A 139,549-nucleotide genomic window follows, 5' to 3' on the forward strand; every position below is an offset into this window, starting at 1 on the left:
AAGCTAAAATTTGATAAAGATAAAATCTGTGATGCATGTGCTAAAGGAAAACATCAAAGAGCTTCTTTTAAATCTAGTAATGATGTATCAACTAGTAGAGTATTACAATTGATCCATTTAGATCTTTTTTGGCCAACTAGAACTACTAGCTTGGGTGGAAAACAATATGCATTTGTCTTGGTAGATGACTATTCTAGATATACTTGGGTTCTATTCTTAAGTACTAAAGATGAAGCATTGGAAAAATTCATCACGTTTTCAAAAGTAATCCAAAACGAAAAAGGTTACTCTATAACTAGTGTTAGGAGTGATCACAGAACTGAACTTGAAAATCTTGGATTTTCTGAGTTTTGTAATTCTAATGGTATTAGCCACAACTTTTCAGCACCTAGAACTCCTCAACAAAATGGAGTTGTTGAGAGAAAAAAATCAAAATTTAGAAGAAATGGCTAGAATCATGCTTTGTGAAAACAATTTGCCAAAATATTTTTAGGCGGAAGTCACAAATATCGCTTGTTATGTTATTAATCGAGTAATTATTAGGCCAATTTTAAAGAAAACTCCATATGAACTTTTCAAAAATAAAAAACCTAACATTAGTTATTTTCATCATTTTAGATGTAAATGTTTTGTTTTAAACAACAATAAAGAAAATCTTGGCAAATTTGATGCTAAAAGTGATGAAGGAATTTTTATGGGTTATTTCCTAAATTCTAAAGTTTATCGAGTATTTAATAAAAGAACTTTAGTTGTAGAAGAGTCTATACATGTTGTTTTCGATGATAATTCCCTTCCAAGGAATGATTCTTGTGTGAATGATGATGTAGGTATTATAAACACAAATGACTTTAGACATGACGTTGGAGAACCATCATCAAAGGAAGAAATGAAAGATGAGGAAACTCAAGATCCTCTTGAGAATCCAACCATTGAAGAAAGATAAGTCTCTTATCCAAGAGAGTACAACTATGTCAAGGATGGTGAGATAATAGATGATCCATCCAAAGGGGTAAGAACTTGATATTCTCTTAGAAATATTTGTAATTATGTAGCATTAATCTCATGCATAGAGCCTAAGAATATTAAAGAAGCATTAAATGATGAACATTGGATTATGGCTATATAAGAAGAGTTAAATCAATTTGAGATAAGTACAGTATGGACATTAGTTAAAATGTCTAGTAATAAATCTATTATAGGTACTAGATGAGTATTTAGGAATAAGCTTCATTAAAATGGTAATATAGTGAGAAACAAGGCTAGACTTGTTGCTCAAGGCTATACTCAAGAATAGAGCATAGACTATGATGAAACATACGCTCCCGTAGTTAGGATGGAAACAATTAGAATGTTATTAGCATTTGCATGTTTCAATGAATTTAAATTATATCAAATGGATGTTAAAAGTGCATTTTTAAATTGTTTTATAAAAGAAGAAGTGTATGTGGAACAACCTCCAAGTTTTAAAGATTCAAAATTTTCAGATCATGTTTTTAAATTGAAAAAAGCACTTTATGGTTTAAAACAAGCTCATATAGCTTGATATGAAAGATTTTCAAATTTTTTAATTAAAAAAGGTTTTTCAAAAGGGAAGATTGACACTACATTGTTTTTAAAGCATAAAGGTAAAGATTTATTAGTAGTTTAAATTTATGTTGATGATATAATATTTGGTTCTACTAATGATGTTCTTTGCCAAGAATTTTCTAAGCTAATACAGAGTGAATTCGAATTGAGCATGATGGGGAGCTCTCATTTTTCTTGGGACTCCAAATCAAGCAAAGAAATGATGGCATCTTCATCAATCAAGCTAAGTACGTCAAGGATATGCTCAAGAAGTTTGGACTGAAAAATGGAAAACCTCATGCCACTCCAATGAGCTCTTCTACAAAACTTGACATAGATGAAGGAGGTAAATGTGTGGATGTTAAATTGTATAGGTCAATGATTGACTCTTTGCATTATATAACCGCAAGTAGACCGGACTTCATGTTTAGTGTTTGCTTATGTGCTAGATTTCAATTATGTCCTAAGGAATCACATTTACTAGCCGTTAAGAAGATCTTTAGATACCTTAAGGACACTCCTAGTTTAGGACTTTGGTATCCTAGAGACTCTAGTTTTAGCTTGCATACCTTCTCTGATTCAGATTATGGAGGATGCAAAATAGATAGAAAAAGCACCTCCGGTACTTGCCAATTCCTAGGAAATATGATGATTTCATGGTTTTCAAAGAAACAAAATTGTGTTGCATTATCTACCACTAAAGCGGAATACATTTCAACCGGTAGTTGTTGTGCTCAAGTTTTATGGATGAAACAACAACTTTTAGATTATGGAATTGAAGTAGGTATCATACCTATAAAGTGTGACAATACTAGTGTTATTTGTCTCACTAAAAATCCCATACAACACTCTAGAACTAAGCATATTGAAATTAGACATTATTTCATTAGAGATCATGTCGCTCAAGAAGATATAGTTCTAGAATATGTTGATATTTTGCATCAATTAGCAGATAAAGAATGATTTTGGACACTTATGAGAGATTGGGTTTAACAGACCTATCTTCACTTAGTGTTTAAAATAATTTAGCACTTTTAATTAGAAATGAAAAATACTTATAGAAATAATATTTTTTATTGCATTCTCTGCTATTAGTTAGGAGGAATTTATGATTCTTAGTGAAAATTAAATACATGTTCAAATGAAGTTTAAAGATTTGATTGATTGAACATAGTTAATTTTTAATCTATGAGTTGCCAATACCACTAGAGCTAAATAATTTAGCATTTTGAATGCTTAAAACGGATTTTTGACATTTTAGTGCATAACGCATCGATACACCTTGAAGATGTACCAATGCACTCCTTGAATGTGCATCAATGCACTCTGTTGTGCATCAATACACTCGTTGGGTTTTGGGTATTAAATCCCTATTTCTTCTTCATTCTCTCAAAACCTTTCAAAGCCCTCTTTGATGCCATTCGTCCCTCTCTCACCCTACTCTCAAATTTTGCTCACAAACTTCATTTCTAGTCAAAAATTACTTGCTTCTCATCTCTCATTCCTGCTACTATCATTAAATCGTGAAAAACATCATCACATTCTCACTCAAATCCAAATTTCAAGGTAATATTTTCTAAAACCCCTATTTTTTAATTTTTGAACTTAGGATTAGTTTTGATTAGTTCTAGGTTGAACAAATTATCGGGCATTGATTGTTTAGTGTTTAGAAACTAGATTTTACAACCAATTTCGTCAAAAACACTAATTTTTTCAAAATTATTTTTGAAATTCGAAAATTATTGTTTTAATTGATGTTTCTGATTCACATATATTGCTTTTATAAAAACTATACATATTATGATCTTCAAACATTATTTTCAAAATAGTTTTCCAAACTTTGCCCATTAGGATTCGGTTTAGAGAACCTTGATTATTGCAGACTTAATTGAGTTTTGGGATTGATTTTATTGCATAAATGTGTTTTAAATTTGCAGGTTACCTATCATATTCCGATTCTTGAACAAAGTATAATCCTAAACGACCTAGGCCATCGTCTAGATGCTCAAGTCAAAACCGACCTCATATCCCTCCTCCACCACAAAATTCAAACCCAAACGAACCCGAATTAACCATTCTTAATTATTGCTTCAACCAACCCAATCATCGTCGAGATGAATTATATGATAGGTTTGTTAGTTATTTGCAATCTTGCAAAATCCGAGAGGAACATATTCCTTCAATTCAAGCAATGGAGGATATTAACTTCAAATATCTTCCTGTCATTCGTTCTTGGAAGTTTGATAAATTGTTCCAAATTAAGCCCATTGTCTATCAACAATTAGTGCGCATTTTCTACTCCAATGCGGTTTGTGTCCAAAATGTAAGTAAAACCGAAACCATAGGCATACGATCCTATCTCTTAGGGTAAGTCATTTTCATCAATTAGGAAACTATTGCTAATGCTTTTGGTTTAGACGATGCCGGCATAGATAATGAAATAGACGTTGTGGCCACACCATATAAGTCTAAGGATAATGTTAGTACCTTACAAACACATCATGACCGATTTCGTCATTTAATGATCTCTTGGTGGTTTAGACCATCTGGAGGTAGGTAATCCACTCTTAAAGTAATCGATTTATGGTGGATACATTGTATCCAACATATTAAGAAAATTAATTTGCCACAGATTATTTTTGGTGAGCTTGTTGATAACGTAAACGTTCTCCCTTCCAAAAATACATAAACTTTAGTTTACGATTGACTTCTTTCTAATCTTTTTATCAAACTAGGGCTTAAGGTCTCGGTTGACATTCTCATCCCTCTCCAAAACCAAATTAATCTCACTTCCTTAAAGAAATCGGGATGGAAAAAGGATAAGGAAACGAGTCAATGGGAATATAGACCCACTGAGCAAACTCCGAGAGCTAGCTCTTCACGAGCTCCACCTCCTCCGGCACCAGTAGTAGACGATGATCTCGAACTTCAAGAACTTTTTCAACATATAGACGATCACGTACCAGAAGATGTGCCGACACCCACACTGCAAGAGGAACAAATGCCTCCATATTTTTGATCATTTATGGAGTCATTTGATCTACGGTTTGCTTCCATGGAGTCTCAACTGACTGAGTTTCAACGGGAGATTCATGAACGTATAGATACACTCACACTTGAAGTACGAGCACATTATTCTCCTCCTCCTGATCCTCCTATTGACGACTAGACCTATCTTGCTTTAGTTTGTCTGAATTAAACTTTGGATTAATATTTTTGATTTTCTTGCCTTGAATTGTTCAAACTTTTGATGTTTTTGGATTGAATGTTTGGATGTTATGGATGTTTGAACTTAATATATATATTTGGTTTGCTTGAATTTATAAGCTAAATGTTTATTTCGTTTTTGCATCATTTACATATTAGTTGCAATATGACCAATTTTATCATTACACATTGTTTATGAATATTGATTATGAAACTTATGGCTAACGTTTCTCTTGATTGTGATCTTAGCAGTTTAAGGTTATAAATTTCTAAATATCAATTGCTTGAGTTTTCAAAACCCTTGTTTCAAAACGTTTTAGGAGTATTTTTGATTTAACATAAAGGGGAAGAAAATGTGTTATAGTAAGGGGGAGTAATTTTTCAAAATTGATCTCAAAAATGATTTTCTTGAAAAATCTTAAAATTACTCAAATGTTTTGTTATATCAAAAAGGGGGAGATTGTTGAAAACATTTTTGATGTTTCGATATAGCAAATTAAGTACAAATAAATTTTAAGATTTTACAAATCATTTTCCAAGTATATTCGAATCAATTTACACAAATTTCAAGATATTACTTCAAGTCTTTAAAAGATCAATTTCAATCCTTACTAAAGTATAAAATTGTGTTTTAATCTTAAAATATTTTTGAAACAATTTTCACAAAGTATTTCGAACAAAAAACGAGCCAAGTATCAGTTTTTCAGAGTAGTGTACCGATGCACTATATAATGCATCGATGCACCCTTGAATAAATTGAATTTCGAATGTATTTTGTGTACTAATGCACAAGGAATGCATCGATGCACCCCTAAATAATTTGAGCATTGAATGCATTTTATACATCGATGCACTCCAGGCTTATTTGAAACATCGAATGTTTTTATGCATCGATGCACCCCTAGTGTACCGATGCACTAAGTCTTCCAACGGTCGAAATATTTGAATTTTACACATAGTGTACCGATGCATATTGCCTATACATTGATGCACTATACGCTTCCAACTGTTTTATTAATTATTTTCACACAATAACGGCTCTATTGACTCCACTAATGATCCCCAACGTTCAGAAGTGACCCAAGGTGTATTTAAACAAGCTTAGGAGCCATTGATAAAAAATAAGAAACAACAATTGAGAGAGAATCAAAGATAAAGCTTTAAAACATCAAGGTTGAGATATTCAAACCTATTTTTCATTCAATATTCATTTTGTTTTCAAGAACACTATTTGTACTCAATTATATTCATTATTGAGTGTTCTTTCTTTGTTATAGAATTGTGCAAACAATTTACCTTGTGAGATTTTTCTTGTAAGTTTGCAAAATTTGTGTATTTCTCTTTGGGAGAGAGTGTGCTCAAGAATTTGGGATATAATTCTTGAGGGAGTTGTAAGGTTACTCTTTGTCCTAAAAAAAAGAACAAATTAGTGAATTTGTTGAAAAATCCTTAGTGTGGATAGCTAAGGTAGTGGACGTAGACTTTGGTTAAGAGAGTCGAACCACTCTAAATCGCTGTGCAAATATTTTCAATTTTTTGTAAAAGCTTCCACCAAATTTTTAATTACCAATTCACCCTCTCTTAACTATTTTGTCGATCGATTAACTCAACACATCTATTAAAAATATTAAAAAATAGTAGTATTTTCGATAATATATTTCTTTAGTTTTATGTTAAAAAAAGTCGTACAACAGAATTACTTTTACGGTAAAAGAGGGAAATGTTGACTGAACCTATACTTCATAACAGGCAGTAGATTCTATACCTAACCAACCAACCAACCTGAAAGCTGAAAAATTAAACCTTTTTACTGAAGAATCTCAACTTATCCCCCGCTTTTGATTCAAGCTACTGAACAAGAATCTGAATGGATAAGACTTTTGGGGGTAATGTCCCAACATATTTTAACAACCCTAATAGTTATTCTTTTTTCTACATAATTTAATGATAAATTAACAATAACTTGATAATTTTTAGGATAAACTAGATATTTAATCACTCAACTATTCGAGTAGTTCTGTTTTGATCATCCGACTAAAATCATACCCATCGTTAAAAAAATTAACAAAATTATTTGTGTGATACTTTTCTATTTTTTAAATGATAACATGACACAAACTTGTGATGACACGTCAACATCATCGTTAATTTTTTAACAACAAGTAAATAAAATTTAACGTTAGATATGATATTAAAAGAAAAAATTGTTTAATGAACCATACAAAACTACACTATTAATTAGATGACTAAATATATAGTTTAGTCTAATTTTTAATTACTCACATCACTTGATTTAAACAAATCAGAATATGAGATATGTCAACATGATGTTTTCTCACAAGGGAATTGACTCCTGAAATAACAGTGTGAAAGAAACAGCTTATCCTCTTCAAACCTAAAGAAGAGAAAAGTCCATTTGTAGGGTAGATTTTCCCTCCCCACTATATTTGAAAAAGAACCTCTTTAAGTACAGGAGGAATCCCGTTTATCGAACATTTTGAATCTCCAAACCAGGTCTGCTAAATCAGTGTAATTTCTACACGTGGCAATTAGTAAAAATAATACACCTCAATGACCAGTAACATAATTTGTCTATACTAGACGGTTTCCCACCATGTATGAACATCCGAAGCTAAATTCAAAATTTCAGGCATTTTCAATATCTCTGGAAAAAAAACACACACGCACATTCAATATCCTACAATGACTTAAATGGTCCAAAAAAACAGCACATGTTATCAATCAGGTGGTCCTAAAATTTACAATTTCAAACAAGAATGATGTAAATGCTTCAACAGCTAAATTTAAGTGTCTCATTTTGGGAACTGTTCTTATTCAAAGGAAAGACAAGCTAACCTCATTAGCAGGGCAGGGCTCTCATCTCATCTGTGAAAATTACACTGTCCAAAATGCAGCACGTCGATCGGTCCACAAGAGGGAGAGATTGAACAAGATTATTTATCTCATTAGCGTTAACAAGTTGATTCCTTCATTAGGCTCAGCTCTTGCCTCTTGGATACGGAACTTTGTTAGTCCTCAACCATCAGTAATACTACTTGGAAGAACAAATAAACAAATAAAAAGAGGTTAATCTGCATTTAATAGAGGCAACCTTTAAAAATTTGTAGAGTTCATTTTACTACGAACTCATCATCGGATTCAGGATTACTGGAAAGTCGTCACTTCCACAATGCAATTTACAAAGAAACATCGTGCTCACACAAGCAACAGAGAGAGGACTCCAACATATTGTTGACGTCCCTTTTGTTTTCTCAAAGATGCTAGAAAACCTCAGCACTTGCCTAAGGTAGAGTAAGTCAGTATAGCTTTTTCTGTCAGTATAGTAAGTCAATACATGAATGATATTTGGAAGCTGTGAACATAACCCTAAGATATTTGAAAATGACATCTGGACATGGATTAAATTTTAGAAAAAATAAAGACAGAACAGTGAAAGTTTTCTTTTCTTCATATTCAAGTTAGGCAGGGGAATTAATCGACAGAAGATCCACTATTGAATATTGTTCATTTGTTTAGGGAAATTTGGTGACTTGAAGAAGTAAAAAACAGGCTATAATTTTCAAAAGCATTGTTGGAACAGAGTTTAAGGCCATGGCACTTGAAATTTGTGAAGGAATTTGGTTACAGAGACTCTTGACTGAACTAGACCTTTGTGACAACAAGCACTTGAACTTCAAAGTGACAGTAAGTCTATCATAAGTATAGCTAAAAATTCAATCCACCGTGACATAACAAAACATGTAGAGATTGACAGCCATTTCATTTTTGAAAAGGTAAATGTTAGGTCAGTGAAATTGAATTATGTTCCTACTAAAGACCAGCCGACATATATCCTTATCAAGACACTTCCAAGAGTTACCTTTGATGAACTCACATTCAAGATGGGTTTTTACAACATCTACTCCCCAGCTAGAGGGGGAGTGTTAGTGTGAACAAAATAAGCTATAGAATATTTACATTTTAATAGACTGTAAATAGAGTAATTCTTGTAATTTAGATTGCAGAAAATATGAGATTAAATTTCCATATATCTAGTTGCTATTTTTAGGAATTTGATAGTTGATTTTGTGTAATTTTTCTAGATTAAGCTCTTTTTATAACCTATAGGTATTATTTTTCTCAATAATATACAAGTAAATATACAAGTCAAAAGGAGAGAATCAAATTTACTCTCCCCACCAAATACCTTTATTCTACACTCTTAGGAATGGATGCCACACTACCACCTTCTTCTATACTTCCCTTGCTCAAAACAGAACAAGATTGTTTTGGGGAAGGAGTAACAAATAGCGAACGTCTGGGTGCATCAGTAGTATCCAGAAGAATTTGCTTTCTTTTAGCAGATAATGAGTGTATGGAGCCCGCTAAGGGAGAGTTATGCAGCTGATTAGATTCATGATCAACCTTATAACTACGTAGTTTATCCCGAGGAGAATTTTCTTTCAGCCCATCTTTAGTTGGCAGCTGATTTCCATTTTCAAAATGTTCGACCAAATCTAACTGCAAAGCTTCACTACTCTGGGAGTACCATTAGTTACAGCAATCGGCTCAGAGTTCAACACAATTGTTCCAAACCAGACTTCAGAAATCTCAACGTCTTCCTGAAATTGAAACAATTCAAAAACAAGACATAAGGCTTCATTTGATTGATGCTTTTTTACTTGTTCAGGGAACTGACATAAAGCAAAAGGCAAAGTTTTAAAAACATCATCATAATTGATCTAAAATGAGGAAATAATTGAAAATGTAACACCAATAATAACATAATTTATCTAGAAATGTTGCACTTTGTCATATTAGGCAGTTGCATATTCTCTCATAATCTTTCAAAAAATTTCTTTGATTTTGTAGAAACACAATGCCGCCCAAACTGACCATCATTAGAGGTAGCAGATCCAGCTGTGCTACTTCCACCAGGAGATGGCGTCTCTAACGGCCTAAAGAACGACTCGATATCATCATCATAGTCATCACTTTGCTTTTCCTGTGTTTCCGTGACTTTGTGCGGGCGTCGGAATTGGAACTTTGAATTTGCAGCCATCCTGTTCTTTATTTTTATTTCCTTCCGTGATTTTTTCCCGTTAGGGTCGGTTTTAATATGCCACGAGCAAAACTGATTAAAGAAAACTTCAAATTTATGAGATTAAAAAGTTTTTTTTTTTAATTTTTTATAGTTATCGTTAATAATAAAATTAAGATTTTAAAATGGAAGATAAAATATAAATTTTAGATATTTACTTATAGAGCAAGAGAGAGCGAATTCAGAATCCGACTTGATCACCAAATCTTTTGCAATGGAGCTTTCCTCGGAAAATAGTCAACACGTTGATATTATGCGAGAGATATTCCCCTCAAGAGCGGTGATTATATATGGACATGGACATGGACGTGGACATGTATCAAAGTTTCACGTTTATATTTTTGACTGAAACAAAATAAATATTGGAATTCTGGTTCGATTACAACATCTTCCACATCGTCAAAAGAACCGACAAATTCATACGTGCCAACATTTTCCTTTTGGAATGGGAATAAAGATAGTAAGTAGAATAATCATTCCGTAATCTGAACCGCTATCTTCAGACATGCTTCCAACATCAACTGAACCAAATGTAAAAAAAGTAAAATCAGGTTTTGCAGTTATACCATGACAGGGAAGAGCAAAGGACTTCAATCATCATCTGAACCACTATCTTCAGACATCCTTCCAACATCATCAACTATCGCCGAGTCCTGTGAAAAAGTTAGCAGAACAAACTTGTTACCCAAAACAAAGAGGTAAATGCAAGTGGTCTCTACCTCCAGTTAAAAGGACATGACCGGTAATGCCAAAAGCATTAACATTCTCACCGCCATTTTATCCCAGTCCTTCAACTTAGGATTTGTTAGCATGTAATTATCACGCAATGGGGCCCAAGCAGGTCCTTCATCATTACTAGGATCACATGATGTATTATCCTGCATGTCATATAACTTCATAAGCAATTTCAGTAAAACTTACAAAGAATCCGAATAAACAACTAGAAAATGGCATTCAGTGCAGTGTTGTCAAGGGCACGAGGTGCACTTCAGGCGTTTGAACCCTTATAATGGCTCAAGCAAACCACACAAAAAACATGTTAGCTTAACTGAAGTAAAGCACAATACAACATGCAATCTTTTTTATGATTTGCTTATGGCCCTCTGTGTTGAATATTCAAATATTAAGTAGAGAATTGAATACCATTCCTTTCTTGCTAATAAAGGTAAACATAAAAAAAGTGAAAAATAAAATAAATTTAAGAGAACTTCAATCAGGCAGGCATTTTTTAGGCCTATCGCCTTACAAAATAGCACCTGTACACAGCCCAAGTGTGCACCTGATCAAATGGGCCTTGCCCAAAAGGACCAAAGGCTCTTTTGTTGTCTAGTGCTAGGGTGCAGGATCATCCAGGCACATGCATCGGCAGCATTGATTCAATGTGAGGTTCCCAGATAATTATGAGAAAATAACGTAACTTTTTTGTAGGTTAACATGCACAAGAGCATAGACATATATGCTAAAGTTTAGTACATCAACCATAACAACACCATAACACGCGAAGGAAAAAGAAAGGAGGATATTGTTGTGTGATATGGCACAATGCAAGGAACCAGAAAAAATAGTTCAGAAAATAACCAACCTTGCTGGAAGAATTTTGTACAGGAAATGATGTCTTTCCTAGCTCTGAAAAGAAGGCTTCTTTACTCCGCTTCCTTATCACTAGCAGGATTCATAAACAACAATGTCAGAAAACTGGAACTAGGAAAGTAGAACGTCTTTAAGGGTTACACTGATGTAAACAAAGTTTTCCAACAATCTTTTAAAAGTGGAATGTGTTAATTACCATGAAAATTAACATTCACATGTGAAGAATCTACATCATATTCAGCCTCTAAACCTAGGGTTTTAAAGGCATATATATCTCATGATAAATCCATTTAGTCTTTTTATTTGTACGACATGATAGAATGTAAAACACAAAATATAGTTCTTTAAATCACCGAATCCTAAGAACCAATTGATCAGAACTTGGTGCACATAGAGGAGAAAGACCCAGTTTATTTCCATGAACTTCTAGAACTGTTGATTATACTTTAACCATCAAAAGCTTTTGAATGCAATTTCTACAGCTTTTGAAAGAATAAAGTACTTCCATCTCAAAGATGGAAGTGACAACATATACAAAAGGCCTTTGTGCATGCACATGCATGTATAAAAAAAAGGCTATTGTGAATTACTGAGCAAAAAATGTATGAGATTTTAATTGGTGATAATTGGTGATATTGATAATAATACCATTTCCTTTTGACCAATCTGGTCATAAAGATATTAGACATAGTTGTGAAAGAAGTGAAAGCCTCGAAATAAGCCAAGAACAAGCATTTCAAGTTATCCAAAATATCAAATGCCGAAAATAGGGCATCACATTCGAAGTAAGATTTACTTGGTAATCAGGAGGATACTAAATAATGCATACTTTTTGCATCTTTAGACCTTGAAGGGTCCAATCCTTTCTGAGCCTTTTGTGCTTTGTTCACCTACATGATATATGGAAAAAAAAAAAAGATTACATAGAGACATGATAGTAATAACCAACAATATAACAGATGAAATAAGAGACTTCGACAAAGAGAAAACAACTTACAGCATTGAATAACTTCACCACTGAAATATCCAGCAACACATAAACAACGCAACATAATTAGCAAGAGAAAAATAAGCAATGAATTAAGTTTATATATAACATTAAACCATATATGGTCTAAAAATACATTACCTCCTTTCGTGGCGATACCAATGAGAAACTTTTCATGTGAATCCAAGTAATTTGCAGGCTTTACATGTCCCTTCTCCGCAACCTGTAACATTAATGGCACATAGCATAAAATAAAAGCATTGCAAAAGCAAAATCATAGCAATATATTTTGCAAATTTTAAGGCAAATACCAAATGTTTTTCTTTCTTGGCTTCTCCCTTAACTTTCCTTTCAGCTTCCTCTTCAGCTAACTTCTTTGCGATAAGTTGCTTGTGCCCAGATAACACAGGACCCTATAACAATGCGGGAAATCATTGAACAAGAAACACAATTTTCCTTCTAAAATGAAATAGACCCAAGTTTAGAAACTAGCTTTACCAATGAATCATTAGCTATATTCCTCTTTATAATGTTCTTAAATGCAACCCTGAATGCTCTAACACCTTCTGTAAATTTCATAACCCCAGGTTGAATTTCACCACCTTCTTCTTCTTCTCCTCCTCCTCCTCCTCCTCCTCCTCCTGAATCATCACTTCCTTCAGAAGAATTATCTCCGCCGCCGCCCCTCCGAGTTGCCGCCGCCTCCGTGTTTTCCTTTTCCTTCCGCTCTTCCTCCTCTTCGTCGTCATCGGAATTGTAGTCACGGGCTCGTTTTTCGAACAGATTTCTCATTTTTTTACTTACTCTTAACTTTTTTCCTTTACCCTCCAACATCTTAAGCTTCTTATTCTTGGTTTTGTTACCTTTCTTTTTACCAATATTTCTTTTCCTTTTTCCAGCTGCAACATTGCCTTCCTCCATTGTCATCACCAGCTTCTTCCTTTCAATAGAAAAATGCCCAAGACAGAAGGATTGGAAACGAAGAGAAGATTATCAAACCCGTTTTAAACCCTAATTATACAGAGAAGCAAAACACACACTGTATCTTCTTTTTTTCCCGTATGAATTTTTTTTTTCTTTTTTTGCTTTTAAATTCTTTGTTTGGGCCTTTTTATTTTGTTTGAGGTCTTCATTCTTAATACGATTTTCGTGGGCCCGTCATTCTCCTTTGTGACTCCTTCCATCTTTAAAACTACATAAAAAAAGCGTAAACCAAATATTTAGTCACCCATATGTTCTTGTGATTCCATTTTAGTCACCCAACTATTTTTCTTAAGTCATATACAATATTAAGTTTTGGTTATGATTCGATAATCTAATGTTAAAAAATTAATGGCGATGCTGATGAGCCCCATAAAGTAATATTAAATCATCATTGAATAAAATTATCACATTAACAATTATGTTTATTTTTTTAACGACGGGATCAGAACGTAATGTTAAGTAGGATTTAAGAAAAAATAGTTGACTGCCCAAAATAGAACAACGAAAATAAATTGATGATTAAATTTGTAGTTTATCCAAAATAAAAAAGATTTAGTTAAAATTTAAAAGTTTGTCTAAGAGTATAAACCATTTAAATAATTTTTATAACATAAAACCAAGTGGATTTTTTTTATTTAATTGCAATTATCATTGGCAATATTTGGCATTGTAAATATTCAATTTTTGTTGTTGTTGAAGCCTACTATTTTACTTTATGAAAGACATATTTAGTTAGTGTGATTATTCAACTGAGCTAAAGGACATATATTTGATGGAATATTAACCCGAATTCCTGAAAATTACATTTAATTCTTCTATGTTTAATACTTAAGATGAAGACAGTACACTGATCATTTTTTTTAAAGAGTAAAATTGAGTATTTCCTTTGATATTATATGGAAAATTTAAAAAAAATCAGACTTATTAATTTTTTAAGTTGAGTGACTTGTGCTAAAGTGAGAAGGGAAAAACATTTTCATTATCAACTACAGTGCCCTTCTGCCCTCGTCACCAGATCCAAACAGTTAACCTCAATGCTCTCCCGAATGACGGAACTGCCCCTGATATCTCCTCAAATTTACGCACTTTTGGAGCTTCCGCCATGCTTTACTTCACTGAGCTTCACCACTCTACTTTCATGGATATCTTGGCCTTGCTCTCTTTTCTCTCCACGAACTCCCTCTTGTCTGATTCGTTCTTTAAGCTCTTATCACCGTACGTACCGCTTTCCTTCAACTCGGTTTTCATTTTTTTCTCTTTTTGCCTTTCCTAAGGATAAGGATATATGGGTTTTTTTTTTTTCTGAAGCTGTGAAAGGTGGCAGCTTTTGTTCAATTTCTATGCTTCTTTTGGTTTTCTTTCGCTCTAAATTACTGTTTTTGACACAGTCATTTGGAAAGCGTTACTGAATTAAAATTTTAAAGAGGGTTAAATTCTTAGAACAACAGAGGTATCTCATATGCATTAATAGATGCTGGAGTATTCCTTGGTTATGGCTACTTTTTTATATAGACAATTTGCATCAGTTCTTTTGGCTATCGCCGTATTAGTGTCGGCCTCATTCTTGCACATGTGCCATACGTAAATCCAAAGCCTACAAAGTTGTGTTTTGTGATACTAGTATAATGAACATGCTTACCACCTTCTGGGGGGATATAAACTCGAGCTGTGAAATCATGTTTGTGCATTTTGTTGTATTCTTCTTTCATTTCCAGAGTCTGTTACGTTAACTAGGAATTCAAACTGTTCCACATGCAAAATGCAAAAATATATGTTTATTATGTTGGGAAGTTGCAGAATTTGGGCATGGTTGCAAACGATGAACATCAATGGATTTAAATGTGTTTTTCTTTTTAAAATTCTGATCAACTTTGCTTCTTCCTTCTCCTCTCAATTTCCAGATCAACCCATTGATTATACTTTGAAGAAGGTTTCCTGGTACCGTCTCCCCATGGACATGTTTTCGGATTTAATCTTTGTGGTTGCAATCATAATTCTTTGTCAAGATCCCCACTTACGTCTGCATAGAAAGGTAAGTGACTGTCCTGTGTTGCTATATTCTATTGACTTAATGTATTATCTGCCTTTATTATGCTGGTAGATTTGATAGGATTAATTAATCTGTCAGCAAACACCTTTTGCTGTTAGATTTATACATAACATTTCTAGTTGCAGAATTTGTAATCTTGGTCTAGCAAATGACCGGTTATAAAGGGAATAAGATAAATCTAGAGTTTTTATTGTTGTTCCAGGAAATATAAATAAAGATTATAAAAAATGTGTCGTTTTAAATTAATCAAAAAGGCTATCTCCCAATTAGGTATCTTATTTTCCCCCCTCTCGCTCTATTAGTTATCCACATATAATGTGTCCCTTTCAGGAAAAAAAATTCTGTAGTTCAGAATGATGAACTGGACAAATTTTCTCAGGTATGTCGACTATCACTTTTGAAGAATTATGTGAGGTAGGTTGGACTGTGGAAGCAGATCTAGCAGAAGGGCAACTTCTCGACCTTAGTGGGGAATCTGTTGCCTTGGGCTGCTGGGAACCAGAGATGGCAATCCCGATGTCTCTCCTACTGAACATGCAAACATATGGAGGGCTGAAGTCAAGGTACACTGATCCAACTATGATAAGCAGCACAAATTGTTTACTTTAAAATGCAAAGCAGTGTCACCGTCAATAGTGCAGTAAATAATTTGATATCTATGGTCTGTATCATCTGTAATAACATGTGAAATATTTGGCTCTTCTTCCAAAATGTCAGCCTTGCACTTCTTGCATCTGAGATTACACCTTTTGGATAGAAGGATTTCTGAGACAAGAAATTCCTTCTTAGACCACTTAAACAAGACTGACTTTTGGAGAAAGTCCATGAGAAAAAAGCTCTGTGCTATAATGAAACTTTTATTCTTTTCCCTTCTCGGAAATAATGAAACTTAGCCTGCCAAATAATAAAGTAAAATGGTTTTGCTTTAGTTTTTTCTATGTATTTTTTACAAAGGAATTTTGATTTGTTATTACAGTATTGATTTCGAAATTTGTATATTTTGTGGTAACCGCATTGAGTATTGTCCAACAAATTGTTTATCAATGACTGAAGAATATGAACTTTCTACTTATGACCGTCACGAATTGAATTATAATCAAATTGTTTTGAGCCGTTTACCAATGTCAGTAATTGACGATTATACAATTCAACAACTTTGAATTCGATTCAAAGAAAAACTAAGTAAAGGGCCTTTCTTTTAAGTGAACCTGGTCATTTGTGCAACTTATATTCACTGCAATATGACATCTAATTAAATTTAAATTTTTGGCAGATAACTTGGGGTGTAAACTTAGAGTCTGTTTGTTTGGAGGAAAATAAATTACGGAATTGGTTTTCCCCAAAATTCTGTGTTTGTTTCACGTAATTCGTTTTTTGGAAAATGTTTTCTAGTATTTGGTTGGAGGAAAATTGGTTGGTTAACATAAAACATTTTTCTGGTCAGCAGAATTTACTTTGTGTTTTCTTGAAAATTACTTACGGTCTGATTTCCCGTAAGTCATTTTCCGAACTTTTCACTTCAAAGAATAAATACTCAAAATAATTTTATTTTATGAATTTAATATTAATAAAATATTTTAATATCATTTTAATCAAAATATTAATTATTAAAATATTTAAAATATATTTATTAATATTTCTAATAACATAATATTATATTTTTAATATTATAATAAAAAAAATCAATTATATTATAATAATATAAGATATTATATTTTTATTTTAATAATATATAATAAATTATTAATAAAATTTATATTATTTATTAATTTCATAGAAATAGTATTATTAAATTATTAATAATGAATAATATTATTTATATATTTAATATTAATCTAATAATCTAATAATATTTTAATAAAGATATTTAAAATATACTAATATTAATATTTTTATTAATAAAATTATAAAAATAATATTTAATAATAAATAAATTATTTTAATATTTTAAAAATAATTATATTAAGTTTTATTATAAATAATATTATTTATTATATTTAATATTTGTAATAAATAATTTTTAAAAAAACTCATCAATTAATAGAAAAAATATTTAAATATCATCTTCTAAACATCGTAAAATATTTTTTAAAAAATGTAATTCATTTTCCTAAAAAATATTTTTCAAAATACGTTTTACAGAAAATTATAATTATTTCACAGAAGGAGAAATGCAGCCTTTATAGGATATCACTTGGAGACCCGGGCCACAGTTTTCTTTGTCAGTTCCACTACCTAAGAAGCAAGAAAGGGAATTGTGGTGAGAGATTCATGGATGCGATCTAAATCCGAAATCTGTCCACTCCATGCAAGGGATTCATGGATTGAGGAAAATAATATTCCAATAAAATCTTCAGTCTTTCAAGCTGAAGGTAATCTCTCTATTTTGGGGTTGAGTTGTTACTTGAACCAGTTAAAAGCCAAGTACAGTGTGATAGTGTATATTTAGGTGTAGTTACGAACCAGTTAAAAGCTCAAAACAATCATCCCATAGTCCAAAACTATCAAATTTACAGAAAACTAAATGACTTAATTGACTTAATAATTAACTCAAAGAACTAAAAGAATCCAACCCTATATACCTTATCAATAACTTTAATCCAATTCCCCCTCTAATATGACTTTCCGATCAACCAAACAGACAATGGAAACAACAAGAAATCAACCAAAAAAGTTCTTAAAGACGGAACTATAAAATGAATCCAAAGATTTAGTAGCGACCTTTCATTTCTAACAGCAAGGTTGAGGAGAGCGAGAAGAGAAGTTTCACGCGCATCGAGATTAGGGGAGGAGAGCATTGAAACAAGTGGTTGAATAACAACAGCAGCACCAAATTTGGAACGTGTCTTAACGGAAGATTTTTCTAACGAGTTTTCTAATGCCTATAGCAGCTTCGATCTTGGCCTGTAGATCTCCAGTTATGACTTATGAGCTTGTGAGAGAGTTCGTGTATAAGGGCTTGTTTCTGGAGATTCCAAGTCTCTTTTTGGTCCTCGCCGGCGGTGGTCGTTGGACTTGGTGTTGCCGGCGGCGTCTCCTCCTCCTCTGCGTCGTGACCCATCTTTCCTTCATGGGTTATTGCTCAAAAACACGAGCATATGTGCACTTATGAATTAAAAATGGTTTATTTTTAGAGTTTTTATATATGTTCGATAAACTTCTTATTTTATTAAAAAGTTCAATTAAAAAAAATTAGTGTGCAAACTGTGGTTTTAATATTTTAGGTGCTTAAAATTTTACACGTGATATATGTCCAACGTTTCTCACATTATTATTTTTAAGTATTCCCTCCATTATTATCGATAAAATAAAATTCGTCAATCATTCAAAACATACCTTACAGATTTAAAATTTAAAAAAGAAAATTAAACCTCTAAAGCTTTGGATTCTCCTTACTGTCTTGCCGAATAATCATTCACCCATTATCACACATCCAATGACCAATCATCACCTTTAATGATATTTTTTGTCAAAGGTTAGTGATTTTTAACATAACCTTGAAGATTTTGATAAACATGGCAGACGCTAGCAATTACAGAACATGTGCAAAATATCTGCCACCCCTAAAACATCAAACTGATTTGCACCAACGAACAATCCTGTAAATATTTGGATATAATTCATCTTCTAGTGCTAGTGCTCTACAAGCGAGGCTAAAGAAAGGCCCACCTTTTGACAACAAATATATATATAATTGTGCAAGCCAAGAAAACATACAAAACTACACTTGCATTTCACTTAATGAGGAGAGCATTTAGGACACAATTCAAATCAGAAGCCTAAAGTGAAACAAAACAATTGAAAATCTGTTGGCCTTTGCTTATACCAATTACAACAGTTCAGTACATCCTTTTCTTGTTATCAAAATTAACTTTACAGGTAAGACTGGCAAAAGAGACGAAGAAGATGAGATGGAAAAGAAATTCTCACCGACCTCAATCATAACTTCCAGAACCCCCTAAACCTTAAACAAAAGGGAAAGATTCTCACCCTTAATAGTAAATGCTAGAGTTCAACAATTTGAAAAAGGAAAATATGAAGAGAAAAGGCATTAAACTATGAAAAGGAAAATCAGGTAAAAAACCATATAGCAAGAGACAGACCTGCACGTGCCTACCTTCACTAACTTTAAAATGGTCAAAATCAGTTAAAAGGCGAAACTGAATCCTTTATGCCCTCAACCGAAGCAAACAGAAGATACCATTGGCTCTTTCTTTCTTTTTTTTTTGGTGGCCTCCTTGAACAGAATTACAATCTTCAACTCTGGCTAATGGGTGTATCTTCTTGATGCTCCTCTCCATTCAAACCTGTTGGAGTTCCCAGAAGTAACACAAGATTGGAGACATTGAATTGTCTTGTTTGGTTGATTTACAAAAAGAAGAAAAACAAAAGAACATATCTGTCCTTGTTTCAGTAGTTACTAGGCCAGTTCATCTGTGCATGCTGAGGCTGCTGATAAAAATTGGCAGCAGGTCCCCCCATGTCAACACCTCCAGCCATAGTCTGGGCCTGTTGTAGAAGAGGATGAACACCGGCTGCTACTCCTTGTGGATGATAGATACCGGAAAAGGAGACAGGACCAACCTGTGTTGGAGCAAACGTCACATTCTGACTCTGAGGGGGAAGGTTATAGAATGAACTAGCTGGCAGACTGGATATGTCTCGACCAGGGGGAGCAATCCACACAGCTGAACCTTCACTCTGCAGCAAAGCAAATATGTGAAAAAAATGATAATAGAAGGAAAAAGTTTTTTTTCTATATAAAAAAAGGCACCTAATAAACTAGTCAAGAATGGTAAATGGTAAACGCCAAATGACACTTCACCAGACCTATGTTTATCTATATCAGAACAGAAAATGCTTATGGGAGACGGGCACAGATAAGAATATCATGTGGAACCATAACAGAAAATTAAATCAACCTACGAGAAAATTATCACCATTTTAGGCATTAAATTAACATGAATTTAATGCATCAAGGTGGCACTGTCTTTGGTCCAAAAAGGATAGGAATTTATCTTGATTAAGAAGTCAACTTATCAACCACACCAAATTGTCCCCATAAACTGGAACAAACAGAAAAGCAATGGACATTTGCAGGCTTCTCAGAACAGTAACATAAAAAGTTTGAAAAGGGTAGCAAAATCATCCTGGGATAGGAATTTATCTTGATAAGAAGCACATTTATCAACCACACCAAAGTGTCCCCCTAAACTGGAAGAAGCAGAAGAACAAGAACTGGCATTTGCGGGCTTCTCAGAACAGTAACATAAAAAAATGAAAAAGAGAAGCAAAATCATCATAGATTGAATGCAAAATTCAATTTCAAACACCAAAGACAACACCCAGCTGCAAAGAACTACTTTAATCTCAACTCTGACATAAGAAATTGAGACATGAACATAAAAGATAGTTCTTTCATTCTTGTCTTATTTCATAAATGTAGTCCCAAACATATCAATAGCTTGCAGTATACTCTATAATAAAAAATAAAAAAACAGGCCAAAGGTACATGTAACCATCACAGAAAAATAAACTAAGAACAAACTGGGACATGAACCTACAAGCCATTATGAAATTTTTGCTTCATTATTTCTTCAAAAAAAATGACAAAAATGGGAACATGTTGCTAACCTGCTGCCCCATGATGCAGACATTGCTTTCCTTGAATTGAGATGCACCAAGATCCTCATTTGTGGTTGAGTTTCCAGTTGTGGCAGCAGAACTGGGATTATAACTAGCTGGGGCGGAGCCATATGGTCCATAACCACTTGGCATTACAATATGTGAGAAACTTAATGTATTATTTCCAGGTTTAAATTGAGGAAGAGAAAACTTGACTCCTGTAGTAGGCGCTGCGGGTGCAGAAGGATAAACAGTTCCAGCTTGAGGTTGTAAAGGAAAAGCACCATTATTTATAAATTGGTGGATTGCAGGAGAAGGATAATAAAAAGGAGAGTAAAAGGGGGCAAATTGAATGTAGTTTGGAGGATAATGCGGTAAATGCACCCCAGCTGCTGAGCCATAGACATGGACTGGTTGCTGTGTTGCAGGTATAGAACTTTGCATCAGCCCAGTACCTTGAGTTACTACTGGAGTTGAACTTGCTGTTGTCAGTACCAAATTGTTTACACCCTGTGAAGTGCCAATAGATGCAAATAAGCTCCAAATTCCAAAACAAATGAATTAATATACAGGCAATATGCATGTGTCGAGAGTTTGGATGAGTCCAGCAATAACAGAATATTCAAATTCAGTATTAGTATGTAATACTGCACAGAAAGATGAGTATAAAAGCAATCAACTGCCTTGTCTGACAATCATTATCTTATAACACTACGAATTTCACCAAGTCAACCTCTCAGCTCACCCAAAGGAGCTCCAAAAATCAAACATGTTCCAGGTTTTATTGCTGCTATAGCAAAACCATTTACCTTCTCAACAATAAACACTAAATAAGTGATACTTTTGTAGTCACCAAGTAGGTTGACAGAGAATCATCTATCTAGAATGTTCAAAAGCTGGGTACCTATATTGCAGCAACTAAAAATTATGGGCAATAGATCAAAGTCCAATAGAATTGTGCTATATTACCTCAAACACATTAGTCGATTAGAAAATGAAAAGCAATATGCTCATTCAACTAACAGATTCCATGATTTATTCAAAAAGAAAATATTTCCCTAGTAAAATACACCTTTTCTGTGTAAACATATGCAAGGTTCTTTTTTGATAAAGAACATATGCAAGGTTCTTAATCTTAATCTCTACAAACCTCTTGAGTAGATGGAGAAATCTGTGGAGGAAGTACTACAACATTCCAATTGTATTTTGTGGCATTTCCACCAGAGGAAAAGGGAGAAGAACGACCATCATTATCAGCACTTGAACGGTAAAACTGGGCATGATAAGTTGCTGGATCAAATGGCTGTTGAACCTACACATCAAAGCATTCAATTACACAAGAAAGAAGTATCAGAGCCAACTGGCACAATTGAAATTGACTTTATGGAATCAATATTATAGAAATCAGCAAAACGAGCAAAAGAAAAACTCAAACCAAGAATTTTAGATAAATTAGTTAACATTAAACTTTCTACTATTTTTTTCATAAAAAATCATGCTAAAAGAAAATTGAGCTTGAATAATACAAAGACAGTAGAGCAGCATTATTATGTAGGGGATGCTTACAACAACACTTGAAAGGTGAGAAACATCACATGCTTGAGAGTCAGGGTTCTCAATTGGCGCTAAAATAGGAGGGACAAGTCCAAAATTGTAGTTAGGAGGTGCATGGACCACAGAGTATTGATGGTCTCCAGAGAGCAATGCATTCTCCTGCTTGTTTTCATTATACTCTGGAATCGAACTAGAAACACCACCATCACTGGACAATTTTTCAGGAGCATGTGCAGGTGATTGTGGATGATCAGCGTAATCTCCTTCCTCAACAGTTGACAATGCATTTTGATTGCTAGAAACAGTAACATACAAGAAAATAGCATGAGGCAAGCATACAAAAAAACACCAAATAGTAGCATGATAGTGATCCCTAGAAAGATTATCATTGCTTATTCCATAGAAAATGGGGGTCAAAATTGCTTAGAAGTCAAAAAGTTAACAAACCTTGAAGCCTGCTCCTCTGGAGTTTCATCAACATCTTGAGAAGGCTCAGACAAAGGTGTAGGACTCTTAGCACTATCCTGATAACCAGCATTGCTCAATGTTACTCCAAAATCAAAACTTCCAAAACTCAACTTGGTTCTTTCAGATTCAGGGACATGGATATGGTTTGGAATTATAACATGTTGACGTTGTGGGAGATGCAACTCCTCTAGCTTCTTCTGCATTTTTGAAGTTGCTTCTTCAGAGTCAAGAACTCTTGAAACAGGCTGCAAATGAACATTGGCTTCAACAGAACTAGTAGGAACATCAGATGCACCAGTTGTTCCAGAACCCTGCCCAACATTAGAGCTGATTGGCTTTGGTTTCCACTCTTTAATAGAACCAACTGTTGATGACATATAGGAATTAAAATATGTTCAAGAGCAAAAAATTTCATTTAGAGTTGCCAAACCACTAGTATTTAGTAATATGAAAGAATGAAAAATCAAGTAAATTTGTGCTAAAGATATCTTAAGATTTAAAAGATTTATTTATTGTTTCTCACCGTTACACTGTTATTTAAAGGGCTACTTCTATTTACATTCCTTCTCAATTATAATGATGATTTTCATTCAAACTTGAAACAAACATGCTACTGAATTATGTTTTTCTCAGAGGAAAAGGTGACTGATATCAATTTACCAAAAATAGCTACAGATTTCAACGATTATAAAGGGTAACATAGTGAGCCTGAACATCATTTGTCAAGCAGACAAGGGAAAACATTCAAGTAAATTTTCCTAGTCTAAGTGAAGTTACATAAATCCCAGCTCCAAGAAATAACTCACATATCTTGATACATAGGCTAGGTCAAGACAACATAAGCACCCATGTACAGTCTAGCAAAAAGCTGAAAATCCGCTTTTTTTCTTCTGTGTATCAGGAGGAAGGATTATAGCACACAATCCACAATGTTTCTCTAGTTTTATCCAATTAAGCCATAAAACCAACAAGAAGCCCATCTCAAGTTTCATCAGCAATTACCAATACGTTAAAAACTTACAAAAGAACATTGATGAAGACAATATTCATTCCAACTACCTTTATGAGGGCCAATTACTTGTGAGCGGCTACCATAATTGGATGGAGGCCGACTCATAGAGGAACCATGGGTTGCAGCAGATGAAGGTTGGACAGACTCACTCTGCAGATTTTTCACAACTCCAGAAGATTTGCTCGGCATCCTTCCTTGCATGAAAGTGCTACTAATCTCAGTAGCTGTCATAAGTAATAGAAAAAACTAATCAGATTGATCGGTATAAGGAATATAAGTCTCCAAAACTGATTTTTTCCCCCCCAAAATCCTGACCAGAAGCTAATTTTCTTTCAGTAGGGACAACTGCATTTGGTTCTGCAGAAGCCCGGCCACCTCCCACTTCACATTTGATTGTGCCCAAAGTGCCAGGGGGCTGAGAATCACTGGATGGAACTAGTACAGGGTCTGAGGACGAGATGCAGGTTGTCGAGGAAGATGCTGGAGTCGTCGACATGGAGCAATCACTAGGGCTTGCTGCAGGCGGCCTACTCATGTCCCCACTTTCAAATGCAACGGTGGGTTTGTTTATTGCACCAGCAGGGGATGGTGCACTCCCATAGTCATAGCTGACAACAGATGAATTTTCCCGATGTTGATTGGCAGCATTTCTTGCATGTGCAGAGGAAGTTTCAGCCACTACACCAGTGGGACCATCGACCACGACAGGTACAGGACTATAAAACATAACAATGAAAATGTAACAAACTGCATTTAAGAAGCCACTGTAATCAATAGTCAACAAAAAGCATAAAAAGAAAATCATAAAGATAGCAGATCTGCAAATTCTGGTTACCTGGCTACCATAGTTGATTCTTTAGTTTTTGTCTCCAGTGAGATTAATGAAGATTGAACACTACCTTTCTCTGCATCTTGATTTGTTCCATTATCTTTCCCAGGACCAGAACTCTTGGAAACACCAGTTTCTGATAGGATAATCAGGCACAAATTGCATGAATATAATCGTTGACAATAATCCAAATTAAAAAAAAACTAGCAAAAGAGTCGAGGAAATTTTATTTATAAAACTGAAAGAGGGCAAATATAATGACAACCAGTTCAGCACCGCACAAGCTGTAACAAAAACCACATCTGACATAAAACTCAACAAAATGCAAGAGAAGGGGAAAAGAAAAACATGTTTAAAACAAAATTAATGAACCTGTTCATTGACCTTGTACTAAATTGGTCACATGGCTGAAACAAACACAAGTATGCAGCACAATCAACTCATTACTTCAGAAGCCTAACATTATACAAGAATTGATAATATTAAATAGGTTTTTCTTCCAAATTTCTGTTTACCATGTGCTGCATAACGAGGAAGAAAATTTCCCCGGCCACCCTTACTCCCCCTTCCCTGTGAACCAGATCTCCACCGGGAATCTGGGGACTCTTTATCGTTCAAACTCTGCAACAATGAGTAGTAAAATCATATGAACTGCAATGATTAAACAGAGTCTAAACCAAACAAAACAGGGGGGAAATCTTTCTTACTGTACTATACAGGTGAAATAAAAGGCATTTTTAACTAAATACTGCCATGTAGTCTCAATCCCCCAACTCCCAATAATAATTTAAAAATGATGCATGTAAACACCATGGTAGATCAACTTTCTTCAAATCATGGACCCTGCCAATACATTTTCTATTCTTTCACCCTTTCATCCTGAGGTTGCCAGTCAATCCTACACACCCCCCAACAACTTCATGCCCAAACTCTCCAGCCTCGAGACAAACCTTATAGGCAATAGAAATTTGCCATGGGTAGAACAAAATTTGGTAGGAGTTATCTACTTCTCTCCATCACCTACTCAATTTTTTATTTGCTTACTCACATATAAAACCACTTCAACTTTTCCATACCAATATCTTAACAATAAGAAGGTTAATATTGCCAAAACAGGAAAATGCCGAACTTGCGGCAATTCAAAAAGAGAGTAAATTCTTGTGCAATTTGCAGTGGAGTCTCTTACCTCTTTTTTCCTGTCACGTTTTCTTTTGACTTCACGAAAAGGATCTGAAGGACAATGCAAAATGTCATCTATTTCTTTTGACTTCACAAAGGATTGCACCAAGTAAAATGATAATATACCAGCAAAAAGCAGTTAGATACACATAAACGAGAGTAACATCAGCTAAGAACAACATATATCTGACATGACAGCTTTTGGCCCCAAACAAAGCCATGCCTCATAAGTAGAGAAAACTGATAAGCTTACAGCAAATAGAAGGCCATGATACGATAGTATTTCTGAACACAATAGTATTAAGTCCTGATATAGTGGTTAAATCAACACAAACAGTAAAACTCCTCAGTGTTAAGAAGTCACCCTTTTGTGCCTCAGAATAAGATAAGTGAAAGAAAACCAGAAAATGATAGATTCATAAATGTACCAACAGATAATGTCTAACTAATGAACAGAAAGCGGGAAAACCAAACAATGAGCTTCAAAAGAATAAATTTGCAGCAGACAAGACATTTAAGATGCAATTTAATCAAAACCTAGTTTCAAGAGATCTAAGTAAAGACCATATACAAATTAAATCCCTAACCCTTGGGAAAATGAACATTAAGCAAAAGAAATCTGAACGCCAACAGTCATGCAATTTGCGAAGGGGAAAAATAAATAAATAACCAAACCTTGCATTTACAGAGGTACACATAACATATATATAAAGTAATAAAAGAGAAGAAAAAGAGAACATATCAAATCATAATGTAACAATACAATGGACAGTGCAAACTCGTTACACTCCGAGAGTTCTTTAAGAGAATACTAAAAAATAACCTACTACAGTTCCCAGCAACAAAACTCAAATCACCAAAAATGAAATTATGATCAAAGACAAGCTCGAGGAAACACAGATACAACAAAGAACACCCCAAAAAGCATAAGATCAACCCCATTTTACTAATCCAAAAAAACCATTAAAAAACCATAAAGAAATGGAAAACTTAACTAGAAAGAGACCTAAAAGTAGAATATGAAGAGAAAGGAGTACCCTGAAGAAGGAGCCTCTGAGCGGTTTCATTGGGATCCATGGAACATTCTTTAAGCATTGCATAAATCTCATCTTCACTGTGATTACCCGTGATTTCTTTTATGTTTTGGATCGTTTTCCTCACGCTGCTCGGAATTGATGAAACCCTAAACCCCGCAGCGCTCATCTTCTCAGGAAAATCGATTTTCCTGACCTTTATTCACCACTTCCTCCTTCAAACAAAGCTCTTTCTCCTTCCCTTTGTATTCAACTAGCAACTATATTTGAAGATTATTAGTATATAACAATAATAACTGTTTTGTGTTTATTTTTTTAAGTTTATAAATAATGGTAAGGGTGTACATTAATCGAGTTTGAACGAATAATGTTATGTTTGTGATCGTTTATTTATTTTAAAAGTGTTTGTTTATTTATTGTTCACGAACATATTCATTTAATATTCGCAAATATATTTTTTTATATGTTAATAAACATATTCATGAACATATTTGTTTATATGTTCACGAATGAGTTACTGAATAAGGTTGTTTAGCGTTGTTTTAGTATTTATTATCATTCATTTATATATTCAATTTTTAATTTCATTTTCAAACTAAAGAAAAATGATGAAATTAAGTTATTGGTGTTTAAACTCTTAAAAATTCATAGTTTAAAATGTAACTTTTATCATGTGTTCTATTTAATATTTATTTTTACCAATATTTAAAATGTAAAAAAGTAAAAAAAAAAAGAGAATTAGGTAAACGAGTTTGTTAATGAACATAAATAAACGAGTTGATAAACGATCACATAAACGAGTTTTTTCGTGATCATAAAATAAAACATAACACACTTCTGTTCGTGTTCGTTCATTTATTGAATAAATATAATTTTTTATCCATATTCGTTTATTTAACTTAACAAATAAATATAAACGAACATTATACGAATAGTTCATGAATAATTTATCAAACATTCAATAAATGAATAGTACAGACTGAATATAGGTACTTAAAAAAACAAGGAAGAAATCAAAAACTTTAAATGAAAAAAATTATAGTTTTTTTATTGATCTAAAATGAAAAGCAATAGGAAATGAAAGCAATAAAAAATTATATCGATTATAATAGATATCTTTTAATGTTTATTGTCTTATTCAAACGTACACCAATAACACATATATTTTAAATGTCAATTTAAAATAATTTTAGTTTCTATCTATAATTACTATATAAGCGCGTTTAAACACGTACGCCAACACCATATATTTTAGTTTCTATATTAGTAATCGTTTTTTTTCCGGTCAGATCGGTTTTTATCATTAATTTTTTAATTAATTTTATTTAATTTTTAACATTATCGATTTCTTCTTGTTCTTCTTTCTATGCTCATCTCCTCTTTTCTTCCCTCGCCTCCCTACTTTCTTTTCTCGTCACTCTTCTTCGAAGAAATCACTCCCTTCGTCGAAGAAAGGGAACCCAATTATTCGCCTCCTCCTTCCCCTTCCTCCCACTTCTCCATCGTCATTTTTCCTACTCTTTCGACCGACCATATATGATTGATGGATGCTCCGATCCGTGACGCCGAATGGCGGTCATTGTATGGCTTCTCCTACCCAGTTTTCACCATGTCTTTTGATTATGGTTAAGAAGATTAAGTATTTTATAACCACGTCAATCTGTCACTTCCTTTTGATTATGATGCAACCATGGCTATCTTGTTGTTCTCCCGGGCTTCGAATGTGGCTAGATTCTTAGCCTTCTCTTGTGATCTAGCCAAGTTTGCTTTAACCAATCGAAGCTGGAGCGTTTCTAGGTTTTGCTTGGTTTGAGTTGGAGCATGAAAGTGCTTCAATTTTGGTTTCTTATCCTATTTTGTAGGTTACGGAGGAAGAAGAATCCACTTTTGCTAGGCTTGGTTTGAGTTGGAGCGTGGATTTTTTAAATTATTTTTTATTTTTAAAATGAGGGTTGGGTGGTCAATTTAAAGGGATGGTGATGAATGTGTGAGTGTGAGTTAATTTTTAGCTTTGAAATTTAAATTTTCGGTGTTTACAGTGGAAGTTTTGGGGTTATGGGAGTTATGTCTTGTTGAGTGTTGTGGGTTCTCTTGATAGAAGAAGAAGAAGAAATAATGGATGAAGGATAAGAAGTGAGAGGAGAGGGAGAAGAAGAAGTGTTGAGATTTTTTCTTATTTTAAAATTATCATGTCACACATCCATTAATGGGTTAATGGAGGTTAACATTCGAGGGAGTTAAACCGAACATATCGATAACATTAGATACCAAACACATTAAATTAAAAAAAATGATAACCAAAATCGATCAGACTGAAAACAAAATGGACTAGTGATATAGTTTTTTTTAATAAGACAAAGTTGTAGCATCTATAAATTTATAATATATGCTTCTATCATTTGATTATCCAAATTTAAACATGTGATCAATCAATCAAATTATTTTTTAATTTAATATTAATAATGTGACTACGCTAAATTTAATTTAATATCGTAGACTAATTATTGAAATTTGAAATGTTAATATGATAATCGATTTTTACTTCAATCACAGATTATTTCTATTTTGAAACAATAATTTTCATTTACATTAAAAATAAATAAAACTTGTGTTTCTCTCTTTTATTTTTACTCATATAGGACAGACAAATATTTTTATTATTGCATGTTAAGAATAAAGAAGTTGTTAAGGAAGTTAGGAATCAGTTAGAGAATTAGTTAGGCAATAGTTTTGTTGTAAATACCATATAAGTGGTGTAAATGAGATAAATTAATACATTGAGGCATTTTCAGTAATTCTCTTGTTTTAACATGATATCAACCTAAATTCGATCATTTCGCTTTGTGTCTCCTACTTTTTCCTTTTTTCATTTTGCCCCTTTTCGCCTGACTACACCTTTTTCCCCAATTTCTTATTTTCCTTCTTCTATCAACGATGCCTTCTGCCGAGGAAATTGACTTCACTCACTTGCTCTACCTTCATCCATCCGATATGCATGGGCTTCTGTTCGTCTCTCAACCACTGATTGGCTTAGAAATCTACAATGTTTGGAGTCGTTCAATGAAGATTGTGTTACTTGCAAAAAACAAGTTAGGGTTCATCAATGGCTCTTGTCAACGAAGTGATTACAGTGATGCGTTGCAAGTGCAGTGGGATAGGTATAATGCAGTAGTTCTATCTTGGATCCTAAATGTCGTCAGCAAAGATTTATCAGCTGGGCTAGTGTTCGCCTCCAGCGCTGCTTCCGTTTGGAACGATTTGCAGGAGAGGTTAGATAAAATTGATGGCTCTCGCATATTCTTTTTGCATCGAGAGATTGCTACACTTTGTCAAGGTGAAGCTACAATTTCTTCCTTCTTTACTCGGTTGAAAATGTTGTGGGATAAGTACGAATCATTGATCTCGTTTACTACTTGCGACTGTGATGTTTCCTAGCATAATATGAAACACCTTGTTCAGCAAAAATTGTTTCAATTCTTGATGGGATTAAACGATTCTTACTCAACAATTAGGAGTCAAAATTTTCTTATAAAACTTTTGCCTACAGTGAATCAAGCTTATTCCATGATGATTCAAGAGGAATCGCAACGTTCTCATCTTTCTGTAGCTACTGTACATGATTCAATGGCCTTGTTCTCTAGCTCTACTGCTTCATCTGAACGAAAAAAGTTCTCTGGTACTTGCGATTACTGCAAGATCAAAGGTCACAAGAAGGATCAGTGCTATCGTCTAATTGGATTTCCTTCCAATTACAAGTTTACTAAGAAGAAAGTAGTTTCAAATGCTTTGGAAAATTCAACAGTTTCTGTTGACTCGGTGGCTGCTTCTACTCGATCTAATTCTGTTTCTTCTACTCCACTGTTCACTCAAGAACAGTATGAACAAATTTTGCAGTTATTGAACAATCCATCTGTAGAATCTGCTGTTAACCTTGCAGGTATATTTGCTAACAACCCTTTACATTCTAATATTTCACTTAAATGGATTGTTGACACAAGAGCAACATACCATATTGTATTTGATTTCAAGAGCCTGGATTCTTCTAGTCCTTGTGATTCTTCTACTCGATTCATATATTTCCCTGATGGTAAAAAAGTTCCTATCACTCATGTCACAACCATTTTTTTGTAAAACAATTAAATATTATTTTAAAAACGATTACGACTTTATTTTGGAAAAATTGATGATTTTGAACGGATTTGAATTAAATTGAATAGAGTCGCCATCGACCTTTGGGTTAGGTAGGCCGAATACCTAAAAACGTCTTTTAAAACAATTTTAAGAAAGATCATTTTTAAGACAAAAATAGTCTGCGTTTACCAAAGATTCAATTAAAATGGATTCGGGAGTCGGTTACGTGTGGGGAAGGATAAACACCCCCACAACGCCCAAAATTGGTACTGTGTCGCTTACACATCGTCGTAAATGGTGGAAATTACAATTTGAATATGAAGGAAAAAATATGATCTATTTATTGAATATTTGTTAAAATAAAATAATAGAAATACTTCACTTGGTAAGAAATCTCAAGATTTGCAATCCTCCAACGGGAAAGCTATCTCATCTATTTCTTATCTATAAAGTATATCATATCTTTGAATTACCACTAAATAATATCGTCATGAGTAGAAAATTCAATATGCTTAATTTATGTATCATTAATAGTAACATAACAACCATTAATACAATAAAAATTATGAGAATAATAAATAAATTATGATTTATTTATTGAAAATAAAAAAATCCTTTTCTCGATAAGAAATCTCGAGATTTGCAATCCTCCGCCGAGAAAGCTACCTCGTCTATTTCTTACTTGTAAAGAATATTTTCTCTTTAAATTAAAAGATAATGACGAAAATTGACATAAAATACATCATATTACTTTCCAAAACATACATCACTCATATTAAGATTCAATGAAGAAATAATAATAAAGATTAAAATTTAAATATTAAACAATATGACCATCAAATAAATTAATCAAAAGATAAAAACAATGAAAATAATTTCTATAAGCTTGTAAAAGGAAGAATGTGCATTTTTATTATTCTGTTTGAACGTCGTATCGGATTGTACCACTTCGATCAAGTGATACTTTCCACGCCCATTCTATAAATATGTTTTCTTGAAAATAAAATCAAATATAATGAAAATAAAATGGCGATTGGAAATATAAACATTTACATTAAATTGAATTAAATACATTACTTACATAATACAAATAACCATAGAATATGTAAAAATACATTCATACATAAATAACTAAAATAAAACTAAGTTAACATTACAAACCAAAATACAAACCAAATAAGCACATATGATAATTTCAGGGACCAAAATACAAAATACAGAAATTTAAAGGGCTACAATCGAAGAAACAAGAGTTAAATAACTAAACTGAAAATACACAAAGACATGAAGGATAAAAGAAATATTTAAACCAAATGCCAAAACAGTGACTAAAACAGAAGATGCATAAATCTGAGGGCCAAATTCGAACTTTAATAAAAATGTAATAATAAACAGATAAGGACTAAAATATAATGAACGTAAAATAAATAGACATTAATCGATATTTACCCAAATATGAGAGTAGTGATCAATATAAAAATTTCATAAATGAAGGGTTCAATGTCTAAACTTTCAGAAATATTAACAAACCAGTCCAGTGACCAAAATGAAGAAAAACATAAATCACATGTCCAAATCCGAAGATCATAAAACCTACATAATACATAAACTAGTGATTTAAATAAAACAAAATGAAACTATAGGCTCGAAATAAGATTGCATGGATTTCCTTTAGTGACCAGATTGCAACCCTTACAAAAGCTTGAGGGACCTAAACTGTTGTTTACCCATAAATGCTAAGGACACGCGTGCAAGATTACAGAGATAAGAGGACCAAATGGGCTATTAGCCCTTAATCCCATCACTCGGCCTCAAAACGACGCCGTTCGACGTCTGAAAAATAACCCTTTTAAGGGTTATTATGAAACCCTAAAAATCATTTTCTAACCCCCCCCATTTCCTCAGCCGCTTCACTCGTCCCTCCCTCATAACAGAGAGCCGAAAAGGCTCTCAACCACATTCCTTCTCAACCTTTCTCTCTAGCAACCGGAGAACCCAAAACTCCCCGGCCACCGTAGATCGGTGGCCATGGGGAGTAACCTCATCTCTCTCTACTAAAAACCTAAGCAAATCAAAACCCCAAAGCCCACTGTACTCCAACCCTAACCAAACTAGAAGAGGAGAAGGCTTTACCTTCGGATACGGGGCTAGCTGGGATCGGAGAAGGTCACAACGGTGGTGGTTCGAGGAGGAGGTAAAACTCTTCTTTCCTCTCTCCTTTTTTCTGTTTTTTTCTTTTGTTTTTTTTTTGTTTTCAATTTTCTCCCCCTCTCTGGTTTCTTTTTTTGTTCTTTTATCTTTGCTTGCCTCTGGATTCCTGGTGAGATGATGATGATATCTAGGTAGCTAGGATTTGATTTCTCTGATTGGGTGAATAAAATCCAGATTTTTCGGGATTTTAGGGTGCTATTTTAATGGGTTTTTTTTTTAGATTTGGGTAAGTTTAGGCCACTGTTATTTGATGGGGTTACTGTTCACGCAGGAGAGCAGTCGGCGGCGACGGGACACCTCGGCTTGGTGGCTCGGTGAAGATCAACGTGCGGCTGGGGATTGGAATCTGGCTTGAGCGGCGGCTGTGTAGTTAAGGGATTAGGGTTGAAACCCTAAATTGATTTAGGGTTTGAAACCCTAAACTGATTTAGGGTTTAAAACCCTAAACTGATTTAGGGTTTGAAACCCTAAACTGATTTAGGGTTTGAAACCCTAATCTGATGGGTTGTCGGGGACTGGGATTGGGCCAATGTAATCTGAATTGGGCTTAGGGTCTCTGGGCCAAATGGGCTTCGGGTTGTTGGGCCTCTGTAATCTGAATTGGGCTTAGGGATTAGGCCTGCAAAAATTGTAATAATAAATAATAATAAAATAATAAGATAACGATAATAATAATAATAATAATAACGGAAAAAAAACCCGGACAAAAACGGGTATTTACAGCTGCCCCTCTTTGCACATTCTTGTGTTAACAAGAATAGGGCAAAGACGACAAGAAAACACGTTTTTTGTCTGGTTCTCCTCTTTTTGGTTAAAAAAATGGATAGTTTTGTTGGTGGGGACGACACTGCTCATACGCAATGAAGAGGTCTGGTCGTCTAAGAGTGACATGGCTCCTACGTGATGAGGAAATCTGGTCAGCTTTAGGAAGGGTGATAACTCGGTTCCTACGTGATGAGGACGGCTGGTTATCCTAATGTTGACACGGCTCTTACATGATGAAGAGATCTGGCCATCTAAAGGTGATAACACGGTTCCTACGTGATGAGGACGGCTGGTTATCTATGGTTGACACGGCTCATACGTGATGAAGAGATCTGGTCTAGGGATGACACGGTTCATACATGATGAAAAACTCTGGCCACCTTTAGGAAGGGTGATAACTCGGTTCCTACGTGATGAGGACGGCTGGTTATCCTAATGTTGACACGGCTCCTACGTGATGAGGAAGTCTGGTCAGTTGATGTTGACTGATTCATTGCTTCAATAAGTCTTGAAGATCCTGTAAAAAATGGTCATATGCCATGATTTCATGTTATCAATATGCTCTAAGAATGATCTAAATGCATGTTTAAAGGGTTATGCTCAGTTCGTTCCTGGCATTGAGACTCCCTCATACTCTTTGATCGAAACATGCGATATTTATGCGTTTATCCATGCCTGATTACTTTCTTGACCTCTCATTAAATATTCTTTGACTTTGTCCTTCTGATCTAACCCGAGAGAGTTTATCTTGCATCTTTGACTCTTTGGTCATTGATTGATTTTTCAGAGAAAATTCATTCAGAATGGACTCTCCTTGTTACATGCCTTTAAATTGGGACTTCTTTGCTTGGGAACAGTATGATTATGTTGAAACTGATTTCTTTGATTTAAACCCTCTTTTTCCTCAATGATTTGTTTAATGACTGATGGGAGCGTGCCTTTGCATGTGTTCTCTGGTGAACACCTGTTTCAAAATCCCCATAATCTGACACTTTTCAGAGTAAAGCATAGTAACTGATGTTGTTATTGATTAGTAATTTGGTGAATATATGCGAGGACATTGAATCAAATTCAAAAATTTTACTGAAGACAGATAATGAGAAAGTACAATCTTTTGGGACAAGAAAGCAAGTATATACAAAGAAAAACAATGGACAAATATAGTGAATATCAAATGCTGAGTCCTTCTATTTCTTCACCCCAAATCTTTCTCGAAGGTTGACATGTGTTTCGAAGATTCAGATCGTACAAAAGATGTGTGAGCATGAGAGTCTTTCCCTAAACCGTTAGGCTTCCGAGGGAATTTACCATTTCAATTTATTCGAGCCGTCCATTACGGATTTTCAACTCGAATCCTCCTTTGGTTTCAAGATGCCCATTTTGGGTTTTCACCTTGAACCCTCCTTTATTTATTTTCTTCTTTTTTTTTCATTTTTCATTTTTCATTTCCTCTCTTTTTTTTTTTTTTTTTTTTTAGGTGTAATATCGTTTGACCGAATCTGAATTCACGGGATTAGGCAAATCTTCCCCATCCATTTCTGTTAACACCAAAGCTCCTCCTGAGAATGCCTTTTTTACAACATAGGGACCTTCCCAGTTCGGCATCCACTTCCCTCGAAAGTCTTTTTGCATAGGTAAGATCTTTTTTAGTACCAAATCGCCTTCACGAAATTCTCGAGGTCTGACTTTCTTGTCATATGCTCGTATCATCCTTCTCTGGTACATTTGGCCATGGCAGATAGCTCTCAGCCTTTTCTCCTCAATCAAATTTAATTGATCAAACCTACTTTGTACCCAATCAGCCTCGTCTAGTTTCAACTCCATCAATACTCTCAAAGAAGGTATTTCCACCTCAATAGGTAAAACTGCTTCCATCCCATATACCAAAGAGAATGGTGTTGCCCCAGTAGATGTACGAACGGACGTGCGATAAGCAAGCAATGCAAAAGGTAATTTCTCATGCCAGTCTCTATATGTTTCAGTTGCTTTTGTGATGATCTTCTTGATGTTTTTATTCGCTGCCTCTACTGCCCCATTCATTTTTGGGCGATAAGGAGCCGAATTGTGATGTTTGATCTTTAACTTTGTGCAAACTTCCTTCATTAAATCATTGTTCAAATTCAATGCATTATCTGTGATGATCCTTTCAGGTGTTCCATATCTACAAATGATTTCTCTTTTTAGAAATCTGCACACTGCTCCTTTTGTGACATTAGCATAAGAGGCAGCTTCAACCCATTTGGTGAAGTAATCTATAGCCACTAAGATAAAACGATGTCCATTTGAGGCCTTCGGTGAAATTGCCCCAATGACATCGATGCCCCACATTGAAACGGCCAAGGTGCGTTCATTACATGGAGTGGTGAAGGAGGAACATGTATTTGGTTATCATGAATCTGGCATTTATGACATCTTCGAGCAAATCTGATACAATCTCCTTCCATAGTGGACCAATAGTACCCAAACCTCATGATTTTTCTAACCATTGTGAATCCATTAGCATGTGTTCCACAAACTCCTTCATGGACTTCCTCAAGTATTTTCTTGGCCTCGATTCTATCCACACATCTCAAAAGCACCTGATCCTTGCCCTTTTTATACAATATATCTCCATCAAGGACATACCCCATTGCTAATCTTCTTAAGGTCCGTTTATCATTCTCCGCTGCCTCTGCCGGGTAAGCCCGATACTTTACGTATTGGAGAATATCATAATACCATGGGAGATTATCATCTTCTTCTTCCTCTATGTTGCAACAATGAGCTGGCATTTCTCTTATACTCATCCGAATAGGCATCATTCGAGATTGATCATCGGCCTTAAACATAGCTGCCAACGTAGCCAAGGCATCTGCCATTTGATTTTCTTCACGAGGAAGATAAGCAAAAGAAATTTCTTCAAACTCTTTGATCAACTCCATCACTAAGTTCTTGTACTCTATCAACTTGGAGTCTCGAGTCATCCATTCCCCGCGAAGCTGATAAATAACCAGAGCAGAATCGCCGAATACTTCTAGGCTTTTAACTTTGCGCTCAATTGCAGCTTGAATACCCAAGATGCATGCTTCATACTCTGCCATATTGTTAGTGCATTCAAAGGCGAGCCTACTAGTACAAGGATAATGATCTCCCTCAGGTGAAACTAGTATTGCCCCAATTCCATGTCCCACAGCATTAGAAGCGCCATCGAAGTTCATTTTCCATGTTTCATTTTTCGGAGTATCCTCTTCAGTAACAAATATACTCATCAAGTCCTCGTTCGGAAAATCAAATTTTACTGGCTCATAGTCTTCTAATGCTCTGCTTGCCAGGAAATCTGCAATAGCACTTCCTTTAACTGATTTCTGGTTCATGTAGACTATATCAAATTCGGACAACAACATTTGCCATCTCGCCATCCTTCCAGTTAGAGCCGTTGATTCCATCAGGTACTTTAACGGATCCAGTCTTGATATCAACCAGGTAGTATGATACAACAAATATTGTCTCAGCCTCTTAGTAGTCCATACTAAAGCACAACACAGCTTTTCGATAGAGGAATATCGAGTCTCACAGTCAGTAAATTTCTTACTGAGATAGTAAATAGCTCGCTCTCTTCTTCCAGTTTCGTCATGTTGGGCCAACACACATCCCATTGACTTCTCAAAGACAGTCAAATATAAATCAATGGTTTGTTTGGGATTGGTGGCATCAAGACAGGAGCAGTAATTAAGTAACTCTTAATTCTATCGAAGCATTCTTGGCAACTATCATCCCATTCTCCTGGATTTTGCTTTCTCAGTAATCGGAATATTGGATCACATTTCTCGGTCAACTGAGAGATGAATCTGGCAATATAATTTAACCTTCCCAGAAAACCTCGTACTTCCTTTTGCGTCCTAGGGGGAGGTAATTCCAAAATTGCTTTGACTTTATCAGGATCTATTTCTATCCCATTCTCACTGACTACAAATCCCAATAACTTCCCTGAAGTAGCTCCAAATGTGCACTTGGTTGGGTTAAGCTTGAGCTGGTATTTTCTTAATCTTAAAATAGTTTCCTTAAGACTTTTACATGTTCTTCTCCAGTTTGTGATTTGGCAATCATATCATCCACGTACACTTCTATATCTCTGTGCATCATATCGTGGAACAACGTAACCATGGCTCTTTGATATGTTGCCCCGGCGTTCTTAAGTCCAAAGGGCATCACCTTGTAGCAAAACGTACCCCACATTGTCACAAAAGTTGTCTTTTCCATGTCTTCTGGGTCCATCTTAATTTGATTGTAACCTGAGAAACCATCCATGAAAGAGAAAAGAGCATGACCAGCCGTATTGTCAACCAAAGTATCGATATGTGGGAGTGGAAAATTATCTTTGGGGCTCGCTCGATTGAGATCTCGGTAGTCAACACACATCCGAACTTTGCCATCTTTCTTTGGAACTGGCACTATGTTTGCTACCCATTCAGGGTACTTGGCCACTTGTAAAAATCCAGCATCGAATTGTTTCTTCACTTCTTCCTTGATTTTTAATAGCATATCTGGTCTCATTCTTCGAAGTTTTTGCTGAACAGGCTTGCATTCCGGTTTTATTGGTAGCTTGTGCATCACAATGTCAGTCTCCAACCCCGGCATATCTTGATAAGACCAAGCAAACACATCCTTATATTCCCGAAGAAGGCTTATAAGACCATCTCTTACTTTTGGTGAGAGTGAAGTGCCAATTTTAACTTCCTTTATATCCTCTTCTGTTCCCAAATTTATTGTTTCAGTTGTCTCTTTGTGGGGCAATATTTGTCTATCTTCTTGCTCCATCATTCTAACAAGCTCAGAGTTTAGCTCACATTCCTCTTCATCTTTATAACCCTCAGATTCTTCGAGACACATGTCATTTTCAAAATCAATTTGTGGTTCAAAAGTATCATTACTCGAACAGTTGATATCTGAAGACCTGCGAATCAAAAGGAGTACATTTGGCTGTGGACAAAAATTTTATCTAATATTTATCAAGAGAATAATTATCAATAAAGAATAAAGAATACTCAAGAGATGAATAAAATACTTGCTAAGATTAGAATGAAAGAAGAACACCGTTTCATTAAAGCAATGACAAATAACAATTTGTCCTTTTACAAAAGCCCTATTATATTTGGGTCAAAAGGAGACAGATTTGTTATTATGCATTACTTTGAAAAGTGCTTATAGAACACAGGGAGTTCTTCAACAGTGTAATTGTTCAAAACATAGCCAGGAGGACACGGACGGATTGATGCCAAGGAACACTCTCCAGTAGACTCTTCTGTGATAACGTTGATGCTCAGGCTACCCAATAAATCTTCAACAATTTCTGTATCTTCAATATCCCCTGACTGTTTCAGCGTGTCAATCATAAATCCTCCAGACACAAAAGATTTGGAGAGTGGTGGAATGACCATGAGTCCCCAAACAAGGTCTTCTCCCTTTACTCTTGCCTTCCTCCTTTCCTTAAGCTTTTGTGCATCCTTGACTTTATCATGGTACGTTGGTTTGTATCCGAGACCAAAATAATTTCTCTTAGGAACTGGAGCCGACCCTTCAGTGATTCCTTGCAGTTTCTTTCCCAAGCCTTTCCCTACCTTTGCTCCTCTAGCTAAGGTCTCCTTTAATTGCATCTTTGTATTTTTTGAAAGATGAGGAATGGGAATTCTTTTGCCCTCAGAGATAAAAGTAGCATTAACAAATTCCAAGGACTGGAAGGAGGACTCTAGTGCATTTTCATCTACCCCTACATATGGTGCATCTGTAGTGATAGAGGCAATGATGTCTTCTTCCGCTTTGATGGTCACTAGAGTCCCATCAACAATGAATCGGAGCTTTTGGTGAAGGGAGGAAGGAACTGCCCCAGCCATGTGAATCCAGGGTCTCCCTAGCAAGCAACTATAACTCGGATGAATATCCATGACAACAAAATCTACTTCAAATGTTGTGGGGCCAATTCTGAGAGGGATAATCATCTTCCCCATTATCTTGCGTTCTGTCCCATCAAATGCCCTCACAGCATTGCTACAAACCCTCATTTGTGATACATCCACAGGAAGTCTATTTAGAGTGGCGAATGGCATGACATTCAAGGCCGATCCGTTGTCAATTAACACCCCAGAGACGATGACTCCTTTGCAATGAGCAGTAATGTGTAAAGCCTTGCCCCTGCCTTTTCCTTCTTCAGGTATTTCGTCATCATAAAAATAAATAAAATTATCTGCATTAATATGATTTACCATCCTGTCCACACGTTCCACTGGTATATCCTTCCCTACAAAAGTTTCATTCAGCACTTTGATCAGAGTATTTCGATGTACTTCCGAATGCAACAGTAGAGACAACATTGAAATCCGCGCTGGGGTCTTATGAAGCTGTTCCACAATATTATACTCGCTGTGTTTCAGAAACTTTAAAAATTCCTGAGCCTCCTCAATCTTAACAGGCTCATTCAATTTATCATCAGGATCTTTAATAACCACATCTCTTGCTTTATCAGCCTTTCCAGGAGCATAGCATCTTCCACTCCTGGTGAAAAATCCAACTTCAGCAACCTCTTCCTCCTTACTCTTAGGAGTATTAATTTGGCATGTATAGTCCCAGGGAACACTCTTGTTACTCTTGTAGGCAAAAGGCGCAGGGGTTTTGATCACCACCCTAGATGTTATACTTCCACTGCTGGCCTCATAATTTGGCTTTGATATGACCAGGACAGGCTTTTTTAAATTCTTTTCAGCTTCCCTTGAATTTTCTTCAGAAGCGCAGATATATCTTTCATTTTCACTCATTCTTTCTTCATAGAACTGCAACTCCTGCTTGTTCATTAATTCTTGGACTATCTGCCTGAATTCTTGACAATCCTGAATCTGATGACCATTTTCACCATGGTATTCACAAAAGTTCTCTGTTTTTCCCGTTGAGCATTCATTTCTAGGGCTTAACAACCCTCTCTCCTTTATTTGAGCATATACCCATTTCAGTGGTGTTCTTATTTCTTCAATTCTCCTCTTAATTCTCTGATTTTCCTCAATAGCGTTCACTCCCTGATTCTGATGATTTGGGAGCGGGTTTGCAGCAACACAGGGTGCTTCAGAATCATTAAAGGACACCACCTTTCTCTTGATCAGATCTTCAACCACTCTTTTAAAAGCGAGACACTTTTCAATGTTATGTCCTCTGAGATTTGCATGATACTCGCATGTCTCATTTTCATTGAACCATTTTGGATAAGGTGGTTTAATTGGATCAATGAATTTTGGTGATACTACGTGAGCTTGGACTAATCCATGGAAGAGCTCACTGTAAGTCATTGGTATGGGAGTGAACGTCATCCTTTCATTGTTATGCTCACGCTTAGTCTCTCCTTGAGATGAAGAAGAATTTCCCGTCTTCGGCTTACTCACAGAGAAATTTACATTATTCACCTCTCCTTCTTTCCTTTTCACATAGGGTTTCTTTGCAGGAACTTGGCTACCGGCAATCTGCCCCTTCTTTAATGCTCTCTCGATCATCTCTCCACACATCACGATATCAGAGAAGCTCTTAGTTGCCACTCCTAACATATGATCAATATAAGGAGATTTTAACGTATCTATAAACATGGTTATAAACTCCCTCTCAATAAGTGGTGGGTGCACTTGAGCAGCAATATCCCTCCAGCGCTGAGCGTACTGTCGGAAGGTCTCATTATGCTTCATCTCCATATTTTGGAGAGTAACACGATCAGGCATCATATCGGTAACGTGTTGGTATTGTTCTTTAAACGCATTGGCCAAATCCTTCCAAGACCCTATTTTAGCTCGGGTTAATTGGTTATACCATCTGACAGCTGACCCCGTCAAGCTGGCCTGGAAACAGTGAATTAATAGCCCATCATCCTTCACGAATCCTGTCATTCTTCGACAAAACATGGTCAAGTGAGCAACAGGACAAGTTTTTCCATCATACTTTTCAAATTCCGGTATTTTGAACTTTGGTGGTAATACTAGGTCTGGCACAAGACTCAATTCCTCTGCATTCATTCCGTCTTGAGAACCCTGCTTTCCCATTTCTTTAAAAAACCCTTTGCACCAGTCCTTTAAATGCTCCGGTACTTCCGTTTTAGGTTTCTCCATTTCCTCAGGATCTACATCAATATACTCATAAGGACTGTTTTGAGGGTTAGTCGTGGCCATTTGAACCTTTACAGCTGAAGACCCTGCAGGATGTTCCACTAGCTTTTCAGGTGAGATAACTAGTCTCGGAGTAGACTCCTACCTAGAAACTTCACCAGGGGCAGCGCTTGGTTCTTTAACTGTTTCAGTACGTAACCCAGACATCTTGGTCATCATCTCATTCATCATATTAGCCTGGCTTTGCAGTATTTGATCTATAATTGACTTTTGTGACTGATCCATCTTTGCCTGCCATTCTTGTTGTATTCTTAGTAAATCTTCTTGCATTTCTTTCTTTAATTGATCAAGCTTGGCCTCCATGGCTCTACTTCGCGTGTGATAAGGATTGGAGTTCTTACTTGCCAGAATCGTCTGTCACATAACCCTTCGGAAATTAATTTTATTGTTCTTTTAAATTCGAATGCATATTATTGGTAATGTGCTATAAATGATACATTTTATTGGTGATGCATTATAAATGATGAATTTACTTATGCATAATGAATGATGCAAGTATGAAATGCAAATAAAAGGCGTTGACCCAAGCAGTAACCATTCGGAAATACTTTCATTGGATAAAAAGTTTCACTCATTACAAAGGAGTTCTATTACATAAAGGCCTAGCCCTCAGACTCAGCTCTACAATTTCGTTCATAATGGCGATGATCTCCCTTGTATATTCAGAAACCGGATTTGTGCGCAGTTGGATGATCTCCGCTCTATTGGCTAATTCATTCATGTACCGAGCCACTTCACCCATTTGAGCAATAGCTTCCCCCATCATGCGCTCGCGTTCTTCTACTAAGGATCGATAATGCTCGTATGTATTTTCCCATCCCTTATTGATGCGTTTGATCTCTTTCTCTAGATTGGTAATATGAATTCGACATTTCTGGAGTTCACCCTTTAATTCTCTGATTTCCTTCTGGAAGGATTTGTTTTCCTCGAGAGCAACTCTTAGGTCCACTGAAGCGGGAGGAACTTGTACTTGCAGAAGGGACTGCTCAAGGTTCGATACATGACTTTTGAGCTCATCATTCATAGCTCGAGATTGGTTCATCTCATGTTCGAATCTTATCTGTAATTCTCCCATTTCTCCCGTGAGCTCATCTACTTGCTGACTTTTTGTCGAGAATCTCTGCATCCACGATCCAATCTCTGCCTGCTTTCTATCGAGGAATCGATTCCATCCCTGTCTCTCAGACCACATCTCTTCTTTCTTTTGCTTTCTTTCTTCTTCGAGCTCTAAAATTCTTCGATCTTTGTCCTCAAAGTCCTCAATTATACTGTTCATCTCAGTTTTTAACCCTTGGACTTGATTCTTTTCTTCTTCTAATTCTTTCAGGCTGACTTCTTTTTCTTCATGGAGTTTTTGAGCTCTACGAGCCTCAGCTTTATACTGCTTGATCAATTCCTTTTTATCGGCCTCTAGCTCGCATACTTTTGCTTTTCCAGCTTCTATCTTCTTGATCTGACACTTGTTCTCAATTTCCAGACTTTTGATTCGCCGTCTTGCAGCCGCTAATTCTCTGGATCCAAGTTTCTTTCTCATTTGCTGCACCCTTTGATAATCTTTTTTAAGTCTTCTAAATCAGCTTCCACCTCCTCTTTCCGTTCTCTCATCATTATAAACTGTCTGGCATGAAATTCAGCCTCGATAGTCGACATGAAGTTTTCTCTCTCCATCTCTTCTATTTTCTTGGAATCTTTAGCCTTTTCCATTTCAAACTCAATTCTTTGGATTTCCAAATTCGAAGGGATATTTCTGATTTGTTCTTCTATCGACCTTGATCCCTCTCCAGATGTTAAAGGTATCTTATCATTTACCCTCCTGATTCTCCAGGCTTCATAATCAGGCGTCAAGATCACATCCGCTCCAACCACTTTAGTCCTAAAAGTCATCCTCCAAGAATCAGCCACATCTTTGATTTTCTTTCTATAATTGCCTTCTTTATAATCAAATTCAGCACCAGTCAAACCATGAGTCACGGGAACAAACTGTCGGGCACCGTACTGTCTCAATATCAACAAAGGAGCGTATCCCACTCCTCCCCACAATCCCAGTAATATAATCCAATCCAAATCTCCACATTTGAACAAGATTTGTGTACGCATCACCACGGTGTTCGCCATGCTATGTTTTGACTTTGTAGATTCCGGAAGAAATCAATCCATTGATCTTTCTGAGATACTTCAGGCCACTCCTTCGTAAGGTACTCAGCAACAGGAGAATAATCTTTCAAAAAACGGTTATAGTTGACCTTTTCTTCCTTCCAGAAATGGCTTCTGATCCACACAGTAAGCAATTGAGCACAACCCATAAAACGACCTCCCCCCAACCTTCTACATATATTCAAAGATCGGAAAGTTTCAGCAAGAATTGCATGGACTGGATTCACCTCTCTTCCTAACTTCTCAACCAAATCGACTACTGCCAGCTCGATCAATCCCAAACATTTTGGAAAGATTACCAAACCATATACCCAAAGCAAATACATCTCTACGCACGTTTTCATCTACATGTGCTTCAGCTATCTTTTGTAAGTGAGACCACGGCACTCCCTCACTTTCTCCCTTGCGTTGCAAACGATCATTCACCCATTTGTCGCTTGTGCCGGAGATCTTTGCAAGCTTTGACTTAAAGGAAGGCCCTTTTATCGACCGGGAGTAAACTTTGTCCACTTTAACGCTTGTCAAATTCAACAGAAATTGGTATTCCTCGAGGGTTGGAGTCACGTCCTCTCGGTTGAATGTGAAACAACTATAGGCCGGATTCCAAAACTGTATTATGCTTCGTATGAGAACCGGGTCTACCTTCACGTATATCAGATGAAATATATCCCCATAAGTCTGCTGAAAAGCTTGCCTCTCAATAAGATTCCAACTTTCCCAAATGGTTTTCAATCCTTGAAGCTCATTCTGTTTTAAAGAAGCTGGTGTATAATCAGACAGATCCGACACGTAGTCCCCTGATAGACTATCTCCCTGCTCTTTCTGCTTGGCTTCAGACCAGTTCCTTACATCTGCTGGATTCACTTCTCTGTTTAGGAAACTCCTTTCCATCGTGAAAGTCTTTCCACTTTACCGATACTCACAGATCAATCGCCTTTTCTAATGATATGTCTATGCAGAATGAAAAAAATAAACAAAACAAACAAAACAGTTAGTCAAAACAATTGCATAAATTTAACATAAAAAGATAAGTAAAACGGGAAATAAATCTATTATATTTATGTATTATCTACCCGAATAATATTCCTCAAAAAGGGTCCTACCCAAACATGCTCTCTACCCTCCTAAATTAATTAAATTCTAACTGCACCTAAATTCTTCACATGCTTTAACAGAATAAATCTATTCTACACACTCAAAAATAAATAAATAAAATAAAATAAAGAGGTTAGAGAGTTTCTCCATTGTGTACGCCTACTTTGGGTACCTATTGACGGACAGAGGTTCAGTATGACTCTACCTAGTGTGACCGTGCTATGGTTCACTATATGCATGGTTTCAGCTCTAACAGGAAAAAAAGGAACTCGAATTGTCCTTGATGTCGGTGCCCCCTTGGGCTACCAAACCCTCAATCCTCACCCATTACAGGTTTCAAACGGACCGAGTTCAATTCGAGGGGATTCACTGCCTTATACCCATACGAGGAATAAATTCCTACGAAGGTATAAGGTATGTATCCCATGGGTTATTTGCTAAAACTCATACGAAGAATAAATTCTTACGAGAGTAAAGCAATCACCCTAAATAATTTGGATCGAAACTCATGTCTAGAGCTCATGTTATGCTAATGAAAGTGATGTGTGGGAGGAGAAACAAACAAACCTTTGACTCAAAAACAGGAAAAATAAAAATAAATAAAAAAAAACACCCAATGAGAACTAAGAAATATCTGAAAAAAATGAAAACAATTAAAATGTTAGTATATAAAAATAAAGAGATAAAAATAATACATAAAAACTCAATAAATAGATCATAGCTTTACTAAAGATTCGAACTTATAATTTCCACCATAACGACCATATATAAGCGACCGACAGCCTGACTCTCTAGAGTCCCCAGCAGAGTCGCCAAGCTGTCACAACCATTTTTTTGTAAAACAATTAAATATTATTTTAAAAACGATTACGACTTTATTTTGGAAAAATTGATGATTTTGAACGGATTTGAATTAAATTGAATAGAGTCGCCATCGACCTTTGGGTTAGGTAGGCCGAATACCTAAAAACGTCTTTTAAAACAATTTTAAGAAAGATCATTTTTAAGACAAAAATAGTCTGCGTTTACCAAAGATTCAATTAAAATGGATTCGGGAGTCGGTTACGTGTGGGGAAGGATAAACACCCCCACAACGCCCAAAATTGGTACTGTGTCGCTTACACATCGTCGTAAATGGTGGAAATTACAATTTGAATATGAAGGAAAAAATATGATCTATTTATTGAATATTTGTTAAAATAAAATAATAGAAATACTTCACTTGGTAAGAAATCTCAAGATTTGCAATCCTCCAACGGGAAAGCTATCTCATCTATTTCTTATCTATAAAGTATATCATATCTTTGAATTACCACTAAATAATATCGTCATGAGTAGAAAATTCAATATGCTTAATTTATGTATCATTAATAGTAACATAACAACCATTAATACAATAAAAATTATGAGAATAATAAATAAATTATGATTTATTTATTGAAAATAAAAAAATCCTTTTCTCGATAAGAAATCTCGAGATTTGCAATCCTCCGCCGAGAAAGCTACCTCGTCTATTTCTTACTTGTAAAGAATATTTTCTCTTTAAATTAAAAGATAATGACGAAAATTGACATAAAATACATCATATTATACTTTTCCAAAACATACATCACTCATATTAAGATTCAATGAAGAAATAATAATAAAGATTAAAATTTAAATATTAAACAATATGACCATCAAATAAATTAATCAAAAAGATAAAAACAATGAAAATAATTTCTATAAGCTTGTAAAAGGAAGAATGTGCATTTTTATTATTCTGTTTGAACGTCGTATCGGATTGTACCACTTCGATCAAGTGATACTTTCCACGCCCATTCTATAAATATGTTTTCTTGAAAATAAAATCAAATATAATGAAAATAAAATGGCGATTGGAAATATAAACATTTACATTAAATTGAATTAAATACATTACTTACATAATACAAATAACCATAGAATATGTAAAAAATACATTCATACATAAATAACTAAAATAAAACTAAGTTAACATTACAAACCAAAATACAAACCAAATAAGCACATATGATAATTTCAGGGACCAAAATACAAATACAGAAATTTAAAGGGCTACAATCGAAGAAACAAGAGTTAAATAACTAAACTGAAAATACACAAAGACATGAAGGATAAAAGAAATATTTAAACCAAATGCCAAAACAGTGACTAAAACAGAAGATGCATAAATCTGAGGGCCAAATTCGAACTTTAATAAAAATGTAATAATAAACAGATAAGGACTAAAATATAATGAACGTAAAATAAATAGACATTAATCGATATTTACCCAAATATGAGAGTAGTGATCAATATAAAAAATTTCATAAATGAAGGGTTCAATGTCTAAACTTTCAGAAATATTAACAAACCAGTCCAGTGACCAAAATGAAGAAAAACATAAATCACATGTCCAAATCCGAAGATCATAAAAACCTACATAATACATAAACTAGTGATTTAAATAAAACAAAATGAAACTATAGGCTCGAAATAAGATTGCATGGATTTCCTTTAGTGACCAGATTGCAACCCTTACAAAAGCTTGAGGGACCTAAACTGTTGTTTACCCATAAATGCTAAGGACACGCGTGCAAGATTACAGAGATAAGAGGACCAAATGGGCTATTAGCCCTTAATCCCATCACTCGGCCTCAAAACGACGCCGTTCGACGTCTGAAAAATAACCCTTTTAAGGGTTATTATGAAACCCTAAAAATCATTTTCTAACCCCCCCCCATTTCCTCAGCCGCTTCACTCGTCCCTCCCTCATAACAGAGAGCCGAAAAGGCTCTCAACCACCTTCCTTCTCAACCTTTCTCTCTAGCAACCGGAGAACCCAAAACTCCCCGGCCACCGTAGATCGGTGGCCATGGGAGTAACCTCATCTCTCTCTACTAAAACCTAAGCAAATCAAAACCCCAAAGCCCACTGTACTCCAACCCTAACCAAACTAGAAGAGGAGAAGGCTTTACCTTCGGATACGGGGCTAGCTGGGATCGGAGAAGGTCACAACGGTGGTGGTTCGAGGAGGAGGTAAAACTCTTCTTTCCTCTCTCCTTTTTTCTGTTTTTTTCTTTTGTTTTTTTTTTTGTTTTCAATTTTCTCCCCCTCTCTGGTTTCTTTTTTTGTTCTTTTATCTTTGCTTGCCTCTGGATTCCTGGTGAGATGATGATGATATCTAGGTAGCTAGGATTTGATTTCTCTGATTGGGTGAATAAAATCCAGATTTTTCGGGATTTTAGGGTGCTATTTTAATGGGTTTTTTTTTAGATTTGGGTAAGTTTAGGCCACTGTTATTTGATGGGGTTACTGTTCACGCAGGAGAGCAGTCGGCGGCGACGGGACACCTCGGCTTGGTGGCTCGGTGAAGATCAACGTGCGGCTGGGGATTGGAATCTGGCTTGAGCGGCGGCTGTGTAGTTAAGGGATTAGGGTTGAAACCCTAAATTGATTTAGGGTTTGAAACCCTAAACTGATTTAGGGTTTGAAACCCTAAACTGATTTAGGGTTTGAAACCCTAAACTGATTTAGGGTTTGAAACCCTAATCTGATGGGTTGTCGGGGACTGGGATTGGGCCAATGTAATCTGAATTGGGCTTAGGGTCTCTGGGCCAAATGGGCTTCGGGTTGTTGGGCCTCTGTAATCTGAATTGGGCTTAGGGATTAGGCCTGCAAAAATTGTAATAATAAATAATAATAAAATAATAAGATAACGATAATAATAATAATAATAATAACGGGAAAAAAACCCGGACAAAAACGGGTATTTACAACTCATATTGGTTCATGTTCTCTTACTTTAGATTGTAGCCTTGACAATGTTCTCTTTGTTCCACAGTTTAAACATAATTTACTGTCAGTATCACGGCTTACTCATGATCTTGGTTGTTCCCTTACTTTTTATTCTGATTTTTGCCTTCTACAGGATCTCTGCACTGGAAGGATGAAGGGGATTGGTAGACAGTCTAGAGGATTATATTTTTTTGACTCTACTTCTTTTGCTTCTGGTTTGTCTGTTCCTCAGTCCCCAGCTTTAAATCATTTTCCTTTACTGCTCCTTGTATGGATTCTGCCAAGCTTGATACTTGTACTTGGTATGCTAGATTAGGACATGTTGCTTTGTCTAAAATGAATAAAATAGATTGTTTGCAATCTGTTAAGTTTCAACATGATTTGGTGTATAAATGTTATATTTGTTTTTTAGCTAAGCAAACTAGATTACCTTTTCCTTTAAGTACTTATAGGTCAGCCATTCCATTTCAGCTTATTCACATTGACTTATGGGGTGCATATAGAGTTTCTACACACAGTGATCATAGGTTTTTTCTCAATATTATTGATGATCACACTAGGATGACTTGGCTATATCTGTTGAAGCACAAAAATGATGCTCTTTCCTCTTTAAAACAGTTTATTTCCTTAGCCAAAACTCAATTTTCTGCCTCTGTTAAAGTAATTAGGAGTGACAATAGTTCAGAATTCTTTAATTCAAAATGTTACCCTTTCTTTTCTTCCCTTGGTATTATTCATCTAAGCTCTTGTGTGGGTACTCCTCAGTAGAATGGGGTTGCTGAGAGGAAACATAGACACATTTTAGAGGTTGCCCGAGCTCTTCGTTTTTATTATAATGTTCCTCTTAAGTTATGGGGTGAGTGTGTACTCACTGCATGTTACATTATCAATAGGCTCCACTCTTCTGTGATTAAATGAAAAACGCCATTTGAGATGCTTTATCACAAACCACCATCTTTATCTCATCTTAAAGTCTTTGGTTGTTTATGCTATGCAACTAAGTTCTCATCAAAAGCTATTCTTACTGTGTTCTTAGGTTATTCTGCTACTAAAAAGGCTACATTCTCTTTAATCTTTACTTAAAAACTTTTTTTGTTAACCGAGATGTCATATTTCATGAAGATGTCTTTCCTTTTAAATTTGCTTCCTCTGATCAGTCATTTTTTCCTCCTCATCCTGACATACCTGACTCTGATTTTTTGCAACTCTCATTCCCTTTTTCACTTAACAAAATTCCTTCCTCAGATTATGTTTTTCCTTCAGCCTCTTCAGAAGTCTCCACTAATCATTCTTCCACTAGTTCAGTAGATCTTTCCAATGCTTCAACAGATGTAGTTCCAGCCATTATTTCTCAAGCTTCTGTTCCTAGTCCTGTGACTACTATGGTATCTTCTAGAGTTTTTAAACCTACAATTTGGTTGAGTGATTATGTTCATACCTGCCAATCCAATTCTCCTTCAGGTCAGTATCTCATATTTAATCATATTTCTTATTCTCATTTACCAAATCATACACAGTCTTTTATACTTTCCGTTTCTCATTTCCTTGAACCAAAAATTTTTCAAGAAGCCCAATCTGATCCCATATGGGTTAAGGCAATGCAAAAGGAAATTCATGCTCTTGAATTAAATAAAACTTGGTCTCTTGTTCCCTTGCCCCCAGGAAAAATATGCATTGAGTGTAAATGGATGTTTAGAGTAAAATTCAAAGCCTCGGGTGAAGTTGAGAGGTTCAAGGCAAGACTTGTGGCTAAGGGTTATAATCAAAGAGATGGAGTTGATTTTGTTGATATTTTTTCCCCTGTTGCTAAGCTTACCACAGTTCGTTTTGTTCTTGCACTTGTTGCCATTTTTGATTGGCCTCAGTGGCAAATGGATGTTCACAATGCCTTCTTGCAAGGTTATTTACTTGAGGAAGTTTACATGGAGTTGCCTCAAGGTTTTTGTAGTCAGGGGGAGAATGTTGTGTGTAGACTACAAAAGTCTCTTTATGGCTTAAAGCAAGTCTCGAGATAATGGAATGCTAAGCTCACAAAAGCCCTCATCTCATCAGGTTATAGTCAAAGCAAACATGACTATTCTATGTTTACTAGGAGACAAGGGGATTGTATAGTAGTACTTCTGGTGTACGTTGATGACCTGCTAATCACAGGGAATGATGCTAAGATGATTTCAGAGTTGAAAGGAGTGTTGCATAAGAACTTCAAAATGAAAGACTTAGGAGAATTAAAAGATTTTCTTGGCTTGGAAGTTTTGAGAACAAAAAAAGGGATATTATTAAATCAGAGGAAGTATGCTCTTGAGCTTATTCAAGATACATGTATAGGGGTGCAAAACCTGCTGCAACGCCCTTGGAACAGAACACTAAACTTACTACAGTATAGTATGATCATTCATTGCAACAAGAAAACAAAGGTGAGGATTGTTTAGCTGACAAAGCATAATTTCAAAGGTTAATTGGTAGGCTGCTTTATTTGGCACATAAAAGGCCTGATATAGCTTTTTCAGTCAACATCTTAGCCAGTTTATGCATCAATCGAAGAAAGAGCTCATGGAAGCAACTCTTAAAGTGGTAAGGTACATAAAGAATAATCATGGGTTGGGGATTATCTTGAAAGCTTCAAGTAGTTTTCAGCTGGTAGCTAGCTGCGATTCGGATTGGGCAACATGTCCAATGACAAGGAAATCAATGGCAGGTTTCTGTGTAAAGCTAGGTGATTCACTAGTTTCATGGAAATCAAAGAAACAAAGTACCATAGCGAGATCTTCAGCATAAGCTGAGTATAGAAGTATGGCAGTGACAACATCAGAACTGATTTGGTTGCAATGGTTATTAAAGGAGCTTGGTGTCAACAATAATCAACCTGCAAAGATCTTCAGTAATAGCAAAACAACCTTATAAATTACAACAAATCCTGTGTTTCATGAGAGAACAAAGCATATCGAGATAGACTGCCATTTTATAAGAAAGAAAATTCAGCAAGGCTTGGTTCAAACAGAATTTGTACCAACTGCAGAGCAACAAACATATATTCTGACAAAAGCTCTTGGTGTTGCACATCATAAGTATCTCTTATCCAAGTTGGGAGTTAAAGATGTATTTCACTTCCCAACTTGAGAGGGAGTGTTAAGAATAAAGAAGTTGTTAAGGAAGTTAGGAATCAGTTAGAGAATTAGTTAGACAGTTAGTTTTGTTGTAAATACTATATAAGTGGTTTAAATGAGATAAATTAATACATTGAGGCATTTTCAGTAATTCTCTTGTTTTAACATCGAATCATTTTAATGCAAAATCTAAGTTTAATTACTTTAATTTATATATTGCAAAAAAAAAAACCCACAAATCGAGATATTTCTTGAAATAATGGTCGAATTTAGGGCTTTATAGAACCAGATAGAGACGTGATGGTTCTCGAAATGAACCGTCCTTCTTTTAGTTTTGGGTGTGAGGGGTACACGGGTACCTTAACTTGTGTACCCTTAATCTTTCACCAAAAATTGTCCCTAAATTAATCAATGTTCAACTTAACAAAACAAGGTTAATGAGTGTTAGAACAAGTGACTGAGATTTAAGAATTTGAGTTTGTAAGTCCAAATTTGAATCTTACTATCGTCACGTTTAACAATCTGTAAACTCTTATATGAATTCAAATTGAGTTTTAAATATGCTCTGATCATGGACTAAGATAATTAACTTTAACCTAAATCTTTGTATACAAAAAAGAACTATAAACCAAACATTGTAAGTTCTAAATAAGGGGAAAAATCAAAAAGAGAAATTGAAAAGAAGAAGAAGAAAAGATTTATTGTTCAAAATTTTGAGATTTCAATTATGTATATTCAAAGTCCAATCATATTTGTGGGGAGGAAGGACAGTTATTGACAAAGAGATTACCCTAAAATCAGCTCCATTCGATTGTTATTAATGACGACTGATAATGATCAAGAATCAATCAATATAAAAATTTACGACTTAAAACATATGAACCGAAAGAGTAAAAAAAAAAGAGGCAAGGTGAAAATAGAGATACAAAAGAATAAAATGAAGAGATTAAGAAAAAATAATTATAATCATAACAAAAATATTATCTTTTTACCCATTGGTGACTTGTAGGTGTAATCCGACCTGAAATAAAATTCGTATTACTTGTAAAATATAATTCTTATCAATATTTCAAAATTAAAATAAATATCTAATATGATATGATATAAATAATAGTTTTAGCTTTTAAAATTTATATATTTCATTAATTTAATGATTAAAACGAATCATAAAAACAATTAAATTGAATAAATTATTAAATATAATAAAATATTAAATGAGTAAAACAAAATCATAAAAATAAATAAATAACCGAATACTTTACCCTGTAACAGTCCGTTTGGATTAAGGAATTTAGCATTCCAGCGGGTATTTTTTTTTCTTGATGGAGGATACCCATGTTTGGATCAAGATTCACAAGGTAATATTTTAATACCAACAGTAAAATTTTTATTTTATTTCTGGGTATGTTATTCCCATACGTGTGTTAGTATTTTTCCTTTCCCGTGCTAAGGGCTAAAATACCCTTATTTTCTTGTGAGCTTGCCTCTGATAAAGTGAATCAACCCAAAAATCAGATGAGCTTTATCTTTCGATTTCCATATAACAATTTTTACAAGGCTAATCAAAGGCAATTGTTAAGGAAACAAATTCACAATGTCCTAGATAGTGGAAGCTATGAATCTCTGGAAATCTCGTCTGAGTTGGAAGAGGGGCTTGCTCAAACCATTGAGGAAGCAGAAGCAGCCTGGGAAATAAGTAAAGCCTCGAAGTCTCTTTTCAAGGAGGTAAAAATGCTATTCTAAACAAAAGTTGTGAAATTGAGAAGGTGGGTCTTAATAGATCTTAAAGCCATTGGGTTTTATTTCGTTTTCTTATTGGGTATTAATCTCAAATTTATCCATGAATCTATCAATAATGTCTTGGAATGGTAGGGGTTTTGGTAAAATTGAGAAATAAAGAGCGGCCTGAGAGTTGATTTCCAAACACCATCCTAAGGTAGTTTTCTTCCAGGAATCTAAACTGTAGGTCGTAGATAATAATTTCATAAGGAAAGTTTGGGGATCATCTCTATGACAAATGGTGGTTTCTCCTGCTGAAGGGTCTACTAGTGGAGTAATTAGTTTATGGGGATCAAGCCATACTGCTAGAAATCTAAATTTAGTTAATAACTTGCTGTGGAAGTAAAGACCCTGATTAGGAAATATGACAACATCATTTACATAGTATCACTTCTTGAAGAAGTGAAAGTTATTAATCCCACGTCAAACAGGACGAAAAGAAAGTTACTATAAAAAATATGCGATTGTCTGCAAATAAGGATGTAGAGAGGTAATAAGCCTTGAATTGAGCCTCTAATTCCAAAGAGTTGCCGAGCATTACGGTAAAACAAGGATCAAAATGGCCATAATCATGAATATTTTTCTTTCTCCTTGGCATGTTTTTCGTTTAATAAAATGCAATGGATTTTACAGATTGTGAAGGGAATTGCTGAAGCAGTATCCCTTTTGGAAGAAGACCTTGATGAAAGATTGCTTATTCACATATATATGTTATAGCCCAAGGAGGTATTTTATAAGAACTAGACCTGTAGTCATTATTTGTTATTGTTGTTTCACGTTCCCCAGTTTTTAAAGTTCAATTTCAATTTTGATCTGAAAATTACACGTTTTTGGTAGCTGGACATGTCGAAATTGTACACTGTCATCGAATATTTCATCAAGTAGCTTACGGCCTTGTGACTTCAGAATGGGAAGGGTCATCTTAACTTCTCTTCAAACTTTTAAGTGCTTCTACCACTTTGATCTCAGGTAACCTGTATTACCTATTAATTTTTATCTTAATCAAATCTATAACGTCACAGACCTCTATTATTTGGTTTGAGAATACCAGTTAAAATTGTCCTTGTGTACAAGTGAAGTTCACTCTTCTTTCTTAGCGTCTATTTTTTGCCTGCATTAGGCTACCATATGACAAGGCTTAATTTGCAACTTGGTTTCTCTTTTCACATTGTTGGTTCTCTACATACATATGTTGACATTTTCCTACCTCCTATTTTAGCATCAAAAGAATGTGTAGTCATTTTTTATTAACTATGGTATATGTTACCCAAGCTGCCTATATATCAAGAGAAAGCATCAAAACCTGAGACACTTGTTGGTGTTCTCCGTAATGGAATTTCAAATTATGTTCAAGAGCTGCGAGGTGCAAAAGCCATGATCGATGGGAACCTTGTGAGAATTACTCTAATCAACCTTTTGAATCTCAGAGCATCTTATTCATTATTAATCTTCTATGATTATGGAATAATATCTATTCCTTTTTAATAAATCCCTCACCTTTCTACTGATAATTGCTATGATCTTTTTATATTTAGGTTGTTAATGATGAAACTTGCACAACAGACGATTTGCATGAAGTTGAGTTGCTTCTACCATTCATGAAGGATATGTACATCGGAGGTTCTCTGGCCATTCCAATTTTGAACTCAATTATATTTTCATGTTTGTTATAATGTTAAATCTAACATTTAATAATTTGCTTAAATTTTGTGAAGCATGCAACCAGAAAGATGTTGTAGGTATTGTCAATTTTACTGGTTCTGTATGTTCCTTTTCATTCTTGAATTCAAAGGAACCAATTTCACAGGCTGTTGCTGATATAAAGGTACTCATTTCTTGGTTTGGATAACAACTTGGTCTTTTTTTTATATATACTAGAGAAGTGTTGGGATGTAAATTTTCATCCTAAGAAATAAATGTTGCATCTTTATGTAAGATAACAACGAGCAAGTTAGATATGTTTCAAATGTTTATCTGACTGGTTGTGATTGGAATAGAAATTTTGGAAAATATATGAAATTATCTGATTTAGTTGAGTTGATGTTGACAAATTCAGTACAAACGTGTGCACCGAGAATCTAACATTCTCTTGCAGATCAAAAGACATTCTAACCCTAAACTTTGGTCTGAAGAGTCTTTTTCCACCTTATGTCATATATGGTTTAAATTAGAGTTAGCATACCTCTCAGTTGTAAATTGTGCTTCTGTATGCATGGTGCAGGCTTTTTCATGTAGCTATTATTTTCTCTTAATTGGCATGTCATACTTTATTTGGTGATATGCTTTAAACAAGCATATACTATATTTTATCTTCCTTTCGTTTTTATTGAGTTGTAGTTTCTCTTTATTTATACCAGTCATGACTAGTCAATTCCTTAAAGACTCCTTGTAATTCTTCAGCATAGAAATAAGAACTTGAAATGTTAACATTCAGAGGTTATTTGTATGTTCTCAATCCCATAAGAATAGACGACCTTATTCACTTGAGTGACATGTGCTTGATGATCTTTTCTTATGCAATTGTTTATGGCTCTGATCAGGATGATATCATCAGGAGTTTGCTAAGCAGGCTGGATATCATTTGTGATGAAGTGGATGAAAATGTATGGCCAAATGACGATGTAATTAAGGAAACAAGAAATGACCCATTGTCTGAAAAGCCGGTTTCCCAACTTGTTTTACACTCCTTGAGGTGCATTAGCATTGTTGATAAGTCTTTATTTTATCAAAAGAACCTAAGTCTAATTAGAATACTTATTTACTATCATTCAATTTATTATTTTCTCTTTTATCTATCAATCAATTTGAGGAGTGATACTTTCTTTTGCTTAGATCTTTGCTGTAGGCTTTCTTATTTACAGTACATTATTATCATCATGGCTTCATGCTAAAAAATTAAATGAATACAAATTAAACATAAATACTTATAAAAATAAATAAACAAATACAAATAAAATCCTATTCATTCAAACTTAATTTATTTACCCCAATAATTATGTATCAAATTTTTTAAACACCATCTTCGTTTTTACTATTTACGCTTAAAAATCTAGATTTTTACTCTAAAAACTAATCCTCAACAGTGTCAGTTCAAAAATTTGGTTTTCGCTACAGCTTCTATTGTTGAATAGGACATCATTTTCCCTACAAATAGTCCATATAATTCGGAAATAAGTCAAATTTCAGACAAACTTACAATAATTCGGACATAGTCGAATTAGCAATCTCATGACCGATATCTTAGAATAATTCGGACATGACCGAATTAGCAGCCACTTAAAATTGTTTTAGAATTTTCTTTAGATACAGGTAAGCTATTTCACTTGTCATTTGTGTATGATCTGAAAGAAATTAACGGTCTAGTATGTTCAAAGTTTGGCCTCTGTCGGATTTTGTATGTTCGGAGAGAAATTACAAGTTAGGAAACATGAATTATTGGGTTGCTTGTTTTTCGTAATCAAGAGTTAAGTACAAATCAGATTATGACTGAGTATTAATAATTTTATTAAAATATTAGCAAAGATAATGATGAATGACGGTTAAATATAAAATTATAGACAATATAATTTTTAGTGTTATATTTTCTTACTTATTTGAATTATGTTTTTGTAATATAAATTCATGTGATAAATAATACTGATAAAGTATGCAGAATTAAGTATAAATATAAAAGATAAATAAATAAATTATTGTATATAGAAGATATAATAAATATTATATATTAGATAAAAAATAATATACATATTTTTATTATTATGAATATCTATGAATAATTTTCACAGTGTAAACATTTAGTTAAATGTTAATGTAAAATTTTAAAATATTTTTACATAAATTATGTAAAATTTAATATTAATTAAAATAAAAATAATATGTGATATATTTAAATACGTAAATAATATATTATCAACAAATATAATTTTTATATAAATAATTTTTATTTAAATATTTAGAATTTTACTATGTAAAATTTAATATTAATTAAAATAAAAATAATATGTGATATATTTAAATACGTAAATAATATATTATCAACAAATATAATTTTTATATAAATAATTTTTATTTAAATATTTAGAATTTTACTTGTTAAAAAATATAAAACAAGGATAATTTGGTAAAATATACATTCCAGTAATCTTTTATTCCTACAACCAAATACTGTAATCTTACATTCGTGTCAAACCAATCAAATACAGTAGTGTAACATTCTCATTAATCATATTCTCTGATAATCTTACATTCTGTAAGCCAAACTCACCTAAAAAAAAAAAAAAAAGTAATATAGGCCTTCGGCTCCTGTAGTCCCTACATCGAAGATTACCGAACATAAAGCATCAAGAAAACTCACCGGCTTAGTAAACCTAAACAAATTACCAATCAATATATATATATAATTGATGTATGTGTCTTCTGATTTTCAATATCTATTTCTAAACATACCTCAACAGCTGCTTTCATCTTCAAACCCTAGCCTCTCATACCTTCCGTCCCACATCTATCTAGATCTCAAAACCTTAGCTACCTTTCATGGGTTCCAGGAGAGGCGGTGACAATGATGGTGCTAGCCCTGGGTAATGCTAATTTACACCCCCTTTGTTATTCATTTCCAAACGATCTCGATGTATGACATTTTCTTTCTTTCTTGTGTAGGAAAATCTTCGTTGGAGGCTTAGCTAAGGACACGATTCTAGGTGGCAGAGCTTTTTCCCTTCTTTTCTCACCCATCGTTGTGTTTTATTTGTGTTTTTCTTTGATGGGAATCATTCAAATTACTGAATTTCATCTCCTTTTTTTTGGGCTTTCGGGGTGCTATGGTGGGATTTTTCAGATACATTTACCGAGTACTTTGAAAAGTATGGGGAGATAACAGATTTTGTTATAATGAACGATCGACATACTGGCCGGCCCCGTGGTTTCGGCTTCATCACCTTCGCGGATCCTTCTGTTGTTGACACTGTTATGCAAGAAAATCACGTTATTAATGGGAAACAAGTAAGCTGGAGCTTTCCACCTTGTACTTGTTCTGTTGTATTTGAAGATTCTGCGGTTGGTTACAATATGAGAAATCTTAATTAGGGTCTGATCAACTTTAGAACTTGTTTTTTTGTTTTCTTGGGGTTTAGTTACTCTCTTTATGACTGCGTTGCTTATAAATTGCGGAGAGTTAGGTTAGTGTTAATGTTGCTGAAATTAAAGGGGAAAAAAACTACCCACCATGATATTTCTGGGGCTGGGGTGGATTTAGCTAATCTTGGAAATCTTGGATTGATCTTATTGTGAGATTTCTCAAGTGTTTAATCTTGCATGATGGATAGATTTTTTTGACAGGTTGAGATTAAAAGGACTATTCCAAAAGGTTCTTCCCAGTCAAATGACTTCAAGACAAAGAAAATATTTGTTGGTGGGATTCCAACATCAATTACTGAAGGTCTGATATTTGATGCATATATACTTTTGCTATATTTTTTATTTTACTTATTGCTATGTTATAGATGGAGAAGTGTGTTTGTTTATTTTTTGTCCTTTTCCGTGCTGTTCAAACCTTAGATGAGTTCAAGAATTTCTTCTCAAAGTATGGAAAGGTGGTCGAACATGAGATAATACGTGATCATGCAACCAAGCGCTCTCGGGGTTTTGGGTTTATCGTGTTTGACAATGAAACAATTGTTGATGATATGCTAGCCAATGGGAACATGATAGATATGGAGGGTAATCAGGTGAGTGTTAAGTGGTTCTTTATTCAATCTGATGTAAGCAGATATGTATGTACGCTTTGTACAGATACAATGCAAAGTGGCATTTTAAACTCTTCCAGTGATGAAAGCAATCGTATTATTATCATCATTCACTCCCTTTGTTTTTTGATTTATTTAGTTTTTCAACTTTCAATGCATCTGAGTTTGTTGCAGGCTTATTGTTGTTATTATGTCTCCTCTCAAGGTAGGATGTACAGAGAATTTATCGGTGAAGGAAACCTAGCTTAACTTACTTCTTTGTTGTAGGTTGAGATCAAGAAGGCTAAACCAAAGAAAGCCTCAGCACCTGGTCCTGCATATGGTAGTGAATCTAGGTCTCGTTCATACAATCATGGTTTTGGTGGATTTGATGATTATGGTGGTTTTGGTCCTGCACCTTATAGGTCTTATGGAGATTTTGGAAGTAGATTTGGAGATTATGGTGGTTATGGTGGAGCTGGTGCCGAGTTTGGTGGTAGTTATGGAGGGTTTGGTGGTGGTGGTGGTTTTTCTGGTTATCGTGGAGATCCATCATTTGGTTATTCTAGCCGATACGGTTCCTATGCTGGTGGGATTAGTGGGAGTGGTATAGGTGCATATGGTCGTGGAGGTGGCGGTGGAGGATATGGAAGTTATCGTGGTTCAGGTCCGAGTGATAGTTATGCTGCCGGTCCAGGTGCTGGCTTTGGTGGACCAGGTCCATTATATGGCAATAGATCAGGATATGGAGGCATTAGTCGCTACCATCCTTATGCAAGGTAGAATGTGCTTAAGACCTTCCATAGAAGTTGCCAGGTTTTCAAAATGGTTCGCTAGGCACTGTGCACTTTTGCAAGTCGGCACAATTCTAGAAGATCACGGCAACTATTAGATTTGCCTGTCTCCAATCTATTGCATCCATTGCTTAGAGACCCCAAGTTAGATCAGCATCAACTATAGCTTCTCATAAAGGAGCAAACTTGAATTTTAGTTGAGCTGCTATATTCTGCTTTAAGTTCATTATTGTCAGTATATTGTAGTTAAAAGACTTTTGATCTTGTTTTGAACTTAGCGCCAGTTTTTTAGGTGTGTATGTAACATTTAGGTAATTAGTAATATAGACACTAGATCATTGTTGACATGGAGATCTTGGTTTACAAATCACAAAGCCTAGGTAACTTTTACAGGCAAGATAACTACTCGATAACTAAACTGTCGGTATTTTAGCTTAGACGAGTTGAAATGCAAATAGATAAATAATCAAGTAGAGAGATGGGTTTACATGATAGTATCAGTATGGGCACATATCCTTGTTAGAATGTGTTTTGGCTCTACTGCCTGGTTTGCTTTGTGAATCACTGTTGTTTCAGGTTTGATGGGTTATCTTAGGCATGAGTTTGTGTGTATGTATATATATATTGAATATTCCGGGGTGATTACAATGTAGTAACTGTTCAAAGAGGCATGAGTAAATAAAAGATTGGCGAATGGGAGTGTTTCAAGCCATGGCTTGGGTTTGTATGTATGCATACGTGCTGAGGTCTGATTTTGAAGAGGATAATTGTATGTATTGCTATTTCAGAATCTCATTGTAATCTAATGGAAACGATTGCAAGTCATTACATAAAAACAGAAACTATTGTTTTGTATGTTTTAAAACCAACTAGATTGTTGATCCCGTTAGCTGTGTTGACGTTTACAGTTTAATATGAGGTCAATTTGTTAAGCAACTTTTGTTTTCTATGTTTTAAGACGTTTACAGTAATTTCTAACATTTTAAGCAACTTCTGTTACCTAAAAGCTTTTCAAGATTAAGACCACCTTGACTATCAATAAATCTTTCTATATGGGGCAAGTTGCAATTTGTTAAACGTGTCAATTTCCTTATAAAAGCACAAGTAAAGCCATAAGTAGAATTCAAGATGATCTTAAAAGCATATTAAACGTGCATCACTTGAAGGATTTAATGCCAGCTCCCTTTACTTAGACCCTACAATTCTTTTTAGAGACAAGTTAGACAGTAGTCTACTCTCCGATATATACATATATATATATATATATATAGGATCCTATTATCTGTAATGAATAATTTTTCTTAACACTATTAGTAATTTGACTTGGGATCCTCTTATCTAAATGAACAAAATTTCCCTATAATAGTCTATTTCAATTCCTTCCGTCATCTTCATTTCTTCTTGCTTCCAAATATGAAGAATAATTTTTACCTCTTCAGATTTATTTTCGGCTTTTTTTTCTTAAATTATTTTTCGACTTATCCGGTGCCTAACGTTATAAATATTACCACTTTAGGTGTATGATGTTACAAACGTTAGCACTTTAGGTGTTTCGGTTTTAATGACCGTTAAAAAAATACATTAAGTGACATGTGTCACAATATAGTAATTTTAAAATTATTTTTTGAAAAAATTTAAAAATATTTTTATTTTTGAAAAAAGTCCCATTTTTTCCTAAGATACCAAAAAAGAAACTCAAATTCTTAACTTATTCTAGTATCATTTACTCAAACCGTTGGTCAGCTCTGGTCACCCATTAGTCGGTGGCAGGCCATCCATACGTTGTCGATAACCCATTAACCGGTTATAACTCTTAATATCATCTCAAAACCTAAAATTCTCAAATCCTTAAATTTCAATACCTAACCCTTAAAATCCAAAATAGGCAACCTCTTAAATTCATTTGATCAATCTTGATAATCGATCATTTAATCGACTGTGGAAACCGACTATTTGGTTGGTTGTTTGGCAATGGAAATTAATAGAGGAAAGGAGGTAAGGGGGCACTTGGGGAGGGAGAGTAGCATGGGAAAGTTTTTTTTAATAATATTTTTTTAATAAAAATAAAAAATTCAAAATTTAAGTTTGTGACATGTTTCACTTAACAGACTTTTTTAACGGTCGTTATACCCGAGGCACTTTAAGTGGTAATTTTTATAACGCGAGACACTTAAAATGATAACGTTTATAATGTTAGACATCTACATGAGTAAAAAAATAATTTACATACAAATTTAGTGAAAAGGTGAAGCATTTCATTTTGTCTCTTTCTTTATTCATCATTTTAGCCATTCCTACAAGCCACACCCATACCTCTTTTCTTTATTGTGATTTCTAGTAAATGACGTTTAATGTTATCTCTTATATATACTTCATATATCCTTTATGTTTTTCATAAATTCCATAATTATAATTTACATGAGAACATAATTCCAGTTTGGTTCCTTCATAATCCCACTTTTAGCCATCATTCAATTTAGTCTTTATAATCATAAGTGAATTATTATTTTTTGTTAATTCACTTGTGCAAAACTTTTATGGCAAAATTATCATTTGTCCTTAATATTTTGAAACTTTGAAATTTAGTCCAAAATCTTATAACTTGATTTTTCTTTACAATTACCATGATTCCTACCATCTTTAGCCCAAATTCATCATCTTTTGCTAATATAACATACCAATTGATATTAGATATTAATACAAAATCTATTCCGACTAAAATTATCACTAATTTTTTTGGAATATTACGTTCTTCTCTCTTAAAAAAATGTCCCTGAATTTATTTAGAGTAAAGAGGTGAGGTTATTATCATTTCAATAGAATTCAATATTCTTCTCAAATAGTTTTTTTAACAGTTTCGATACTAAAATATTTACAATTTTTTTTTCAGGTTCAAGGGCATCGACACCTTATACAGGGATTCGGTACCCTACAATCTATTCATTTGACGAACTTGAATCCCCTCTTGTACCTACTTCAAGAGGTTGTTGTTGGTCCAACACTAGGTTGAATAGGTATATTCAATAAGTTGAAGTAAGACAAGAAAGTTTCGAATGGCAAAGTCATTGCGTTATTACGTCCTCCTATAGCTTTAGTGACATCGTTGAACACAATGAGTGCTAAATCATGTCACCTATTGCACTTGAACAATCGATCCCCCATTAGTTAAGAACCCTTAATTTAGCATGCTTAGAAATAGGATGATCATAACAACATTAAATATTTTAATGATGGGATGATCAAAGTAAAAAAAACAAAAAAAAAACATAAGTGATTAAGTTAAAATAAATAAATTTTAGTGATCAAATTAGGAGTAAAATGATATTTGAGTGATAAAATTTATAATTTACTCATACCCTTAAAATAATATAGTTATTTTAAAATGATATTTACTTTTTGTATATAATTACACGATTATAAATTTATTTATTTTTTAATAGTTTTAGATTTGTAATACTTATTATAAAATAATATGATGCATATAAAATAAAAAATATCAAAATATCAAAAATATTATTTTTTATTTTGATTTTTATTACGTATGTGTTTGATTCATGTTTTATTTTTGGTATGTTGTTTTATTATGTTTATTTTTAATATTAATTTTCATAAGAGGTTTTTATATTATATTTTTTATGTTTGATATTAGTTTTGTCAAATAATTTGATATGATATTTCATCGTACAACTTATACATGTAGCATGAATAAAATAAAATAGTGTAACAATTAATACATACTTGCATTGATATAAGTAGGTAAATCTCTCAATATATTGATACCTAAAAATAAACACACAATTATATTAAATAAAATAAAATATTATAAGTATGCCAATATGTTACCTAAAAATAAACACATAAACATAGCAAAGATCAAAAGATCAAAATTTGATACAAAAAATATGGAGATCTCATAGAAATCCAGCCAGGAACATGATCAATTTTGGGTAACACCAGTTATGCTTCCAAAGGAAGATTTGCACGAGTTTGTGTAGAGCTCAATTTTGGGAGAACCTTGGTTCCTAAATTGAGGTTGATGGTAGGTGGTATCAAATTGAATATGAAGGACTACCCTTGATCTGTTTCAACTGTGGAATGTTTGGTCATAAGGACTGCTCAAGCGGACATGGTGGAAGCTCCAGTTAGTATGCCGTCAGAAGAGAAAAATGGTGGCGAAGAAATTGGCCACGTAGGGACCGAAGCTCCACCGGTAGCTGGAGCGGAGAAAAAGATATCGGAATTTGGACCTTGGATGATCGCACAACATCATAAATCGAGGAAGAATCTCAAAATTTTAGGGGATGATAGTGGAAAATGCAAGAATCATAGAAGAGATAAAGGGGGCTCCAGATTCTCACCCTTAAATATTGTCTCGGTTGAAAGGGATTTGGAGTTAACAAGTATAAATTACCAATATTGTGACTCTAATAAAGGGGGAGAATCTTCCCAAAAATAATAACTTGTTGAGCAATAAAAAAGCTATTAACCCTTTAGAAAAAGAGAGGACACCACCGAGAGCTACTACAAACCAACCAAAAACCATTCTAGTTAGTGCTCGCCTAAAAAACCCAGCTATGCATACTAAATATGCTAACGTGAATAATAGTATTCCATCTTGGATGTTGGGGAACCAATTATTGCTTGTGATGAAATAATGGGGGAAGTTGATATTAATGTTACAGCGGCCTCGAATGATCACAGGAACCTGCAACCCCCTGATGAGTGTTTTCTGAACAACAAACAGGCTAAGTGTGGTACGTAATACAGGTCACGCACCGATGGACTTGATGCTATCGAATGATGTGTCGCTAGACGTCAGTGCTATTGCTCCGTCAAGTGAGTTGACTTAACTTGAGATCTTGTAGCTCTTTGTTAATGAATATCATGGTATGGAATTGTAGGGGTGCTGGTAACAAGTCCTTCTTATGTAATGCTAAAGATGTTATTCTTAATAATAAACCAAGCATTTTCGCTGTGGTGGAACCGAGGATCTCCGGAAGTCTTGCTAAACGGATTGCTAAGAAACTGCCGTTGTCTAAAGTATTTATCGAGGTTCCTGTAGGCTTTGCGGGTGGGATCTGGATAGCATTGGATGATCAGCTTTTTACTGTGGATGTTGTGTTCTCTTCGTCTCAGATTGTTAATTGTGTTGTGAGGTACCGAGATATGGAACCTTTTCATCTTTCGATAATCTACGCTAGCCCTGATTTGGAGACTAGGAGGACACGTTGGGATAATCTTGTGATATTTGCGGAATCTATTAATCATCCTTGGGTTATTGCTGGAGATTTTAATAAAGTGCTCAACGCATCGAAAAAATTTAGAGGTAATTTACCTTCTTTGAGTCGATGTCGCCGATTTCAAGAGATGATCATGCATTGCAACCCTATGGATCTAGGCTTTCAAGGCCCCTCTTATACCTGGTGGAATATGAGGAAGGGCCCTGCTCGTATTCATGCTCGGTTGGATAGGGTGTTGGCGAACTCTAATTGGCGAACAAGGTTCCCTGAAGCGTTAGTATCTCATCTTCCTAGATTACACTCGGATCACTGTCCTTTACTTATTCAACTCTCCCCTCGGCAAGTATTGGATAGATAACAACGGCCATTCTTGGAGTTCTTTGAATGCAGGTTTTGTTGAAAACTCAAAGGCTTTGGCTTTATATCTTTCACAGTGGAATCGTGATCACTTTGGCAATATCTTCGCCCAGAAGAAGCGACTTCAAGCAAAGATTCTAGGCCTTCAATGTTTATCCATGACTATGCGTTCTCACCAACTTGAGCTTCTTGAAGAGAGACTGATCAGGGAATACAATAATATCTTCTAAACAAATCGAATATTGTAATATATATTTTTTAATCAACAATTGATATTCAATTTATTAATTAACTAATTCATATCGAGTTTCCCATAGGCCCATCACGAGACGATCCTCTCAACCCTTTTTGATCCATATGTAATTGTCAAGATTTAAACCCATGACTTTAAATCTAATGTCTCATCGTACTAGACCAATTAATTGTTGATAAATTAATACATTATTTTAATAATATATTAAGTAATATAACATTTTGATAAGTTTATTCTCAAAATTAATCTTATTTCACGAATATAACAATTTCGGAATTTGACATTAAAGAAAATCACTTCAGTAAACATCCAACCAGCTGCACCGTATCGTATCACCGCTGACTAAGGTTGTAAAATCAGGTAATCGGACATGTTTCAGTCGGATCTTGGTAGGTCGGGTAAAATCAGGTACAAGTCAACTCAAGTTGATTTGACATCAGATCCAGATCGGGTTCAGGTCAGGTCAAATTAGTTCGGGTTATTTCAGGTTGATTTGACACCAGATCCAGATTTGGTTCAAGTCAGGTCATTTTCAGTTCGGATCGATGTCAGTTCAGGTCAAAACAATTCAGATCCGAAGCAGATAAAGACCAGACTAATTCAGGTTCGGGTGGACTTCAGTCGGATCTCGTTCAGATTGGGTCACATCATTGACAGATAAAATTCAGGTCGGATGTTTACCAGATACAGATTGAGTTCATGTCGGTCGTTTTTATTTTTGGATTAATTATTTTGTCATCTTTCGTGACTGTTAAATTGCAAGTTGTAATTGTATATGATTTCGAGTAAATTAAGAGAAAAATAAATATCCATAGATCAATTTTGTAAAAAATATAAATTTAAGGACGAAATTGAAGAAATGTAAAATTACAAATAAAATTTTAAAATATAAATTAAACAACACATATAGGTAAGGGACTAAATTGAAATAAATTTAAAATGTGAGGTTTAAATTAATATAAAAATGACTAAATTAAACACATTTAAAAAGTTATGGGCCAGTTACAAAAATATAAATAACAACTAACAATGGGTCAAATGAAGATGCAAATATAAATTTAGGGACTAAATTGAATACATATAAAAGTGAAAAACTTAAAATTGATATAACTTAAAATTTATATAAATTAAAAAAAGAATTAAATCAAAATAAATGCAAAATATGAAGAAATAATGAAAAATATAGTAAATTGTATTCATTTAAAAAATTGAAAAAAATAATATATATATAATATAAGTTTATATATAAACTATATATATAAACTATATTTATATTATAAACTATATAATTATTATAAGTTATATATATAAATTATGTTTATATGAACTATATATATAAACTATATATGTAAACTATATATGTATAAACTATAAAAAGTATATAGTTTATAAACTATAATTTATATTAATATAGTATAAATATATATATATATATATATATATATTATTCAAAGTGAGTGGTGGGAGAAAACTTTTTAAAATAAAGATTTTTTTGTGTGAATTTTTTTTATTTTATTTGAGAATTTAGAGGAAAATTGGGAAATTTAGAGGGAATAGAAAATTTTGGAGGGAAATGGAGAATTGAGATTTTATTTGGAAATATATTTTGGGTTAATTAGACTCATTCTCCTCCAACAATCATTATTTTTCTACTTGTATTTGATTTTTGATTTATTTCATTTTAGTCATGGTTTAATTGTAGATTATATATGTATAATATAAGTTTATATATAAACTTTATATAGTATATATATGTATGTATAACTAATATAAGTAATCTATAGATTATATATATATATATATATTATAGAAACACTATGCATAAACTATATAAAGTAATAAAGTATATAGTTTATAAAAACCCTAAATCATGAACCCTAAATCTTTAATCCTTAACTCTAAACCCTAACATGCAAAATAAATACTAATTATACAAATGAAATTAATATGACATGTACTACTATTTATGAACCATATAATATTCAATGTGACATACTAATTATTTAACATGTAATTAATCATGTTCTATAAAATTTACATTTAAATAATTTTATTAAATAATTTCATATGATATGTATGTATAAACCATGAATAGTATATATAAACTATATATATATAACCTATATATATATATAAACTATATAAAGTAAATTACTTATATAGTTTATAGAACACTATGCATAAACTATATAAAATAATAAAGTATATAGTTTATATAAACCTTAAACCTAAACCCTAAATTTTAAACCATAAATATTAAACCCTAAACATAAACCCTAATACATGTATTACATGCATATATGTATATATGCATACTGTGTGTATTAATGTATGCGTATCATACATAAAAAAATACATCAGTAAATAATGAAGTTATAATTTCATTTTATGATATGTATGCATGTATGCATGTATGCATGTATGTATGTATGTATGTATGATGCATACATTACATAGACTATCGTGTAAATAAGATTAAAAGTTTAATATTTTAATAGATATTTTAATTTAAAAATATTATAAAAATATATTGATGTGTGTATGATACATATGTTATATGCATATATTATGTATGTATATATGTATGTATGATGAATGTTTAAAATTTTAAGCTTTTTAATTTAAATAAATTTTAAAATTTTATAAATGTGGTACATTTCAACGAACAACTTTTTAATAATCGTGACGGATCATAATTTAAATTTTTATACTCTTTTTATTAATTAATTTGACTCAATAAAATGTAAAAAAAGTTAAAAAGAAAATTATAAAGTAAAATGAGTTGTTAACAAATTTAAAGCCAACAAATATTATTAGACTTTGAAATTCCAAAAGTGTGATTGTATTTTACAATAAAGATATCGTGCATAGAAATATAGGGAAAATGCTATAGAATATTTAATAATGTTCAGGGTTAGGATTACTAGATGCTTAACTCTTGGATTCTGGATTAACTAATAAATTATTTTTTATTGGTTCTTGAATGCGATTGTAATTAGCAATTTATGGACCTTCATACATTGTTAACTGTACTCCACAACCCTTGGTCCACGTAGCTACACATACCAACATGTTCAATTATTATATAAGGTTTGTAAATATAAAGGTTGAACAGTGACACATTCAGCCATGCCTCTCGCATGCCTTGGGTTCCTTTCATCAAATATAATATTCATACTTGTTATTCAATACATATAAACTTGGAAATTGGATTATAGGATGTTGGACTTTATTTTACGATTTTCGATGGTTTTTTAATAGTTTAATTTTTTTTTGTATTTCGTTTATTGATTCAGTCTGATTTGTTCGTATTTATTTTTCGTTCGAGTGTTTTGGTTAAGCTCTTAACCTTTTCTATGTATGATTCTTATATGATCTAAAGTGATTAGTTTCAATGTTATTAAAAAAATGTTTAAATTGTGTATTTAATTTACAATGATCGTTGTAAACCTTTATTATAATTTTGGATATCTTCACTTTTTTATAAGACTAGCGATTTTTATTAAAATAATTAGATTATAGTGTAAATAATTAATATGTATATATGTATGATTTTATGATATGTATGCATGTATGTATGTGTGTATGATGCATGCATTACATAGACTATCGTGTAAATAAGATTAAAAGTTTAATATTTTAATAGATATTTTAATTTTAAAATATTATAAAAATATATTGATGTGTGTACGATACATATGTTATATGCATATATTATGTATGTATATATGCATGTATGATGCATGTATTGAAATTTTAAGCTTTTTAATTTAAATAAATTTTAAAATTTTATAAATGTGGTACATGTCAACGAACAATTTTTTAAACTAAAATATCTATTAAAATACATTGATGTGTGTACATACATACATGCATGATTCTTAATTCATATTTTATTATAACATTTAAAAATTAATCATATTAATTAGTATGATTTATTATAAACTCAAAATCTTACGATTTTATTAAAATTTTATATTTCATCAATGGTGATATATAAATCACGTAAATGTCAAGTCAGGTAAATATCAGATCAATAACAAGTAAGATCATTTACAGGTCATTTTCATAACAGGTCAGGTTGAAAACATGTCGGGTAATACCAGTTATTTACCAGGTCAATCTCGGGTTTGAGTTCATATCAGTTAGATGCAGGTCGGGTATCATATATTCGGTTCAATTTCGGTTCATGTCGTTATCAGGTCGGGTTCAGATACATAATTTTCAAGTCCAACTCGGGTTCAAGTCAACACATATTTCAACTTGAGTCGATTTCGAATCGCTACAGCGCATGTCAAAAACAATTTTAACTCAAATTAATTTCAGTTAGTTTTATAAGAGTCAGGTTTTGATGCCCCTACCGCTGACGTCGGCGTTAACTTTTTATCGTATCACCCACCCGCACCGTATCGCAGCACCTCCCTTCCCCAAACAATTTAAAAACAACGGAGAAATGCAGAAGCAAGGGTTTTGCAATTGTAACAATGGAGGGGCTGATTTCTCTAAAGTCAACAACTGGAATTTCCTTGCAGTCTTTTCCTTCCTTTAATCAGCTGCCCAAGTTCTCAATGGACCTTTCTCTCCGTCGCTCAAATTTTCCCGCCATTCGAGCCCAGCAGGTTAATAGCAATAACAATATTATCAATATAAACATTCAATTTTACGTTTTCAATTGATTTTATTTTTTTGGGTGTGTAGCCCGAGACGATAGCCCCGAAAGGGGAAGAGGGGGAGATGCTTTGAAAGTAAAGGAATGGGAAGTTGGAATGTTCCAAAACGAAGTCGCGGAAAGTCAGGGTATAAGAATACGGCGACGGCCTCCCACTGGTCCGCCGTTGCACTTCGTGGGTCCCTTTGAGTTCCGTCTGCAGAATGAGGGCAATACTCCCCGTAACATACTCGAGGAAATTATTTGGAACAAGGACATCGAAGTTTCCCAGGTAATATTTACAGTTTTTTAATTTAATTTTATTTGAAATTCGTTTGCTTTTACATTTCTAGAATGTGTGGTGATGATGATTTTTGGGTTTGGCAGATGAAAGAGAGGAAGCCTTTGGTTACATTGAAGAAGTTTATCGACAATGCACCTCCGACTAGAGACTTTGTTGGAGCGCTTAAGGCTGCGCATTCGAGGACGGGATTGCCTGGTTTGATTGCCGAAGTTAAGAAGGCTTCCCCTAGCAGAGGAATTCTGAGAGAGAATTTTGATCCAGTAAAGGACTTTTGTTTTTCTTTTGTTTTTTAATAATTGAGCATCCATTTTTTATTATTCTACTCATGATGGATTGGATATTATCCTAGTATTAGCATTATTAGCTTCATTCTGGTTACTTGTGTGGTTATTATTGTATAAAGTTGAATTGTGTGTATTTGATGATGAATTTTATGGGGCATTTATCAATCTTCTAACATTGGTTGTGAAATTCCTAATGAAATTTTTTTATGCTGGAAGTTTGATTGGATTTTTCATAAAATCAAGATTCTTCCATAAAATAGGTTAGAGGCTTGAGGTTGGAGTATATAGATCAAGGCCTCATTATGCATACTTATGAAAGTTGATAAATAAATATATTATTAAATAAACATGTGCCAACTTTCTGTTTCCACTGTCATATCTAGAAGAAGAAGAATTATTCAAGTGTATATACTCTAAAAGATTAAGGTTTTCTTGAAATTATGCTAGGGAGGAAGTTTTCAAAATTGAAGAGTATGTTTCTCTCCAGAAAGAGTGAATTAAAGGAACTTTGTGTTTTTCTTCTATCATTCTATCCTTTTTATTAGCGAGTGATTATCATATATAAATATAAATGTTTCTCATTATAGGTTGAGATAGCACAGGCATATGAGAAGGGTGGAGCCGCTTGTCTCAGTGTTTTGACTGATGAAAAGTATTTTAAGGTACACAATAGTTGGTTTTCTGACTATTTTGTTCACTTCCACGGTCTCTCTCTCTTTCTCTCTCCAATATAGATTTTGAAAAAAGTTCTCTGGTCTGTATATTAGTATTATGACTTGCTTTTTACCTCCTTTTCAATCTAGGGAAGCTTTGAAAATCTGGAGGCAATAAGAAGTGCTGGAGTTAAGGTCTGTTGTCTGAGTAACGTTTTTAAGTCGATCTATAATCTTGATTTTTCTTATATGTACACTTGGTAAACCTGTATAAATCTTTCCCCTATAATGAATGCAGTGCCCCCTACTGTGCAAAGAATTTGTGATAGATGCTTGGCAGATCTATTATGCTCGAATCAAAGGAGCAGATGCAATACTTTTAATTGCTGCTGTTTTGCCTGATCTTGACATCAGATATATGGTTAAAATATGCAAGATGCTTGATTTGGCCGCGCTAATAGAGGTTAGACAGAGCTTCTTTATTATTGTTACCATCATCATTTTTCTATTGCTTTTTAATTGGTGAGGTGTTTTTTGGTTATGAAATGAAATTTACTTGGGAGTTGAATTTTCATAATTTATTGAGCATTTTGAAAAACCTCTTCCCCCCTTGATTCAATTATAAAGCATATTTAAGTCTTTTATGAGTTGTATAATTGAACCCATGGCTCCAAAATGAGCTTTTAGTATTACTAATTTTTTATATACTTCTTTCCAATAATAATATGCTTCTGTGTTTTTCTCTAGGTGCATGATGAGAGGGAAATGGATCGTGTTCTTGGTATAGAGGGGATTGAACTTATCGGTATCAATAATCGTAACCTTGGTAAGGTTTTGCTAGTTTCTGCAATTGTTAATTGTGTTGCCTCATGAGAATTATAATCCTTGTAGTTTAAAGTTTCTTCTTTGCTGTAACTTCTAGAGTTGTCTAAGAATGTGTACAGAGTTTTTTCATTGATTCATTCTGACATAAGAACCTTGTTCTATATTATTTCCCCCCTTACAAGTGTCCATAGTCAATATTTTGACAATCAGCTTACTAGTGACAATGCTAGACATCATTTGGTTGTGGAGTAGAAGGGGGGAATGAATTCCAAATCTAAAATCCAAGATTAATTCATCCCTTAATACCACATCCTTTTGAATATATACCTGGATAATATTTCCTCTAGTCAAAATCAAAATGTGCAATATAGTTAAGAGAGTTGTAGGTTTTTTTTTATCATTGCAGCCACCAATCACTCAATAGTCCAATATAAATTCTAACAAAATATCTTGGCTTTTCTAAATTTTAAATATTAAATTTTCAAAATAAATTTGTTTTGACTTTTGATATTCAGAAACAAGGGTACAAGTGAATAACAATCACATGCTTCTGTTGTAGGAAGCAGAATCTTTTAGGTTTGAGCTTTATAATGCCTTCAAATTGAATCTCTTAAGAAAAGAATTTGTCCTCACAGCTATATATTGGCAATCCAAGCATTTTTTTATTGGTTTTAGCCTTTTAGGTGTTGGTTTCTCCCCAAACTTGATGGCCGTTTTGTATGTACATTAGTCCTTTAAATAAGTATTGGGACTATTTGTTTTTTCATGTATATAAAATCGAAAATATCTATTACCTATGACTATAACGATCACAAATTCACAATTGAAGTGTCATATTGTTTCTTGTACAATAGTACAGACCAGTCTACCACAAACTTGGTAACCTTTATCTCTAACATAGACTGCGATCAATATTTAAGAGGATTCAATGATTCCCCTATTTTATTGTCTTCAGAAACATTTGAGGTAGATATCAGTAACACAAAGAAGCTTCTTGAAGGAGAGCGTGGCCAATTGATCCGTCAGAAAGATATAATTGTAAGCGAGCCTTCACCTTCTCTAAATTGAAAGCCCAACAACCTTCGCTATAATAATTTCAATGCATTAACAGATTAGAAGTTGCTTCACTTTTTCTATGGTACATGCAACTTATATATGTTTAAACAATCTATTTTTAAATTTACCACATCAGGTTGTAGGAGAATCTGGGCTATTTACACCGGATCATGTTGCTTACGTGCAAGAAGCTGGTGTTAAAGCGGTGAGTTACATTAAACAATTTGCTCGATATTAGAAATGTTTTTCTTTTATTTTCTTGATGATCTTGGATCAACAAGAATGTATTTTCCTATCTGTTGCATGTTACCATGTTAGAGTTAGGCAAGTGAAGAAAAACCTGAGAATAAGATTCTTTTTGGTACGGGGTTGGAGTAACATTGAGTTACTTTAAGGAAGTGTGTTACAAGGTGAAGGTGATAGACATCGACCTCGTAGAACTAATAATCCTACTTTTTTATATATGATCATCCAAGAACTAATCTGGTTCGTAAATTGAATGTGAGAAAATAATGTTTATGACTGCAATTTGCGACATTCGCTGCGAATTTGAAGTTAAATCGGTATCAACAGCTATGGAATCCATCTTTCATATGCTTATAGAGATCATTCCGTTACAGGTTTTGGTTGGGGAATCAATAGTGAAGCAAAGCGACCCTGGCAAAGGAATAGCTGGACTTTTTGGTAAAGACATATCCGTGTGAGTTTTAATAAAATGTTGGGAGACTCTCAAACGGCTGCGTTTCATGTGTTATTGTATAATTTAGCTTCTGGAATGGGGATAGTTGTACTAAACAATAAGCGATCCCTTTCCCCCGTGAAAAATAAATAGTAAACAATTTATTATTAAATTAATGACATGAATTTAAATCGAGTCCATGAACTACTTTTTGATTCTTTTATTGAAAAATGTGTAAATTGATTGCAATGTAATATTTTTATTGTAATTGACATTGTTATAAATTATATAATTTTTTAAATTAAATAAGATAATATTTTAGAGTAAAAATTATCATAAATTAATCCGTCTGCACAGCAAAATTACTCGTGAATTAGTCTTTCTACATTGTGAAAGAAGTGAAATTGTTTTTTTATTGTTGACGTGTGAATTATAAAAGAAGGTAAAATATTTTTTTTACTCTTTTTTATTTATAAATTTTATTAAATCTTTCATCATTAAAAAATACTTTAAAACATATTTTTATTAAAAATCATTAAAATATTATTATAAATGGTTCTCTCTATCAATTACATATTTTTTTTGGAATTACTTCATTATATATTTAAATATCTAATTTAGCAACGATTTAGTTCAGTTCTTTATATTTAAATAGTATATATAAATAATTCAGATCTTATAAATTCTTCACCCATATATTTTTTTATTTTTTTAAATGACAGCAAGTTAAAGTGAATACTATAAATAAGTAAATGTATGCAAATTGAATATTATATTTATTCAAATCATTTAAATTTTTAAATAAATAATATTATTATTTACTTCAATAATACCTGAAGTATCTTCTAAAGATATTTTAAAAATTCATTGTTTTTAAAATTTTAATCATCAAAGATAATAATTCAATATTTTGTCTAAGAATTTATAAGATTACTCTCTAGTATTTTAAAATTCATTATTTTTTATTAAATATATATTTTTTAAATTATAAGGTTACTCTCTAATATAAGGGAAAATTTTAAAATGGAGGTCAAACATTGATATTCACAACTAATTTTATAAGATCAAAATTATAAATGGACATTAAACTATATAAAAAACTGATCATTTTGGACACAAAACTTTCCAAAATTATATAATAGGCATTAAACTTTAAATTTTGTTACAAAATGGGTGCAACACCATTATCTACCATTAAAGAAGTGATGTGACATATTAAATTAATAAAAAAAATTATCTCATTTGATACTTTAATTGTAACTAAAATTTTATTTTACTATTAATTTAATTAAAATAATCTTGATTATGTTCCTTAAATTGAAAACAAAATGGGTATAAATAAATTAAAAATTATTTTTAGTGTCATATTATAAATATTGAATTTATACTATATAAACGACTTGATAAAGTTAACGGTTCTTTCAATTATTTTTATTGAAGTTTGAATGTATTTTTTAATTAATGTGATATTATAATTTTCTTGATGTATTTTTTAAAATTATGTTTAAACTTCTTAAACAAGAGTTGGATGCTTGAATCATATTGTTTAATAAAAAATAATTACATTGTTTGATAATTAAAAAAAATTTAATCTCAAAAATTATAAAACTTTAATTTTACAAATACAATCAAGATCAATAAATAATTAGTAATAAAATAATTTGATAAATAAATAAATAAATTTCAAAAGATTATAATTTTTTAATTTTAAAAATAAATTATTTTCATATTTGAAAATAAATTCTAGATTTTTTAATTTCTTTTAAAAAATTATTACTTGAAAAAATCAGAATAAAATTTAAATTATAATTAAGGACGAAAATGAGATATTTAATAATCACTCCCTCTAAACTCATCCTAATATAAGATTCTTAATCATTCGGATGATTAGAGGCACGAGTCTGAAAAAGAAAGAACTCACTATTAATAATAGTGAAACATCTTACAAACCAGCTCAATTTGATGGAAAATGATTATATGCCTCGGGCTTAATATACGGTTAAAAAAATATTATTAATTTTATTATTATTAAATAAAAAACGGATAAAAAATTACCAAAAATATTATTATTTCTATTAATTTTATTATTATTGGACGCTTTACCGATTTTATTATTGTTAGATATTTTATTAAAAATATTAAAAAATATTAATATTTTAAGTAAAAATAATAATATTTAGGTGCGCCCATTTATTTGTTCCTTATCCTTCGTATGTTTCTTTTTCTCTACAAAAATCCAAAAAAAATTGGTTACCTTTCAAACTTACAGCAAAGGGGAAAAAAAGCAAAGGCAAGCCGTCAGCAATGTCGCAATCCGGCGCCAGCCACTCCTCAGATACGGCGGATGAAGGCTACGACATGGAGTTCCGGTCGTACCCAGACGACGCCTGGTACAGTGTCCGATTATTGTTAGAGGGCGACAGAAGTGAAAAGCTGAGAATCAAGTACGACAAATTCCCCGACGATATAGACGACGTTTTCCCGGCTGAAAATTTTAAGTCGGAGAACGAGATTCACGATTTCGTTGGCAGGATACGTAAGGTCTCCGCCCAGCTTCAGGATCATGATTGCCCAAAGGTCGTCAAAGGCATGCGCGTTTGCGCTTCCGATACTTTTGCCGACGGCGAAGTTCTCTTTTACGATGCCATCGTCGACGATGTCCGTACAACTCTTTTCCCCTGGCCTTTCAAACTATGCATGTAATTTTATTTTTTGCCCATTTGGAAAAAAAGCTTAGTCTGTTCGGAAATGAAGGTCTTGCATATTTGCCATTCTTTTGCCTTCGGTATGGAACTGTTAAAAGACCTCATCTTGGTGTTAATTATTTCTTTTTAGCTTTAACAAAAAGGACATTTTTGTCTTTGTTGATTCTTGTAATATTGTTATTGCTTTTGTATTGGTATTTGGCGGACATCCCCTTTTTTGGCATTGAAGAATAGTAGGTCTATGCTCATGTACTTCAGATAAATATATATGCTGAGTCTGCAGGATTTAAATAGCTGTTCCTTATATAGCAGTGTAGGTGCTGTCTGAAACCGTTATTTCACGACCGCGATACTTGCGATTATGGCAATAGCAATGGACACAAACAAAAATGCAACCGCAATTTAAATCCCTGATGTTGAGTTCTTATTTATATTAAGAAAGTGAGCTATTTTTTCATCTTTCAGATTCTGCGTAAGGAGCACTTGAATCTGAATGGCCAAGAAGAGTGTAATTGCATCTTCCTGCTTTTTTGGCTGCATGGTCCTGATGTTGGCAATGTATCCGACAAGGGGGTTGCAAATATATGCCTTCCGCAAGATTCTGAGTTACACCCCAAAGTAGCAACTTTCATGGAGATAGCGACCCGAAACAGCGAGAAAGGCTCGTGCAAATTTGTTTCTGGAACTACTAGTAATGATCTTGTTGTTCAACTTAAAGAAAACAACAGTAGCCCGATTGTCAAACAGAAGCGGCGTCTCATTGGGAATTCGATACAGGTAACTTTTTTTGTATGTGAAGTTTAGGAGTTTATTTGTTTCCAAGTATATAGCAGTAGGGAGATATTGATGCTATACCTACCTATTTGTAGGGAAAGTATGCTCGGCAGTCTTTGAGTGAAGTGTGGCCATTTAAAGGTTTGTCCGTAATTTTATTTCTATAAATACTTGATTTAAATCAATAAATATTCTTACATATGTAATAGCAAGTTTTCTGTGCTATTGTTATAGGAGAGAATTGCGACGATAGACAGGATACTGATGTAGGAGGGGGTAAAAAGCTTTACTTAATACTAGTTCAAAATCTGGAAAAAGAATTATCTTCATTAACAGTTTCGAAGTTTATCTATAAACAAACTTCAATTGCAACACAAGTATATATTTTCCCGAGTTTACCATGGGAGCCATATACCAATGGTGTCATCATGTTGGATTGCAAAAGAGATGTCGAAGGACGGTTGTTTGATTTTTTGCAGAATCCTTATAATTTCATCGTATCCTCAAATGGGAGGTAAGTTATGACATATGCATATAATTGGGTTGTCTTTATAGCATTATAACTTCAGAATTAGTTTCATTAACTAGTGATTTTATCATCTTGTTTGTGCTACTATTAAACCCATCAGCATTTCATTGTTGGTTATTGACGCATTTATTGAGCTTGCACTTTTGATTCTTATTTTCCTAAATCCGATTTACATAGTACATATGATTTTGTTCTGTTCTTGTCCTTTTCGGGGATTTTTTGGTTACAAGTACCAGAGCTACAAAATGTGAATTTATCTTTTACATTCAGCTGAACTCTATTATAATTTTTCTTTTTGGATTAGTATACTTTTTGTTCTCAAATCATCCCTTCATATCACTGCCTGCAGACCATGGGTAGTCACTGAAAAATTGTCAATGACTGATCATTGGAGCTTGATGCTAAAATCTCCTGTAAGTCCTACTCGGGTGTATTAATTATATTTTCAGGACAATTAAAGGTTCCAAGACGTTCATGGATGCTTGCGCCAAAACCATCATCTTACAACCATTTCCCTCCATGCTTTTTGACACTATTTCTGCTGTATTAGGTGTTTGATTCAAGCATTTACAATGGACAGAACAAACTACCGAGTAGAAGGGATGGTTGCTTTAACAATGAATTGAAGGTTGTTTGTTGTAAAACCGAGGAATACGAGAAAGCGAAGAAACGAAGGGATTTGTTTTTGCAGTTTATTGATCATCAAAAGGGACTTTACAAGAGGCTATGCGAGGAAGAGAGGAGGATATGGTAGCCTTGTCTAGCAGACAAGTGCTCCAACACCAAGATATTTTGCATATAAACTCTCTGCAATGAAGTTGGTAAACTCTGGTATACAGTGTTCATATGTTGTATAGTAGCCTAGTAAACCACCTCTAACTTGGATGGTTTTGTGTTGTGCAAATGACCACACTGTATATGTCTGACACATGTGGATATGTGTCTTTTTTGACTTTGGTTTTGAATGGCAGTTCTTTTCGTAGGATAGATCATAACGATATTTTACATACTCTAGTTGAATCACATGAAAAGGGCCTCATCATTTCTTGCGAAGCATCAAGACATGAAATATATCACGAATTCGTGATCTTTAAGCTTTATTTTAGCCCTTAAGATTTAATTTCGTTCATTAATGTGAGTATTGCTATCTTTCTTTTTTAAGTTGACCAGACATGGATCAAGCATTGATTTTGAGTAAAGGTGAAGGACCTATCAACAATTACTCCAAAAATTAATATTTTTTTCTTATATTCAATCAAAAACATATTTTATTCTTATTAATGAAAAATAAAGTCCAAACCTTCACTTTCCTGCACCCATTCTAAATAGGAGGAATAACATGTCTGATTAGTAGGAGCATATGTTAGGGAAGGATTCACCTATATTATATTAGTGTTAAATATCAACTGTATAAAAAGTTTAAAATTTTTGGGAGTGAGTTCCACATTAGTGTAAGGGATCACTTGTCATATAAAATATATTAATATTTCATATGAAGACAATTCAATTAAATCAAGTATTAATAAAGCAGGTATCAAAACTGCAGTAAGAGGCAGGCTCACATAAACTTAAAAGCATTGTTTTTCCATCGCCAAAGCTCCAACAACCGATTCCAGCAGGACCTATCAGAGCTTCCGATGCCGCTCCGGTCTTAATGGATTATTTTGGAATGGGTACGGACTTGGTGTAGATATTTAATGTTCTCTCTTCACAGATCTATCTACTCTCTCAATCTGCATGAGTAGCTTGTATACAGCAAAACCATTTTTTCTGCTGTAATGTGAGTATTTTGAAATCGATAAAAAGATGAAGCAACAATACTGTAACACCCCAACCCGTACCCGACTCGAATACGAGTCCGAGATGTCACATTGACTTTTAAAACAATATTCTTATGAAATAACAAAACATTTGGACTTATATTAAGAAAATACGATCATATACTGTAGAATTATGTTTCATTATAACAAATTTAAAAAAAATACGTTTTCATGAACAATACTATACAGTATGAATTGTACTATTCTGTATGAACAGTATTGCTCATGAAAACTTAAATAGTTCTATACTGCTACAGTAACTTCGACAAAACATGTATAAAACTCATAAAAATTTAAGCTTTCATCAGTATAAAATTTCCATTTACATATATATATTTAAAACATTACAAAACTCAATCATATGATTTTACAAAACTGATCTAGAACATATCGGAGTCAAATTTTTATTTACATGCTAACCACTATCATTATTACAAAATACATACTATTCAATTCTTTTTGATTTGATCTTTGGAAAGGAAAAACTGACCTCTTTGGAAAGGAGAAATTGACCTGTCTTGCTTAACTTTTATCATTCTTCCTCTTCTCGGAACCTACGTATGAAACAATCACACGCTAAGTCGTTGACTTTGTGAGACATATAAAATATATAATAAAATCATAAATCATTTCATCTAACGGAATTCATACATGTACATACATACATGTCATCATTTATGTTTCTATCATATTCATACACTATTATCATTCATATTTCTTATCTCTTGTTCATATAATCTCTTATGCTCTTATCATATATTTTATATCTCATTCTTATAACAGATGCAATAACTCATAACACACGTATATCATTTCATACAATTCATATCACACATAATATATATTACATACATTATATTCATGATTATCTCTTTATTAACCCATGTACATTATTGAAACTCAAGGTATGTGAGTACACTAAGGTTGTGTACACATCATGTCACCACAACTCGTATAATAATCTGTCCATATGTCCCGAAGAACATAGGTAAACTGTCCATATGTCCCGAAGAACATAGGTAAACTGTTCATATGTCCCGAAGAACATAGGTAAACTGTCCATATGTCCCGAAAGACATAGGTAATATTATCCATATGTCCCGAAAGACATAGGTAATCCTGTCCATATGTCCCAAAAGACATAGGTAATCATGTCCATATGTCCCGAAAGACATAGGTAATCCTGTCCATATGTCCCGAAAGACATAGGTAATACTGTCCATATGTCTCGAAAGATATAGGTAACCCTCGACTCTTGGCATGCCAACTATACCCTTAGCTCTCATATCACATAACATTGGCACTATCATTATGCTTTATATATTTATTCTCTTCTGTCACATACCACATGTATGTGTAAACATATATCTCATAATATATCATAAATTATTCAAGTATATTCACATATCACATTGCTATGTCTTCTCATAGACATATATTCACATAGTCACGTAGCTCACTTACCAGTAGATCACTTCCATATAATTCACATATTACATGTACCTTTTCTCATATATCTCATATCATATAATTTATGCTATGTCCTCTTATGTTCACATGACATAATGCATACAAATCATATTCACACATGTTTTTACTCATGAATTCATACATGATACAAATCATGTCATTCACATGTTTATATTTATTACTTCATGTACTATAATTATAGGAAATAACACTTTTCTGGTGTTCATATGACATGTAAATCATTGTCATATCTTGTTCTCATATGTTTCCCATACATCACATATATCACATATTCATATAGGCTCACGATTTTTATCACCTATCATGTCATTTCACATATACACTTTTATTACATTAAAAGATGGACATGTAGTCTTATGTGACCTATCAATACTATCTGTTCATATAATCTCCTTTTACCTTATAAGTAAATACTACTTATTTTATCTCACCTTTCTATTTATTTTCCAAATTATTTATATCAATTCACATGGTTTATTACACAACTTATATCACCTTTTCATGTATTACAGATATCTCGTCGCATATCTTATATCTTGTCATCATATCATTACATACAAAAACATGTCAACACATATAATCAAGCATACATACATTTCATGTCATTCACATACTTATAATCAAGACTTCATGCACTATAACTATAGGAAATAGACTTATCACAAGTCCAATTTCCATATAATTCTATAAAATAAGATGCACTCACCTTGACACTTTATATATATCCAAATCCCCTTCTATGATTTATCTCTTTGGATTGATCCTAACTTTGCAGTCGTTTCAGAACTTGCTTGTGCTCGATATCTACACAATCATACATTTTTAAGGTAATTATCAGATATCTACACCTTGAAATTTGATGTTAATAACTTAAACGAATCTAATAGACTCATATTCACTTTTTCCTTTAGGGGTGTACCGATGCACTATAGGTGCATCGGTACCCAAAATAGCTTCGAAATTTTCATGCATCGATGCCTGCGGGTGTGTATCGATGCACCTTCAAAATTGGTCTTAGTACATCGGTACCCATTCATAGTGTACTGATGCACCTGTCAATAATAAACTGACTTCACCGAAAATTCCACAACTTTTTCATTAAACTTCCTCATATAAAACTCCTTTCATACCATTAAATTCAACTACTATTACTTAAACCAACTTATATCCATATAAACCATCTTTATCTTCCATATCTCATCATGATTCTTAAAATTAAGAATCATACCCAATTTTCCATGTTATCCAAACTTTGATTCAACACTTATAATTTCTTATTCACACCTATGACAAGTCAAATTCAACTTCTAAATTCATTTATACATCCTTATTCAAAATTTCACTTATCCACTTCTTATCTTTAATCCTTCATAACTTCTTCATATTTTGATTTTAAGATAACTTAAGCTTTCCTTAACCTTAAGTGTCACCTAAGGATCATAACCCAACATTTAATTCAACAAATAATCAACTAATTAAGAAACTCACCTTAGCTTGGGTTTCACGTTGGAGAAGAGAAGAAGATGAAGAAGAGAATTGTCTGGAACTTATTTCCCAAAACATATGCTCCACATGGGTATTATAATACTCATTAATTATTATTTTATTATTTCCTTTGTTCAATGACCCTTTTGCCCCTCTCCTTCTCCTTCATTTGTTAAATCATCATACTCAATACATTTCAATTAATTCATTCACTTTTCAATTTATCTAATCTGGTCATTGAATTTTTAAAATCTTATACTTTAATCACTAACCCGGTATTAAGGATGTTACAAATACTCAGACAGCTGAATTTAAAAGCAAAACAACATGCCCTTGATTAAAACTTAAAAGGTCCAGACGACCAAAAAAAGAACTTGCCAGTACATTGCATTGCACTAAAAAGCTAGATGCTTCTTAATCATTCTCGAAAAGAAATCAAATTACGGTCAAATAAGAATCAATGATATATTCATCAAGGTCTTAATTTTCTTTTCATTCCATGAGATGCAAAACACCAGATGGAATAAAAGAAAGAAAAAGGAACAGCAATATCGCATGATGGTATTTAAAAGAATCAGAAAGTTGCATCAATACAGGTTGAGTTAACCAAAGGTGATGATATAAAAAAAGTGAGCTTTTTTACTATGTTCTACCCCAAGGGCAAGAACCGACTAAACAAGTAAACAGAGCAGTCACCGCAAGCAAAGAGAGGGTGGTAGTACTATAAGTAGCTCTTCTCTGTTTGATAAATCAGAAAAGGAAGTGCCTAGTTGTAGCTAAAAACAAATTTACGTTAAATATATCCCTTTTATGAACGAGAGAAGCAACGTTTCAAAACAATAAAATTTAATTGTGTAGTTCTAAGGGTGAACAAAGTGCTCCAAAAAGAACCAGAAGGATCTTTACAAACCGCAATAAGAATTAGGCATAAGCAGGATTACTACTCACTTGCGGCTTTCCAGAAGCAACATCTTGCTTGCATGCGGGATCATTAGTCCCAAGTGACGCAACCTTCCCACCTGTCTTTTTCTCATCTCGAGCCTTGTTGAAGATAACTGTAAACCCCTCAGCTGATGCTGGGTCATTGACATCCCATTCACCGAACTTAGGCAATGGTCGACCCTTATCCTGTAACCATAACAGCTCATTCAATGGATCCATCATTTCAAAGAAACTTGCCACAAATTAATACATTCATGAAACGATTCAGCCTACGTAAATTCCAGAACTGAAATCATGATATTTGATCATTAAAGAAAAATAACATAATAAAATACGGCGTTTTTCCCGAAATATCACCTTTACCCTATAATTTTCTCTGTCAGGCACACTTCAAATTATTTTTCCCGATCTAACACCATTTGCAGTAAGGCACGCCCCCTGCAGCGCGCTTTACGCTGACATGGACACACGTGGCATAAGGAGCCCCCCAGAGCGCGACCCCTGGGACGCGCCTTACGCCACGTAGAGTTATAGCGCGGGTCAGGGGCCGCGCTTTTCAATTATCAAATGCTCAATTATCAGACATGCCCGAGCCCTAACTGTGTGATCCGGCCAGACGAAAGTCACCAAGATGTTGCAACCACATACAGTGAACTTGGTTGCGCGATTTGTTCGGCATCAGCAACTCTCCTATCAACTGCAGTATGCATGCCCGTGCATACATTTTAACTTCATCATCAGAGGCGTCCTCGCTTAACTCCCGAAAATTGACATCTAACCAATTTAACGGTATCCGACCACCGTTTAAACTTTCCGGGACACGTCCTAGATAGTTCCGGCACAAAGCAGTTCATGAACCGTGTTTCATCCCCGATATCACATCTCCATCCACCGGAACCCCCAGGTGCATAGAAACATCCTCAAGTATAATCGTGCACTCTCCACACGGAAGATTGAATGTGTGGGTCTCCGGCCTCCACCGCTCCACTAAGGCAGAAATAAGGTATGGTTCTATCTTACAGTAACCCTCATATCTACCTATGTGACTGAATCCAACCTCTACTAAATACGGCATGACACGGCTAGGTATCACTAACTTAAGATTCCTAATAAAAGGATCTAATACACGATACCTCTCCTAAAATTAAATAATTCCAAAATTAATTTTTAAACTAATAATCATGCATCATGCATTAAATAAATAAATTATTACTAATAATTTAAATGATATTAAAACGTTAAAATGTTACCGTATCAGCAAAATATCGCGATATATGATTGTCATCCAAGCGAAATAGACCTCATTCCATTCTATATCTGCAAAAAATATTAATTAAATAAAATATTAAAAATTTTAAATACTTAAATAAATTACAAATAAAATATTAAATATAATAAAATATATCTTAAACAGTTAAAATAGAATATAAGAGTATTTGAGAGAAGTTGAGATGATGTAATGAAAGTGATTGAGAATAGGGGTATTTATAGGGAGGGGGTGGGGTGTGCACGACCAGGGTAGGGGTAATTAAACCTAAGGCGCGCCACAGGGGGCGCCTTTCTGACACGTGTCAGCATTAAAGGTAAAGCGCGACCCTACCCCGCGCTATACTCCACGCGGCACCAGATCAGCGTAAAGCGCGCTGCAGGGGGCATCTTACCTCACGTGGCGTCATATCAGCGTAAAACACGCTGCAGGGGGCGCGCCTTACTGCAAAGAGTGTTAGATCAGGAAAAATAATCTGAATGGTGCCTGACATATAATATTAAAGGGTATATGTGATATTTTGAGAAAAACGTCATAAAATACGGCGATTTGACCAAACTAACACCCTTTAATCAAATATCTCCCTTTTTAGCACCGTTTGTTCTATATTTCCCGAAGTGGCACCCTTTCGGCTGAGGTGGCGAAAGGCGCATCCCCGGGGACGCTCCTTTCATTAAATGTCTTAAATGCCCATCCGATTTTTCACCAACTACCCCTCCTCCTCCCCTATATAAACCCCCTCAACCCCCCTCATTCTTCACACCAAAATCTTCTTCTCCTTTCTTATATAACTCAAATTCTCTAAATCTTTGAGTTTTAAATTTCTTATTAGTGGTAATAAATTTATTTTTCAGTTATTTTTTTAAATAGTTATTATATTTTATATTAATATAATAATATAAATATTATTTTTTATTAAAATAATATTTATATGATTATTATATATTTAAATTTATTAATTAATTATTTTTGTGCTAATTATTATTTTTTGTCTACAGTTATAATGGAAAGTGAAATGCTGTTGCGATTGGATGCTGACCATATCTCCATACATTTTAGCGATATGGTAATATTTTTTTATAATTAATGTTAATATTTATTGTTATATTTAATTTAAATTTATTATGAATTTATATTAATTTTAATTTTTTATAATGCATATTATTTAGGATACTGATCGTATTTTAGAGACATTTAAATTTAAATTTAAATTTATAGTATTCAAAATTTAACATTAAATTCAAGTTAGATTATTCCAATTGTATTCAAAATTAAAATTTATATTCCAATTATAGTTCACAATACTTAAATTGAAATTAAATTTATCCATACATATGATTTTATCATTAACATATATATTAAAACGTATACATTAAAATCAACTTATCACTTCACATTTATTCGTAAAAACATGTCGATGCTCATTGCATACAATTTCAATGTCACAATAAACTTATCACTTCACATTTATTCAATTTATCCATAACATTTTATCTAATTTATTCAAACTTCACATAACGTTTTAATTTAAGTTATGAACTTAAATTTATCTATATATATAATTTTATCCTTAACTTGCTGAACTTCCAAAAGAAGTTAAATTTTGGTTACAATTTACTTGATTTCACCATCCATCTATAGTTCCCCAAGAACGCGCCCTCGGGAACGCGCCTTCACGGTCCCCTAAGGAATAATAGGTATTGACATGAATAGTTCCCGGGGGACATAAGTAACATAATAGGGTAATGATAACATATTCTCTGACAAAATAATGAAAGGTGCGCCCCCGGGAACGCGCCTTCACTGCCCCCTAAGGAATAATAGATATTACATGAATAGTTCCTGGGGGACATAAGTGACATAATAGTGTAATGATAACATATTCTCTGACAAAATAATAGAAGGCGCGCCCCTGGGAACGCGCCTTCACGGTCCCCTAAGGAATAATAGGTATTGACATGAATAGTTCCCGGGGGACATAAGTGACATAATAGGGTAATGATAACATATTCTCTGACAAAATAATGGAAGGCGCCCCCTGGGAACGAGCCTTCACGGTCCCCTAAGGAATAATAGGTATTGACATGAATAGTTCCCGGGGGACATAAGTGACATAATAGGGTAATGATAACATATTCTCTGACACAATAATGGAAGGCGCACCCCCGGGAACGCGTCTTCACATGAATAGTACTCTGGTTATAGACACTATTATATGTAACGTATTATGTCACTTATGTCCCCCGGGAACTATTCATGTCAATAACTATTATTCCTTAGGGGACCATGAAGGCGCGTTCCCGGGGGGGCGCCTTCCATTATTTTGTCAGAGAATATGTTATCATTACCCTATTATGTCACTTATGTCCCCCGGGAACTATTCATGTCAATACCTATTATTCCTTAGGGGACCGTGAAGGTGCGTTCCCGGGGGCGCGTCTTCCATTATTTTGTCAGAGAATATGTTATCATTACCCTATTATGTCACTTATGTCCCCCGGGAACTATTCATGTCAATACCTATTATTCCTTAGGGGACCGTGAAGGCGCGTTCCCGGGGGCGTGCCTTCCATTATTTTGTCAGAGAATATGTTATCATTACCCTATTATGTCACTTATGCCCCCCGGGAACTATTCATGTCAATACCTATTATTCCTTAGGGGACCGTGAAAGCGCATTCCCGGGGGCGCGTTCTTGGGGAACTATAGATGGATGGTGAAATCAGGTAAACTATAACTAAAATTTAACTTCTTTTGGAAGTTCAACAAGTTAAGGATAAAATTATATATATAGATAAATTTAAGTTCATAACTTAAATTAAAACGTTATGTGAAGTTTGAATAAATTAGATAAAATGTTATGGATAAATTGAATAAATGTGAAGTGATAAGTTTATTGTGACATTCAAATTGTATGGAATAAGCATCGACATGTTTTAACGAATAAACGTGAAGTGATAAGTTGATTTTAATATATACGTTTTAATATATATGTTAATGATAAAATCATATGTATGGATAAATTTAATTTCAATTTAAGTACTGTGAACTATAATTGGAATATAACTTTTAATTTTGAATACAATTGGAATAATTTAACTTGAATTTAATGTTAAAATTTGAATACTATAAATTTAAATTTAAATTTAAATGTCTCTAAAATACGATCAGTATCCTAATAATATGCATTATAAAAAATTAAAATTAATATAAATTCATAATAAATTTAAATTAAACATAACAATAAATATTAATATTAATTATAAAAAAATATTACCATATCGCTAAAATGTCTGGAGATATGATCAGCATCTAATTGCAGCAACATTTCACTTTCCATTATAGTTGTAGACAAAAAATAATAATTAGCACAAAAAATAATTAATTAATAAATTTAAATAAATAATAATTATATAAATATTATTTTAATAAAAAAATAATATTTATATAATTATATTAATATAAAATATAATAACTATTTAAAAATATAACTGAAAAATAAATTTCTTATCACTAATAAGAAATTTAAAACTCAAAGATTTAGAGAATTTGAGTTATATAAAAAAAGAGAAGAAGATTTTGGTGTGAAGAATGAGGGGGGGTTGAGGGGTTTATATAGGGGAGGAGGAGGGGTAGTTGAGAAAAAATCGGATAGATATTTAAGACATTTAATGAAAGGCGTGTTTTCGGGGATGCGTCTTTCACACGTGGCAACTGAATCAGCAAATAAAAGTAAAGCGCGTCTCCGGGAATGCACCTTTCGCCACCTCAGCCGAAAGGATGTCACTTCGAGAAATATAGAACAAACGACACTAAAAAGAGAGATATTCGATTAAAGGGTGTCAGTTTAATCAAATCGCCCATAAAGTACAGCTGGTTCAGAAAGATGACATTGACATGTACAGAATAGAAGTACACAAAATTCCACATAACTGTACTTGTTACATCTAAGCAATGAGCTAGTTAAAAAATGTTGAATGCACATGATTTAGAGCAAGGCTAGGATAAAATTTAAAACATTAACATTAAAATTTTATTCAGTACGAACAAACGATAGCTAAAAAAACAAAAATCAGCAACACCAATTAGCCATAAAGGCACTAATAATAACTGTATTTGATTTTTTTTTATATAAAACTATCCATCGAATTCCTTCAAATGTCAAAAATTGAAAATTAGGAAATGAATTCACGTGTCACATATTATATATATTATAGATATTAATATATAAGCGCAAACGATGAAACGCCTCTAAACATTTTTTTCAAAAAGGAATTTATAGGTGAATTAGAAGCGTAATCCGTAAAAATAAAATCTGAGAAAGGAAATAATAACAGAAATAATAATTAAATTTCTGTATGATCGAATTCTTTAAACGCAATCAAATTAAGAAAAACAAAGAACATAATACAAAGGTAAACATAATTCATTCTGAAAGAAAAAGATAACTAACTAAGAACATTGAGGAAGAGGAAGCAGATTCAACAGAAGATGATAAAAACAAGAGGATATAAAATTAAAACGAACGATATGAAACGAAAGATGGATCGATCGTAAAAAAAACGTGAGATATAAGTGAAGGAGAAGGGTAATTACCGCCATGATATTTGGCAAAGGAGATAGAGTCGCTCTGATATGGTATTTAGGCAGGCCCTCTGCTCTCCTCTCTTCTCCTTCCTTGTTGATAATTGGTTTTTCTCTTTCCTTCCTACGAAGGAGAGAGAGAGAAAGGAATGTGGGCTAAAGCCTAAATGTATTTTGCTATCTTGGATGGTCGATACCTATATATTTTCTAAAGGGTAAACTATACATTTAGTACCTATATTATTACATGTTTTCACTTTTTAATGATAATATTTTATTTTTTAATGATGATACGACATTATCTTATAATGTTACATCAACATTACCGTTACGATTTTAACAGTAGATACCAAAATAAAACTTAAACTAAACGTTAGATATATTTTTAAATAAAATAAAATTTGCGTACTAAAACAGAACAACAATAATAATTTAACTACTAAATATATAATTTATCTTTTTCTAAAAAATTAATATAAAAACAAATATCAAACTATACTTTTAATAATTATAAACGTTTTTTTTAAAATATAATAAAAATTATTATTTGACACATTTCACGATTATATTATTTAAAAGAAATTTATTTTTTTATCAAATAACTAACAATAAATATAAAATATAAATGTTCCACGTAGATATTGATTTTATTGTTTCCAATATGTTTTTTCTCGTAATTATTTTCCTGATTCTCTCAAACATAAAAATCTTGATGGAAATTGAAAATGCAATATTGGACGCATGCACTAGAAGTCTAGAACAAATACCATTGCCAATTTGGCATTGGAGAAGTAATTGATCTAAACTTTTGCCTGATACCATGAATTGAATCCTTAAATAACAACGGCAATTAAGTTGAGACTTCAGAGCATCCATTTATGTGGCATAAGATTTTCCTTCTACATGCTACTGCCCATATCAGAAAAGAACTGAATTCAGACATGGTTTTGCAAGGAAGGCCAAAAGCAACATTGATATATTTATTCTCAAACCTAATTAAACATCCCATTCATTCACTACACTACAACTTATTCGACAATGAAATAAAAATTGCACAACATCAAGCTGTGTTTGGCAGCATGAATCTATCCTCTGAATACTTGAAAAGGCGGTCGCAACATCATACAATATCGAACCTGAAAACACCGAGAGCTCACGATCACGTCTTTGGACAATAGTTACGCGGATTAGGAATTCGCATTTACTGTTTATTTCAGTATGCATGAGACTTGCCTATACATAAAAACTGCTTACAGAAGCTCCACAACAAGTGCCGATGCACCTCCACCTCCGTTGCAAACACCGCCAACTCCGTATTTCCCGTTTCTCCGCTTCAAAACCCCCAAAAGTGTGACCAAGATACGGGCTCCGCTGCAACCCAAAGGATGTCCCAAGGAAACAGCTCCACCGTTCACATTAATCTTCTCCTACAACCATTTATGGAGGGGAAAGAACTTGAGATGAAGAATGAAATGGTAACTTTCTTCCTGACATGCATTGACTCCGAAACGGCCAAGAGAGATCTACTTTACAGTATGACACATATTATTTATCTCACTTTTATGTTTAAACTTGAAAATAAGTAGGCAGGTGCTTTTGAGAGATTTAGAACTCACTGGATTAAGGTCAAGAAGTTTCTGGTTTGCAAGAGCCACAACCTGCAGAGAATGGGGCATTATTGCAAAACTTCCAACTTTAACAAAGGTAATAATATATTTAGAAAAAAGAACAATTATCTTACAGCGAAGGCTTCATTGATTTCATAGTAGTCAATTTGAGAAGCATCCAAGCCAGCATTGGAAATGGCTTTGGGTATTGCAAGGGATGGAGCTGTTGTGAAAAACTCTGGAGCCTGGAAATCTTTCTCACGTAAGTAACAGGTTGTATAACGATTAGCATCAAAAGTAAAGTTCGAGACTTCAGTTTGGCAGTTCCTCCAAAATTTTACTTCAAATTTGTAAATAATTGTGAAAAGTACCTGAGCGGCATCTGCGTATCCAGCAATCTTTGCAATCACCTGCAGTCCCAGCTTAAGTGCTGTTTCTCCACTGACAAGGATTAAAGCAGCAGCACCATCACTGCCCATAAGACCAACTTCCCTTTAATTACAAATTCCAGATCATTTCCATAAAAGACTTATTAGGTCAAATTGAAAATCGTTCCTTAATTTTGAACCAAACAGGGAATTGCCTGATTGCACGACCCTCAAGATGGGGCCTATGATAATGGACTCATTGAAGTGGAAAATAAGCTATCAATAGGAAAACCAAATTGTTCATCGAAGAGTTCAGTCAAGAGAGGTGAGCCTTTTACTTGGACATTTCCTATCTGATTATGGTTTGATATAAAATGGAATTCAGGCCTAAGCATCAAGTGAATAGAGATGTCAAGAAAAGAACCTTATACTGGAGGCATTCCCGGCAGTAACAGTGCCTCCATTATCCTTGAAGCTTGGCCGCAGCTTCCTCAATTTTGCAGCATCAAACTGAAATGAAAGCAATAATTGGAATTAGCTATTACTCAAGTGGAATAACATCTATTTAATTTGTTTAGGCAATATAAAGAAATGAAAAGAACAGGAAGCATCAAAGTTTGAAAAGTGATAGATGGCTCTAAATTATGTTTACCTTTCCTAAACCTTCATCCTTGTCAATTATGATGGATGGCTTTCCTCTTCCCCCAGGAACTTCAACCTGTGTGGTACTAAATTTGGTTATCTACAATAGTTTATACATGACGATCCATAAACTTATTATTAAGCATATGTCTAACCGGAACAATTTCCCATGTAAAGGCTCCACCCTGTTGAGCAGCAATACCACGCTCAAAGCTCTGAACAGCAAAGTTATCCTGCCAAAATCATGAAGATATAAGTCCAAAGTTCTACCCAGGAAAAGGAAGTCCATTTCTTCAAGCGACCCTTGAAGAGACCATAGTACCTGGTCCTCTCTTGAAATAACATGTTTCTCAGCACATAATTCAGCACAGCTGCCCATGCCACAATCATTATACACATCCCATAGTCCATCTTTCAACATTCCATCTACAAGAGTATCATGCCCAAGCCGAGATCCTTTCCTGCATGCTTATACTTGATCAGAAATCATAACTTGAACACAATAAGGGAACCATGAACAGGAGAGCAGTATTAACCTTGCTTCTGCCAAATATTTGGGTGCATTAGACATGCTCTCCATGCCACCAGCCACGACAACATCATTGATGCCCAGCTGAATACTCTGTGCTGCAAGCATTGTTGCTGCAAAGCCCCAAACAAAAAGGAAAAGAATACTGCATTTAGGGAATAACCTCTTTAAGGTTTTCAGAACAATAACACTTAAATTGTAATGTGCAGACCTTTCATCCCAGATGCACAAACTTTGTTAACGGTGGTACATATAACTGAGTTTGGTATTCCTGCACCTAGCGCAGCCTGTCTAGCTGGAGCCTGACCCAGATTTGCACCGAGTACATTGCCAAAGAAAACTTCTTGCACAAGTGACGCATCAACATTTGCCCTTTCAAGAGCAGCTGCATTTTAACATATATAGAAATTAAGTAAAATGGGTGAGTATCCTAAAATAATGAAACAAACACAATTATCTGACAAGTGAACCAAGGTTTTTCCAATTGAACCTTCTATAGCTATTGACCCAAGCTTGGTGGCAGGTAAAGATGACAAAGAGCCAAGAAATCCACCCATTGGAGTACGTGCAACACCAACAACACAAACATCTGTACAAAATATACAACAAACATTGATCAAAACATAAGCAATTTGGATTGCAAGTTTTATTCATCTTATAGGAAGTAAAACAACTAAATTATCCTCAAATGATCTCAATTACTCTCTTTTTTTCATTTTATAAGCTAAAACATCTATACCAAAGGATTATTACCAGTGCAAGATGATAAAATATACACACATGTTTCCACCCATAAATACAAGGAAATCGTTTTCAATTATTACTATAACATATTAAGATAATTCATATCAAGGTATAAATCCCAAGGTATAAATCCTCTCACGGGATTTTTACAATAAATGAATAAACCAATCACAAAAGTTATCAACCATGCAAATCTCTTGATGCATCAACACAGAAAATTTTATACCTCTCGGCTTTATAGAATCTGAAGATGCTGCTGCTGCTGGAGCCATAGGTGAATATAAAATGGATCTGCAAAGAGTACAAGTTACCATAAGCTACAGCTTGATAAAAACATAATATTGATGATTATAGTTTAAAGGGTATTAAAAATTGCCAAGAGTCAAGAACAATTAGTGTAACAAAAATTTTGCTTTTTTTTTTTTTGTTATTCTTAAACTTCACATCAAAAGCATGGGCTATAACTTCGTACTAACATGAATAAAGAATGTTAGTTTTTGGTTTAACAGCCCAAAAATAAAAGTTGAGCTAAGAGAATATGCATTTTAATCAATATTTTAAGCCAAAATATAATCGAATCCCAAAACTAATCCGAGTTAAATATGGCTAATCCAACTGTTGTAACTTGAAGGGGATTTTTTTTGTTACCACGAAATCACACTCTTTTATTAACAAAATACACAGATACTTCAGTGAAAATATAGAGTAAATTCCACAGTACCAATCGAGTGAAAAACTTATAATCACAAGAAAAGACGTTGTGTACAGGTAAACAGATCTGATTTGAATAATAATTCGATTAGAAACTACTGAAATCAATTTGAGGAGAAGAAAAGCGAAAATCAAAATGAAACGCTTCACGAGCGGCCAAGAAAATGATCAAAGATATTGGGAGAAAGTAGAAATACCCGTGGATAGTTTCGTTGAAAATAATTGAAGCAGAAATGAGGGAGATGACGCAACTGAAAGTGTTCTGGTTAACGTATTTATACAAAGGAGAAGCGGGACTGTCGAGCACGTGCCTCACGGACGAGTGCTTATTTACAAATCAATCCTTACGAAATACTAATTATTTCACTCTTGTGTCCCCCGTACGCACAAATTTATTGTTTTATTTTTATCATAATTAGTAGATTTTTTATTTTTGCATTTAAAAGTTATTTACGAAATAAAATAATATATCCTTGTCGACACTCTTTTCTCCTTGTAGATTTTAGAAGGGAATTTTAATAAGACCATCTTTTCAAAAATAAAAAAGAGCGTTTCAACTATTCTTTTGATATTCATTTAATTTGCTTTTAAAATTACTTTTTAATTAAATTAGTATCTAATTAAACCATGAGATTAAGGTCATGTTTGTCTTGACTTTTCAAACAAACTTTTAATTAAAAAGTTTAACCGTAAAATCAATGTCAAACGGATAAAAAATATATAAAAAATTATGGTTGAATCGGTGATTTCAAACCAACCGCAAAAGTTAGAATTTGAAGCTTTTTCATTTTTCAGTTTTGTGTTTGGGAGCAAATTATAATTCTACCCTTATTAATGTATGAGCTCCACTCAATTATGTAGTTACATTTTATTTTAATAATTTATTATTAACATTCTTAAAAAAATAACTTATTACTTAATAATTTAATATTAACATCATTATTTAATAATTTGTTATTTAATAATTTATTTTAATTTATTTTATATTTTTATATAATTTAAGTGATATATATATCATAGTATTAATAAATGTAAATATAATTTAAATTCTATATTTTTAATTCACAACATAATGTCTATAATGGACATTTTATCATTTCAAACTCAGCTTTTAATAATAATTTCAAATAGTTGAATTTTAAATTGCAATTCTAAACAATATTTTTAAAAGTTCTTTTCTGCCGTACTTTTAAAAAACACTATTTAAAAATTTTACCAAAATGATCCTAAGTACCCTTGAAATACTTTTTAAAGTTAAGACATTATAATATTTTTATCAACAATTAATTTTTTTTAAAAATAAACTCCTAATTTTAAACATCATATTTTAAGTCATAGAATTTCAAGTATCAAAGCCATTATTATTTATAGAAGGTAAAAATCGATAAGTAATTGAAATCTATTAATTGACTAAGTGATTAAAAATATGTATGTTATTTTATCTTATGTGAGCTTAAATCTCGACATATTCTAAAGAATGTAATACCCTTTTATTTAATCAATATATATAGGTAATTTAATGAAGGGTTAGAACCCATTGTGAATCTATATGTACTGAAATAATAATTTTCTTTTAGTTTAGGATGGTGAAAAGTAACGTATATTTAGAATTTTCTTAGTTAACAATTGATACATATATTTTTTACGGCCGATACTCAATCTCAAAATATCTAAAAAATAATAATATTTTTTATCAATAAAATCACACACAAAATTTACACTGAAATAATAATTTAAATGTGAGAAGCATTGTTCTCTCACAAGCATATTTTGACTAGCACGAAGAAGACAAAGAAAATAAATAAATAAGTTGGATTTGGTATACGCAAATGGTGGGTGAAGTAAAAGGACAAAACTGTAAAATAATGAAAGGAGAAGGACTTGTTTGAAAAATCTGGTCAGAATTGGGTCGAGATAAGTAATGGTAAAATATTCAATCCGGGGCTGCGCCGGCTCAGGTGAATACGACGACTGGGAGCATCAAGCAGACCTCCCCACGTGATTGCTGCTGCTCTTGGGAACTTTATTGCATTACCCACAAATTAAATAAATCCAATAAGATGAATACTAATAATTTTGTACAAAGTATTACTTTTTTTATTATCCAAATTAATAGATGTAACCAAAAGATTCTTAAGAACGTTTTTATTTGGCAAATGGGTGAGGCGATAACAACGATGAGTGTCCGACAACATTAGTTTCCGCTATCCATGTGGCATCTGCTCAATTATAGAAATAATTTGCAAGAGTATTTGAAGAAAGTTTTGGATACACTTATTTGTCTATTTATCGTTATCTTTTAAAATACTTGAAATTTAAGTATTTAAATTCTTTTTTAGTATCGTACTGACCCAACTTGTGCTCATGCTCGTGTGAACATATATCTTCCACACGTGTTGCGTACATGTTTTTAATAAAATTTGTATATACATAATTTTACATCTCGACTCTTTTTCTTTTCTTTTCTTTTTCATGTTTTATAAACTTCAATAATTATGCCATTACGTATGTGAAAGTTTGACTGGTGTGACATGCTTCTATTTCATGGGACAGAAAAAAAATGTTTTTTTCTCTAAAAATATTATTGGATGTTACTTTGCTAAATAATTATATATATGTATATAAGTAAAAAAAATGTCTTGGATCTATATATAGTACAATGGTTATTGCTGAACTAGAAAAAAAATTCAAATCTACTAAATGAAGTAGGACAGCTATTAGAAGATTTGGCAAGGGAGGTTGGGAGCCGAAGAAATAGACCTTTGCATATAATGACACTTTTGATCCTTGAAGAGTGGGAGCAAAATATTAATAAACAAACATTAATTATTAGGATAAACAGTAATCTAATTTTTAAAACATATGCACTTTAATCACTGGAAAAAAACTCATTCTAAACTCATCTCATTACTTTATTAATAAAAAATGAAAATGAAAATTAAATGTGAAGGTTGTAAATCAAACTTGGGACCTTTAACAAAAGGCCCACTGAATTAATTTAACAATATTTATTAAAATAATTAAAATACAAACGTTCTAAAAATTGAGGTTGAATGACCACTAATATAATTTATTAAAATAAAATAATATTGTAGCCGAAATTGATTTGTGTGACGTTTGGTTCGTTAAAATCCCTTGAAATTAGGGGGAATTGGAATCCAATTCCACCACTTTCTCATGTTTGGTTTAAGTTTTCAAAGGGAGAACTGGAATCCAATTCTATCAAGGGAGGGAAAGTAAATTTCATCCATAACATGATGAAATTGAAATCCTTTGGAGGAGGAAATGTGAAATTTGACCATACTACACTCGTCAATCTTTTGGTAAATGGGTCGGATTTTTTTAAAAAATTTTGGGATCGAGTCGGATTTTTTTAATAAAAATTTCAGGTTCGGGTCAGGCTTTTTTAAGTGTGATATTCGGGTCGGGTTCGGGTTTATGGTGAAAAATACCTGACCCGACCCAAAAAATATATATAATTTTATCTTATATATTTAGGAATAATTATAATAATACCCTCTCTATATAATTTTTTTCAATTAAGTCACTGTTTTTATTAAATAAAAATAAAATTTTTATTATTTCGTGTCGGGTCGGGTTTATAATTCATATATTCGGGTCGGGAGAAACTTTCCTTTTTCACGGGTCGGGTCGGATGGACCAAAAACCCGACCCATGGCCATCCCTAATTAGGATGATTTTAACTTATAATGTTTATTAATATGATTTTTATAATTAATTGAAATGAATAATCAATAAATAAAATGAAATTTTAATATTTTTTAAATTTTTATAATATATTGTTATATGTAAGTTATAAAATAAACTAAAATTATGCCCAAAAAAAACAAGAAGGGTAATTTTGTCATTTTATATTACTGAAATCAAATTCATCTGACATATCTGCGAACCAAACAAAATATAAAATTAGATTCCAATTCAATTTTCTGCCAACCAAACAGGTTTCAGATTCAGATTCTAATTCCTACAGATTTCAATTCTTTCACAGATTCTAATTATCTCATAAATATTCTAACAAACCATTAAAATTTCACCAACCTCTTTGAGCGTTACAATTGCAGTTCTCCCTCAAGTCAAGTCAGTCACCCATGATTTATTATTTTATTATATAAATAATATTATTGGTTTTCAATTTGTAATATAGAAATTTCAAATCGGTAACTCCGGTTTCTTTTCCTCTTTGTTTTTCTCCTCTTCCGTATTTTATTTTTCATCACCATCCAAACAATTATATAAGAAACTGATTTTGTCGCAATCTACCATCTAATAAAACAGGCTGTTCAGAACTCGAATATATTTACGTGTATGTGTTGGGTTAATATATTATTCAAAGTTAGTCTTTCTTGACTCACTACTTTGCTTATTTAATAAATTCTAATATATAAAAAATACGTACAAATAATTACTCAAATATTAATAATTTTCTCTTTTAACGATCCTAGAATAAAATTTTAAAATAACCACTTAGTTTAATTATTATATTTGTTTACTCACAATTAATTTAATAAAAAAATTACTTGATAATTTAATCCCATGTAGTAATAATTTAATTCTTACTATTTATACATCATATCATTCTAATCATAATTATAAAAAATAACTCTTGGCATTTATATATCAAATCAATTTGATCATCGATCATCAATTTCTCAGTATTCTTGTGCATATGTTCTATTTTACGAATCCATGATTTTTCAATTTCATTCTAATATACTCCAAATTTGTTCTAACGATTACTCGATCTAAGATTAGAGTTGACTGCTAAAAAGTAGAAGCAATAAGTGTATTATAAAAACAGCTGCAACACTGTAACTTTTTTATTTATCAAATTACATTTTTGGATAATTTATTATAACCGATAGATATATGAGGGTTTGAACATCGTGTATGCAAGAATTTTTTAACGTTTAATATAAAATGATTATGAGTCTTTAAACATATAATATCTTATATCTATCTAATATTAATAAAAAAATTCTAAGATTTAAGAATTAAATAAGAAATTAACCATTTTTAATATGTCCTCGAAATAATAGAAACTAACTGTTTAGTGATCGAATTGTAACATAAGTTATAAACTTTTAATTTCGTTACAAAACGAACACCGTATCATTTAGTTGTTAGTTATTATTAATAGGATAATGTGACATATTAAAATTAATTAATAATATCTTATTTAATTTCTTACCTCCCTCTTACCCCATTACATATGAGAACAAAAGATAGTCATTTTATTTAATTTCTTATTAATTTTTATTTTAATATATCTTTTAATTTTTTAAATAATAACTTTATCACATTAGTTAAAGGAATCGTTATTGTTTCTAAGTAATTAAACTTAATAGAATTATTTTTAAAAAATTATAATTTTAACAAGTAATTTACAAATCATAAAATTTTAAATATTTAATTGTTTATAATTTATCTCTAATTTCATTATTTCTTCAATCTCACTTTTATTTTAAATAAAAAATTGAAAATACTTTACAAAAATAAAAATCGAATTCCACATTAGTTTAAGGGTAAATTACACAATTCCTCACTAAATTTTAGTCTCTCTTATATTTTACTTATTATACTTTCAATTTTTTCAATTTATTCACTAAACTTTTGAATTATTCCTATTTTGTTATCTAAATTATTTTATTATTGTTATATGATGTGGCATTTTTGTCATTATTTAATATAGAATAATTTAAAATATAAAATAAAAAACATATAATGGTTGTCCACTATTCGTCGACGTTGGACACCATCATCGCAGTTGTAGATGGTGGTTGTTCGATTCCAAATTTCATCAGCCATTTTGTCTCAACTCTTTGAGTCCAAATTTGACCTCCATTTTGTCGAAACATCTTTTGAATTTGATCAAAAGTGAGAAAATTGAAACGTTGACTACTGTAAATTGTGGTCGTTCGATCTCAAATTTCATAGATTGATTTACCTCAACCTAACGAGTCTGAATTCAACCTCTATTTTTGTCGAAACATGCTCTGAAGTCCACAAATATGAGATCAAAAATGAGGAAACCAAAATATTTCAGTCGAGATTCACAGGTTCTATGACATTTTTGATGAAACAACCACCAGATTCGGATTCGGCATATTAAAGTGAGTCTCTCAATACATTTTGGGATCAAACATTCTTTGGTTTCGAAAGGCGACAGTGGTTGACGAGGATGAGAATGGATAATGGTGATGTAGACTGTGGAGAAGTGAAAATATTAATTTTTTATTTATTATAAATTATTTTTTATATGTTAATAATAAAAAAATATTTTGATATGTTAATAATAAAAAGTATCACGTCATAAAATAATAATAAAAAAAAAATTTAGAGTGATCAAAATGAGAATAATTCAAAAATTCAATGAAAAACTTAAAAGTTGTAAAAGTATAATAAGTAAAATAAGAGTAAAATAAAATAGGGAATAAAATCCAGTGACCCTTGGTTTAAATAAAAATGTGAGAAGTCCAAAATTCTTATCGCCTTCTGCTAGTAAACTTTCCCAGAGTTTTCCGCCATTGACAAAGTCTTTCCAATCGATTTGCGTCAACTCCAATTTATTTCAGGTTAGTCCTTTGCCTCTTCCATGGTGATCGTGTTTTTTTTATTAAAAAAAACTATTTTACGAGAGAGAAAAAACTCCATAACATTGTTGGGGATTTGAGGAAAAAAAACTCGATCTGATTCACATGCAGCGACTAAGACAAACCAAACTTTTCTTCAAACCTTTTTTAACATCTTCCATTCTACCACTGTCTACCGATCTCAAGAATTTTTGTATTAGAACTGCTCATTTTCTACCCGTTTCTTGGTGGATTTTGTGTTTCCTCTCAAATGATATGCAATTGTTTTATTTATACTCGAGCTATTCATTGGTTTTGCTTACTGGTTCCTTTTTCAATCAGTTAGAAACTTCAAATTCAGTAAATTTTGTTCATACAGATCAATCTCATAGTGAATCATTAAGTTCTGTCAGATACATGTCGACTTCAGCAAGTGCTTTAGCAATCGAAAAGCAGGTTGAATTACTTACTGGGGTGGAGGATAATTATGAAGGAATCATCCTTGAAATGGAGAAATATATGGATTCTGATGCCTTCCTTTCTTTACTTAGAGCTTCATTGTCACAATGGAAGCAACAAGTCAGTAATTTCATCTCTTCATCTGCTTTTTGTCAAATTCTAGTAATTTTAACTAGAAATCGTTATTTTTTTTATTTTTATTTCTTTGCAGGGAAAGAGGGCGGTTTGGATTAAATTACCTATTGAATTTGTTAATCTGGTTGAACCCACGGTTAAGGTAAATGCATTTCTTGGTGAATAAAGGAACTTCGAGTATAAGAATGGGGGTTGAGTTCATTGATTGTTTTGCATTGCTAATTGATCAGGAAGGTTTTAAATACCACCATGCTGAAACAGATTATCTAATGCTTGTAAAGTGGATCTCCGAATCTGCCAATACCATTCCTAACAGCGCTTCACATCGTGTCGGGATTAGTGCTTTTGTTATGAATGAAAAAGGAGAGGTACCCTTTCCTCGATTTCGTTGAATTGAAAAACTAAGGTAGTTTTCCTAATTTCAAAATCTTCACAATTTTCATTGCTTGTTCTATCTGTTAGGTGCTTGTAGTTCAAGAGAAGAGTGGCAAGTTCAAAGGCACAGGTGTCTGGAAATTCCCCACTGGAGTTGTCGATGACGTGAATTATCTAAACTTATGGTGTGTGTGTGTGTATATAGATATATATCTTTGGCTTGAACTGAGAATTCCAGTCCACAGGGTGAGGATATTTCAGAGGCAGCAATGAGGGAGGTTAAAGAAGAGACTGGGGCAAGTGACAATACGGGTTTTCATATTTGAATAATTATGAAATTGTATATAGTTAAACCATGAATCTAACCATGGCTTTGCTTGTCCTTCAGATCGACACAGAATTTGTGGAAATTTTAGCATTCAGGTATGATGGTTCCATTGATTGAGTATGTAGGTGTTTGTTAAAATGATTGACAGAATGTTTTGATTCCTAAAACATCTAGGACCACATGATGGTTATATGGATTCAGTTTTTCCTTCGAATAAACCAAAAGCTCGGCCCTTCCTCTCTATCTATAGTTGCTTTACAGATTTAGAGTTTAGACTCAAGTCCTGACTACCTATTTCCAAATTCAGGCAAAGCCATCAGTCGTTCTTCACAAAATCAGATCTGCTTTTCATGTGTATGTTACGTCCGCTTTCATTTGACATTCAGAAGCAAGATAGAGAGATTGAAGCTGCCCAGGTACATTCCATGAACACTTTCGATGAATACACTGCTAGTAATAGGACCCTGGTAGCTGATTAAAATAGTTCTTACCAGAAAATTCCACTTAGCTGGAGATCAAGCAGTAATCTTCGAGGACTGAAAACACCAAGCGATGTCGGAGATGATTCCGACTGTATCCCTCCTAGGGATTGGTATATAGGTCCTATAGAGTGTACAAAAGTAGCAGACTAACTAGGGTCTAAATATGATTATGGCATGCCTTATGGATGATGATAGAGGAGATACCATAGTGTCCTTGAAGTCTTGGCACCCAAGGTAAAGGCTGGGTTGGCCTGAGCCAATACACCAAATCTGGGTCTCCGATCATTCATGACGGCGGAAAGATCTAAGTGATGGAGTTAACACAATAGTGATGAAAGAACAATTAGTAAAATATCAGGCAACAACTGAGTAGTCATTGCCACTGGGATTGGTTGCTTATTTATTTATTTGTCTTTCTTATATCCTTCAGTGGATGTCGCTCGACGACTATGCAGAGCAGCCTTTTATCCAGAAACATGATTCCTTCCGAAGTGTCGCCAAAGTATGCTTAACAAAGTTAGAGAAGGAGTATGCCGGATTTTCCCCGGTTCCTACAACCACTACTGCTTCTGGCAAGACCAGTTACTTGTACTTCAACAGCAGGGATGTGAGCAAACTGTAAGCAGCAGTAACAAGGTATGAATGAAACTCTGATTCTTTCTATGCTTGCAAGTTGCAAATGCCGATACAATAGAAAATCGAAGTCAATGATAGAAGTTATGTTCAATGTTTCTGAAGTTTTTCCATCTACGGGGAAGGTTCTCGTGGGATTATATCTTCGTACTAATGTCTGGATATGTGTCGAATACTCAATGTCGGATCTTAATATATAGTTTTGAGGTGGCCAATTACTAGACTAAAGTTTATATTTTAATTTATATATCTTATTATATTTTATCCATATAAAAAACTTAAAATGTAAACACTATACTTTAGAACTTGTAAACCCATAATTTTGGCCAATCATAACTAAAAGTGTGTATATATATGTATGGAAGTATGATTTTTTTTTTACTTCTCTTATAAGAATTGAATTTCATCAAAATATCAATTTTACTGTATATAATCACATATCCAGATCAAACAAAAAAAATTTCCTTTATTGTTTTTCCTCAAAATTCTCCAATTAATTATCTATTTATTGCAGTGGGAGGCTCAACTAAACTGTAACCATGAGTGAGGTACACAATGTATATACAGCATTCCTCGATGCCATTATGTCCTTTGATGCTGTGTAATTGGCCTAAGCTTTGTCCAAATTACGACAATCTCTCAATGCATGTATATTAGACCCAATGCTGGAGCGAAACTTGCGTTCACAGCTCAGCATGGGCCATTTAATTTTCAATTATATATAAAAAAGAAATCGCATTACAAAGTGCATCATATGATTACAATCTATTCAACAAAAAATAATGATACAACAAAACAAATAAAAAGGGGAGTGGGACTAATCACTTATTGCTGAAAAATCTGCAGTTTCACATTCAAGTGAACAACATCCCAATGCAAAAGCTCAACACCACCATAACCAATCTCCTATCTCCCAATCCTTCAAATCCATTCTTATTATCTAGATTCTGAGCATCAGCCGGCTCGCCGTCTGTCCGTTCATTTGCACCCGGCCCACTTGATGCGGTTCTGCCGGCTTGAACACCTCCTTAGGCAACAACACCTTATTGATTTTATATACTACCAACGGCTCTTCATCTTTTACAATCCCCGTGATCTTGGCAGTCACAACGGTGGTGTCCAACGTCACCACCTCTGCTGCTTTGTCCACCGTGAAATCAAACTTGTTCGCTCCGTCCGTTGCCAACGTGTTCAGGATACCGGCGTTGGTTTTCAACATTTGCATGTTCATGTACACCGGGATCCATGGTACAACAACAAAGACTTTTTCTTTGGCGCTGTCAGATTCTTGTATTAGGCATGAAATCATTGACGACCTTGTCGGTTGGGCAGAACACCGTTAGACCGGCATCGATGTTTTGGTTGAATGTCTCGTCGGCTGTCGTAGCTTTCAGCAAATCTGCAAACGCTTTACAGCCTTGCTTCGACATTATTTCCATTAGGTTAAGCTCGCTTGGCGCGGCCGTCGGTGCTTCAGCTTCGGCTGAATCCAAAGCCTAGATCAAAGTTTTAATTCATTAATAGAGTTTTAAATAGTGATTGGATACAGAATAACGACTATTATATAGTGAAAATAGTATTGTCTAAAATTATTATTATAAAAATAATTGTGTGAAGCGAAATCATACTAATAACAGTAGATTGTGATTATAATTTAACAAATAACAACCAATCGTGACAATAGCATGATGTTATTTCCATTATTGTTTTGTTACGGTAACATTAATACTCCATCCATCCTATTATTTTTATCTCATGTTGATTATGAATATTTAGGAGATAAACTTGACCACATTTCAAATTATATAAAATGGAAAAATGACAATTAAACCCAAAAAAGTGATGGATATATTTATTTAGATAAAGGTAAAAAATATAAGTGTTATTAATTTTTCTAATTTGATATTTTAAATATGATGATTTTAAAATTCAAAAATAATAATTTTGCATGGGCAAAGAGAGTAAAAAAATTCAAAAGTTTGTTGTGGTAATTAAATTTATGGTAAACTATATCTTTAGTCACCTAACTATCATTTTGGTTTTATTTTGACCATATAATTATTATTTTTCCTCAAAATCATCATTAATATTATCTCTTAGTTTCATATTGGTCATCCGCCATTTAAATACATCAACGGTTTTGTTAATTTCTTTTAATATGACTAATATAAAATCAGAACATAACATTTATAATAATTTTGAAAAAAATAGTTGAGAGACAAAAATTAAACCAAAACAATAGTTAAGTGATAATTTATCTTTAAATTTATTATATTTTATATACTTTTAAAATAAACACGATCATGGTACTCACAGTAGCAATAATACCAATGGTTATGTTTATAATCATAATTAGCGCAATGCAACAACAAAAAAAGGTCCAAACCGTACTTTAAAAGAGGGTTAAAATCAAGCACTTACGTGACTGATTTGTAAGACGGAGATATTGTAAGGAATCTCTTTAACGGATTTGACGTAAGTAGCATCGAGTTTTCCGTTGTTATCTTCAGCGCCGAGTCCAACTTTCCCGCCTTTAAGATTAGTGATGTTAACGTACCCTGAAGTTCCGGGGCAGCTCCGGTGGCCTGAAACATGGTGGAAGTCAACGTTGTTCCGTTGGAAATACGGTGAAGCTTCTTGGAGCCGAAGTAGTCGACGAGGACGTGAAGGGACAGAACGTTCTTGAGGGTGTAGAGGGAGAAACGTCGAGACAGGAGAGACGACATGGCGGTGTTGTCGAGGGCGAGGACGGTTATGGTTTGGCGTCGGTTGATCTGTGAAGCCAGGTGAGTGGCGGTGAGGTAGTGGTTGAAGGTGGAGAATTGTGGGTATTGGGCGAGGATGCGAGTGATTGTGTGCATTAGCGGGGGTGGAGGAGGAGGAGAGAAGGAGGAGGAGGAGGGAAAGGGAGTAGGAGAAGAGGGTGGTGGGTGGTGGCGACATAGTGGAGGAGAGGGTGGTGGAATGGAAGTGAGGGGGTAGCATAGGGATGGTGTTTGTGTTTAAGTAGGGGGTGGAGGACACGTTGGCTGACCATTGCCTACGAAGAGTGAGTGGGTGGGACTACGCTCAGGTGGGCCCTTAATCATCTTATTTGTTTTTGGGAATTTTGTTTGAGGCGATGGAGATAATTTTATTAACTTAATTTTAAAATTAAATAATTTAACCCCTATATTTAATTTTAGGGTTAATACGAAAAAGAATGTTTAAACTATGTTGTTTTTATGTGTTTAAATTTTTTATCGTCTAATATTTTTGTATTATTTTTTTGTTAAAAAACAGTCAATATATTTAACGCATAACCTAATTTTTAATTTCTTTAATTTTTTAAAAATTAAAATTCATAAATATTTTTAAAAAACCTCATTTTTTCATAAAAATCTTAAAAGTCATAAAATCTAAAATGTTCCTCCAATGAAGCTGTGGTCGACCACCATCATTGTTGCCGATCATTCAATCACGGTGAAGGTGATCCTCTCAACCTAGTTTGTTCTATTCGCAAACGTCAAGATTCGAACTCCTGACATTGTTTAAGGTATCTAGTGTCTCATCCACTAAACCAACTGATTGTTGATAATAATAATTTATTTTTAAAATGGCATCCTTGGTTATCTGAAAATAAAATATAAATTTATCTAAAAATTTGAATGAAGCCAAAGAGGATGGCAATATCTTATGCTAGTTTTTGCTAACAAACACATTATATATTTAAAGTTGTGTTTATTTAAGGAATATAAACAAAATTCGATTTGTTTAATAATTAGTAATAAGAGTAATTAGGCTCTACCGACAGTCTCCTTTTCCTTTTTACGGTTAGGCTTTTGTTTTCAGGCTGATGTTGGTTATATTCCATGACTTTGCATAAATTAGTTTTTTTTCTAAAATGTTTCAACGAATTATAATTTGACATTTTAACTGCCAATTATTAATGTTTAATTAGTAACATAATTAATAAGGCCTGTCATTAGATAATTTTAAGTAGGGTAATATAATTTCTACCATCCTATACGTATATTTATTAACCTTTTCTACCCATTCTATGTGTGTCACTATTTGTGTAGAGAGTAGGGAACATATATAATATTTATTTTATTTTATTATTCTTTAGCCAATTGAGTTACGTACCCAGGAAGAGTAGAAGGAAAGAAACAATTAAAAATGATAAACTGAATTATTTAATAAATGGAATATGTTTGGTTGTTATAAATTCTTATCAGTATGATTGAATTTTAATGTTTAACGAGCTTCAATCGGTTTCAAATAATTAAATATTATAAAATTTTCTAAAATGACATTACAACTTGAAAATAATAAAATAAATTCATTTACTAAAATTCAAGTTTATATGTATTCAACCTTGAGATAAATTAAAAAGAAAGCATAATTATCGGTTGGTCAAGCGTTTAAAGACCAACTCGTCACATTCTATAAACAAAGATACACGTATAATCTTATTTCATATGAATTCAAATCTCGATATATATCTTAAAAAATGTAATGTTTCTTTACTTGATAAACACAAATGCTCATGTAACCCCATTTTATATAAATTCGAATCTTGATATATACCTTGAAATATAACGCCTCCCTGTTTAATAGAGAAAGACCAACTCATGACATTCCGCAAAAGCAAAGGACCTCCTCTTCATTTTCCTGGTCATTTTGTTTTGGTCGTAAAAGCTTGCTAATTGGGTTGGAATTGAATGTTGGATCATTAATGTGTGGGCTGGGTTGTAAAAGATGATAAGTTAGGGTTTCTTGCATGCTGGGTGTTTCTACGGTGCTGCTTTTTAGCATATTTCGAATCCAAGTACGAGAGTTTTAGATTAGTTTAAAACGTGATTTTAAGTTGGAAGAGTAAGATATTTTTAAAATCTTTGATTTAATGGCTGTTGATGATGCATAACATGTTGAGAAATGGTTTTGATTATAAAACATGGCGTAGGTGCTTGTTAACACAAATAACAGATCCATTGATGAATGATTGTGATTCTGTTGTGAAATGGCAACACAGGAGCATGAAATAAATCATAGTGTTTCCTTTTCTTTATGAAATTGTGTTTGGTGGAAAGCACCTTAATCTGATTTGTTTGTGTTACGTAGATCAAATTATTTTTCTTTGAAAAAAAGGGGAGGGAGGGGTGTTTTTTAGATAAAAAGGGCTGAGTTTTATAGGGGGCAAGGGCAACGAGTGGAGTTTCTTAGTAAACTAAAATGTTACTGCCCACTTCTCGCTTCCAATTGAGATCACTTTATGCGGTCCATTGAAGCAAAATAGAATTTCATAAAAAAAAAAACCATACATTTTGAGTTCTCATCCAAAAGAAATTTAAATAAACGAGGATAAATTCATCTCAATTAAGGCATCATATCTAAATTCGAAACATAGCATCTAAACCAAAAAATGGAATTTTTAAAGCACAATAGATTTAAGAAAAATCTTTGGGATGAGAATGACCCAACCTTCCGTTTTTTGTCCCATAGATCTCACAAATGGCAAAACCAGGTCCTTCAATCATAATTTTTTTTTTCAAACAATTTAGATTCAAATAACTACACTGCTATAAGATGCATGTAAATTATCATACGATAATCTAATTTAAGATTAAAAAAAACAAATAATACAAATAATAAAAATATAAATATTTTTAATTGAAAATAACTTAAAAATATTAAATTTTTCATATTTTCAATTAAACCGAAAAAAATAATATTTTAAGTTAGAATCTAACAAAAGAATATTTTAATTTTTTATAACAATTAAGTTACTAATCCTCTTCTTATGATTAAAGGTTACAACATTTTTAATATGCATCTTCTTCTTGCAGACAATTACATATCCCACAAAAAAAGAAAAATAACCTAAGAAATTAATTGACATTTCCAATTTCCTTAATACCCCTACCTAATACAATCTATGCTTCTTCTACCTTCACCTCACGACAGCTCCGCCTCTTGTTTCATCACCGGCGTCGGCGACCACACCTCGTTTCTCCATACTCATCTGATGATGAAACCTACCGGAGTCGTACACGTGACCTTGATGATGATGATGATGATGACCCATCATCATCATCCCTCCGTATATCCCTCCTCCATTAAACCCACCGCCACCCGCATCGACTCTACCCCCACCGGGACCTCCTCCTCCGCTTCCACCTGCCCCGCCGGATGAACCACCGCTGGCTCCATTTTTTTCTCCCCTTCCCATATTGCTCTTCTCGCTCTTCTCACATATAACTAAACATTAGTTATAGTTTTGAAAAAAATAAAAGTTTAAATATTAAAACAAATCAAAATTAATAGTTTAAGTGTTAAATACATGAGAAAATAACCTCAGTGACAAAAATGTCTTATAATATACGAATTTAACCAACTTTTTTTGGATTTGCTAAAATGACCAACAAATTCGTAATGCGATCTCAAATTTGCAACGCGAACTCCAATTCCGCAACACAATAGTCAAATTCGCAACACAAAAGTCAAATTAGCAATACAGAAGTCAAATTCGCAATGCGAAAGTCAAATGTTTTTACGCGAAACACAATATTAATTTCGCAACACAAATGTAAACAGTATTATCGCAAATCATCTCTAACCTAAAACCCTAAATCACAACTTAGTCCCATCTCCATCTCTCACTCTCTACGACGACATCCGTCCCCATCTCCGACAAAATCTGTCTATCTCCATCTCTCAGAGCAACCCTCACAACCATTCACGGTCAGAAATGGAAAATCAACCACCGAGGGTTAGTTTTTTTAATCTCTTATTTTTATTTTGAAAATTTTGTATTATTATTAGATTTTTCTTATATTGATGATAAATTTAATGGTAATTTCAATATATATAGATTAACCATTTCACTGAGATTGCTTAGTAAATTCATTCGGTTGCTGCCAATACTGCTAAACTGCTTAGTATTTGTCTTTGTTTTGTCTTTTTGTTGAAGAAACCCTAAATCGAAACGCCAAAATCACAACGCGAAAATGAAAATCGCAACGTGATTTTAGTTTCGCGTTGCGATTTTCATTTTCGCGTTGCGAATTTAAGTTTCAGAAACTTCTTTTATTCTGCAAATTGAAACTTGAATGAATTGCATTACTTCAACAAAAAAACAAAGACAAATACTAACTTCACAGTGTTGCTAATTTAAGTTTCAAGAATAAACTACTACTCTTTATGTTGTCCTTGAACCTGCACTAAACCTATATGTTGTCCTTTTAAATGTTTATATAAGTGCTTACTTCTAGAATATTATCTGATGCATTTTGTGAACTATGATGGAATAATGACTTGGTTGAATACCGTGCTAGTTTGAAACATATTTGGCTTTGTTTTCACTGTTTAATATCATGTCTGTTTATAGTATATAATAAGGAGTTTTTGGTATGTATAACTGTATGTTTATTGTTTTTGTAGAAATTTTTTTCGGCTGCATTGACCTTAAGGAATAAATTAAGCCTAGCCACTAAAATTGCGTCGACGCTTACACCTCTACAAAGAAAATTGTTTGAGGATACTTGCTTCGGGCCATGGATGAAAGTGCAACATACGGGTAGAGATACTATGTTGACACATTTGTTTCTTCAGACCATGACTAACGATCTACCCGAGGGGATACAACGTGGTGATGAGGAGATATGGTTTCATTTTTCTCCGGCATATACTTGTTTTGGGCGGGAGGAGTTTTGCTTAATCACTAGTCTACGCTTTGGACACGATGATGTAGGTCGATACACTAGTCATATCGCCCGCCCTTCATGGTTATCTCGGGTTTTTCCCGAGCTGGCAAAGTCGAAGCCGAGTTTACACATCAACGACTTGAAGAGATTATTTGATAAAGATGGTTTTACTCGGATGGATGAGCCATTTATTACTTTTGCATGCCGGCTTTTTAGGCAAAGAGGGCAGACAACCTATCTCCGAGGACCTAATATTATTGGTAGAGGACCTAAATGCATGGAACCTATTTCCGTGAGGTTCATATCTATGGAAATCTACCTGGAAGAAGTTGTCGTCTGCCTTTGAGGACCGAAAAGGTTTACGGGGCGATGGTTCTAAATACACTTTGACAGGCTTTACTTGGGCCTTTAAGGTAAGAATTTCTATATAATGTTTCCAAAATTATAATTAATTATTTAACAATTACAAATGTTTGTGTATTATATTGTTTGTAGATTTGGATATTTGAGGATTTTCCCAGCATGCAGACATATGCGATAAAAAGATCAAATGATATTCCTAGGGCTATTACCTGGAAGAGGATCCGCATGTTGGATTGGGAAGAGTTACTCCCATATACGATGATGAATGATGTAAGTTAACACACAAATAATACCATATATAAACAAGTTATTACTAGTACAAGTTTAACTTTGTTTGAGCTTTTATATTGTTAGGAGGCCAACTATCCATTATAGAGGATGACACCCACAGAGGCTGAGCTTGCCACTGATTGGTGGCACGCTAGTAAGCGGTTTTTTGATGGGACGGATGATGAGCACCCCCTACTTTGAGAGCCATCACCTGATCGGGCCGATTCTACAGCTCGACACCCGGATCCATCACCTGATTGAGCCTCTTCTCCACCTCCACCATCACATATTCCATCACATCATCGAGCCTCTTCTCCACCATCACCTCATGATAGGCGACCGACACAGAGGCCACGACATTTATCTCCATGTTCTCCACCTCTATAGGATGAGTTAGGGGAATTACGTGATAAGGTCAGTGCTTTGCGTCATGAGGTCGGTACTTTACGTGAAGATAATGGTGCATGGCGTGATGAGATTCGATCTTTACGTGGTGAGGTGGATTTTTTACGCGATGACAATGGTGTGCTACGCGGTGAGGTATCTACTTTACGTGATGAGGTTATCGCTCTACGTGAGATTGTTTCATTGTTGCAGAATGAGGTTCATACTCTACGCAATGAGATAATTTTGTTTAATTCTATACTAAAAATGCAAATAACCTTTTTTCAGCATTATTTATTTATTTATTTACTGATTTATGTATTAATTTATTTTCAACGGCCCGATAAGATAGATGTTTTACGTCGGGTTTTTCTTGCACGACGGGGTTCACGCATCAGACGTTGTGCACGTGCCATTACCTATCATCATTCAAGAGGCGCATCCTATCGTTCAAGAGTCCCCTCTCATCATCGAATAAGCCCCTCCCACGTTTCAAGAGGCCTCTGTCATCGTTCAAGAGGTCCTGCCCGTCGTTCAAGAGCCCGATTCACATGGCGTCATAAGTCGACATATTGATAAACCCCTCTCGTGCCCAATATGATGGATGCGAGTTGGCTTTCGTATGTGCTACCGGCCAGTACCATTCCTCAAGAGGAGAGGGAAACACTACCGGAAACAATTACGGATAATACCCTTTGGACTAAGACCGCAGTTGATTTTTATCTCCATGAGCAGAGCAAGGGGTGTTATTCTGACCTATGCCAAATCGACGATGCTATTCTTTTGTTTCTTGAACGGTCTTGGAGGGTTATTTTATTAGGGGTTGAAGATAATGGCTATCTCGAAGGGGTGGTAAGTCTTATATTCTTCTTATATTGCATTTTGATTAATTTTTTTTAAATTATTAATAAATTCACTAATATATATATTTTTATAAAACAACATATTGATGCATGAGTGTCACGTCTTCTAATAATAAGGAAATTGAGGAAAAGAAATACTCGATGGATTATTATGCCGACGTCTTTTCACGCAGCTCACTTGAAAGATCAGAGAGATGCTTCATACGTTGGGTAATGGAAAGCTAAACTTATCCTGCGTGGTGGGAGGTCGATAAGGTTAGTATTTATTTTTTGAATATTTTAAAGGTTTTCATAATTTTTATTTGATGTGCGCAATTATTTATGATTGCATGTGTTTATCCCTGTTTTAGAACGTCGTCATTGGCTTCTCGTCGAGTTTCAGTTCCCATCCCTGAAGACAATGGTATATGACAGTATGTTGAATTACATACCATTTTCTGATTTGAGAGATATTATTACAAAGGGATGGAGCGATCATTTGGCTAAATACTTGGATGCGATTGATTATTGGACAAATTCTGGAAACAAGAAGCCAAAGAAGTTTAAAATTACAATGATCAGAGACGAGACTGCGCCACAACAAACGCAGGGAGCCAGAGAGGATTGTGGTCCTCTCGTATGCTTGTGCTTGGAACGTTTGACGACAGGAAGTAAACAGTATCTTCCTTCTACAGATAAAGATAGATGTGCAGTAGGCTTGTGGTTTCGGTATTATATGGCCAGATCGATATATACGAGACGCTGCCTACCTGCATCCGCATGCTGAAAGTGTGCATAAACAATTGGTAAGTTTGAGCAAGTGTTAACATATATACTCTTTAATTGGTTTGAAAATATTTGGTTAAGTACCTAGAATCAGTAATTTGCTGTTTGTTGGTTTTAGATGTGTAGAAAGTGTTGTTTGAGCAAATGTTTGGTTTTTGCAGGTTAATCCTGAAGTGAGCTGCGTGAAATTGATGTATTGTGCATAACAACAGTCTGGGATACACTTTTTTGCTTTGTTTAATTGAATTTTACATTGAAAGTTGATTGATGAGGAAATAAGATTTATTTTTTGATTAATTGATTTGTAAAAGTTGATTTGTTTAATTTGATGTGTAAATAAGAATTATTTTTTTGTTTGTTTAATTGATTTGTAAAAGTTGATTTTTTGGTTCTAAAAAATTCAATCTGCATTATGTTTGAAGGCAAAAAAGACCTGTTGAAGGTACAAATTCGCAACGCGATTTTCGGTTTGCAAATTTGACTTTCGCGTTGATCGCAACATATAACATCAAATTATATACAATATCAAACACATTCCAAGCTATAAATACAAGCTAAGGACACTTGAAGAAGCAAGAGAATAACTATCCAAGCAATCAAACACAAGAGAAAATCCCAACATGATAACAACTGAACATATCATAGCAATGTTCAAACGCAAGTTGTAGATTTTGATTTCCTTTTGCTTGGCACCATATGAGATTTGGATTTTGATTTCCTTTTGCTTGGCACCATATGAGCTTTGGATTTTGATTAGCATCAGAAGCATTTCGGACTTATGATTTGGGTGGTACTTGGAAACATTTCGGACTTATTATTTTTGTTATTATTACAAGTTGTAGCCCTCAATTATCAGGATATTTAGTTGCCATTTATTGCATTTCTCGTATACCACCTAGATCATATGCCCAAAACGTTTCTGACGCTTTAAAGTTGACCAAAAATTACGATGGTCAGGATTTCCCTCGTGTTTAAAGTTGAAAAAAAACAATGGAAATTAGGAATAATCAATGATAACATGCATATTGGCTTGGGCTAATATTATAGTGGAGCCGAAATTTATATTGAAATTCAAACTCAAATTGAAATTTAAATTCAAACTCCAATTACATATGAAATGAATTTGAAATGCAGTGTTAAATTGAACATAGAAATTGCATAATGATTCATACTGTTAAAGTAACATGCTTTATGAACCATCAAGCTAAAAGACATATTGATTGAGTTCAAGCTGAGTTGTGAGTTGATGGGGTTGTCACTTGTCACATGGTTGGAATAAGTACTCACATGGAAGAGATAGATTGTTTGTTATACACAACCCATCTCATCCGAATGAAAATACTTACAATATAATCAAACCAAAACATACATACACAACAAATTTATACATAACAATGTTCAAATAATGTACCCAAAAAACAAAATAATCGATGAAAAGGGTTATTTCTAACGAAGTCCGTAACATTATATTCCAAATAATGTACCCATAACAATGTTCAAATAATGTACAACATGAAAGTTAAATTCGCAACGCAAAATAAGCATTGCGATAGTCAAATTCGCAACGAGAAAGTCAAATTCGCAACGCAAAAGTCAAATTCGCAACGCAATTTTCGGTTTGCAAATTTGACTTTCGCGTTGATCGCAACATACAACATGTTGAGTTAATCGATTGACGGAATTGACCAAGAGGGGGGTGAATTGGCAATAAAAATTTTGGTGGAAGCTTTTGCAGAAAATTGAAAGAAATTACACCGATTAGAGTGGTTCGACTTTCTAACCAAAGTCTACGTCCACTACCTTAGCTATCCACACTAAGGATTTCCACAAATTCACTAATTGTCTTTCTTTTGAGGACAAAGAGTAACCTTACAACCCTCAAGAATTATCCCAAATTCTGAGAACACTCTCTCCCAAAGAGAACAATACAAATTTGCAAACTTACAAGGAAATACTCACAAGGTAGATTGTTTGCACAATTCTAGAACAAAGAAAAAAATACTCAAGAATGAATACAATTGAGCACAATAAGTGTTCTTGAAAGCAAAATGAATATTGAATGAAAAATAGGCTTGAAATGCTCAAACTTGAGGTTTGATGCTTTCTCTTTGATTCTCTCTTGATTCTAGTTGCTTGATGTTTCTTATTGTTGATCAATGGCTTCTAAGCTTGCTTAAATACACCTTGAATCACTTCTAAACGTTGGGGATCATTAATGAGATAATATAGCCGTTTTAGTGTGAAATCAATTAATAAAACAGTTTGGAGCGTGGGGGGAATCGGTACCCATTAAGGGGAATCGGTTCCCTAAGTGTAAAATTCAAATATTTCGACCGTTACACAGGGGGAATCGATACCCCTTGGGGGGAATCGGTTCCTCGAGCATACTAGAATTCTCGGAACCAAACCAATCAGGAGAGAATCGGTACCCCCTTGGGAGGGAATCGGTTCCCTCTGAGCAATCTGGAATTTTTCGCTTTGAGATGGTTCGAAATATTTTGTAAAATCGTTTTGAAATTATTTTAAGATTAAAACTTAATTTTACACTGAGTAAGGATTAAAAATGACATTTGAAAGATTTGGAGTATTATTTGATATTCGAATAATTATATCGAATATACTTAGAAAATCTTTTTGGAAAATCTTAAAATTCATTAACTTAATTGTTATATTGAATATCAAAATGTTTTCAACAATCTCCCCCTTTTTGATATAACAAAATATTTTAGTAATTTAAGATTTTGAAAATTACTCCCCCTTACTTAACACTTCTCCCATTTAAAATACTACTTCTCCCCCTTTTGTTAAATCAAAAAGACATTAAAGAATTTAAACATGATTATCAAATTATTTAGCCAATATAGTTTAAGCTGCTAAGATCACAAGCAAGAGAAGCGTTAGCCATTAGTTCATAATCTATCATAATGTAAGTGAAATGGCAAAATTGGGTCAAATGATTAAATGATGCAAATAAAGTTAACACACAAATAAACAAACATTCAAAAAATATTCAAAATGTTGAAACAATAATCTTTTAGTTAAAAGTTCTAAAGCTAAGCACAGAATCAAACATCCGGATCGGGAGGAGGAAAACGAGCTCGCATAGCGGAGTCAAATTAGAATCAATGGGATTAGGATTAGGAATTGGATTTTTAGGAATAGGAGGAGGATTTGGAGGAGGGTTGGATTGACGGTTTGAGCGACTAGAAGATGAACTAGCACGTTAGGATTGGGACATTGTTAGGAAATCGGAATAGATGAATAACCTGCAATTTAGAAACACATGTATGCAATTCAATCAATCCCAAAACTCAATTGAGTCCTCAATTTTTTCTAAATCAATCCTAATGGGCAAAGTTTTTTAAAACTTTTGAAAAATACGATTTTGAGAAACAATATATGTATAGTTTTCATAATTCAATTAAAACACAATAATTTGAAAAACATTTTTTTATTTCGAAAATTTCTAATTTTTTTTTTGGAAAATTCTTTTGTTTTTGATGAAATTAGTTGTAATATCTAGTTTCTAATCACTAAATAATCAATGCTCGATCACTATTTCTATCTAGAACTAATTAAAACTAGTCCTATGTTCAAAATCAATGAAATAGAGAGTTTTAGAAAAATTTACCTTGAAAGATGAGATTGAGTGGATTTTGATGTTGTTTGCACGATTTTTATGATGCTAGCAAGTTTAGAAGATGATATTTGAAGTGAATTCCGATTAAAATCGTTGATTTGAGGCAAAAATGGAGATTTGAGAGAGTAGATGGGAAGAACGGCGGCAATGAGAGAAAGAAGAGGGTTTTAGGATATTTGGGTGTTCTGCCCGAGTTAAATTCCAGAACCCCAGGGGGGTATCGATTCCCCTGTGGGGGGAATCTGTTCCCCTTCAAAGGGGGAATCAGTTCCCTCATGGGGTATCGATTCCCTCTGCACCAAAATGCTAAAATCTGATTTTAAATACATAAAATGCTAAATTATTTTTCTCTAGTGGTATTGGTAACTCATATATTGAAAATTAATCATGTTCAAACAATCAAATTAATCTTTAAAAGATATTTGAACATAAAATTAATTTTTCATCAAGAATCATAAACTCCCCCTAACTAATAGCAATGAATGCAATCAAATATTAGCATTTTTCATTTAGTCTTAAAAGTGCTAAAATTATTTTAACACTAAGTGAAGATAGGTTGGTCAAACCTAATTCTCCTAAGTGTCCAAAATCTTTCCTTGTCTAAAGGTTTTGTAAAGATATCCGCTAATTGGTGCAAAGTATCAACAAATTCTAGAACTTCATCTTCCTTAGTGACATGATCTCTAATGAAGTGATGTCTTATTTCGATGTGCTTAGTTCTAGAGTATTGGATGGGATTTTTAGTGAGACAAATAGCACTAGTATTGTCACACTTGATAGGGATGGTACCTACTTCAATTGCATAATCAAAAAGTTGTTGTTTCATCCATAAAACTTGTGCACAACAACTACCAGCTGAAATATATTCGGCTTCAGTGGTAGATAATGCAACACAATTTTGTTTCTTTGGAAAACCAAGAAATTAGCATATTTCCAAGGAATTGGCAAGTACCGGAGGTGCTTTTCCTATCTAATTTGTATCCTCCATAATCTGCATCAGAAAAGGCATGCAAGCTAAAGCTAGAGTCTCTAGGATACCAAAGTCCTAAACTAGGAGTGTCCTTAAGTTATCTAAAGATTCTCTTAACAGCTAGTAAATGTGATTCCTTAGGACATGATTGAAATCTAGCACATAAGCAAACACTAAACATAATGTCCGGTCTACTTGCAGTTAGATAAAGCAAAGAGCTAATCATTGACCTATATAATTTAACATCTACACATTTACCTCATTCATCTAAATCAAGCTTTGTTGAAGAGCTCATTGGAGTGTCATGAGGTTTGCCATTTTCCAGTCCAAACTTTTTGAGCATATCTTTGACGTACTTAACTTGATTGATGAAGATGCCATCTTTTCTTTGTTTGATTTGGAGTCCCAAGAAAAATGAGAGCTCCCCCATCATGCTCATTCGAATTCACTTTGTATTAGCTTAGAAAATTCTTGGCAAAGAACATCATTAGTAGAACCATATTATATCATCAACATAAATTTGAATACTAATAAATCTTTACCTTTATGCTTTAAAAACAATGTAGTGTCAACCTTCCATTTTGAAAAACCTTTTTCAATTAAAAATTTGACAATCTTTCATACCAAGCTCTAGGAGCTTGTTTTAAACCATAAAGTGCTTTTGTCAATTTAAGAACATGATCCAGAAATTTTGAATCTTCAAAACCTAGAGGTTGTTCCACATACACTTCTTCCTTTATAAAACCATTTAAAATGCACTTTTAACATCCATTTGATATAATTTAAATTCTGAAAACATGCAAATGCTAATAACATTCTAATTGCTTCCATCCTAGCTACGAGAACGTATGTTTCATCATAGTCTATGCCTCTTCTTGAGTATACCCTTGAGCAACAAGTCTAGCCTTGTTTCTCACTATATTACTACTCTCATCAAGCTTATTCCTAAATACCCATCTAGTACCTACAGTAGATTTATTACTAGGCCTTTCAACTAATGTCCATACTTTACTTCTCTCAAATTGATTTAATTCTTCTTGCATAGCCATAATCCAATGTTCATCTTTTAATGCTTCTTTAATATTCTTAGGCTCTACGCATGAAATAAATGCAACATAATTACAAATATTTCTAAGAGAAGATCGAGTTGTTACCCCTTTGGATGGATCACCTATAATCTCACCATCCTTGACATAGTTGTACTCTCTTGGATAAGATACTTCCCTTTCTTCAATGGTTGGATTCTCAAGAGGATCATGAGTTATCATATTTGTTTCTCGTTGATGATGATCTTCAACGTCATGTCTAACTTCATTGTATTATAATACCTACATCATCATTCACACAAGAATCCTTCCTCGGAAGGGGATTATCATCGAAAACAACATGTATAGACTCTTCTACAACTAAAGTTCTTTTATTACTCGATAAGCTTTAGAATTTAAGGAATAACCCAGAAAAATTCCTTCATCACTTTTAGCATCAAATTTGTCAAGGTTTTCTTTACCGTTGTTTAAAACAAAACATTTACATCCAAAATGATGAAAATAGCTAATGTTAGGATTTTTATTTTTGAAAATTTCATATGAAGTTTTCTTTAAAATAGGCCTAATCATTACTCGATTTGCAACTTAACAAGCGGTATTTGTGGCTTCCGCCCAAAAATATTTTGGCAAATTATTTTCACAAAGTATGGTTCTAGCCATTTCTTCTAAAGTTCGATTTTTCCTCTCAACAACTCCATTTTGTTGAGGGGTTCTAGGTGCTGAAAAATTGTGACTAATACCATTAGAATTACAAAACTCAGTAAATCTAATATTTTTAAATTCAGTGCCATGATCACTCCTAACACTAGTTATAGAGTAACCTTTATCGTTTTGGATTACTTTTGAAAACGTGATGAATTTTTCTAATGCTTCATCTTTAGTACTTAAGAATAAAACCCAAGTATATCTAGAATAATCATCTACCAAGACAAATGCATATTGTTTTCCACCCAAGCTAGTAGTCCTAGTTGGCCCAAAAAGATCTATATGGATCAATTGTAATACTCTACTAATTGATACGTCATTAATGGATTTAAAAGAAACCCGCTTTTGTTTTCCTTTAGCACAAGCATCACAAGTTTTATCATTATCAAATTTTAGTTTAGACAGCCCTCGAACCAATTCTCCTTGAACTAACCGTTGCAAAACACTCATACTAGCATGTCCTAGTCTCCTATGCCATAACAAATCATCATGCTCATTCCTAGCAACTAGGCACAAAATATTCATATTAATAAAATCTAAATGCATCATGTATATATATCCCTATTTTATGACCAACAAGCATAATCGAAAATAGATGCAATGTCAATCAATTTTGCAATCATTTAAAATAAAATATTGTATCTTTTATCAAATTTATTTTTCAAAAGATTATGATTTTAACCCATTCACATATAAAACATTATGCAATGTTGATTATAGAGATTAAGAGAACATGCATAAAGTTTTTGAAAATGTTATGCATTAAAACTTTATAATATTTAAACAAAAATCTATGCATAAACATTAAGAAAAGTTTCAGGTCAAAATTTTGCAAAACCAAAGTTCTAAAAAAAATCGATATCAATTGTTAAAGAGATATCAATTACTTTTTAAAAACAATTTGACCAAAATAATATGATGAACTAGAGTTATAAAACATTACCAAAAATTACCATGTTCATCATACAATATTTTTCAACATACATGAGATAAAACATAATTCAACATTTTAAAACCTCATGCATGCATAAACTAAATGAGCAACCAAATAATAAAAACATTAAGTTTAGAGGTTACCCATTCCCTTTTATGTGTGGCTAGAGCATCTTGAATATCATCATCTTTATCACCATTGCTCTCACACACCTACAAGAGACATTTAAGTAGATTTTGGTATCCAAATTGCTTTGGATCCCTGAACATTAGTTTCAATGCCTCTTGTTCCTTTTGGAACCCATACTTGTCTAATTTTAAATCGTTTTCCTTTCTTTAAAGGACAAGTATGTTCCTTATGACCATGATAATGATAATGTGAACATATTGTCATTATTGAACTAGATGAATTATTTAGAATGATCTCTTTTTCTCTTGTTAAACATTCAAGCTTATCTTTCAAATTGAAATTTTCTTTTCAATACTTTCAAATTTCATTTTTGAGAGTTCTAAATCTTTCTTATAGATTTCATTTTGATTTTCAAAATCCATTTTCATTTCTAGAAGAAGTTGTTTAATTTGAAAATTTCTTTTCAAAGTTTTCAGATTTTATTTTTGAAAGCTCTAACTCCTTTCTCAACATTTCATTTTGATTTTCCAAGTCTGTTTTAGCTTTCAAAAGAAGATCATTTTTAGCAATAAATTTTAGAAATCAATTTATTGTATTTGGAGTCATGGTCTCAAACTCCGAAATAATTTATCATAAGCATCTTGTAACTCATTAAAAGATTTGAATTTAATATATTTGAGTTAGAAGATACCTTTGGCTCTGTGAGAGCTAATAGAGACATCACTTTATTGTTCTTCTTCTTCCTTGTCTCTATAGATCTCCTCAAGCTATCCCAGATTTCCTTGGCACTTGAACAAGAAGAAACTCCTTTATATACATTAGGATCAATTGCACAACACAACATGTGCATAGCCTTTGAGTTTTGTTGAGCTCCCTTCCGTTCTTGAACACTCCACTTCTTTGCCTTCTTAGTAGGAGAGGAATATCCTTTCTTGATTATCATCCAAGCTTCCATATCAAATGCTTTGATGAATATCATCATACATCTCTTCCAATGATGATAATTTGTTCCATTGAAGTGTGGAGGCATGTCAATAGGTCTGAATTCTTCCATGGAGAATGAACCGGAAGTAGACGCCATCTTTATCGATTTAACTCTTCCCGGATTGACTCAAGAGGCGATTAAACATTCAAATGAGTGAGGCTCTGATGCCAATTACTGAGTTAATCGATTGACGAAATTGGCCAAGAGGGGGGTGAATTGGCAATAAAAATTTTGGTGGAAGCTTTTGCAGAAAATTGAAAGAAATTGCACAGCGATTTAGAGTAGTTCAACTTTCTCAACCAAAGTCTACGTCCACTACCTTAGCTATCCACACTAAGGATTTTCCAAAAATTCACTAATTTGTCTTTCTTTTGAGGACAAAGAGTAACCTTATAAACCCTCAAGAATTATACCCCAAATTCTTGAGAACACTCTCTCCCAAAGAGAACAATACAAATTTGCAAACTTACAAGGAAATCCTCACAAGGTAGATTGTTTGCACAATTCTAGAACAAAGAAAAGAACACTCAAGAATGAATACAATTGAGCACAATAAGTGTTCTTGAAAGCAAAATGAATATTGAATGAAAAATAGGCTTGAAATGCTCAAACTTGAGGTTTGATGCTTTCTCTTTGACTCTCTCTTAATTCTAGTTGCTTGATGTTTCTTGTTGTTGATCAATGGATTCTAAGCTTGCTTAAATACACCTTGAATCACTTTTGAACGTTGGGGATCATTAATGAAGATAATATAGTCGTTTTAGAGTGAAATCAATTAATAAAACAGTTTGGAGCGTGGGGGGAATCGGTACCCCTTAAGGGGAATCAGTTCCCTAAATGTAAAATTCATATATTTCGACCGTTACACAGGGGGAATCGATACCCCCTGGGGGGGAATCGGTTCCCTCCGAGCATACTGGAATTCTCGGAGCCAATCCATTCAGGGGGAATCGGTTCCCTCTGAGCAATCTAGAATTTTTGGCTTTGAGATGGTTCGAAATATTTTTTAAAATCGTTTTGAAATTATTTTAAGATTAAAACTTAATTTTACACTTGAGTAAGGATTAAAAATGACATTTGAAAGATTTGGAGTATTATTTTGATATTCAAATAATTATATCGAATATACTTAGAAAATCTTTTTGGAAAATCTTAAAATTCATTTAACTTAATTTGTTATATTGAAAATATCAAAATGTTTTCAACACAAACATCAAGTTATATACAACATCAAACACATTCCAAGCTATAAATACAAGCTAAGGACACTTGAAGAAGCAAGAGAACAACTATCCAAGCAATCAAACACAAGAGAAAATCCCAACATGATAACAACTGAACATATCATAGCAATGTTCAAACTCAAGTTACTAATGAATGTCTAACTGAAAATGTATGCATTCACACATAAAATACACATAATACAACGTTTGCATTTAAAAATCACCTAAGTTAATAAGTCCCAAAAGGTGAAGCCGGTTTTGATTGGGATTTTGATTTTGATTGTGATTTTGATTTCCTTTTTCTTGGCACCACATGAGCTTTGGATTTTGATGAGGATCCATTTTTGGTAGAGGAAAAGATGATTGTGATGGCACTGGTGATCTACAGGTCAACCTTGTATGACCACTTTCCTTGCACCGACTACATGTCGATATCCTCTTCTCTTCACCCTTAGACAGTATACGATCGTGATTTTTTGGTCGGCCATGTAGCCTGCTGTGCATGACTGGTGGTAAAATTATTTGTAAGTCATCTGGTATGTCCCACTCAGAAGGATGTGGACATGGGTAGACAATCTCGGCATAAGTCTGTCGATATACTTCTATAGTGTAGCAATCCATAACGTATGCGCTTAAATCATCTTAGTTTAGATGAATGAAGAGCAACTTTTATAACATGACCACACGGATAACCAGATGTTTTCCATTTCTTACAACTACACGTCTTTGCATTTAGATCGACAAACCCATTTAAGTTATTATCCAATACTTCAAAGAAAGTGTTTGAACATGGTTCAACTCTCCATGACGTTGACTTCACAACACGTTTCATTATCTTTTTTTCAGTCCATGGTGTAACACGACGTTCCAATGTTCTTGTAAATTTAAATAAATAATACTTAGTAAAATATATGATAAGTTACGAATTTAAAGAAATAATACCTGCATTGTTTCTTTTCTTGTAGTACCACTATTGAATAGAGGCTCGAAAAAACTCCATTAACATAGGAATGAGTAATTTCCGAGAATGACGACTTAGAGTGTTGATTGATTCTGCACTATTAGACGTCATGAAACCATATCTTGCTCCAAGTTGATGTACTCTTGACCATCTTTCAAACCCGACATCTTCTAGTGTTTGAGCACATTGAGGCAAAGAACGTCTTAAACAATTTATATGCTTATTAAAATTCACTTCCCGATAAGCTTTTACAGCCTTCCAGTATGTCCATTTGTGATTTTTTATACCAGCAGACCTTGATTTTAGATTTCTGTACAAATGAACACCACAAAGTCCATGAAAAACATCTGGGAAACACCTTCTAACAGCGTTGTCAATTGAGTTTGCCCTATCAGATATGATTGTCAGATTACTAATAATAAGACCTATGCAATCCCTAAGATGCCCCATAAACCATGTCCATGAATCAGAGGTTTCAGATTTGCCAACCCCGTAAGCTATTGGCAGTATCCCTTTGTTAGCATCCATGGCTACTACTAATAAGTTTACTCCAAGGTATTGACCTTTTAAATGTGCTCCGTCAACTATAATAACTGAGCGCATGCAAGTAATAAACGAACGAATCTACAAAATCATATACACAAGAAATATAATCATTTAAATGTGAAATGCATGCAACTAACAAAAATGAGTCAAAAAAATTATAATTATTTACTAACCGCAGCACCAATGGCGATAAACAACAACTCAAAGCATCCATCTCTATCTATTTCGATATGAGTTACCGACCCAGGATTTTTCATCTTTAAATTGTGACAATAAACCGACAGTTGGGCAAACGGTGCTTCCGGCGACCCCCTCAATAATTCCAAGGCATAACATTTGGCTCTCCAAGCTTGAGAATATGAAATACCAATCTTGAACCGAGAATTCATGTCAGTCATAATTTCATGTCCTTGATATACCCTTCCATTCAAAAACATTAACTCAGCCAGAAAACCACCAAACACATTTTTGTTTGCCTGTCTATGGTGAGGAAAACTTGGGTTCTTGAACATGTATGTTTATCAATAAAAGTCCTAACATGAAACATTTCACAATCTTTTATCCACTTTGCAATCATACACCACGCACAGTTTTTGTTAATCATACACCTTGTTTCGAAAAGATCTTTGCTTGATTTGTTAACTTTTAGTTGGTAGCCATCTTCCACACATTTCGTATACAAAGCTATCTTCAAGTCTTCCTTTGTATCAAAACAATCATCTTTCTTGATACGAATAACTTTTGTGTAACAATCAACTACTATCTTTACCAACTCTTCTTCTTGTATCTGAAGTAATTCTGGCATATTCCAGTTATACTTTCATGGCATTTTCTTCTTTTTCCTTTCTTCGGGGACTTCTTCTTCTTCTTCTTTTTCTTCTTCTTCTTCTTCTTCTTCAGGGTTATATGAATTACAAAATGGATGTTCAACATGTTCATTCACAGTCGTAATTTCCTCCTCATTATCATCAACATCTTCCTCGGCAGCGGCTGTTTCATCATCAAAATTCGGGTATTGACCAATATCAAAATCATTACATGCAGGGTCTGTTTCTTCTTCCATCACATCATCAAAATCCGAGTATTCCCCAAGATCAAAGTCCGGGTATTGACCAAGATCAAATTTCGAATACTGACTAGTACTCATAATTTTTTCTGTTGGCTCATACTCGTCTAACTGGTCAATATGAAAACTGGAATTTGGTGCTGAAAGTTGATTGGGATTTGGATTAGGAAAAGGTTGTGGGTTTTGAGATTGTGTTTGGTATTGGAAATGTGGTGAAACAAAATTTGCTTGGTGATTAAATTGTGGTGGAACCATTAAAATTTTGGGTTAAAGAACTTAGTTGATTACTACCCACTAGTGACCCAACTTCACTACTTCTAGGTTCAACAACATACAATGTAACATCATCTTCTTGCGAAACACTAATGTAAGCAATGAATCGTTCAATATCTTCATTGTCAGTTAACAAATAAACTTTACCTTTTCTCTGATAAGATAGCCTAAATCCACTTAGAGGCTCTAAATTCAATTTCTTTGCAACACGTAACATTAGAGTTTCATAAGTTAACTTATTTAATGACATTTTTAGTTGAAGATTCATGGGTAAAGGAACATATTGTAAAACACCATGAACATTCTCTCATGACCCTCTAAAACACAAATCTATCCAAACATGATCAACATTAGATGATTTCATTCTACAAATTGTAAATTAATTTACTGAACAAACGAGCTATAAACTAGATATCATCACTAACTTAGAGAAAAACATACATTTATGTAAAAAAATTTAGAGATGGGGAAGGATGTCGTTGGATATAGGAACGGATGTCACCGGAGAGAGTGATAGATGGAGATGGAATGAGTTACGATTTAGGGATTTAGTTTATGAGTTGTTGCTGCTGCGCTGTTATATACCCAAAAAATTTGTGTTGCGAATTTGAAATTCAGTTGCGAATTTGAAATTCAGTTGCGAATTTGAAATTCCGTATTGCGAATTTGACTATCGCTTTACGAATTTGACTTTTGTGTTGCGATTTACAGATTCGCATTGCGAAATTGGAAACTGGGTTGCAAAATTGGAGTTCACGTTGCGAAATTGGAGTTCGCGTTGCGAATTTGAGATCGCGTTGCGAATTTGAGATCGCGTTGCTAATTTGTTGGTCATTTTGGCAAATCCAAAAAAAGTTGGTTAAATTCGTATATTATAAGGCATTTTTGGTCACTGAGGTTATTTTCTCTAAATACATTGTAGCATCCCAAACTATGGGTTAGTGACCAAATTGTAAAGTTTCAGAATTTGGTGACTAAAGTAGAAGAATGGATTAGTTCAGTGATTTGTTTGAAAATATTTCCTAAAAGTTGTTAGTAATTATTAAAGGAATTAAAGGGTAAAATGGTCATTTGACATTAAGATATTTTATCCCTTTTATAAGAGATGAAACGTGGAATGAAAACATTTTCATCTTCTTCTTCATTTCTTCTTCCTCCTCCTCCCCGTGGAAGCTAAGCAAAGGTGAGTTTTATGATTTCTGATTATTTGTTGAATTAAATGTTGAGTTTTGATCATTAGAGGATAACTAAGCTTAAGGAAAGCTTAAGTTATCTTAAAATCAAAAGATAAAGGAGTTATGAAAGATTAAAGAAAATGGGTTTTTAAGTGAATCTTTGGAAAAGAGATGATAAGTTGAATTGGGAACTAAATTTGACTTGTCATCAACTAAATTAAGAAGTATTAAGTGTTAGAATTGGATTTGAAACATGTGAAAATAGGGTATGATTCTTGAAGTTCCTAAAGAGGAGAGGATATTAAGGTTAAAGATGGGATAAATGATTATAAATGAGTTTAAACATGTATATGACAGTTAGGATTATGAAAGGGGATGAAATATGAAGCATTTGAGTGAAGAGTTGATGATTTTTGGGTTCAAACAGAGGTTCTGGGCAGAGTGCCTCGATGCACATTCATAGTGCATCGATGCATCAAGGTTAAAACCCAGAAATTTGTTTGAAGGTGTATCGATGCACAGGTAGTGCATCGATGCACTCTTTAAAATAGAAACATCGAATGCAATTAGTGCATCGATGCATAAGGCATGCATCGATGCATCCCAGTAATAATACAACATCGAATGCATTTTATGCACCGATGCATCAGTAGTGCATCGATGCATACTTTCATTGAAAGATGAAATTGGCATTTTTCTTAGTCTAAGAAGTGAACCATTAGAGTATATTAGTTATAATATTGATATAGATCTATGAATGATTATGTAGATATAGAACGTGATCCCATTCAGAAATAATTGAAGGATTAAAATCGAATCAAAGCAAAGCTAAGGTGAGTGCAATTTAATTGTACTTATGTTATCGAATAAACATTGGCTTGTGATGAGCCAGTGATGGAGTTACTATGGTAAGAAGTGACTCCTAAAATGTTATTTGATTTGTGAATGATATGATGCTTAGTGTGTATGAGTACATGATTACATGTATATGTGATATGTGATATTGAACTATATGAATTATAATTATAGAATACATGCCTATGTGACAAGCTATGTGAAACTGAATTAAGTAAATACATGAGAATATGACATGAGATAGATAATATAAGTTATGTGATCGTATTAGAAAATATGTTAAGTGATATGTGAAAGTGGATTACATGTTTATATGAATATGTGATATGATATGAGATTCATAAATATATGTTTATGAGATATATGTTTACACATACATAGGGTATATGACAAAAGAGAAGGAACATGGGATTATAAGATCAATGATTACACGTATATGTGATACGTGACAGAAAAGAAGAGATATGTGTTTATAAGAGAAATGATATGATATAAGTTATGTGATTACATGTATGTATTAATAAATCTTGCTTGCATTACATGTTAGTGTGATTGTGAATAGGTAGGAAGGAAACAAATGATGATATAAGAATATATTATAAGATATATGATATGAAATACATGGTTACACATACATGGGGTATGTGACAGAAGAGAAAGAACAAGTGATGCGAAATGTATTCATAATGATAATGCCCATGTTATGTAATATGAGAGCTAGTGGTATAGTTGGCATGCCAAGAGTCGAGGGTTTACCTATGTTCTACGGAACATATGGACAAAATTACCTATGTCTTTCGGGACATATGTATAGTATACCTATGTTCTAAGGAATATATGGACAGTATACCTAGGTTCTTCGGGACCTATGGACAGTTGCCGAGGATCTTTATGACCTCTAGATAGTTACCGAGGTTCCTTGTGACCTCTGGATAGGTCCTTCGGGACATTGATCGAGCTGTGGTGACAGCATATGTGTGCACAACCTCAATGTACTCACATACCTTAAAGTTCTCACTAGTGTACATGGGTTAATAAAGAGATTAAACAAACATATTGAATGTGATATGTATACGATGGGTTTATAAATGGTTATCAAAGGTAAGTGGTTTGAAATGTGTTACATGAACTATATGATGTTATGTGTGTTTCTTAATGATAATGATAGAGATTATGATAATGATGGTATATGTTTATGTATGCTTTATGTTATATGAAATATTATATGTTTTATATGCCTCACTAAGTCATCGACTTAGCGTGTGATTGTTTCACACGTAGGTTTGGAAAGCGAAAAGAGAAGTAAAGAGGAACAAGATAGGTCATATCTCCTTACCGAATGTCAGATTAGAAGAGAGGTGAATAATATGTATTTTTTGTATATAAAGTTCTAGTTGGCATGTAATCAAAAGAATATATTGTATAAGCTCTGAATAGTTTTGTACATGTTTTGAATAAGTTAAATGTTATAAAAGTTTTTAAATTACTCACTATTTTATACGAATAAATGTTTGAAAAGTCATTGTGACACTTCGGACTCGTATCCGGGTCGGATACGGGTTGGGGGATATTACATTTAATGGTATCAGAGCTATGGTTTAGCCGATTCTAGGCTTAAACTGAAGTCAAATGAGTTTTTAAAATGTGTACATGCCAATATAGAGTGAAAATTTCTGATCTGATAGGGTAAGGAGTGTGATGTATTGTTAATAGAGTTAAATTGTTATGTTAAATAAGATATGTGAATACCAGAGAATGATTTATGAAATTTTATATATATGTTTATATGATATGATGGATGATATGTGAACATATGTAATTGACATATGTTATATAATATGAATTGGATGAGCATATGCACACGTGATATGTGATAGAAGAAAAGCTATGAGCACGTGAAAATATGAGAGTTTCCAAAGTGAAACACAAGGCAATAGACTGAAGGTAATAGCATTCACCTGCCCTGGCCAGGCAGGGAGAAGAGCGAAAAACCTTAAGGCGTGCCTGTACAAGATTAGAAAATGTTTTATGATATTAAATGATATTATGATGTGTTTTAATTTTATACTTCTATAATTCATAGAATGAATGTATCGAAAAGAGTTGAGAACACCCGAGTTCAAGGGTGAATTTGAGAAATGTTCCATTATTATTGAAGGATTGAAGAACATAAATCTCCAATGATTAAGAAAATTAGTGCTTCATAGAGTTAAGCACCATCACAGAAAGCTAGAGATTATGGTTTTCAACTTTAAACCATATATGAATTAGTTGTATTATCCGCCAGGGAATTAAATCAGATGAGAGTCCGACAGACTCAAGAAGTAGGGTTTGATCCTGAAAGATTAAACAAGGAGTTAATTGATAATAAGTCAGGGTTAAAGACAACCTTTGTGAATTGGGTTAAAAGCTCTGTTAAAAGTTATAAAAAAATTGAAGCAGGAAAATTATTTTAAAGGAATAAGATGAGTATTGAAATCAGGTGATTGGAAACAAGTGGAGAAAACACAAGTATAAGAATGATAAAGAATAAGGTTTTGTGCAAGTAAAGTTGACTACCAAAGTCATGAAATGTGATAAGAAGTGAGAGTTAATGATAAATATATGTGATATAAAGAGCATGGGAGTATGAAAGACATGATATGGTTTAGTTATGTATAAGACAAAGGTAAATAGAATGGTTGAATTTGAACCAAAGGAATTTTATTATGGACAAATGAGAATGAAGGTTTGACAAGTGATGAAAATAGTGAATGAATTACTTTGACGGGGAAGAATAAATATAAGGATAGTTTGATGAAGGTTTATGTTTTGATTGAAAGAAATAAGTTAAATAATAAAGTAGTGTGATAGTAAATGTATTAAGTTAAAGGATTTGTATGTTGACGGAAACTAAGGATTGATTGAGAAGTTAAAAAGATAAAGAAGGAAAAGTATAAATGATATGAAAGGAATGTAAAAGCATAAGGAAAAAGGTGATGAAAGAATTAAAGTAATGAAGTGAAGTTTATGATAACATGAAAGATTTATTGAAGAGGTGATACGTAAAAAGGAATAGTAGATGTGTAAATAGTATTGTATATAAGCAAGAGTGTGAATATGATAATTGATTTGCATTATAAATGGAAAGAGTTAGCAATGGCTTACAAAATTATGTGATGGAAATGTATTGGAATTATAAGATATTGTCAGGTTATGATATCCAAATAGGAAATGGATTCGAATACAATGTATATTTTAATTATGTAATGTGATGCAGTGAAAGAGATAATGATTTGAATGTTCAAGAGATTATAAAGAGTAATAGAAAAGTGTGAGAATGAGTATGTCGGTGAACAATTTATAAGACAAAGGAAGTTACAATGTTTGATTTTGGAACAGTTGAATAATACTATGTGCGCATAAGATATAGTTAAGGGAAATTTCAATGGAAAAAGAATGTATAGGATCAAGTTGATAATGGTCGTAACCTAGATTAAAAGTTGAGGATTGTGTTTAGAAATTTAATGTGCAAGCGGATAATGTTAGAGGATCTCTACTATTTCAAAGTGGAAAAGTTAGATAAAGTAATTTAGTTACTATACGGTGGAATTAAAATATGGTAAAAAAAAATTTAATATATATAATTAATTGAGTAGGGCGTGTGCCCTAGATTGAACAGTTGTTATTGACTAGCTGTAAGAGTAAAGGTGATAGAGTAATAAGATTATAAGAAAAGATAAAGTGAATTAATCAAGTATGACATGGATTTGAAATATGGTTAGGTATTCGGAGCATATAAATATGATGAAGTCAATGAGAAAAGTATTTACAAGTTCAAAAGGGAGTTTTGAGGAAGAAAATAATAATAATAATAATACCAAGTACAAAAGATGGTAAAGAATGAGGTTCTGTATAAGTGAAGCTGCTTATCAAAGTTATTAAGATGTGATGAAGATTGATAATCAGGGATAAGTATAAGTAAGATAGGAAAAGAGTATATGAACATGAATGAAAAGATATGTTTTTTTTTATATGTACACTGAAAATTCGAGGACGAATTTTCTTAAAAGGAGGGGAGATTTGTAACATCCCAAACTATGGGTTAGTGACCAAATTGTAAAGTTTCAGAATTTGGTGACTAAAGTAGAAGAATGGATTAGTTCAGTGATTTGTTTGAAAATATTTCCTAAAAGTTGTTAGTAATTATTAAAGGAATTAAAGGGTAAAATGGTCATTTGACATTAAAGATATTTTATCCTTTTTATAAGAGATGAAAATGTGGAAGATGAAAACATTTTCATCATCTTCTTCATTTCTTCTTCCTCCTCCCCGTGGAAGCTAAGCAAAGGTGAGTTTCTGATTTCTTGATTATTTGTTAAATTAAAGGTTGGGTTTTGATCATTAGAGGGATAACTAAGCTTAAGGAAAGCTTAAGTTATCTTAAAATCAAAAGATAAAGGAGTTATGAAAGATTAAAGAAAATGGATTTTTAAGTGAATCTTTGGAAAAGAGATGATAAGTTGAATTGGGAACTAAATTTGACTTGTCATCAGCTAAATTAAGAAGTATTAAGTGTTAGAATTGGATTTGAAATATGTGGAAAATAGGGTATGATTCTTGAAGTTCCTAAAGAGGAGAGGATATTAAGGTTAAAGATGAGATAAATGATTATAAATGAGTTTAAACATGTATATGAAAGTTAGGATTATGAAAGGGGATGAAATATGAAGCATTTGAGTGAAGAGTTGATGATTTTCGGGTTCAAACAGAGGTTCTGGGCAGAGTGCCTCGATGCACATTCATAGTGCATCGATGCATCAAGGTTAAAACCCAGAAATTTGTTTGAAGGTGTATCGATGCACAGGTAGTGCATCGATGCACTCTTTTAAAATAGAAACATCGAATGCAATTAGTGCATCGATGCATAAGGCATGCATCGATGCATCCCAGTAATAATACAACATCGAATGCATTTTATGCACTGATGCATCAGTAGTGCATCGATGCATACTTTCATTGAAAGATGAAATTGACATTTTTCTTAGTCTAAGGAGTGAACCATTAGAGTATATTAGTTATAATACTGATATAGATCTATGAATGATTATGTAGATATAGAACGTGATCCCATTTAGAAACAATTGAAGGATTAAAATCGAATCAAAGCAAAGCTAAGGTGAGTGCAATTTAATTGTACTTATGTTATCGAATAAATATTGGCTTGTGATGAGCCAGTGATGGAGTTACTATGGTAAGAAGTGACTCCTAAAATGTTATTTGATTTGTGAATGATATGATGCTTATGTGTGTATGAGTACATGATTACATGTATATGTGATATGTGATATTGAACTATATGAAATTATAATATATGAGAATACATGCCTATGTGACAAGCTATGTGAAACTGAATTAAGTAAATACATGAGAATATGACATGAGATAGATAATGAGTTATGTGATCATATTAGAAATATGTTAAGTGATATGTGAAAGTGGATTACATGTTTATGTGAATATGTGATACGATATGAGATTCATAAACATATGTTTATGAGATATGTTTACACATACATAGGGTATGTGACAGAAGAGAAGGAACATGGATTATAAGATCAATGATTACACGTATATGTGATACGTGACAGAAAAGAAGAGATATGTGTTTATAAGAGAAATGATATGATATAAGTTATGTGATTACATGTATGTATTAATACATCTTGCTTGCATTACATGTTAGTGTGATTGTGAATAGGTAGGAAGGAAACAAATGATGATATAAGAATCTATTATAAGATATATGATATGAAATACATGGTTACACATACATGTGGTATGTGACAGAAGAGAAAGAACAAGTGATGCAAAATGTATTCATAATGATAATACCCATGTTATGTAATATGAGAGCTAGTGGTATAGTTGGCATGACAAGAGTCGAGGGTTTACCTATGTTCTACGGAACATATGGACAGAATTACCTATGTCTTTCGGGACATATGGATAGTATACCTATGTTCTAAGGAATATATGGACAGTATACCTAGGTTCTTCGGGACCTATGGACAGTTGCCGAGGATCTTTATGACCTCTGGATAGTTACCGAGGTTCCTTGTGACCTCTGGATAGGTCCTTCGGGACATTGATCGAGCTGTGGTGACAGCATATGTGTGCACAACCTCAATGTACTCACATACCTTAAGTTCTCACTAGTGTACATGGGCTAATAAAGAGATTAAACAAACATATTGAATGTGATATGTATACGATGGGTTTATAAATGGTTATCAAAGGTAAGTGGTTTGAAATGTGTTACATGAACCATATGATGTTATGTGTGTTTCTTAATGATAATGATAGAGATTATGATAATGATGGTATATGTTTATGTATGCTTTATGTTATATGAAATATTATATGTTTTATATGCCTCACTAAGTCATCGACTTAGCGTGTGATTGTTTCACACGTAGGTTTGGAAAGCGAAAAGAGAAGTAAAGAGGAACAAGACAGGTCAGTTCTCCTTACCGAATGTCAGATCAGAAGAGAGGTGAATAATATGTATTTTTGTATATAAAGTTCTAGTTGGCATGTAATCAAAAGAATATATTGTATAAGCTCTGAATAGTTTTGTACATGTTTTAAATAAGTTAAATGTTATAAAATTTTTTAAATTACTCACTATTTTATACGAATAAATGTTTGAAAAGTCATTGTGACACTTCGGACTCGTATCCGGGTCGGATACGGGTTGGGGATGTTACATACATAGTTTACCTTATTTCATTTTATATTTTTTTTTAATTTATTATCAAAAAAATTATATTATTTTTAATTTGTGAGTCCTGGGCCAGTGCTCCTCTTGCCCTGGCCCAGGTCCGACCCTGTGTGATAATATTCGTTTAGTTATATCATTCCCTCATTTCATTATAGCTCACACTCAATATTTATGATTTTTTCAAGGCCTAAAACAAGCTATAGTGGAGGTAGTGCAAGTGTGACAATACACTCGGCTATATTTTGGTAATGAAAGACTTTACCGTGATTTGGTATTGTTAGTGTTTGACTCAAAATTAAAAAGACACAAATTAATATATAAATTTAGAAAAACAAGAAATCTATTTTGATTAAAAGTAAAAAAATATATTTCTTTTATGTAGAAAAGTTACTTTAAATATATTCATGTTTTATATGTTTCTTTTGTTATCTTCTAATAAATTGGTATCAGACGTTCGGGTTGTTTGATTCGATCACGATAATGACATCTTTGAAATATGAAAAGTCATCGTTGGATCGCAACACCAAATTCACGTTGTGGAAGGTAGATATACGTAAATTTATAAGATCACTCTTTTCTGATGAAATGGCAAAGAAAAAATGATAAATTTTATATTTTGTAGGGTTCAACAATTATAGAAAATGAACTATTTTTTTCCTTTGTGGAAAAAGAGGATTTTGTGTTGAACAAAACAACCGTATGTATGACATTTTTTGGAGTAGAAAAACGTGAGCATAACGGATTTGAGAAGAAAATAAGAGTTAAGTCATATGGGCATAACATATTCAAGAAAAAGAAAATTTAGTTTCGTGAGCATAACATAAAATATTGAATTGCCATCGATAATTGGGATGATATTGTGCTTGATATTACTTGTAGTGAAGACTAAATCCAAGTTTCGACAAGCTTTGGATTTAGTTGGCAATCATTGTTGAAGAATACCACTCTGAGAAGTTTCGTGAAATAAGTGGAGAATATGTTCTCAAGGGGTATAACTTGTCCGTTAAAGTAAAAGAAAATATTTTTTTTGTTAAATTTGAGTGTCTCATTGAATTTGATTATTTTATCCCGAAACATTCTCACTTTTAAATTTTGCATCAAAGTGAAAATTTGTTAGAGTTTGACTCGAATTTAAAATGACACAAATTAAATTTTATATAAATTTGGAAAAGTAAGCAACATAGTTTGATTAAAAGTAGAATATTTGTTCCCTTTATGTAGAAGAGCTACTTTAAGTAGATTTATACTTTATGTGTTTCCTTTGTAATCTAGTATTTTTTCCCCTATAAATAGATACTAAATTTTAGGGTTAGAGATTAGATTGACGACTCTTCTTGTATCTTTTTCTTTTGATATTATTGAATTTTCTCTTCTTATATCCATTTTTTCTTTTTTTTTAAAAAAAAACTCACCTAAAATCTTGATGTCTATTGTATGCGCGTTCATTGTAAATATCATTATCTTCTAATCGATGTACTAAACCATTCATTCATCTGATATTTGCAAATTTTTAATTAATTTGATATCGTTTATGTTGATGTAATGGAATTCAAGAGTAGTTGGTCCTAACTTTTTTAAACGTATTCTTTTAATAAATGGATTTGCTTCAAAAAATTTCTTGATCGGATGAAATATAATTCTATTTGGGTAAACTACACCATTATTCATTAAACTTTACTTTCTTTTTTATTTTACTCATCATACTTTCAAGTTTTTTGATTTACTCATTAAACTTTCGAATTGCTCCTGGTTTGATCACTTTGAATTATGATGTGGTATTTTTATTATTATTTAATAGATCAATAATTTCGAAGGTCGACTGTGGTGGAGAGTGGACAGTGATTATTTTATGTCTGTTTAATTTTAACAATAATAATATTATTTTATTTTTATTTTTATTTTTATTTTTTTATATTTAATAATAATAGTAATATTACATCATACAAAAATAATAATAAAATAATTCAAAGTGATTAAAATAGGAGCAATTCGAAAGTTCAATGAGTAAATTATAAAAATTGATAGTGTGGTTAGTAAAATATAAGAGAGAGTAAAGTTCAATTTGGAATGACATAATTTACCCATTCTATTTTTACTCAATATATTAAACCATGTAGAAAAAATAAGCTTTCAAGGAGTTCTTTATAATTTTGTGTTCATCGGACACTTCTTAAAATCTTGAAGAAAACGTGCTTTTAATCTTTCAAAATCTTCTCTTGTTTCCGCTGAGCTTAAACTTCTTCACTTGTGAACGAATAGCTTGGATTGACCCTTTTATAATTTATATAGATTATTTTTATTTTTTAATTATTATTTAAATTATTTACATATAAAACAATAATTTATCATTATTAATTTAATTAATAATAAATATAATTTATTACTTAATTAAATTAATAAAATGACGATGAAATATATTTTTGTTTCATAATTAATTTAAATTAATGAGGGAAAATGTGACAGGACACATTTTGATTATTTGGAAATTTCTTCATCTATAATATTTATAAAAATATTTTAGGAGGAAACCTAAACAAAGAATATGCTTAAAGCAAAAATTGAAAATAAATGCGTCAAATATTTTGGCAAGTAATAAGTGTGTGAATGGGGTGAATTTATAAATTTTAGGAGTTTAACTTACAAAATTCTAAAATGAACAAAAATAAATTATTAATAAAAATATAAAAACATTTAAATTATATGATAATTTAAAATTTTCAATATTAATCTTCTATCAATCCTTAAGTCCGTTTTCCAAATGTTAACGGTTACAAATTTTTAACTTATTTTGTATGGTTACAATATTTATTACTATTATTATTATTGATTTTTTAGTTTAATTTTAGGATAAAGTACACAAATGATCCCTCAACTATACTATATTGCTTCATTGAATCCCTCGACTATTAAAGGTTATAATATGGTCTTCAAATTTCAGGGTGTTACTTTGTTGAGTCCTCCGATTATTAAAAGTTATAAAATGGTCACTCAACTATTCATATATTTCAAACTTATCCTTTTTCATTAAAAAATTAACGACAATATGAGCTTAACGTTAACCTATTTACCGAGATATGAAAACAAAATTTACAAATTTTATTGAGGACCAAATATATAATAATACAAATTAGGACTAAATTGATAGAATATGTAAATATTAAGGACCAAATATATAATTATAAAAATTTTATTAATTGACACATCCAGTGGAGGATCTAGAAATTAAAAAATGGGGGTCCAAAATTTTACAATTCATATTCTAAAAAAATTTAGATATGCAAATTTTTTCTATTTTCATTAACAAATTAAACTAAATTTAACATTTTTCTTAAAAATAATGAGTATACAGTGACTCCCCTAGGCAGCCACATACATTCACTCCTGGACACATCACCACCTCTATTTTAAATTAACGGTTTGATTGACACATTTAAATAGTTGAGTGGTCCAATTAATATTGAAAAGTCGGTGGTCAAAATGAAAGGGGAATAATAGTTTAATGTTCATCCGTGTAGTTTACTCTTTTTACAAGAGAAAAAGAAA

At 33.1% G+C, this 139,549-nt stretch overlaps 8 protein-coding genes and 1 pseudogene across 11 annotated transcripts; 5 read left to right on the plus strand and 4 right to left on the minus strand.

Annotated features, from left to right (window-relative positions):
- Positions 1-10,191: 10,191 nt before the first annotated feature.
- On the minus strand, positions 10,192-13,507 carry LOC120133092 (RRP15-like protein). 2 transcript variants are annotated; one of them, XM_039149742.1, is made up of 9 exons: positions 13,106-13,506; positions 12,951-13,069; positions 12,764-12,865; positions 12,594-12,675; positions 12,462-12,481; positions 12,294-12,354; positions 11,457-11,536; positions 10,645-10,752; positions 10,192-10,527 (listed from the first exon to the last, which is right to left on the minus strand). In XM_039149742.1, exons 1-9 carry the CDS (start codon positions 13,377-13,379, stop codon positions 10,465-10,467), a joined length of 909 nt encoding a protein of 302 aa, XP_039005673.1. In that variant the 5' UTR covers positions 13,380-13,506; the 3' UTR covers positions 10,192-10,464. The 2 variants fall into 2 exon arrangements, with proteins under 2 accessions (XP_039005673.1, XP_039005672.1); XM_039149741.1 differs by having other exon boundaries at positions 12,951-13,507.
- A 5,777-nt stretch (positions 13,508-19,284) lies between these two features.
- Positions 19,285-27,506, minus strand: LOC120133101 (GBF-interacting protein 1-like). The gene is made up of 12 exons (XM_039149751.1): positions 27,191-27,506; positions 26,161-26,204; positions 25,490-25,595; positions 24,981-25,110; positions 24,461-24,861; positions 24,193-24,369; positions 23,113-23,497; positions 22,678-22,960; positions 22,262-22,423; positions 21,121-21,621; positions 19,679-20,187; positions 19,285-19,646 (listed from the first exon to the last, which is right to left on the minus strand). The coding sequence occupies exons 1-11, from the start codon at positions 27,354-27,356 to the stop codon at positions 19,897-19,899; spliced, it is 2,646 nt and encodes an 881-aa protein (XP_039005682.1). The 5' UTR covers positions 27,357-27,506; the 3' UTR covers positions 19,285-19,646; positions 19,679-19,896.
- A 27,958-nt stretch (positions 27,507-55,464) lies between these two features.
- On the plus strand, positions 55,465-57,286 carry LOC120133216. The gene is made up of 4 exons (XM_039149845.1): positions 55,465-55,787; positions 55,931-56,015; positions 56,111-56,220; positions 56,936-57,286. Exons 1-4 carry the CDS (start codon positions 55,656-55,658, stop codon positions 57,284-57,286), a joined length of 678 nt encoding a protein of 225 aa, XP_039005776.1. The 5' UTR covers positions 55,465-55,655.
- A 1,533-nt stretch (positions 57,287-58,819) lies between these two features.
- LOC120133096 (heterogeneous nuclear ribonucleoprotein 1-like) lies at positions 58,820-61,253 on the plus strand. Its single transcript, XM_039149746.1, has 6 exons — positions 58,820-58,969; positions 59,049-59,089; positions 59,227-59,390; positions 59,727-59,826; positions 59,946-60,115; positions 60,401-61,253. Exons 1-6 carry the CDS (start codon positions 58,926-58,928, stop codon positions 60,893-60,895), a joined length of 1,014 nt encoding a protein of 337 aa, XP_039005677.1. The 5' UTR covers positions 58,820-58,925; the 3' UTR covers positions 60,896-61,253.
- A 9,935-nt stretch (positions 61,254-71,188) lies between these two features.
- On the plus strand, positions 71,189-75,240 carry LOC120133141 (indole-3-glycerol phosphate synthase, chloroplastic-like). The gene is made up of 10 exons (XM_039149790.1): positions 71,189-71,375; positions 71,455-71,696; positions 71,792-71,968; positions 72,580-72,654; positions 72,796-72,840; positions 72,944-73,108; positions 73,393-73,471; positions 74,426-74,508; positions 74,663-74,731; positions 75,147-75,240. The coding sequence occupies exons 2-10, from the start codon at positions 71,523-71,525 to the stop codon at positions 75,228-75,230; spliced, it is 951 nt and encodes a 316-aa protein (XP_039005721.1). The 5' UTR covers positions 71,189-71,375; positions 71,455-71,522; the 3' UTR covers positions 75,231-75,240.
- A 2,180-nt stretch (positions 75,241-77,420) lies between these two features.
- On the plus strand, positions 77,421-80,189 carry LOC120133163. Of its 2 annotated transcripts, none has more exons than XM_039149811.1 (6): positions 77,421-77,863; positions 78,376-78,687; positions 78,780-78,825; positions 78,919-79,198; positions 79,563-79,626; positions 79,764-80,189. In XM_039149811.1, exons 1-6 carry the CDS (start codon positions 77,510-77,512, stop codon positions 79,965-79,967), a joined length of 1,260 nt encoding a protein of 419 aa, XP_039005742.1. In that variant the 5' UTR covers positions 77,421-77,509; the 3' UTR covers positions 79,968-80,189. The 2 variants fall into 2 exon arrangements, with proteins under 2 accessions (XP_039005742.1, XP_039005743.1); XM_039149812.1 differs by having other exon boundaries at positions 79,794-80,189.
- Positions 80,190-91,794: 11,605 nt separating this feature from the next.
- Positions 91,795-95,615, minus strand: LOC120133180 (acetyl-CoA acetyltransferase, cytosolic 1-like). 2 transcript variants are annotated; one of them, XM_039149826.1, is made up of 14 exons: positions 95,601-95,615; positions 94,919-94,983; positions 94,439-94,537; positions 94,160-94,333; positions 93,956-94,061; positions 93,742-93,880; positions 93,575-93,652; positions 93,430-93,495; positions 93,202-93,287; positions 92,781-92,880; positions 92,544-92,654; positions 92,419-92,460; positions 92,057-92,229; positions 91,795-91,938 (listed from the first exon to the last, which is right to left on the minus strand). In XM_039149826.1, exons 2-14 carry the CDS (start codon positions 94,962-94,964, stop codon positions 91,923-91,925), a joined length of 1,236 nt encoding a protein of 411 aa, XP_039005757.1. In that variant the 5' UTR covers positions 94,965-94,983; positions 95,601-95,615; the 3' UTR covers positions 91,795-91,922. The 2 variants fall into 2 exon arrangements, with proteins under 2 accessions (XP_039005757.1, XP_039005758.1); XM_039149827.1 differs by lacking the exon at positions 95,601-95,615 and having other exon boundaries at positions 91,846-91,938; positions 92,036-92,229.
- Positions 95,616-102,180: 6,565 nt separating this feature from the next.
- LOC120133183 (nudix hydrolase 10-like) lies at positions 102,181-104,604 on the plus strand. Its single transcript, XM_039149828.1, has 9 exons — positions 102,181-102,265; positions 102,362-102,572; positions 102,664-102,729; positions 102,818-102,955; positions 103,050-103,127; positions 103,208-103,258; positions 103,351-103,385; positions 103,598-103,706; positions 104,203-104,604. The coding sequence occupies exons 2-9, from the start codon at positions 102,411-102,413 to the stop codon at positions 104,392-104,394; spliced, it is 831 nt and encodes a 276-aa protein (XP_039005759.1). The 5' UTR covers positions 102,181-102,265; positions 102,362-102,410; the 3' UTR covers positions 104,395-104,604.
- Positions 104,605-105,244: 640 nt separating this feature from the next.
- LOC120133182 lies at positions 105,245-107,388 on the minus strand (annotated as a pseudogene).
- Between the last annotated feature and the right edge of the window lie 32,161 nt (positions 107,389-139,549).

Source organism: Hibiscus syriacus, unplaced genomic scaffold (genome assembly GCF_006381635.1).
Source record: "Hibiscus syriacus cultivar Baekdansim isolate YM2019G1 unplaced genomic scaffold, ASM638163v2 tig00110577_pilon, whole genome shotgun sequence".
Lineage (NCBI taxonomy): Eukaryota > Viridiplantae > Streptophyta > Magnoliopsida > Malvales > Malvaceae > Hibiscus > Hibiscus syriacus.

Bases quoted from the DNA above. Each gene is read 5' to 3' on its own strand.
- LOC120133092 (XM_039149741.1), bottom strand. From the start codon at position 13,379: ATGACAATGGAGGAAGGCAATGTTGCAGCTGGAAAAAGGAAAAGAAAT. The intron at 12,355-12,461 runs GTAAGTTGTTTT...TATATCATGTAG, and splicing joins TGGTGAAGTTATTCAATGCT to GTGAACAAAGCACAAAAGGC. The intron at 11,537-12,293 runs GTATGCATTATT...GAATCCTGCTAG, and splicing joins AAGGTCTAAAGATGCAAAAA to TGATAAGGAAGCGGAGTAAA.
- LOC120133101 (XM_039149751.1), bottom strand. From the start codon at position 27,356: ATGAGCGCTGCGGGGTTTAGGGTTTCATCAATTCCGAGCAGCGTGAGG. The intron at 23,498-24,192 runs GTAGTTGGAATG...TGTCATCAACAG, and splicing joins AGTAATTGGCCCTCATAAAG to TTGGTTCTATTAAAGAGTGG. The intron at 21,622-22,261 runs GTTTGTAGAGAT...GGCACTTCACAG, and splicing joins TTTCTCCATCTACTCAAGAG to GGTGTAAACAATTTGGTACT.
- LOC120133216 (XM_039149845.1), top strand. From the start codon at position 55,656: ATGTTACCCAAGCTGCCTATATATCAAGAGAAAGCATCAAAACCTGAG. The intron at 55,788-55,930 runs GTGAGAATTACT...TTTTATATTTAG, and splicing joins CCATGATCGATGGGAACCTT to GTTGTTAATGATGAAACTTG. The intron at 56,221-56,935 runs GTACTCATTTCT...GGCTCTGATCAG, and splicing joins AGGCTGTTGCTGATATAAAG to GATGATATCATCAGGAGTTT.
- LOC120133096 (XM_039149746.1), top strand. From the start codon at position 58,926: ATGGGTTCCAGGAGAGGCGGTGACAATGATGGTGCTAGCCCTGG. The intron at 59,391-59,726 runs GTAAGCTGGAGC...TTTTTTTGACAG, and splicing joins ACGTTATTAATGGGAAACAA to GTTGAGATTAAAAGGACTAT. The intron at 59,827-59,945 runs GTCTGATATTTG...TTCAAACCTTAG, and splicing joins TCCAACATCAATTACTGAAG to ATGAGTTCAAGAATTTCTTC.
- LOC120133141 (XM_039149790.1), top strand. From the start codon at position 71,523: ATGTTCCAAAACGAAGTCGCGGAAAGTCAGGGTATAAGAATACGGCGA. The intron at 72,655-72,795 runs GTACACAATAGT...TTTTCAATCTAG, and splicing joins CTGATGAAAAGTATTTTAAG to GGAAGCTTTGAAAATCTGGA. The intron at 72,841-72,943 runs GTCTGTTGTCTG...TAATGAATGCAG, and splicing joins TAAGAAGTGCTGGAGTTAAG to TGCCCCCTACTGTGCAAAGA.
- LOC120133163 (XM_039149811.1), top strand. From the start codon at position 77,510: ATGTCGCAATCCGGCGCCAGCCACTCCTCAGATACGGCGGATGAAGGC. The intron at 78,688-78,779 runs GTAACTTTTTTT...ACCTATTTGTAG, and splicing joins TCATTGGGAATTCGATACAG to GGAAAGTATGCTCGGCAGTC. The intron at 78,826-78,918 runs GTTTGTCCGTAA...CTATTGTTATAG, and splicing joins TGAAGTGTGGCCATTTAAAG to GAGAGAATTGCGACGATAGA.
- LOC120133180 (XM_039149826.1), bottom strand. From the start codon at position 94,964: ATGGCTCCAGCAGCAGCAGCATCTTCAGATTCTATAAAGCCGAGAG. The intron at 93,653-93,741 runs GTACTATGGTCT...TGATTTTGGCAG, and splicing joins TTATTTCAAGAGAGGACCAG to GATAACTTTGCTGTTCAGAG. The intron at 93,288-93,429 runs GTAAACATAATT...CTTTCATTTCAG, and splicing joins AGGATGAAGGTTTAGGAAAG to TTTGATGCTGCAAAATTGAG.
- LOC120133183 (XM_039149828.1), top strand. From the start codon at position 102,411: ATGTCGACTTCAGCAAGTGCTTTAGCAATCGAAAAGCAGGTTGAATTA. The intron at 102,956-103,049 runs GTACCCTTTCCT...TCTATCTGTTAG, and splicing joins TTATGAATGAAAAAGGAGAG to GTGCTTGTAGTTCAAGAGAA. The intron at 103,707-104,202 runs GTACATTCCATG...TATATCCTTCAG, and splicing joins GAGAGATTGAAGCTGCCCAG to TGGATGTCGCTCGACGACTA.